The sequence below is a fragment of the Symphalangus syndactylus genome, chromosome 8 (assembly GCF_028878055.3).
Source record: "Symphalangus syndactylus isolate Jambi chromosome 8, NHGRI_mSymSyn1-v2.1_pri, whole genome shotgun sequence".
Taxonomy (NCBI): domain Eukaryota; kingdom Metazoa; phylum Chordata; class Mammalia; order Primates; family Hylobatidae; genus Symphalangus; species Symphalangus syndactylus.
This window is the reverse complement of record NC_072430.2, coordinates 110,770,106-110,914,284: the sequence shown is the minus strand read 5'-3', so window position 1 is coordinate 110,914,284 and position 144,179 is coordinate 110,770,106. Positions and strand designations below refer to the sequence as shown.

The window sequence follows — 144,179 nt, the reverse complement described above, 5'->3', positions numbered from 1 at the left end:
GGGTCGTTGGATAGTGCTCAAAGATGACTTAATGGCAGCTTTAGCTGTAGGCTTCCAGTTTTTTGGAAGGAGAAGGTATTCGGAAATCACTTATATAGTTAAAAATCAATTTTAAATAGGAAAAGCAATTACTGATAAATCTTAAATGCAACCACCTCCAAAAGGAAAAGAGGCATGAATGAACAAAAAGAAAGGAAGAAAGAGAAGAAAGAAAGAAAATGGCTTTTACGGATCTTCATTTGTCTAGTGATGAATTTCATAACTCTGATTTATTGAATAATTTTACTGCTCAAAAATCCCTGCCATTATCAGGATTCATCTCAGCCCAGGCGGAAGAAAAGAAGATGAGAAGGAAAACAAATCCCTGGAGTTGTTCCTCCTGTCCATCAATGCCAGCACCACCAGTCCAAAATTGTCTACAGTGAAGTTTTGTCTGTTTTGAGACAAGCCTTCCTTTGCCCTTGAAATTAATTCCTAACGTACTACAATCAGTTCAGTCTCATCATCCGGAGGATGTTACCTGGCCTGCAGTCATCCATATTGTTTGTCTATAATGGAAAGAAAAGGCAATTCCAATCAAATTGCAATTAAAGCAAGGAAATAAGGAAAAGTTTTTCTTCTTCTTAGAAACCATCCATTGCCCCCCAAGACCTTCCAGGGGGCAGCAGGGCACAAAGGTCTCAGTAAAGCCCTCAAACTCTTTCATCACCTAGTTGAATAGGAAACCAGTTTTCCTAAAAAGCCAATCAAGGGGGAATAAAAAACTACAAAACGAGCTATAAAAGAAATTTTGCCACCAGGAACCATATTTAACCTTTCCTTTAGCAAAGAGAAAGTTCCAGGCCCAAGCATAGTGACCTAAACCGTGTTCCTGGACTTGACCAATCCAACGTTAGTAATCAACTACTTTGTGGGTGGAGTAATAGCTGAGGCAAGTGAGATTTGAGCTCCCCCACGTGGCAGAAGCCTTCCATTAACCCTGAAGGGGGTGAATGGATTTTTTTCAGACTAGCCTAGATTTCTCAGGTCTATGTGCAATTCACTTATCTTCTTGGGATATAAGTTTTTTATAGCATTTTCTGAAATAACATCTTGTGATAAGACTTCTTGCCCTATTACACTGAATACTTCAGTGATTGTGAGTGGGGTTAGCCCAGAATGTCTTCTCCATAATAGACAATATGATCTGTTTATTTCTATCTGTTTTTGCCAACCCACACTACACTTTGTGTGTGAACTCATTTTTTTTAGCAAGTTTTTATTTTCAGGGCCATGTTACAACTAATTTAGTATCTGATTTTCCAAATATTCTATGACCAAGGAGAAAAATAACTCCAGCATGTGCTGTTCTCTCTAAGGTGGTACTTAAAATAGGGCACATAGCCCTATGAATAAGAATAAAATAAACCCTATTGAGTTTGATACATATTCCTCAACCCTCAAAACACCTTAGGAATACAAAACACAGAACTTCTTGGCCACAGCTTGCAGTATTTTTTCCTCCTCTGTCTTAGGAACTCCTTCCAGATATAGAACAAGCCTTGAATTTGCCAACTCTTCTTGCTACTGCAGCATATTTTCTCATTCCCAAGAAAATATTCTTTCTATTAAAGAGTAAAATGACAAAAATTAAAAGTCATACCACAAACTGAGGAAATATTGCACTTATATATGATAAAGCACTTACTTAAAACTATCTGAGAAAGACTACCTTCCTAATACATAAAAGAATATAACAATTATTTCCCAAAGAGGAAACGCTGATGCACAACAAAATTTGGAAATACTTAACCCTCTAAAGAAAGTTTAAAAATACAAATTAGAATAATATAACACCTTTTTTCTATCATACTAACAAAGACATTTAAAATGGAGAATGTTCTATCTACATACAGTAGAATAGACACCAGATAATTTGCTTTTAAAATCGATTTGGAAAAATACCAAGAGCAGCCTTAAAAATATTCATACTCTTTGATCTCTGGGGTTAATACTAAGAACATAATACAAAATAAGGGAAAAGCTTTATGCACAAATATTTTTATTGACATACTATGGCTAGAAACAACCTAAATAATCAACATTAAGGGATTGGTTACTATTACAGTTTTTCTTAGCCTACCGATTTTCATTTCTGGTTCCACATTAAAATCACTTGGGTTGCTATATTTTTACAATAATGATTCCCAATCTTCATATCAGAACAACTGAATCAAAATCTCTAGGACTGAGACCTAGGCATATATGTATAAAAAGTCTCTGAGTGGCTTTCACGTGTAGCCAGGGTTGAAAACCACTAGGCTAAAGAAACTACGATAGATAATTGTGCAGTAGAATATTATGCAGCCAATAAAAAATGCTTCCAGAGTTTTGAAAAAAATACATACTTTAGGGCCGGGTGTGATGACTCATGCCTGTAATCCCAGCACTTTGGGAGGCCGAGGTGGGTGGATGGCTTGCATTCAGGAGTACAAGACTGGTCTGGGCCACACAGCAGAACCTTGTCTCTACAAAAAAAAAAAAAAAAAAAAAAAAAAAAAAAAAAAAGCCTGGCGTGGTGGTGTACACCTGTAGTCCTAGCTACTTACTCAGAAGGCTGAGGTGGAAGGATTGCTTGAACCAGGGAGGTTGAGGCTGCAGTGAGCTGAGATCTTGCCACTACACACCAGCCTGGGTGACAGAATGAGACCCTGTCTTGAAAAAAGAAAAGAAAAAAATACATATTTTATTTAGAAACAGTTCTAAACTTACCAAAAACTTGCAAGTTTGGCATAAAGAACTTTCATGGACCCATCAACCAGAGATGCCATTCAAGTTTGGCCAACTGTCCCAGAAACATCCTTTACAGAAAAGAATGCAGTTCAAGATCTCACATTGTTCACAGCTGTTATGACTATTTTTCATGGCCTCAACATTCTTTAAAGATTATAGGACAATCACTTAGTACAATATTTTTCAATGTGGGTGTGTTGGTTCCCCAAGATCACTCCAGGTTTGATGATTTGCTAGGAGGACTCACAGGACTCAGCAGATGGCCACACTCGTGGCTATGATTTATTAAAGCCAAAGAATAAAAAGCAAAATTAGCAAAGGGAAAAGGCACAATGGGCAAAATCCAGAGGAAACCGGGCAAGCTGCCAAGAGTTCTCCCCAGTAGAATCATACAGGATGTGTTAATTTCCCCAGCAATGAGCTCTGATAACACATGTGAAATGTTACCTACTAAGTTTTTGAAAAGATCAACAAAATTGATAGATCGCTAGCAAGACTAATAAAGAAGAAAAGAGAGAAGAATCAAATAGATGCAATAAAAAATGAAAAAGGGGATATCACCAACGATCCCACAGAAATACAATCTACCATCAGAGAATACTACAAACACCTATATGCAAATAAACTAGAAAATCTAGAAGAAATGGATAAATTCCTCAACAAATACACCCTCCCAAGACTAAACCAGGAAGAAGTGGAATCTCTGAATAGACCAATAACAGGTTCTGAAATTGTGGCAATAATCAATAGCTTACTAACCAAAAAGAGTCCAGGACCTGATGGATTCACAGCTGAATTCTACCAGAGGTACAAGGAGGAACTGGTACCATTCCTTCTGAAACTATTCCAACCGATAGAAAAAGAGGGAATCCTCCCTAATTCATTTTATGAAGCCAACATCGTCCTGATACCAAAGCCTGGCAGAGACATAACCAAAAAAGAGAATTTCAGACCAATATCCTTGATGAACATTGATGCAAAAATCCTCAATAAAATACTGGCAAACCAAATCCAGCAGCACATCAAAAAGCTTATACACCATGATCAAGTGGGCTTCATCCCTGGGATGCAAGGCTGGTTCAGCATACGCAAATCAATAAATGTAATCCAGCATATAAACAGAACCAAACACAAAAACCACACGATTATCTCAATAGATGCAGAAAAGGCCTTTGACAAAATTCAACAACGCCTCATGCTAAAAATTCTCAAAAAATTAGGTATTGATGGGACGTATCTCAAAATAATAAGAGCTATCTATGACAAACCCACTGCCAATATCATACTGAATGGGCAAAAACTGGAAGCATTCCCTTAGAAAACTGGCACAAGACAGGATGCCCTCTCTCACCACTCCTATTCAACATAGTGCTGGAAGTTCTGGCCAGAGCAATAAGGCAGCAGAAGGAAATAAAGGGTATTCAATTAGGAAAAGAAGAAGTCAAATTGTCCCTGTTTGCAGATGACATGACTGTATATCTAGAAAACCCCATCGTCTCAGCCCAAAATCTCCTTAAGCTGATTAGCAACTTCAGCAAAGTCTCAGGATACAAAATCAATGTACAAAAATCACAAGCATTCTTGTACACCAATCACAGACAAACAGAGAGCCAAATCATGAGTGAACTCCCATTCACAATTGCTTCAAAGAGAATAAAATACCTAGGAATCCAACTTACAAGGGATGTGAAGGACCTCTTCAAGGAGAACTGCAAACCACTGCTCAATGAAATAAAAGAGGATACAAACAAATGGAAGAACATTCCATGCTCATGGGTTGGAAGAATCAATATCGTGAAAATGGCCATACTGCCCAAGGTAATTTATAGATTCAATGCCATCCCCATCAAGCTACCAATGACTTTCTTCACAGAATTGGAAAAAACTACTTGAAAGTTCATATGGAACCAAAAAAGAGCCCGCATCGCCAAGTCAATCCTAAGCCAAAAGAACAAAGCTGGAGGCATCACGCTACCTGACTTCAAACTATACTACAAGGCTACAGTAACCAAAACAGCATGGTACTGGTACCACAACAGAGACATAGATCAATGGAACAGAACAGAGCCCTCAGAAATAATGCCACATATCTACAACTATCTGATCTTTGACAAACCTGACAAAAACAAGAAATGGGGAAAGGATTCCCTATTTAGTAAATGGTGCTGGGAAAACTGGCTAGCCATATGTAGAAAGCTGAAACTGGATCCCTTCCTTACACCTTATACAAAAATTAATTCAAGATGGATTAAAGACTTACATGTTAGACCTAAAACCATTAAAATCCTACAAGAAAACCTAGGCAATACCATTCAGGACATAGGTGTGGGCAAGGACCTCATGACTAAAACACCAAAAGCAATGGCAACAAAAGGCAAAATTGACAAATGGGATCTAATTAAACTAAAGAGCTTCTGCACAGCAAAAGAAACTACCATCAGAGTGACCAGGCAACCTACAGAATGGGAGAAAATTTTTGCAACCTACTCATCTGACAAAGGGCTAATATCCAGAATCTACAATGAACTCAAACAAATTTACAAGAAAAAAACAAACAACCCCATCAAAAAGTGGGCAAAGGACATGAACAGACACTTCTCAAAAGAAGACATTTATGCAGCCAAAAAACACATGAAAAAATGCTCATCATCACTGGCCATCAGAGAAACGCAAATCAAAACCACAGTGAGATACCATCTCACACCAGTTAGAATGGCCATCATTAAAAAGTCAGGAAACAACAGGTGCTGGAGAGGATGTGGAGAAATAGGAACACTTTTACACTGTTGGTGGGACTGTAAACTAGTTCAACCATTGTGGAAGTCAGTGTGGCGATTCCTCAGGGATCTAGAACTAGAAATACCATTTGACCCAGCCATCCCATTACTGGGTATATACCCAAAGGACTATAAATCATGCTGCTATAAAGACACATGCACACGTATGTTTATTGCGGCACTATTCACAATAGCAAAGAGTTGGAACCAACCCAAATGTCCAACAACAATAGACTGGATTAAGAAAATGTGGCACATATACACCACGGAATACTATGCAGCCATAAAAAATGATGAGTTCGTGTCCTTTGTAGGGACATGGATGAAACTGGAAAACATCATTCTCAGTAAACTATCGCAAGGACAAAAAACCAAACACCGCATGTTCTTACTCATAGGTGGGAATTGAACAATGAGAACTCAATGAGAACTCATGGACACAGGAAGGGGAACATCACACTCGGGGGACTGTTGTGGGGTGGGGGGAGGGGGGAGGGACAGCATTAGGAGATATACCTAATGCTAAATGACGAGTTAATGGGTGCAGCAAAACAACATGGCACATGGATACATATGTAACAAACCTGCACATTGTGCACATGTACCCTAAAACCTGAAGTATAATAATAAAAAAATAAAAAACTAAGAAAAAAAAAAAGAAATGTTACCTACCAGGAAGCTTATTAGAAATTCAGTGCTCAAAATTTTTATTGTGACTGGTCACACAGGCACTCTCTGTCCAGCAAGTACCAAAATTCCAGACTCCCCAAAGGAAAGCAGAATTCAACACAATCCTCATTCTTTGTATAAGCAGTTTAGGCAGAGTGAGCCACTCACTGTATGATGGGAACACTCCTTAAATCCAAGTTCCCAGATACCAATCACGCGCAACCTTGCAAGCAGGCCTTTCTAAGGATAGCAGCCCCGGGCCTGCTATGTTAATTCTTGTCTACAGAGTGGATTTGTTTGATGTTTCTCATAATTAGACCCAGGTAATATATTTTTGGCTGGAATATCACAGATGTTGTATTCTTTTCATTGCAACTATTGGATGGAGCATGGCATCTGTTTGTTTCTAGTCTGATTCTATTTTTTATGTGTGACTGCTAACAGCTTTCAAGCCCCATTCCTCTTTCTTCCTCTTCTGCCCTACATCTTGGCAAGCTGATAAGAAAGCCTGGGTGATTCCTTGTTTGATGCTGGTGGGAGGTTCAAAGCACATGAGCCCTGTCCCATAACTGGTAACCCTCACCCCAGCCAGAGCCCATTAATCACAATAAAAAATCAAAGCCAGTCACCCTCTGTGCTTTCTCAGCCATTTCCAGACCTGTTTGGGAGCCTGCCCTACTCTTCCCAGAAAGCCTCAATATATGAGAAATAAATAAATCTCTTTTTATCCTCTTGGGGTGTGTGTGTGTGTGTGTGTGTGTGTGTGTGTGTGTGTGTTTGTGTCATCATCAGTCTCAAATCTAAACCAGTTTTGGAGGTGAGGGGTGGTCCATCTTGCACCTATAAAAGTCTCATTACTGGTGGTGTTAAATTTTCCTGGTCAAGACAGTGTCTGCCAGGCTTCTAAAACTAGGAAGTCATGTTTTTCCCCTTTTGTAATCAATATTTTCTGGAGAGATAATTTGAGACTATGTAAAATTTTATTTAAACCCTACTTTCACCCACCAGTTTGGGTGTCCATTAATGTTAATTATTACTGTGATAGTTGTCAAATGGAGATCTTCTGATATCATCAATCCTTCTACATTTATTAGTTGGCTTTCTACTGTAAGGGAGACTTCTCTTGCCTTCCCATTTATTTATTCATTTATTCATTTATTTCTTTTAGCAGTGTGGAGCCACATATTTGTGTTTTATTCAGTAGATTAGAATCTGTAACTGTCATTATTTATCTTGATGCTCAGATCACCAGATGTGGTCAATGAAAGCCTCTTTAAACTGGCTTCTGAGAACTTTTGTTATCTCCTCATTATTGTTTGAGAATTTCTTTGCTTCCTAGCACAGAAGGATATTCAGGTTCATCTTGTACATTCCCTGCCTCAGCCCTGGAATCTGATGTTTCTCCAAGAAGCCCTGCTTCCTTTCATTGAAAAGTGATATTAACAAGTCAAAATCTAGATGCTAGATGTGCTTGTTATACCTGGGGCATGACTATTCCCAGGCCCTTTCTGTGAATAGAGGTAGGATGTGTATGAATGTACACACACATCAAATCTCTCTGTATCTGTGTATCTGCACACATAAAAACCATAAGGTTCACACTGATACCACAAAGTCTAACAACACAAAGTTCATTCTGGTTTCCTTTTATTTTTCTGTAATTGTATTCAACTCCAACAGCAAAAAGCCTCACTCCTCTTATATGAATCATCCTGTAAATGGCCAATCTTTCTGCATCCCCCTCCTTCTCTCACCCAAAACTCTAATTTGAACCTGCCTTTATACGCTGCCTAACTTGTTTGGATCTGCCTAATGGCTTTTTGTTTTACAGCTTTATGGAGGTATAATGGATATACAGTGAACTATACATATTTAAGTGCACAACATGTTGAGTTTTGACATATGTATATGCCCATAAAATCATAACCACCATCAAGATAATTAATATATCATCCACCTCAAATAGCTTCCTATGCCCTTTTATAATCTCTCCTTCCTGTCCCCCTCCACAATAATCCTCTGTGTTCCCAGGCAACCGCTGATCTGCTATCTGTCACCATAGATTAGTTTGCATTTTGTATAATGGGATCACACAGCATGCACTCATCTTTGGCTTCTTTCACGCAGCATAATTATTTTGAGAGTCATCCATTCTGTTACATGGATCAATAGTCCATCCCTTTTTATTGCTGAAAAGTATTCCATTGCATGGATAAATCACAGCTTGTCAATCTATTCACTCACTGAAGGGCATTTGGGTTGTTTGTAGGTTTTTGTTGTTGTTGTTTATTTGTTTTGAAACGGAGTTTCGCTCTTATCACCCAGGCTGGAGTGCAATGGTGTGATCTCGGCTCACTGCAACCTCCTCCTCCCGGTTTCAAGCGATTCTCCCACCTCGGCCTCCTGAGTAGCTGGGATTACAGGCATGCGCCACCACGCCTGGCTAATTTTGTATTATTAGTAGAGACGGGATTTCTCCATGTTGGCTAGGTTGGTCTCAAACCCCTGACCTCAGATGATCCACTCACCTCGGCCTCCCAAAGTGGTGGGATTACAGGCGTGAGCCACTGTGCCTGGCCATTGTTTGTAGTTTTTGTCTGTTGTAAATAAAGCTGCTATGAACATTCACTACATAGGCTTTATTTTGTGAACATAAGTTTATTTTGTCTTGGATCAGTGCATAGAGGACAACAACTGGGTTGTATGGTAGGTATAGGCTTAAATTCTTAAGAAACCAACAAAATGTCTCCCCAGTACATCATGCCGTTTTACATCAGCAATATATGAGAGTTCCAGTTAATCCACATCCCTATCAGTACTTTGTAATTTTAACAGGTTTTGTAACGTTAGCCATTCTAGTGGGTGTGAGGTGGTTTTCACTTGCATTTCCCTAATGAGTAAGGCTATGAAGTATCTTTCCATGGGCCTATCTGCCATTCTTATATCAACTTTTATGCAAGTTTGGCCCATTTTTCACAGATTTTTTTTATTTTTATTTTTTTTGGTCTTAGGATCCTGGAGTTGTAACGGTTCTTTTTATACTGTAATCTTTTGTCAAATATCTTTCAAAAGGATATTCTCTCATTCTGTGGCTTGCCCTTTCACATTCTTACAATGTCTGTGATGCACAAAGTATTTTAATTTTGTGGTGAAGTCCAAATAATTGACTTTCCTTTTTTATTCCTTGCTTTGTATGCTATGTTTTAAAAACTTCAACAAAAACAGATCACCAAGGTTTTCTCTTATGTTTTATTCTAAAAGTGTTATTGTTTTATTTAGGGATATGATCAATTTCAACTTTATTTTCCTGTATGATATGACATAAGGGATAAGGTTTATTTTGGTATCCATGTAATTTTTTTTTTGAGACAGGGACTTGCTCTGTCACCCAGGCTGGAGTGCAGTGGCACGATCTCAGCTCAATGCAACCTCCACCTCTGGGGCTCAATTGATCCTTCCACCTCAGCCTTCCAAGTGGCTGGGACTACAGGCGTGTGCCACCACGCTCAGCTAATTTTTGTATTTTTTCGTAGACATGGGTTTTCACCATGTTGCTCAGGCTAGTCTTGAACTCTTAAGCCCAAGCAATTTGCCTGCCTCAGCCTCCCAAAGTGCTGGGATTACAGGCATGAGCCACCGTGCTGTACCTTATATAATTTTTCTAGTGCCATTTTGTTGAAAGACTCTCCTTTCCCCCACTGAATTGCCTTGGCAACTTTGTCAAAAATCAATTGACCATATATATGTATAGGTCTGTTTCTAAACTGTCTATATTGTTTCATTGGTTTAGTTTTTTCACTTTATGCTGATACTACACTGCCTGGATTACTGTATCTTTATAATAAGTCTTGAAATCAGCCCCTAAACTTTCCTCTTATTTTACAAAGTTTTTGGTTATTTCCGGTTCTTTGTATTTCCATATAAATTTGAAAGTTAGATTGTCAATTACTTTTTTAAAAATCTTTGAATTCTGGTTGGGATTACAACTTAGGGAAACTTGGCATCTTAACAGTACTTAGTCTTTTAATTCATGAACATGGCATAGGTCTCCATTTAGTTAAATCTCCTTGAATTTCTCTCTGTAATGCTGTATAATTTTCAGTGTACAATCGATGCACATCCTTGGTTAAATTTATCACTAAGCATTTCATATATTTAATTGCTATTATAAGTGGTATTCTTAAATTTCAATGTCTGATTATTCATTATCAGTATACAGAAAAACAAATGATTTTGCCACATAATATTATGTATTGATCTTACTAAACTCACATACTAGTTTAAATAGCTTTTAAAATATATTCTGTACTTTTTTTCTACATAAAGGATCATTTCTTCTGTGAATAAAGACAAATTTAGCTCCTTTCCTTGCCTTATTTCACTGGCAAGTAGAATATCTACTATAACGTTGAACAGAAGTGGTAAAAACATATATTTTTTACTTGATCCTCATCTTAGGGAAAAAGTTTCCAGCCTTTTACCATTAAGTATGATGTTAGCTGTAGGTTTTTGGAAATAACCTGTAGGTTGAGTAAATTCCCTTCTGTTCTGAGTTTGCTGACAGTTTTTTAAAAAATCAGGAATGGATGATGGATTTTGCCAAACACATTTTATTGTCAGTTGAGATGATCTATGGTTTTTCTTTTTTAGTCTGTTTATAAGATAAATAACTTTGATTTTTTTTAAACCATTCAGCCAACCTTCCATTCTATGGATAAGCCCCACTTCATTATGACATATTGTCCTTTCATATATTGTTGGAATCAATTTACTAAAATTTGTCAAGAATTTTTGCATCTATGTTCATGAGGTATATTTGTCTGAACTTTTCTTTTCTTGCAAGGTCTTTGTCTAATTTTGGTGTCAGAGTAATGTTGGCCTCAGAATAAGTTGTGACATAGTTCCTCCTCTATGGTTTTCTGGAAGAGTTCATGAAGAATTAGTATTATTTGTTTCTTCAATCCTTAGTAGACTTGACTAGTAAAGCAGCTAACACTGCAGTTTTCTTTATAGCAAGGCTTTTAACCACAAATTCAATTTCTTTAATGGATAGAGGACTACTCTGGTTATTTATTTCTTCATGAGTGAGTTTGGCTAGTTTGAGTTGATCAAGGAATTTGTCTATTTCATGTAAGTGGAATTTATTGTCATAAAGTTATTCATAATATTTATATATTATTCTTTTATCTGTAGGACCTATAGTGATGTCACCTCTCTCACCCATGCTTATGGTAATTTATGTCTTCTCTATTTTCTTCTGATCAGCTGGGTTCGAGATTTATTTACTTTATTAATATTCTTATAGAACCACTTTTAGTTTCACTGATTTCTCTGTACGATTTGCCTATTTTCTGTTTCATGTATTTTCTTATTATTTCCTTTCTCCTGCTTCCTTTTTGTATAGTTTGCTCTTCTTTTACTGGTTTCTGAAGTTTCTTGATGGTATGGATGTCCTGCAGAAGCTAGGTTCTTCATCACAGAGCTGGCCAAGAAATCAGAGAAGCTGAATGATTCAGGAGAATGCAGAGCAATTGCAGGTGAAGCCATGCTTCAGGATAAATGTGGTGAGTTAGCAGATAAGAGACAATGTGTGTGAGCAACCAAATGGCTGCTGTTTTGCTTCTGCCCTTCAAATAGCCCATAAGAATCTCTCCTGTGGTCTACTGTAATAGGGTATATACAGGAAGGGGAACTACAAGAAATTTAGTTCAGTCAATCCAAGTCAACCCAATAAGAGGCCATCACAAACCTACTTGTGTCTTTATATTGAAAGTGAGTTTCTTGTAGCCAGCATACACGGTCATGTATCAAATAATAATGTTTCAGTTAATGATGGGCTATATATGGAACCAATGGTGGTCCCATAAGATTACAAAACTGCATTTTTACTGTACCTTTTCTATGTTTAAATACACAAATAATTATCATTGTGCTACACTTGCCTGTAGTATTCAGTACAGTAACATGATATACAGGTTTGTAGCCTGGGAGCAATAGGCTATATCATACAGCCTAGGTATATAGAAGGCTATACTGTCTAGGTTTGTGTAAGTACACACTATGATGTTCACACAATGAGGAAATCACCTAATTAGGCGTTTCTTAGAATGCATCCTTGTTGTTAAGCAACGCATGACTGTAGTTTGGTCTTGCTTTTTTAAAAAAAAAAAAAAACGCAGTCTGACTATCTGCATTTAATTAGAGAATCTAGAACATTTACATTTAATGTGATTGTTGATATGATTGTGTTTAAATCTACCTTCTTTGTTTCTTTTCTAGTAGTTCCACCTATTCTTTGTTCCCTTTTACTTCCTTCTTTTGGATTAATTAAATATGATTCTATTTTATATCCTTTGTTGGCTTACTAGCTGTAACTTCTAGTATTGTTTTTGTAGTGGTTGCTTTAGATTTTATATTATACATCTAATATTATACCATGTTATGTATAACATTAAAATGCTACAACAGTAAAGCTCCAGCTCTTCCCATTCTGGTCTTGGTCTTGTTTTTACATGTTTTACTTTTTTATTGTTATAAAGTCCATCATACTTTTTTTTCTTTAGTCAGTAATATTTTAAAGAAATATTTTAAGGCCAGGCATGGTGGCTCATGCTTGTAATCCCAGCACTTTGTGAGGCCAAGGTGGGAAGATCACCTGAGGTCAGGAGTTTGAGACCAGCCTGACCAACATAGAGAAACCCTGGCTCTACTAAAAATACACAATTAGCTGGGTGTGGTAGTGCATGCCTGTAATCCCAGCTACTCAGGAGGCTGAGGCAGGAGAATCACTTGAACCCAGGAGGCGGAGGTTGCAGTGAGCTGAGATTGCACCATTGCATTCCAGCCTGGGCAACAAGAGTGAAACTCCATCTCAAAATTTAAAAAAAAAAGAAAAAGAAAAAGAAAAAGAAATTTTTAAATAAAAAGAAAAGGAGGCTGGGTGTTGTGGCTCACGCCTGTAACCCCAGCACTTAGGAAGGCCGAGGCAGACTCATTGCTTGAGCTCACGAGTTTGAGACCAGCCTGGGCAACATGGCAAAACCCTATCTCTACAAAAAAATTACAAAAATTAGCTAGATGTGATGGTGCATGCCTATAGTCCCAGCTACTTGGGAGGCTAAGGTGGGAGGATTACTTGAGCCCAGGAGGCAGAGGTTGCAGTTAGCTGATATTGCGCCACTGCACTCCAGCCTAGGTGACAAAGTGAGACCCTGTCTTCCAAAAAAGAAAAAAGAAAAGGATTTATATTTACCCACATTATTTATCATTTCTGGTGTTCTTTATCCCATTGTGTAGATTCAGATTTCCATGTGGTATCATATTCCTTCTACCTGAAAACTTCCTTTAATATTTTAGTTCAGGTCTTTTGCTGATTAATCTTTCAGCTTTTTATATCTGAAAAAAATATTTCACCTTTATCATGATTTTAATGGTTTTATTGAGATATAATTCAAATACCATACAATTCACCCTTTTAAAATGTATATTTCAATATTTTTAGGATATACACAAGATTATGCATCCATTGCCACATTTCTGTTCTCCCTAAAGAAATCCTAACTTGCTTTATCATCTGTCACTTTCCATTTTCTCCTCCCACTTCCAGCCGTAAACAACTATTAGTCTACTTTCTGTCACTACAGACTTGCCTATTCTGGATATTTCACATAAGTAGAATCATAAAATATCCAATCACCTTTTACTGTTTTTTTCACTTGCCATAACATTTTCAGGGTTCATCCATGTTGTTGCTTGTATCAGTACTTCATTTCTTCTTATTGCCAAGTAATTTTCCATTGTATGGGTATATCATATTTTATTTATTCATTTATCACATGATGAATATTTGAATTGCTTTCACTTTTTAATCATTAGGAATGCTATGAACATTTGTATACAAGTTTTGTGTGAATATAAACCTAGGAGTAAAATTGACATGTCATGATAACTATATGTTCAATACACCTCCACTGTATGAAAAATATTTTTGCTGGCTGGAGAATGCCAAGTTGACAGTTTTTTTCTCTAAGTATTTTAAAGATATTTCTACACTGCCTTCTAACATGCATTGTTTCCAGTTAGTAGTCTGTGATAATTCTAATCTTCATTCTTTTTTCCATATGTCTTTTTTCTCTGGTTGCTTTATTATTTTTCTCTTTATTACTAGTTTTAACCAATTTGATTGTGATGTGACTTAGCATAGTTTTCTTCATGCCTCTTATACTTGGCATTTACTGAGCTTCTTGAATCTGTGTGGTTTAGAGGTTTCATTAAACTTGGAAAAGTTTTAGCCGTTATTTCTTTGATTTTTTTTTCTGTTCCCACTTACTTCCTTTGGGAACTCCCATAATGTGTGTATTAGGCTGCTTAAACTTGCCCCTAAACTCCCTGAGGCTGTATTCACTTTTATGGTCTTTTTAATTTGTTTCCTTTTGAATAGTTTATATTGCTCTGCCTTAAATTCATTAATCTTTCCTTCTGAAGTGACTAATCTGCTGTTAATTCCATCCAATGTATTTTTTCTTTCAGGTATTGTATTTTTATCTCTAGAAGTTTGACTTACAGTTTAAAAATATCTCTCATATCCCTTTTTAACATACTCAGGCTATAATCTACCTTCTTGACCATAAGAAATATAATTACAATATCTGTTTTAATGTCCTTTAATTCTCTCATCTATATTACTACTGAGTCTGTTTCTATTGATTACTTTTTTCATTATGGCTCATATTTCCTGCTTCTTAGCATATTTGGTAATATTTTTATTGGATTCCAGACATCATTAATTTTATCTCATTAGGTACTGGATTTTTTTCTATATTTTTGTAAATATTCTTGAGCTTTGTTCTTGGAATTAAATTACTTGGAAACAGTTTGATCCTTTGAGACCTGCTTTTATACTTGTTTTATACAGGATCAGAGCAGCTTTTAACCTAGGATTAATTTCATCCCACTGTTGAGACATTATCCTTCTGAATACACTATCTTACATCCACAAATTATGAGTTCCATCCACTCTGGCATGTGGGAATACAAACTCTTCCAAGCTCTGTGTGAACCCCAATGATTTTTCCTCCTAGAAAACTTGAGTAGTTTCTTCACACACACACATGCTATTCAGTACTCAGATGAAAACTCAAAGGGGATGATCTCCAGAGCCTTCTCTCCGTGCAGACCTCTCTTCTTTGGTATTATTGTCATGAACTCTAATTGCCATGATGTGCTTGAACTCACACTACCACCTCCTAATACACTAGAGGAAAAACCCAGTTCTTACTATTCTGTCTTGTCCAAAAGCAGAAGCCTCCTTAATGGTATTTGATAAGGAAAGAGGGAAGACAATAAACACTTTTAAAGAAGAGAATGGAAGGGAAGAGAAAAAATGAAAGAGGAAGAATAAGAATTGTTTACATAATTTTACTAGCATTGGAGAAAGCTTATGACAGTGCTAATGTTTACAAAAACAAAATCATACATACAATATGGTCACAATTATGAAACAAAACAAAAATAAAAATAAACCTGGGCCAGGATTGAGAGAGACACTAACAACACTTGCCCTTGGGAATAGGATTGTTCTTATTTTTAGTTTTTCTATATTTTCCAAAGTTTTAGAAATAATAATTTTATAGCATTTTTATATTGAAGGAGAAAAAAATGCAACTGAGATAAACTGGATCCACCTTAAAATAAGAAGGGAAATAAGGAAAAGAAGAGAATAAAATACCCTAAATTTTGTGACAATTTTTAGGTAGAAGGATTCTATGGGTTGTCATATTAAGATTAGAAATTCCACTTGGTTGACTTATTGAAATGTTACCACCATCACCACCACCAAAATGTAGCCCTCAAGGATCCAAGAGACTTGTAATTCCAAATAAGTTGCTACACAATACTAAATAAGATTATCTTCTCACTTACACTGACCTAAAGACTCTCCAGTGATAGTCAGTAGCCAAAGACCCTCTGGCATTTGGCATGAATGCCAGAAATCTGGCTCTAGCTATCTAGATTCTTGACAACGTTTTGATAGCACAAATAAGTTTTCAGAGTGGAGGCTTAACTTTCCGGTGGCATTTAAACGCTATACAATTCAAAGACAAAGAGGAAGTTATTTTAAACAGAGCAAGGAAGAACAAACAAACGTGTAGGGGTTGGTGCACACAAAAACCTGACTGTCTTTGCCAGACTTGTATGTAGCATGTTCTCCATTATGCTTCTCTTACATCTTGTGGTGATAAATTCAGTGTTTGCAGGATTTAAAAAGACGTCGTGTAAAATCATTTATCTGAATGAACATAAAATAAGTCTTTCCCCCAAAATGCAAACATTTTGCCTCTTTGTTCATTGATTCCCCAGCAAAATTTAGTGTTTCTTCTTCTATGTAAACCTTGTATTTGCTATGGCTAACTCAGTTTTCTGCTTTCCTGTTCATACATATTGAAGGACTCAATGACATAATCGGCTTTGCTTTTCACTCAGTTGCTTAGGGCTTATAAAAATAAAACACAAATACCCACAGCTGTTCTAGGCAATCACTCAGCTCTTTGGAAAGAAAATACAGATACAGAGACAGGTGGTTCTGCTCTAAGCACAACATTCAAAATTAAGAGTGGAGAGACTGCAGCTGTGTTTCCAGGAGAAAACTAGCAAACTCCAAGACTTTCTATGCTAAATACAGTTGCATATGGACATCCAGGATCAAGGGAGTAGCCTGTCTTGAGTCTTGCTTCTCCAGAGGTTGACCAGGATATCCAAAGTCTTACTCTATGGGGATATTTCAAGATTTATGATTGCTCAATGGTGGTGGTTCAGCAGTCCAGATAATGGAGAGCTGACAGCATGCCGACTGTCAGATGATGAGGTTAGCAAAGAACACACAAGGAAGTCTACCTGCCCTTCTGTCAGCTAGTCTGATTGCAATAACTTGACTTTCTGCACACAATTAAGCAAAGGCATGGAGACAGAGCAGGGGAAGCTGATAGCCCAGATGGTTTTAAAGGAGAATAAGAAACGAATGATACTGTCTGGTTCTACTCTTAATATACTCACAGCATCCAGCTTAGCCAAAGCTTCTGACTGCTACCCAAAGAATGTGAGACCACAGAAGCTATGACTCCTGTTTCAAAACTGGCTGTCCTTGCTGCCTCCAGCTCCCTTCGGCTGCCCCTAGAGCTTGCCTTATAACTCCCTCAATCTCAGTACTACTGTACAACTGTTTTCAGCTTCACGCACTTCTCTGATTTCAAACTTACCACTGAATTGGGTTGGGAGTCCCTATTCCATCTCTAGTCCCAGGAACCACAATTCTTGCCAGATTAGCCTTCTCCCAAGTGGTGGGAGACTCAAATAGCAGCTTAACCCTCTATATGATTTTTCTACCCTATATCACCATAAAGCTCTTCCATATCAATCCAGCCATTGATTTATGGGCTATATTGGCACTTATCATTTTTACAGCAATCCATCTATCCCACTCATTTCTAATTTTCAGCAGAAAAAAGAATTTGAGAAGAATAATCAAGATTACAATGATACAGGAAAAAATCGAACAAATGAGAAACCTAATGATGATTTTTTCATACGTGTTAATAGATATTATTATATGAATGAATATGAGCATAACAATAAAAGCCATTACCAATTCAAGTGAACACTGATAGTTGGGCGTGATGGCTTACGCTGTAATCCCAACACTTTGGGAAGCCAAGGCAGGAGAATCACTTGAGGCCAGAAGTTCAAGACAAGTCTGGGCAACATAGTGAGACCGAAAATAAAAAAATAAAGTTAAAAAAGAACATTGTAATCTGCTTTTATGACTTTTGGGGTTTTTTAGTTTTTTGAGTTTGTTTTGTTTTGTTTTGTTTTTTGGTGGGGGGAACAGTTTCCCTCTGTCACCCAGGCTGGAGTGCAATAGTGAGATTTCAGCTCACTGCAACCTCTGCCTCCTGGGCTCAAGCGATTCTCCTGACTCAGGCTCCTGAGTAGCTGGAATTATAGGCATGCATCATGATGCCCAGCCAATTTTTCTATTTTTAGCAGATATGGGGTTTTACCATGTTGGCCAGGCTGGTCTCAAACTCCTGACCTCAAATGATCCACCCACCTTGGTCTCCCAAAATGCTGAGATTACAGATGTGAGCCACCATGCTCGACTTGCTTTTATTAATTTAGTTTTTTCCTTTTGTTTTGTTTGAAACTGTTTCACTATGTTGCCTGGGCTAGTCTTGAACTTCTGGGCTCAAGCAATCCTTCCACCTCAGCCTAATGAGAATTACAGGCATGTGCCACCATGTTTTCTCTGCTTTTATAAATTTGAATAATTTTTTTTTTTTTTTGAGATGGAGTCTCGCTCTGTCACCCAGGCTGGAGTGCAGTGGCGTGATCTCAGCTCACTGCAAGCTCCACCTCCCTGGTTCATGCCATTCTCCTGCCTCACCCTCCCAAGTAGCTGGGACTACAGGTGCCTGCTGGCACGCCCAGCTAATTTTTGTTGTATTTTTTAGTAGAGACGGGGTTTCACTGTGTTAGCCAGGATGGTCTCGATCTCCTGACATCGTAATCCACCCACCTCAGCCTCCCAAAGTGCTGGGATTACAGGCATGAGCCACTGCACCCAGCCAAATTTGTAGTAATCCTTAAGAGGTGAGAAGATTCTGGGAAGATGGCATAGTAGGAAGCACCATGAATCTGTCTCCTCAACTAGTAACAATTGCACTGGCAGAATCTGTCTGATACAAGATTTTTTTTAACTCTGGCATCTATTAAAGGCTTGTAACTTCTAGGAAAAGGCATGGATGGTAAATTGAGGTTAATTTTGGTCAATTTCAGCTCTTATAACAGCAACAGCTACCCATCCCCCACCATGTAGTCCCACAGCAGACAGCTGTGTACATGTCCTGGAGAGCCTACATGTAAACTGCAGAAGCCAGGATGAGCAAAAAGGATCATGTCTTCCAAATATTATGAGTCTGTGCTCTAATTGCTGATTGCTGCTTCTGATCACAGAGATGCAGAGAAAGAGGCAGGTGGCCATTGTTTTTGCACCTCCTCACCTCCATTATTGCAATCCTGTCTCCCATGACTGAAGTGACTTACAGGGCACTTAAGCGGCTGCCATTTTAACAACACTACCACCACTTTATTTTTCTTTTTTTAGAAGCCAGGCACTGAAGACCAGGATATTCAAAAGCAGCTGGATATATGAGGGAAATTAGAACATCACTGTACAAGCTCAGGGAAAGCCCAGGCTCAGAAAGGGCCTAAGAATACCCTTAAGTTCATGCTTCAGTCTGATCCTTGGCACAGAGATAGTGTTCAACAAACAACAAAGAAAAACAAAACAAAAAAACAGCAAACTTTGAGGAAGCGAGAGAATCTGATTTCTAGAGTTAACATACCATTAGATTAAAATGTCAGTTTTCCACAAAAAATCACAAGGCATATAAAGAAACAGGAATGCGTGGCTCATTCAAAAGAAAAAACTAAACCAACAGAAACTGTTCTTAGAAAATACCTGACGGCAGATCTACTAGACAAAGACTTTAAAACAACTGTCTTAAAGATGCTCAAAGAAGTAAAGGAAGACATGGAGAAAGTCAAGAAAATGGTATATAAACAAAATGGAAATATCAACAATGTGATAGAAAACCTAAACACAAACTGCAAAGAAATTCTGGAACTGAAGAGTACAATAACTGAAATGAAACATTCACTAGAAAGATTCAAATGCAGATTTGAGTATTTGGGCGGACAGAAGAAAGGATCAACAAACTCAACAAACTTGAAGATAGGATAATGGAAAGTATTGACTTGAGTAACACAAAGAAATAAGAGTGAGGAAAAATTAACAGAGCCTAAGGGACCTGTGTGATACAATCAAGCTAACCAATATACACATTGTGTGGGTCACAGAAGGAGAACAGAGAGAAGGAGAAGAGAGACTATTTGAAAAAATAATGGCCAAAAACTTCCCAAAAGTAATGAAAGACATAAATATAAACATTCAAGAAGGTAAACTAACTCCAGGTAGGATTAACTCAAAGAGACCCATATTGAGACACATTACAATCAAACTGTTGAAAGCCAAAAACAAAGAGAAAGCAGCAAGAGAGAAGCAACTTGTTATAGACAAGGAATCCTCAATAAGATTTTCAGCAGATTTCTCATGAGAAAGTCTGGAGGCCAGCAGAAGTGGGATGATATATTTTAAGTGCTGAAAGAAAAAAACCTGTCAACCAAGAATCTTGTATCTGGCAAAACTGTCCTTCAAAAGTGAGGAAGAAATTAAGACATTTCAGATAAACAAAAACAGAAGGAATTTATTACCACTAGACCTGCCCTATAAGAAATGTTCCAGGGCGTCCTGCAGGATGAAATGAAGGGACACTAGATGGTAACTTGACAGCATATGAAGAAATAAAAGTCTTAGTTGAGGTAAGTACATGAGCATTATAGAAGCTAGTATTATTGTAATAATGGCTTGTAATTCCACTTTTTGTTTTCTGTATGACTTAAGAGACTAATACATTTTAAAAGCAATTATTAATCTAAAACCTATAATTATTGTAACTTTGGTTTGAAACTCCACATTTTGTTTTCTACATAATTTAAGACATGCATTTTTAACAGTGTTTTTTATAATACAATGCATTATAATTGTATCATAATTGTTTTTATAATACAATGTATTATAATTGTTTTTATAATACAATGTATTATAATTGTTTTTATAATACAATGTATTATAATTGTTTTTATAATACAATGTATTATAATTGTTTTTATAATACAATGTATTATAATTGTTTTTATAATACAATGTATTATAATTGTTTTTATAATACAATGTATTATAATTGTTTTTATAATACAATGTATTATAATTGTTTTTATAATACAATGTATTATAATTGTTTTTATAATACAATGTATAAAGATATAATTTTGTGACATCAACAACAAAAAGAATAAGGATACAGATATAAAGGAGCAAAAATTTTGTTATGTTATTGAGGCTAAACTGAAATATTCAAATTTGAGTGATATGCCTTGAGGATGTTAAATGTAACCCTTGATAACCAAAAGGAAATAGCTACAGAATATACACAAAATAAAGAGAAGAAATTTAAACATTTCACTACAAAAAGTCAACTAAACACAAAAGAAGATGTGAGGAACAAAAATGTATAAGACAAATGGAAAACAAATAGCTAATTGATAGATATCAGACCCCTCTCGTCAGTAATTACTTTAAATGTAAATGGATTATACTCTCCAAAGACAGAGATTGAAGGAACGCACTTAAAAACAGATCCAACTATGTGCTATCTACAAGATACTCATTTTAGATCCAAAGACACAAATAGGTTGAAAAGGGAATGATAGAAAATAATATTCCATGAAAATAGTAACCAGAAGACAGCAATGGAGGATATACTAATATCATACAAAATAGATTTTAAATAAAAAAAAGTTTACAAGAGACAAAGAAGGATATTATAATAAAAGGTTTGATACAGCGAAAGATAACAATTATAAACAGCTACATAACTAATAACAGACCACCAAAACATATGAAGTAAAAATTGACAGAGTTGAACACTGATGAAATAAATAGAAGACAAAAATAAATGGAAAGATATCTCATGTTCATGCATTGGAAGAATTAATATTCTTAAAAAGTCCATGCTACCCAGAGAAACCTGTAGATTCAATGCAATCCCTATTAAAATTCCAATGACATTTTTTGCAAAAATAGATAAAACAATTGAAAAATTTGTATGGAACCACAAAAAAAACCCTGAATAGCCAAATCAATCTTGAGCAAGAACAAAACTCCAGGCATCACACAACATAATTTTGAAATATACTACATAGCTACAGTAATCAAAACAACACTGTACTGGTGCAAAAAACAGACATAAAAACCAACAGAACAGAAGAGAGAGCCCAGAAATAAATCCATACATTTACGGTCAACGGATTTTCAACAAGGATGCTAGGAACACACAATGGGGGAAGAACAGGCTCTTGAATAAATGGTGTTGGAAAATTGTATATCTGCATGCAGAAGAGTGAAACTGGACCCATATCTCATACCTTATACAAGAATCAACTCAAAATGGATTAAAGACTTAAACTTAATACCTGAAACTGTAAAACTAAAAGAAAACATAGGGGGAAAGCTTCTTGAAATTGGTCTGAGCAATGATTTTTTTTGGATATGACCCCAAAATGACAGGCAACAAAAGAAAAAAATATACAAATGGGATTACATTTTCACTTAAAGTCTTCTACACAGCAAGGAATACAATCAGTAGATGAAGAGACAACCTGCAGAATGAGAGAAAGTATTTGCAAGCCATACATTTGATAAGGGGCTAATATCTGAAATATATAAGGAACTCAACTCAATAGCAAATAAATAAATAAAACCCAATTTTGAAATGGGCAAAGGACCTTAATAGACATTTCTCAAAATAAGAGATAAAAATTGCCAAATGTATTTGAAGAAAATGCTTAACATCATAAGTCATGAAGGAAATGCAAATTAAAATCACAACAAGATATCGTCTCACACCTGTTAGAATGGCTATGATCAAAAAGACAAAAGATAATAAGTGTTGGTGAGGATGTGGAGAGAAAGGAACCCTTGTACACTGTTAGTGGGAATGTAAATTAGTATAGCCATTATGGAAAACAGTATAAAGTTTTCTCAAAAAAATAAAAAATAGAAGCCAGGCACAGTGGCTTGTAATCCCAGCACTTTGGGAAGATGAGGAGGGCACGTTTCTTGAGGTCAGGAGTTTGAGGCCAGCCTGGCCAATATGGTGAAACCCCATCTCTACTAAAAATACAAATATTAGCCAGGCATGGTGGCGGGTGCCTGTAATCCCAGCTACTCAGGAGGCTGAGCCAAGAGAATCACTTGAACCTGGGAGGCAGAAGTTGCAGTGAGCTGAGATGTCACCACTGCACTCCAACCTGGGCAACAGAGTGAGACTCTGTCTCAAAAAAAAAAAAAGAATTTAAAAATAGAATTACCATATGGTTCATCAATCCCAATTTGGGATATATAATATATCCAAGACAAACAAAAGCCTCATCTCATACAGTTATCTGCACTGCCATCTTCACTGCAGCATTTATTCTTTACAATAGCCAAAATATAGAAATAACTGTTGTTTGTCAACAGATGAATGGGTCATGAAAATATGGTGGGTATGTGTGTGTTTGTGTGTGTGTATGCATATATATGTGCATGTACATATATACGTATATACATATATACATGTATAGGTACATATATATGTATATATATGTATATGTACGTATATACGTATATATGTATATGTGTGTGCATGTACAATAGAATACTATTCAGACTTTAAAAGAGAAGGAAATCTTGTCATTTGCTACAATATAGATGACCCTGGCTTAGGCTAAGTGAAATAAGCCAAGCACAGAAAGACAAATACTCCATGATCTCACTTATATGTGGAATCTAAAAGAGTTTAACTCATAGGAGTGGAGAGTAGCATGGTGGTTGCCAGAGGCTGAGGGGAGGGGTGCCAGAGGAAAGGGAGGTGTTGGTCAAAGTATATAATGTTTCAGTTAGACAGGAGGAATACATCTAGTACTGGAAGTTCTAGCCATAGTAATTAAGCAAGGAAAAGAAATAAAAAGCATCTAAATTGGAAAGCAAGAAGTCAAATTATCTTCATCCACAGATGATAGTAATCCTTAATATCAGTACTATGCCAAGCCATACTGGAGCCTGTGACAAAAAGAAAAGTCAGTGATACTCATCCTATTTTTATTTTTAAATTTGATGCTTTGTTTGTCATTGGATGTTTGCATTCATTTTTATTTTTAAAATACTGCATTAAAGTACGATTTCTTTTGAGTAATGAGTTTTTTGGTGCTCCCTTAAATTTTGGATACAGGATGAGTGCCTCACTTGCTTGACCCCAGCCTGGGCCTTATTTAATACTCAGCATGACTATGTAGTAGTCTTAGTCATACCTGAAGATTATGTCATTTGCTTATGAGAATGGAAGGAAAATCTTACATCTATTGATCCTTTTCCAATCCATCTGAAGACTTTTTCCCATCCAAGACCTTTGCACTTGCTTGTCTTTAAGTCTGAATTACTCTTCACATCTTCACGTAGTTGGCTGCCTCTCCTCCTTCTCAAATCAAGTGTCTTCTCAGAAAAACCTTCACCAAACCACTTCTTCTAAAATAGGTCTCCTTTATTATTTTCAACCACAGAATCCTATTTGTATATTCCAAAGCACTTAAAAATTTGTACATATGAATTTGTTTGCTGACCTCTTTATTATGTGTTTCCCCCATTACTCTTTACACTCCATGAGGGCAAGGACACTATCTGTCTTGTTCACCATTATGTCACCATCACCTAGCAGAGAGCCTAGCACATGGTAGGTTCTCAGTGTATATTCATTGAATGGATGAAGAAGCTAAGGAAACATAGAAACACAGATAGGTTGGGGAGCTTCATGAGCAAGAAGGAAGCTTTTGTTCTGCTTCATGCTGAACATCTGGAATGCCACCACCTGGTCAATTGCCCACCATCCTTCAGGGACACAAGCTCCTCAAAGTAAATCAAGTGGTGAGCATAGTTTGGGACATGTCAGTTATAGTTGAAAGCTTGGCTGGTGGTTACAAGAGAAAATGCTAGTCAGGGAAGAAGTTGTATGGGGAGGAGGGTTCTTGGGACAGGGGTGAATGGAAGTCATAACCAAATCTCAAGGAGTTACACAATGTCAAATCACACTAGGCAATAGCTTTAGCTTTGAATGCTTTCAGGCCTGGCATGAACGAGGTACAGTAAGGAGCCAGAAGGCACTGTATGAACCAAGGACTCCTCTCCTCTCGATGCTACAAGGTTATATAAGCAAATACATGAAGAGACATATTTTGTCAAATGCTCTTTCTGCATACATTAGATGATCATATGGGAGGAGAAGAAAGGTAAAAACTGAAAGACTAAGGATCCAAAAGATGATTTAAATCATTGAATTGGGCTAAATTTGTTTTTTTTCCTTCCTCCTGCCTTGCAAGAAATTGTAAAATAGACAACTTACGTTTTGGAAAACTAAAATATCTACATTTTCTTAACAGATTCAAGTGACAGTGTAAGAACATTAAAAGATTTCACAGCAGGTGAATGAAAGAATCCTGGTGGACTACGATTTGGGAAACCAAATCATAAACCATAGGTCTATATGGCTTATTTAAATGCTGTTCATTACTGCCTTCTTGTCTGGTTTTAGGATGATTGACTTACAGGTCCCTAGAGCTGGGAGAAACTTGGTTATCGGCCAGGTTTGTTCTGCCCATGCACAGCAAGTCAATCACTGAGATGAAGAGTTTTGCAAAGGAGAAAGAGTTTATTTACAAGGCAGCTAAGCAAGGAGGCAGGAAAACAGGTCTCAAATCTACTTCCACAAAAATAGGGCTTGAGGGTTCTTACGGGATAGAAATCTGGGTGGTCCAAAGTATGGTAAAGGTGATTGACAGGTAGTAAAGGTGAGGTAATTGGGGTTTCTGTGCAAATATAATTGAGCTACATGCTTTTCACAGGACACATGTGCAGAAAATGGTGGCATTATAATGATCTGAGGTGGAATTTTTGGCCCTCTGACATCAAAATGTCACTCTATAGGCACCTGCACAGGCCCAGCTGAAGGGTCAGTGGTCTCAACCAGCTTCAACTGAACAAGAGCTGCCCCATAGTTCCTGAAAAACAACGTTAAACACCCGTTACTATAATGACCCACAGTCAGAGATGTTATCTGTAAGGAAGCTAGTGGGAGTTTTAAGATCAACTAGAAGTAAGGGATTAAAAGCAAGCAAAGCAGGTTAGTGTTGGTGGGCTTAATCAGTTTAGCCCTTAGTTTCACTTTAGTGCTGATGTATTTCATCCTTCCTCATTTCACAAATTAGGAAACAGATCTTGTGATTTGTTCATCCCAGTTTGATTCCTTTAAGAAGCCCAGCCCCACCTAAGCAAGACATGTTAGAATTCATTTGAAAGAAATCCTCCTCCAGGTTACATGGATTCCCCCTGCCTTTCACCTGTCCTGCACCAGGCTCTCGATTTCTGTTAATTCTTCATGCAGCGTCTGCATCTGATGCGTAACAGTGCGGGATCTCCCTCTTCAGTGTGCTCTGACAGCAGAGCCTGCTCCATTTCTAAGCAGTTGCTCTTGCTTCAGCTCTGTGGTGATGTAATCTTATGAGCGGCTTTCTAGGTAATCTTACCCCTGGTTTGATCTGGCCCCCTGGACCTCACACCAGTATATTGACCAGTAGGCTACATTCTCAAGTCTGTCTTGACCTTGGCAATGAGAATAGATTTTTTAAAAATGTTTATACATCTTGATTTCTTCAACTAAGATTATGTATTTCTTGAAACAAAGATTATTAATCTTCATTTTCTTCCCCACACTACGTAATACAGTTCCTGGTGATAAAAATATTAGTTAATTGATTTAATTTATTCCCTGACCACCATACAGCCCTCACATTATATTCTGAGTGAGCAGAGTAGGCAGCTGCTGGTGTGATATAAATTTAGAGTTTAGGAAAGCTCTCCCAGCCCAAGGACTATTTCCCTCTGCCAGGATACCTAAAATAACCACATTACTCACTCCTTTGAGTCAAGGCCTTGAAAATTCTTGTTAAAATGCAAATGTCATCTGGGAGGGATAAATTGAAGCTATCAATGCCTATTAATAACATAGAATATTATTAGCTTAGCAGAGAATAAGAAAGATCTAGAATATAGAAGGGCAGGCTTAAGAAAGCCCCCAAATTTAGGACCCAGTGAAAACAAGAATAGCATTTTGGCAATAGGTGGATGCATGCTGAAGGAAACAAGGATCTCAGAAAACTAAAATAAGATGAGAGTAAAAAAGGACCTGTTATAGCACAAAAAAAGATTAATAATTACAGCTAATTTTTTTTTCAGAGATGGGGTCTTACTATGTGGTCCAGGCTAGAATGCAATAGCTATTCACAGGCACAATCATAGCGTACTACAACCTTGAACTCTTAGGCTCAAGCATTCCTCCTGCCTCAGCCTCCTGAGTAGCTGAGACTACAGGTCCATACCCAAATAGCAGCTAATATTTTAAAGTACATACTCTATGCCAGATAGTGGTCTAGGTACTTTGCCTGTATTTCGTCACTTTTCGTTTTTTCATATGAGATAGACATAATTATTCGTCACTTTCAGGTGAAGAAGCCAAGGTAGAGAGACATTTATTGATTATGGCCGGGCACGGCGGCTCATGCCTGTAATCCCAGCACTTTGGGAGGCTGAGGCAGGTGGATCGCTTGAGGTCAGGAGTTCTAAACAAGCCTGGCTGGCATGGTGAAACCCTATCTCTACTAAATATAAAAATTAACTGGACGTGGTGGCCCACACCTGTAATTCCAGTTACTTGGGAGGCTGAGGCACAAGGATCACTTGGACCCTGGAGGCAGAGGTTGCAGTGAGCCAAGATCCTGCCACTGCACTCCAGCCTGGGTGACACAGTGAGACTCTGTCCACACCACCCCCCTGCCACCCCCAAAAAAAAAATCAAGACATTGATTTGTCCAATGTTAGAAAGCTAGTAAGGGTGTGTACAGCTGGAATTGGACAAGCTGTCTGGTTCCAGGATCTCTTTGTTGAACCTCTGTGTCACAGGGTCACTGTGTTTGGTTGTTGCTTTCATTAATATGGTCCTGATTTTAATCACAGAAAGGTGCTGTTCGCTCATCTCAATCTCCCTTACCCACATTCGAGTAGTCTCCCAGCCCTAAAGACTCTATCTTTCAGTATGTCTATTCCTTTCCATTTCTCCTACAACCTAGCTCAAGTTCCCTTTATTTCTTTTCTAGAAAGCAATCACTGCATGCCAGGCACCATGGTATCTTATCTCATTTAAGCTTTCAATGAAATACTAATAATTTCTACATGAAGAAACTGAGGCACAGGAAGGTCAGTCACCTGCCCCACTTCCCAAAGTCATTCTATAAATATTACTCTTGGGATTTGCACCCCAGAGTCTGACTCCAGAGCCCATACTCATATTTACCATGTGATCTAACTACCTGGCTATACTAAGAGCTTCCTACCTTGCCTCCCTTTTGCTGGTCTTTGCTTTGCCCCATCCCCACACCACAAACAATAAAGTCTACTTTGTTACTTTGTCCACACTGACTCCTAATCTGTCATTCAAGGCTATGGATGCTGAGACATCCACCTCATGCCACTCCAGGCATAAGTACCTACAGAAAAGTCACTGATACATTTGATTACATTACAAAAAAAATGTTGGCCGGGCACAGTGGCTCACACCTGTAATCCTAGCACTTTGGGAGGCCAAGGCAGGTGGATAACCTGAGGTCAGGAGTTCAAGACCAGCCTGGCTAACATGGTGAAACCCCCGTCTCTACTAAAAATATAAAAATTAGCCGGGTATGGTGATGCACGCCTGTAATCCCAGCTACTGAGGAGGCTGACACGGGAGAATCACTTGAACCTATTTCACTCCAGCCTGGGCGACAGAGTGAGACTCCATCTCAAAAAAAAAAAAAAAAGTGACATAGGAGGGAAAACAGGCAATTTAGAGGCTTAAAGCCAATGAAAAATGTTTGAACTTAATCATAGTCGAAGAAATACCAGGCTGGGCATGATGGCTTACACCTGCAATTCCAGCACTTTGGAAGGCCAAGGCAGGAGAATCACTAGAGTCCAGGAGTTCAAGACCAGCCTGGGCGACACAGTGAGTCTCCATCTCTACAAAATGTTTAAAAATTAGCCTGGCACAGCAGTGTGCACCTGTGGTCCCAGCTACTTGGGAGGCTGAGATGGGAGGATCACTTGGGCTCAGGACGTTGAGGCTGCAGTAAGCCACCCTGGGAAACACAGCAAGACCCTGTCTCAAAAAGGATGGAAGGAAGGAAGGGGGGCGGGGGAGGGAGGGAGGGAGAGAGGGAAGGGAGGGAAAGAAAGAGAAGAAAGGAAGAGAAAGAAAAAGAGAGAAAGGGAGGAAGGGAGGAAGGGAGGAAGGGATGAAGGAAGGAAGGAAGGAAGGAAGGAAGGAAGGAAGGAAGGAAAAGGAGGGAAAGAAAGAGAAGAGAGAAAGAGAGAGAAAAAGAGAGAAAGGGAGGAAGGGAGGAAGGGATGAAGGAAGGAAGGAAGGAAGGAAGGAAGGAAGAAAGGAAGGAAGGAAGGGAGGGAAAGGAGGGAAAGAAAGAGAAGAGAGAAAGAGAGAGAAAAAGAGAGAAAGGGAGGAAGGGAGGGAGGGAGGAAGGAAGGAAAAGGAAGGAAGGAAGGAAGGGAGGAAGGGAGGAAGGAAGGAAGGTAGGAGAAGAAAGAGAGAAAGAAACAAAGAAAGAAAAAGAGAAAAAGAAACAAAGAAAGAGAAAGAAAGAAAGAAAAGAAAGAAAGAGAAAGAAAGAGAGAGAGAAAGAAAGAAAAGAAAGAAAATGGCGGGAAGGCTGTTTAAATTTTTTATTTTTTATTTTGAGACGGAGTCTCACTCTGTCACCCAGGCTGGAGTGCAGTGGTGTGATCTCCACTGACTGCAACCTCCGCCTCCCAGGTTTAATCGATTCTCCTTTCTCATCCTACCGAGTAGCTGGAATTACAGGTACGCACCACCACAGCTGGCTAATTTTTGTGTTTTTAGTAGAGATGGGGTTTCACCATGTTGGCCAAGCTGGTCTCGAACTCCTGACCTCAAATAATCCACACGCCTCGCCTTCCAAAGTGCTGGGATTACAGGCAGGAGCCACAGGACATGCCCTGACATGGTATTATTTCTTACCTATTGGTTTGGACAAAATTTCTAAGATTGATACCTAGTCTTGGAAAGAGTAGAAAAAGGGGTCTTTATAGACTATAGTTTGGAAAGTAAATTAGTGCAGCTTTTTTGTAGGGCAATTTAAGATTATTTGCCAAAATGTAAAAAGCACATACCATTTGACTGAACATTTCTATTACAAAAAAATGTCCTCTATGGACATAGTTAAACAAGAATAGCTGCTCAAGGATGTTCACTGTAGCAATTTTTGGTAAGAAACCCCAATTACTGGTAAGTGGGTCATAGAAAATAAATTGTGATGTCATGAATACATTTCCAAAGATTATCTATGCTAAACTGCAATGGTCCCCAAATTAGGTTATAATCACCAAGAAAATATTATACCTAATATTTAATATATATTTATGTATTTTAACTTACCCTTCTTAAATCTACTTTTATGTATGTTTTAAAGTGTACATGATAGATTAATGTAGTGGTGTAGGTATATGATTTATAAATAAACATACATATGTTGCCATTAAATGACAAAAAATGTTTGTTGTTGGGAATGCAGCAATTCAAATTTGTGCTGGAGATTGATATGCAGGGTAAAGATCAAATGCCGTAGCATGTCACCCATATAAGGCCTTCAGCAACAGGGCTTTCAATTACCCTACTTCTCTCACCTCCTTTTCCACTCCTTTTTCTCTTCCCCAACCCAAGGCAGCATATGGCCCAGGAAACCAATTTACTCACGGGTTCTTAGTTATGTGTGTCTCTTGTGCTTCTACATGTTTTGCTGGGTGTACCAAGAATTCAAGGCCTTGACTAATCTTTACCAGGGCCATTTCTCAGGGTTGTGTCTGAAGCAAGCAGCCTTCAGGGATGAGGCAATGTCTCCCTCTGGGACAAAGAGCAAGGATGTGGGGCCCCACTCAGAACCCTGGAGTTGGTATGAAGATTATTTTAAGTTGAAAACATTAAAGATTCAATAGATGCAGAAAGCCTTGTTGGAATGTCCCTTATCTGACTAAAAGCAGCAACTTCTGGGAAATGAGGCTACCATAAACTCCCTCTTTGGGGTGGGTTTTACTGCCAGAAAAAAAGGCCAAGAGCAAATCTACCATAAGTACTCTTTCCACAGGAGTTATATGGCCGTGGAGAAGATGGAAAGACCACTAGCACCCACATAAACAAAATTCATCACCAGCTTTCTTATCTCCCAATTTGTTCCCCAGAAACCTATTTGTTTTTACCATGGAAGCCCTTTCTCCTCCCTCCTTTTCTTTAAGTTAGGTATATGCACCTCTAACTTTAACCATTTAATGAAGCTAGCTACTTCTTTGGTTAATTCCCATATGCATACAAATAAAACCTTTTTTCCTCCTGTTAATCTGTCTTTTGTCAGATTAATTTGCAGGCCCTCGTTTAAAGAAATTAAGAGGATAAAGGAAAATTTTTCCCTCCCTGACAATGCGCATGTTGTTTGCCATGATATAGATCATATAGCCCTTTGTAACTTACCCAGGAGTCTCATATCTTCTGCCAACATCCATGAAACCATAACAAGCTCGGTAAATAGTGTGTAAGTAGATTAAAGACAAATCTTAGACTCAACAATGGAGCATTTTCCTCACTTCTATTACACTGCCCACAATTCCTTTAGCTTGAAATACCTTTTCTCCAGTCTTTGCTTCTTTGTGACTTCTTTTTTTACTTTCTTTTATGGATAATATAGTTTTTAAATCCATTTGTTTCCTACTGACTTCAAAATTATACTTTATATATTTATTCTCAGATGAATCACCCATACGTTATGCATAGGTTTCCCTCTGAAAATTTTCATCAGTATCTCCTTACTTCTCTCAAACTACAAAGACATCAGAATGCTTTACCACAAATTATATGTCCACTTTTTCCATGTTATCTATTGCCAATGAAAAGAATCAAACTCTTAAAATATCTAAAGAAGTTTATTCTTAGCAAAATATAAGTGACCATGGACCAAGAGGTACTAAGAACACGTCCCCATTGTGGTTAAGTTACAGTGCTTGGTTTTACGTGTTTTAGGGAGACCTAAGACATCAACCAATAAATGTAAAGTACACATAGGTTTGGTCTGCAAAGGTGGGACAATTAGAAGCAGTGGGGCTTACAGGTCATTGGTGGATTCAAAGATTTTCTGATTGGCAATTGGTGGAAAGAGTTATTATCTGAAGACCCAGATTCGATAGATAGGAGTGTCTGGTTAAGATAAGGGGTTATAGAGACCAAGGTTCTTGGTAATGTAGAGGCTTCAGAGAGAATAGATAGTAAATGTTTCTCATCAGAACTTAAAAGATGCCAGATTCTTGGTTAAATCTCTTCTGGCTCAGAAAAAGACCTGGAAAGGGAAGAGGATTCTTTACAGAATATAAATTTCCCCCACAACAGGCAGCTTTGCAGGGCCATTTCAAAATACTTCAAAGAAATATATTCCACTGCACTCCAGCCTGGGTGACAGAGCAAGACTCTGTCTCAAAAAAAAAAGAGAAATATATTTTGATGTAAAATACTTAGATACTTTCAGGGCCTGCTCCCTGTCATGTGATGCTTTACTAGAGTCAGGTTGGAATTTGATATCTTATGGCTACCAATAATCTATTTTGTCTTAAGATCTCTGTTTTAATGTTAATGCTGATCAGTTGTGCCTGAATTCCAGAGGGAGGAGAGTACCATGAGGTCTGTGTAGAACACTCTCACCATTATGACCTGAAATTGTGTTTTTTGTTTTATTTTTTGTTTCTTTATGTTTCTTCAAAACCTCCTTGGCTGAGAGAAGGGGTCCATTTAGTTGGATGGGGAGCTTAGAATTTTATTTTTTGGTTTATATATTGTTGTCTTTTATTTTAATTTTACCTCATTTTATTTCCCTCCCCTTTTATTCATTTTTTAAATTGTTTTGTTTTGTTTTTGCTAAAAACAATTATTCAGATTCACCCCATGCTTACCAAATGTTTTACTCATCATTACTTCATGCATCCCAATCCTTCCTTCTAGGTTTAATCCCTTTCTTGTATTGAAGTATATCCTTTAGTAGTTCTTTCAGCAATGGCCTGTAAGTGGTAAATTATTTCAGCTACTTTATCTAAAACATCCTTATTTCATCCTCACTCTTTGGAGACCATTATAGCAAACGTTTTTAAAACTTTAGTACCCATAAAAATCATCTGGGGAAGTTTGTTACATGCAGTTTCTCAGGTCCCTTTGAGTTCTATTTTAGTAGTTTCAGAAGGAAGGGGCCAGGAATCTACCTTTTCTACTAACTCTTCAAGTAATTCCGACGTAAGTATGTCAAGCCTACACTTTGAAAAGAAATTAGGCTATAGACAGAGATAGCCATGGAAAAGATTTTTTGGTTTTTTACATTTTTAAATAAAAGTAATACATGCTCATTAAAGACATTTTTAGGACAACAGAGAAATAGGGAAGAAAAAGTCACTTAATTCTATCCAAATACAATTACTGCCAGTATTATGATATAGAATTGATCCTTACCATGCAGAGGATCTGCAAATGCAGATTCTATATTTGCAAATTCTGCCTACCCCTAAAATTTATTTGTAACCCAAAAATCAAAACTTGTGGTCATTCATGGACATGCAGACAGCAATGAAAAGTTTGAGTCATCTGCCCAACCTGCTGATGCTCCTAACTGATATCAAAGAAGGTCTTGCCCTGTCTTCTTGTTTCAGCTCCCATGTAGATGTGATCAGAGGATGCAGAAGGTAGTGGGGCAGGGCAGAGTAGTTCAAGAAGCTCTAGCTCTGGGGCCAGTAGGACAGGGGCAGCCCATGCTGACATTTATTGCAACAGCCTTAGGCAAGTCTCTTAACACTTTTGAACCTCATTTTTTTTCTTTGTGAAATAAAGAAAATAAAATCTACCAAGATTACTTGTTTTTAGGATTTAAGATTATAATCTATGTGAGATATGTGATATATGTGTGTGTGTATATCTATTGGAGATATATAGAAACACACATGACTCATATAGAAACAATGACACAGTATTCACTAATTCAGTGTTCACAGACTTTATGGAACATAACTATCATCATGAGAATTAACCATATTTCCTTCTAGACTTTTTAATATGTGTAAATTTTTTGCAATGTTGTTGTTGAGATTTATATGATACATTTATAAGGTTAGCTTCTCCCATTCATGATCCTCTTCCTCTAATGTGGTGGTTTCAACCTGGCTGCACATTAGAGTCACCTGGGAAGCTTTAGAAAACATTGATGCCAGCCAGGCATGGTGGCTCACGCCTGTAATCCCAGCACTTTGGGAGGCCAAGGTGGGTGGATCACCTGAGGTTGGGAGTTCAAGACCAGCCTGGCCAGCATGGTGAAACCCTGTCTCTACTAAAAGTACAAAAATTAGCAAGGGATGATGACAGGTGCCTGTAATCCCAGCTACTCAGTAAGCTGAGGCAGGAGAATCGCTTGAATCTGGGAGACAGAGGTTGCAGTGAGCCGAGATCGTGCCATTGCACTCCAGCCTGGGCAACAGAGCAAGGCTTCATCTCAAAAATAAATAAATAAATAAATAAATAAATAAATAAATAAATAAATAAATAGAAAACACTGATGCCCAGACCCCATCCACAGACATTCAGATTCAATTGTTACAAGGCTGGTCCCAGGCATTAGCTGCATTTAAGAGCTCCAGATTGTTCTAATGAACAACCTGAGGTCAAACCTCCGTTTAATCTATTTGGAAAGGAAGCTCCTGGTCTCAGTGCACTTTGGAGTCATCCATTTGGCAGCCCCCTCTCCCTATGGTGTCCTGCTCCCCGTCTCCCTATGGTGTCCTGCTCCCGCACTCCCTGCTCTGTTCTTGCCATAGCTCTTTCTTCTGCTTCTCAGTGCCTGGAACTCAGGCCTACTGTCCTTCCCAGGGCAATGCTGCTATTTGTGCCACTGATCTGGTGGAAGGGTGAGGTAGGAAAGGCCCTACAGTGCCTTTACTAACTCACCTCTTAGTCTCCTCACAACAGTGCCCCACAAGGCTGGAAGAGAATAGCAGGCTTTACTGGGAGATTGGAGGCAATGAAAGGAGACTGCAGAGCAAAATAAAAACTGCCAATCAGGCACCAAAAGTGATGGCTTCAATAGTCTAAGGAAAAATCACCACCACCACCCAAAAAATGTTCACCCAGACCCCTGCCTCCTGCCCTCTTCAGTCCTTATCAATCCATAGGACACACCCTTAGTAGGATATTTCCCAAAATATGAGTTTCTGAGTCTAGAATAACATGCCATAAACAATGGAAAGGCATCTCTCTACCATTGTGAGATAAAGACATACTTCTTTTTTTCTTCCTGACAGTTCAGCAGGTAACCACTGAATCAAATGCACACACACACACACACACACACACACACACACACGCATGCACAAAGAGAGAGAGGGAGAGAAAGAGATAGAGAAAGAAAGAGAAATTCACAGATAAAGCACATATCATGGATGTAGAGAAACATTTTCCTCAGTGTGCATTAACATAGCTCCCATATATATTGAAGATGATCTTTTACTTTATTATTCCAGTAACTTCAGCCTGGCCACCCCACAACTATTACTTAAACTCCTGCTTAGAAATCCTTCCTAGAGGCCTGTTGGTATTTAATTGTCCCATTTATGCATCTTTTTTAAGCATCACAGCCACATGCCTCAATGGCCATGCTTTGGGTGCCACAAAGAAATAGCAAAGCTTTCATAAAGTCTGCCCAGTCCAATGTCCTGAAGGATTTCCCTTTTGTTTTCTTCTAGTAGTTTTATAGTTTGGGGTCCTACCTTTAAATCTTTCATCAATTTTGAGTTAATTTTTCTGTATGATGAGAGATAGGGGTCTAGTTTTATTCTTCTGCATATGGATATCCAATTTTCCCAACTCCATTTATTGAAGAGGCTATCCTTTCCCCAGTGTATATTATTAGCACCTTTGTCAAAAACTGGTTGGCTGTAAATATGTGGATTTATTTCAGAGTTCTTTATTCTGTTCCACTGGTCTATGTGTATGTTTTTCTACCAATACCATGCTGTTATGGTTACTATAGCTTTGTAGTATTATAGATTTTGATGTTAGAGAGTGTGATGCCTCCACCTTTGTTCTTTTTACTCAGGATTTCTTTGGCTACTTGGGGTCTTTTGTGGTTCCATACAAATTTGATAATTGTTTTTTCTATTTCTGTGAAAAATGTCATCAGTATTTTGATAGGGACTGCATTGAATCTGTAGATTGCTTTTGGTAGTATGGTCATTTAAAAAATATTAATACTTCTAGTCGAGGAACATAGGATGTACTTCCATTTTTTGTGTGGCTTTTTCAATATCTTTCATCAGTGTTTTGTAGTTTTCATTGTAGAGATCTTTTGCCTCCTTGGTTAAACTTATTCCTAGGTAAAATTTTTGTAGTGGGAACAATTTGACTTTCTCTTTTCCCATTTGGATGTCCTTTGTTTCTTTCTCTTGCTCCGGCTAGGATTTCCAGTAGTGTGTTGAATGAGAGTGGTGAAATTGGGTATTCTTGTCTTGTTCCATTTCCTAAAGAAAAAGACTTCAGTTTTTCCCCATTCCCTATGATGTTAGCTATAGGTCTGTCATATATGGACTTTATTATGTTTAGGTATGTTCCTTCTATGCCCAGTTTGTTGAGGACTTTTATCATGAAGGATGCTGAATTTTATCTAATGCTTTTGCTGTGTCTATTGAGATGCTCCTGTGGATTTTGTCCTTAATTCTGTTTATGTAAGGTATCATGTTTATTGATTTGCATATATTGAACCATCCTTGCATCCTTGGGATAAATCCCACTTATCCTCACGTATTATCTTATTGATGTGCTGTTGGATTGCATTCGCTGGCATTTTGTTGAGGATTTTTACATCTATGTTCATCAGGGATATTGGCCAGTTGTTTTCTTTTTTTGTCATGTCCATGTCTGGTTTTGGTATCAGGGTAATGCTGGTCTCATAGATCAGGGGGTTTAGAATAATTCCCTCCTCTTCAATTTTTTGGAATGCTTTGAGAAAAATTGGTGTTACTTCTTCTTTAAAGATTTGGTAGAAGTCAGTGTGAAGTCACCTGGTCCTAGGCTTTTCTTGATTGGGAGACTTTTTACACTACTAGTGGGAACCTAAATTACGAGAGTCATTACAGAAAACAGTATGGAGATTCCTTAAAAAACTAAAAATAGAACTACCATAGGATCCAGCAATCCCACTATTGGGTATTTATCAAAAGAAAAGGAAATCAGTATATTGAAGGGATATATGCATCCCCATGTTTATTGCAACCACATTTACAATAGACAAGATGTGGAATCAACCTGTGTCCATCAACAGATAAATGGATAAAAAAATGGTATATATACGCAATGGAATACTATTCAGCTATAAAAAAAGAATAAAAGCCTATCATTTGTAGCAACACGAATGAGCTGGGAGGACATTCTGTTAAGGGAAATAAATCAGGCACAGACAGACAAATACCACATGTTTTCACTCATATACAAGAGCTAAAAAAGTTGTTCTCACCCATATGTAGGACCTTAAAAAGTTGTGCTTGTATAAGTATAGAGTAGAATAGTGGTTACTAGAGGCTAGGAAGAAGAGAGGGAGGGAGGAAAGAGGTTGGTTAATGGATACCATATTACAGCTAGATAGGAGGAATAAGTTCTAGTAGTCTATAACACTGTAGGGTAAATATAGTTAACAACAATTTATTGTAAATTTTTAAACAGCTAGAAGAGGATTTTTAATGGTTTCCAATACAAATAAATGATAATTGTTTGAGGTGATGGATATGTTAATTACCCTGAATTGATCATAACATATTGTATATATCAATATGATACACAATGTGTATCAAAATATTACACTGTCCCCATAAATATGTATAATTATTACATGTTGATTAAAAAATAATAATTTTTAGGCCAGACATGGTGGCTCACGCCTGTAATCCCAGCACTTTGGGAGGCCGAGGCAGGTGGATCACTTGAGGTCAGGAGTTCAAGACCAGCCTAGCCAACATAGTGAAACCCTGTCTCTACTAAAAATACAAAAACTAGCCGGTGTTGTGGCAGGCGCCTGTAATACCAGCTACTCGGGAGGCTGAGGCAGAAGAATCACTTGAACCTGGGAGGCAGAGGTTGCAGGGAGCTGAGATTGCTCCACTGCACTCCAGCCTGCGAGACAGAGCAAGACTGTCAAAAAAAAAAAAAAAAAAAAAAAAAAATTAAAGAAATACCAAAGCATTGAAAGCACTTCTTTCTTTCCTGTTACAGTAAATCATTTTCTTAGGGCATTTCAAAGACTAGCTTTTGTCAGTAGTAGAAGGCAATATGAGGATGTATTATCTTCCCATCTAGACTACTTCTCTACCTCACCTGAGGGTGAAGTGATGGAGATGAGAGGAGAAAAATTAAGGCTTCAACTCTTCTTCTGTATGTTGTGATTTTGGATTTTAACACAGTTTTATATTTTAATATATTTATTTAGCATTATAGCGTAAACACTTTCCTATGCTATAAAATAGTATTTTTAGTAGCTACAAAATATTTCATTGAATAGATATACAACGACTACTCAACTATTTCTCTATGTGTACATTAGGTTTCCCTCCAATTTTTCATTATCTTAAATAAGGCTGCAATAAACATCTCTCATATACAGCACTTTCCTTACAACTACTTGCTGAGGATGGATGCTTAAAAGTAGAACTGCTGGGCCAGGTGCAGTGGCTCACGCCTGTAATCTCAGCACTTTGGGAGGCAGACAAAGGCAGATCACACGAGGCCAGGAAATCAAAACCAGGCTGGGCAATATGGTGAAACTCCATCTCTACTAAAAATAATTTTTTAAAAAAATTAGCCAGGTGTGATGGCATGTTCCTGTATTCCCAGCTACTCAGGTGGCTGAGGCATGAGAATCCCTTGAACCCTGGAGATGGAGGTTAAAGTGAGCCACGATCGTGTTACTGCACTCCAGCCTGAGCAATAGAGCAAGATCCTGTCTCAAAAAACAAATAAGTAAATAAATAAATAAAATCAGTTTAAATAAAAATAAATAAATAAATAAAAGTAGAACAACTAACTGGTGCTGTAGCATGTGCCCATAATCCCAGCTATTTGGGAGGCTAAGTCAAGAGGATCCCTTGTGCCCAGCAGCTTGAGACCAGCTTGAGCAACATAGTAAGATTCTGTCTCACAAATATATATACTTTTTTACCAGTAGGGGTTGGTTTTGTTTTGTTTTGTTTTTGAGATGGGATCTCATCATGTTGCTCAGGCTGGGCTCCAATTCCTGGCCACAAGTGATCCTCCGGCCCCAGCCTCCCAAGTACCTGGGACTATAGTCATGTGTCACTGGGCCTGGTTTTGTTTTCTAAGTTCTTGATAAATATTGGCAAACACCTTTCTCTGAAAGACATGTGTACATTTAGACCTTTACCAGAAACATATGAGACTGGATGTGGGTGATTTTAAAACCAAAAAAATGACATGATCAGATTTTTAAAAGGTTATGTCTGCCTTCATGTCTGGGCCTAATTAGATGGGGGGGTTATGGTAGTCCAGGTACAGATGGTGAGGGCCTGGTAAGAACTGGGGGAAGGTGCTGGGCACAGTGGCTCACACCTGTAATCTCAGCACATTGGGAGGCTGAGGCGGGCAGATCACTTGAGGTCAGAAGTTCAAGACCAGGCTGGCCAACATGGTGAAACCCCATCACTACTAAAAACACAAAAATTAGCTGGGTGTGGTGGTGGGCACCTGTAATCCCAGCTACTTGAGTGGCTGAGGCAGGAGAATCGTTTGAACCCAGGAGGCAGAGGTTGCAGTGAGCAGAGATCGCACCACAGCACTCTAGCCTGGCAACAAAGCAGGACTCCATCTCAAAAAAAAAAAAAACTGGAGGTAAGGCTTCTTTAAGTAGGCTTAATCACCAGACAACCAGCAAAGAAGCAAGGCCTTTAAATTGCCACATATCTATTCCACAGTTAAGACATCACATATTGTCTGCTGTATTTGCTTGAAGGTTACTGCAGCATCTGAGGATCCTTGAGGATATTTTCTGTTCACATAAAGATACATGATGCAGAAAGGTCATAAATATGTCATGTCATATTAAAGTAGGAAGAAGCACAAAAAGGTTCAGATATTTTTTACATTCAAGCTTTCATTTTTAAAAAACAAAATGCTTTCCTTCATTTCTTATTGCAAAAATAAGCCATGCTCACTTTCCTACTTGGAATTGTCATGCTGCTTCTCTCACATCCTAGAGAGCTTTAATGTCTTTTTGATAGTCCTACAGCCACAGAATAAATTTCCCACAAGACCATTTTAGAACCTAAAAATAGCTGTAGTGTTAGAGTTACCTTTTCCTTGAGTAAGAAAGGTAATCTTTATAAATCACTTTAAATTGTCCATTTACAACTAACTAGAACTTAAATCTCTATTTTAAAGTTCTTAAGCTTGCCTTATAAACCTAAATACACAAAGAGTATTGACCTAAACCCTGACTCTTGGCTATATTCACTCTAATTATCAACTGCAGCAGCAATTTACTCAACTAAATGGGATAAAATCATCCAAGAAGAAAAAGAAGAGGAGCACAGTGAGAGGAGGAGGAAGGGGAAGGGAAGAAAAAGAAAGATGAAGAGGAAGAAAAATGCTTATTTCATGTAGTTTTACCTAATTTGGTTTATCCTTCACTTCCATGGAAATTTGCTTAGAGATTAAAAAATTAAATCTGTCTATAATAAGGGAAACATGGAATAATACTTCATCACAATAAATTTTGATGCACTTCTTCTTCATCTCTATGTATCTGTCTAGGTTGTTTTCTTCATATGTGATACTTCCACAAAAATTGGAAATTATTATTTTTACAACCAGCTTCCTCATTCTTGCCTTGTCCCTGCTACTGCAGAATCTGTTCCACATGCTTCATATAGTAAGCCTCATTTAAGGATAAACCAAAAGCTACAGAGTGTCCAGCACCTTCAAGAACAGAATCAATTTCATCAGCTGATTTTCCAAAGATTATAACTGGCTTTCCTCTACTACCAACTCCAGTTTTTTTAACTGATAAAATCACACTTTTGTTCAAAAATAGTGGTTAGCCCCAGCAAGCCTGCATAAATCTGTTTACCCCCATAATATATCTATAGTATTGCATTTATACTACCAAAGTGATCACGTACTAGAAGAAATAGTTACAGCGTGTGTGTGTGTGTGTGTGTGTGTGTGTGTATTTTAAGAGATGAGGTCTCATTCTCATTCTCATTCTATCACCCAGGCTGAAGTGCAGTGGCATGATCATAGCTTGCTGCAGCTTCCAATTCCTAGGCTCAAGCAAGCCTCCCATATCAGCCTTCTGATTCCCTGGGATTACAAGCACGAGTCGCCCAGCCCAGCTCTAGTTTTTATTACATTAAGGAGTAAGGTTTTTAACCAAACTTTTAAAGTGTCAAGTATCAGGAAGGCACTTCACTGGCAATGAGGGAAAACAATTGGAGGCTCAGGCACTACAAGGAAGGGAAGAAGGAAGGGAGGAAGGGAGAGAGGAAAAGAGGAAAGGAAGAAGGGAGGAAGGGAGGGAGGGAATATAATAAATAGATACCTCATATCTATCATCTATCTATCATAATATATAACTAAATATAAACAAAGTTCTGTAATTTGACCCAATTAGAAATCCAAAACTTATATACTAAAGAATGTATATAACAAAAAGATTTTAAAAGGTCTGGTTGGCTTTTGTGCCTCTACAACACAGGTTTTAACTTAACTTTAGCATTTGTTAAAATATACCAGTTGACAAAACTTCATGGATTTAATCAACACTGGGCTCAAATTATAGTCATACATGGGAATCACATGAAATTTAAACACTGTGCTTCCCTATGATCTTGAGAAGGTAACTAAATATAATACAAAGAAAAAAATGGGTATGTCTCACTTTAACTATAGCCTTGCCTAAATTTCCCATAGTCAGAGTATCCATTGCTGTTTATATTGGGCATATATACTCTGATAAAATAAATTAAAATTAAAATAAGTTTATAGTGGTTACAAACTGCCTTGATAAAATGTGACACTGTGAACCCCCAGTTAAAATAGTTAATATGGCCCAACATAAGTTAAAACTGGGCCTTCAAGGATTAAAATGTATTATGTATATATATAGAAAACCCAGTTAATAAAGGGTCCCCATTACTTCTACATTTGAGAACTGATATGGTTTGGCTCTGTGTCCCTACCCAAATCTCCTCTCAAATTGTAACCCCCATGTGTCGAGGGAGGGGCCTGGTGAGAAGTGATTGAATCGGGGGGAGGTTTCCCCCACGCTGTTCTTTGATAATGAGGGAGTTATCACGAGATCTGATGGTTTAAAAGTGGCAGTTTCTCCTGTACGCTCTCTCTCTTGCCGTCTTGTGAAGAGGGTACTTCCTTCTCCTTCACCTTCCACCATGATTTTAAGTTTCCTGAGGCCTCCCAGCCATGCATAACTGTGAGTAGATTAAACCTCCTTCCTTTATAAATTACCCAGTCTCAGGCAGTTCTTTATAGCAGTGTGAAAACAGACTAATACAGAGAATTGGTACTGGGAGAGGGGCACTGGTATAAAGATAACCTGAAAATGTGGAAATGCCTTTGGAACTGGGTAACAGGCAGAGGTTGAGACAGTTTGGAAGTCTCAGAAGAAAATGGAGGGGTAGCGTGAGGGAGGGCATCAAGAAGAATAGCTCATGGACACTGGGCTTAATACCTGGGTGATGGGATGATGTGTGCAGCAAACCACCATGGCACACATCTACCTATGTAACAATTCTGCACATCCTGCACATGTATCCTGGAACTTAAAATAAAAGTTGAAGAAAAAAAAATCCTTTATGTATTAAAAAAAGAACAGAAAGAAGGCAGGAAGATATGGGAAAGTTTGGAACTTCCTAGAGACTTGTTGAATGATTTTGACCAAACTGCTGATAGTGATATGGACAATGAAGTCCAGGCTGAGGTGGTCTCAGATGGAAATGAGGAACTTAATGGGAACTGGAGTAAAGGTCACTCATGCTATCCTTTAGCAAAGAGACTGGCAGCATTTTACCCCTGCCCTATAGATCTGTGGGATTTTGAACTTGAGAGAGATGATTTAGGGTATCTGGTGGAAGAAATTTCTAAGCAGCAAAGTGTTCAAGAAGTGTCCTGGCTGTTTCTGAAAGCATTCAGTCATATGCATTCACAAAGAGATTATCTAAAACTGGAGCTTTTATTTAAAAGGAAAGCAGAGTATAAAACTTAGGAAAATTTGCAGCCTGATGATGAGGTAGAAAAGAAAAACCCATTTTCTGGGGAGAAATTCAAGCTGGCTGCAGAAATTTGCATAAGTAACAAGGAGCCAAATGTTAATAGCCAAGATAATGGGGAAAATGTCTGCAGGGCATGTCAGAGATCTTTGTGGCAGCCTCCCCAGTTACAGGCCCAGAGGTGTAGGAGGGAAAAATAGTTTCGTGCGCCAGGCCCAGGGCACCACTGCTCTGTGCAGCCCCAAGAGTTGGTGCCCTATATCACAGCCACTCCAGCTTCAACCGTGGCTAAAAAGGGCCAAGCCATTTGCCATTGATTGAGCCATTGCTTCAGAGGGTGCAAGCTCCAAGCCTTGGCAACTTCCATTTGGCACTGGGCATGTGGGTGCACAGAAGACAAAAGTTGAGCTTTGGGAGCCTCCACCTAGATTTCAGAGGATGTATGGAAATGCCTGGATGTCCATGCAGAAGTCTGCTGCAGGGGCAGAACCCTCATGGAGAATGCCTACTAGGGCAACGCAGAGGGAAATGTGGGGTTGAAGCCCCCACACAGAGTCCCCACTGGGCACTGCTTAGTGGATCTGTGAGAAGAGGGCCACTGTCCTCCAGACCCCAGAATGGTAGATCCATTGACAGCTTGCACCATGCACCTAACAAGCCACAGGCATTAAACATGAGCCCACGAAAACAGCCACAGGGGCTGTACCCTGCAGAGCCACAGGGCCAGAGCTGTGGAAGCCCACCTCTTGCATCAGCATGTCCTGGATGTGAGACATGTTGTCAAAGGAGATCATTTCACAGCTTAAGATTTCATGACTGCCCCACTGGCTTTTGGACTGCATAAAGCTGTGGGCCCCTTTGTTTTGGCCAATTTCTCCAATTTGGAATGGGAACAATTACCCAATGCCTGTATCCCCACTGTATCTTGGAAGTACCTAACTTGTTTTTTGTTTTATAGGCTCATTGGTGGAAGGGGCTTGCCTTGTCTCAGATGCTGGATTTAGAATTTTGGGTTAATGGTGGAATGAGTTAAGACTTTGGGGGACTGTTGGGAAGGTATGATTTTTGAAATGTGAAGAGGACATGAGATTTGGGAGGCACCAGGGACAGAATAATATGATTTGGCTCTGTGTCCCCACCCAAATCTTATCTCAAATTGTAATCCCCACATGTCAAGGGAGGGATCTGATGAGTGATTGGATCATGGGGACAGTTTCTCCCATGCTGTTCTAGTGACAGGGAGGGAGTTCTTATCATATCTGATGGTTTAAAAGTGGCAGTTTCCCCTGCGCTCTTTCTCTCTCCTGCTGCCTTGTGAAAAGGGCACTTTCTTCTCTTTTGCCTTCCACCATCATTCTAAGTTTCCTGAGGCCTCCTCAGCCATGCAGAACTGTGAGTCAATTAAAACTCTTTCCTTTATAAATTACCCATCTTAGGGAGTTCTTTATAGCAGTGTGAAAACGGACTAATACAACAGCTCAATTTTACTTTGTTCTTAAACCTTTAAAAAGGTGGTTGGAGAGTTCGTGATGGATTGCTGTAACCTTAATGCTGTGCTCTCATCCATCAAGGCCCTAGACCCAATATCCAATATTATTAAGATTATTGATTCTATCCAATCAACAACTGGTAAATAGTTTGCTATTATAGATTGGCTAAGATGTTCTGTTCAGTGCTTATTTAAACAATCTCTCAGCTACAGTTTTCCTCTACCTCCAAAGGGACACAATATGCCTTTTCAGGCTATCCATGGGGTACCCTAGCAGCTTTTTTGTCACATGCAATCATTTCAGATAAGATCTTGATGACATCCACCTTTCTCCAGGAGCACAAGTAAAACGTTACATTGATAACGTCCTCTTTCAAGGAGATTAATTTGCCATACTCAGTAAGGACATATAAGTCTTTTATCCCTTTGTAGGTCCTAGGGGCAACAGACACTGCATTTGCAAATTATACTTACAAATTATAATCAACAGGCACTCCTGTTAGTGCCTTCAAATAACTCCTTCACTGTATAGGCTTAGGCAATCTCTTCTCAGGCCTCCTAGAATCTCTCGACCACTTATGATGGCCATTAGCTGCCCCAGACTTTCTGATGCAAAAAGACTGCCCTTTTCATCCTCATTCTATACACCATGAGAATAATAAATGCCTAAGTACCTACTGGGATGTCCTAGAAATAGAGGCTCTCACAGAACCTGAGCCTGTGACCCTCCATATTCAGCTGCCTGTTTTGCTTTGGGTCATGAAAACAGCACCCACAAACACAGCATGGCTACCAAGGCCTCTGTAAGACCAGATAGATCCAAACCTGGAGGCTCTGGCGTATTCCACTTGCAGGAGGGAGTGGCTTCCCCTGTTCTCAGTCTCTTGAAAGATGCCAGGTTGCTAGAGGAGGTCACTCCATCCTCAGACTCCTTGACTACATAGAAAGCCCTTTGGGATTAACTGGGTGACAAGTAATGGGAGTTTGTAGGCTATGCAGATGGCGCTGCCAACCTTCATATGTGATGGAGCTTGGTGGGATGTTGCTGCCTTCATCCTTTAGCCAAGATGTCCCTAGTAAAGGACAGGACCCAGAAACAACACACTTGGCCAAACTTCTGGCAGGCCTCTTAGCACTGGACACCCCGGTCAACAAATGGCCCTATCTTCACACTTATTATAAATTATTGGGCCATAACCTAAAAATTGTCCCCTATAAGGTTAAAAAAAAAAACAAACCTCTCAGAATTTCTTGCCTCGCACACACCCAAAATATAAATCAAAATCATATAGGTCTCCACATACACTAAGGCCACACTACAAGCACAGGCCAGGATACTCCTTATTCCCCTTCGAGTTACAGACATTACTGATAATACCAAGACACACACTTCACTCTTTAAAATACACACTGCTGGGCTCTTGAAAAAGAAATTCACTAGAACTTTCATGTCCCTGATAGGTGTCTGATAAACAGTTTAACTGAAAGGCATAATGAACTCAAACAACTCCTTTCAAATTCCAGTTCAACAAATAAACCCCCAAATAAATTTCCAATTTGCCCTAGATCTCAGCTTATCTTTATAAATTTTCTTCCTTTCTTTTTTTTTTTTTTTTTTTGTTGAGATGGAGACTTGCTCTGTCGCCCAGGCTGGAGTGCAGTGGTGTGTTCTCAACTCACTGCAGCCTGCACCTCCTGGGTTCAAGTGATTCTCCCGCCTCAGCCTCCTAAGTAGCTGAGATTACAGGCACATGTCACCATGTCTAACTAATTTTTGTATTTTTAGTAGAGATGGGGTTTTGCCATGTTGGCCAGGCTGGTCTCAAACTCCTGACCTCAGGTGATCTGCCTGCCTCAGCCTCTCAAAGTGCTGGGATCATAGGTGTGAGCTACTGCTCCTGGCCTTATCTTTACAAATTTTCAATCTCACCCCCATCCTCTAAGGGCTGGAGGCCAGCAGTAGGGCACTCTTGTCCTGGAACTCATTCACTATAGATTATCCTGCAGGCCAGGCAGCTGCTTATCAGATATGGGGCCTGTTCAAATTTAAACTTCCACCCAAAACAAAAATTCCTTTCAGGCACAGGTATACACCATTCTACTAAATGGTGGTCTTATTACTATTGGTTTTGGTGCTTTCGTTGATTTATCCAGAGGCCCAAATCCTCTAGTAAGCTACTGTTTCAACCAAACATGGCAAATTCTGAAGCCCACATCAGTTCAAGCAGGTGTACAGAGAGCAGAGAAGCTTTTTTTCCTGTAATGCACGATGGTGCTGCTGACATAGCAGCTGAAAAAAGTTTATATGGAATCAGACTTGTCAGTAGCAGAAATTTTGAGACCAAAGTGAACTCTACTCAGGACTCCAGGAAGTAGAGAATATAATTTATTCACAATAGTACTTTATATTCAATGGCCAGACTCATTTTCAACAAGGCTTTTCAGAATTAAGCGTTTCCTTGGGAATAAAAAGGGAGATTCACAGGCTTTGACAAGCAGCCTCCCACGGGCTTTTAATGTCTGATCAGAGATAAAAACTGTGAAGCATACTTTGTCATAAAATATCTAATACTGTCAGACTATGATTTTTATGAGATAATTTCAATGGGCCTTAAGATTAGAACTAAGAAATTTTTTTTTTTTTTTTTTGAGATGGAGTATCACTCTGTCACCCAGGCTGGAGTGCAGTGGCAGGATCTCAGCTCACTGCAAGCTCTGCCTCCTGGGTTCACGCCATTCTTCTGCCTCAGCCTCCGAGTAGCTGGGACTACAGGGGCCCGCCACCACGCCTGGCTAATTTTTTGTATTTTTAGTAGAGACAGGGTTTCACCGTGTTAGTCAGGATGGTCTCGATCTCCTGACCTCGTGATCCGCCTGCCTCGGCCTCCCAAAGTGCTGGGATTACAGGCGTGAGCCACCGCGCCCGGCAGAACTAACAAATCTTTAATGAAAATATTATGCTGGTCCCTTCCTACATCCGAATCAATGTTGCCTCTACCAGGTTTCTGAATGCTCCCGAAGTCCCATTGTTTAAAAAAAAAAGAAAGAAAGAAATCAGAGTCTCACTTTCCCACTGCAGGACACTTGTAGGGAATTCAAAACGTCTCAATGGGGAGTTGAAGGATGAGGGGTTGCCCAGTAAAGTGATAATCAAAGACACTGGGTTACAGCTACAAGCTTTTATTGAGTAGAGCTCTATCCCAAAGATTTTTATCTGCTACTGACATCTCAGAATCTTCCTGAATTCCTGAAAATTATGTGGAATTTCTGTTTTATTCTTTTACACTTATCTGCATAAGTCTAACAAATGGCCACCATGGGCCTGTGCTCCCTATCTCTAATGTACACTTTCATTTGTCACACTCTGTCACTTCATTCCTGCTCATACTTTCATAGAACCATTGAGTTTCATTCTCATTTTTCCCACTTAGATTATAAACAGACTGTGAATGCAGTAAAGGCATTCCTAAGGAAGAAGGGGAGAAATCTAATCTGCACAATAATGGAAGAAATGTTATCCCATAAAAAGCCACCAGCACTTCTATTTATCAGGAAGCTTCGTTAGTGGTTTGGGGATTTAACTGTTAAGATTTGTGGGCTGTGGGGAGAGAGGCACCACATAATGTCCAAAATGTCACAAAAAAGTCTTCTGCTCCAAACCTAAGGCCATGTATCTCTAGTTCTCTGAGAATATAACCTATAAAAGAGCTTTAATGAGCCACGTAGAAGAGCCATCTGTTGGCAATGAGACCACCCTTTGCCATCTCAACAGAAATGACAAAAACAATATGAGCAGTAGTGGATGGAAGTGGCTCCTGTGATGGGTGCTGCACCTGCTAGCTGGGACCACGCTGTCACAGAGCAGATTGCAGGTGGTGCCAGTGCCACAGATGCTGCAAGAGAGCTGTAACGGCCTCTCTTGAGAAAACACAAACCACCTGAGGCCCTGCCTTGCTGATGGAGAACATCAGGGGCACCTGAGGACCCTGTGAGCCTACCTGAAATGAGACTTTCTGGGGTCTCCTCCATTGGCCCAGCATTTCCAGAACATTCCAGCGTATTGAGAAGAAATAAGACTTGTCCACCATTTCCTAGTAAGAATAAGAGCAACAATAATAACGCTGATGATGAAAGTAGCTAACATACTGTGCTTACAATGTGCCAGGCACTGTTCTAAGCACTTCACACATTTCTTAACTCATCCTTCCTGCTGGCCCCCTTTCTCCTGGATCCCCCAAAGGCATCTATTAACCACTGCCAGCCTCTCTGTACTAGAAGAGCAGTGAGAGTGTGGGGGGTGCACAGACCTATCATTAAGAGATAGCCCATAGATTAGATCTTTCTTCCTCCAAATCTACTCTTTCTGCTAAATTTTGAAACTGATTTAAAAAACCATTCGTCTTCATTTCTTTCCTCTTTATGCTAAATAAGAAAGTAATTTTCATTAGGGAATGGCACTGGTGAGTTCCCGTGGGGAGCAAGTCGGGTGAAAGAGTGGTACTGGGCAGTCACAGCTGATAGGACACGTGCTTTACGGATTGGAGCTATTTCAGAAGGGCAGTGGGGTTAGATGGGGTCTGTAAAAGGATGCATGCAAATTGCACTTCTAAGACTGTAGGTAGAGTTGTTCAATAGTAGCTGACCAGTTCTACTTCTATTCCTGTCTTAGACAAAAACCTCTCTTTTTAAAGTGAAATTTTTCCCTCAGGATCCTGGGCAATGATACAATTGCTATTTGGTAAAGTGTGACCCTTAGTGTACTTTACCAAGAAAAGCAATCTTTGTATTTTACAATTTTGACACAACATAGGTCATTGCCTCCCTAGTGTTTGACACTTTAAAAGAATGGTCCAAAAACCTTACTCCACAATGTAATAAAAATGAGTCTTGCTCTTGTATTCTGCTAAGCCATGCACTGGCCCAGTATCTATCTGACAGGCCCTTGGTGGAGGTTGCTCCCTGTGTTGCAGTGTTTTTGCTTTGCTTTAAAGAAATACCAGACTGAGTAATTTATAAAGAAAGGAGGTTTAATTGGCTCACAGTTCTGCAGGCTGGACAGGAAGCATGGCACTGGCATCTGCTTCACTTTGGTAAGGGGTAAGGGAGCTTACAATTACAGCAGAAGGCAAACAGGGAGTGGGCACATCACATGGCAAGAGAGAGAACAAGAGAGAGATGGGGGAGCTGCCATCCTCTTTTAAACAACCACATCTCACGTGTACTCAGAGCAAGAACTCACTTGTTACCGCAGGAATGGAAATAACCATTAAAGAGGGATCCACCCCTATGATTTAGCACCTCACATTAGGCCCCACCTCCGACACTGGGGATTACATTTCAACATGAGATTTGGAGCAGACAAACATCCAAACCACATCATTTCATCCCTGGCCCCTAAAATTTCATGTCCTCCTTACATTGCAAAATACAATCGTCCCTTCCCAATAGTCCCCCAAAGTCTTAGCTCATTCCAGCATCAACTCAATCAAAAGCCTGAAGTCTCATCTGAGATGCAAGTCAAGTTCCTTCCACCTATGAGCCTGTGAAATCAATACATGTTATTTACTTCCAAGATACAATGGTGGTACAGGCATTGAGTAAACATTACCATTCCAAAAAGGAGAAATTGACCAAAAGAACAGGCTACAGTTCCCACACAGTTCTGAAACCCAGGAGGGTAGGCATTAAATTTTAAAACTCCAAAATAATCTCCTTTGACTCCATGTCCCATGTCCTGGGCACACGGATGCAAGGGGTGGACTTACAAGGCCTTTGTAGGGTGCTATCCTCATGGCTGCTCTCATAGGCTGGAGTTGAGTGCCTGCAGCTTGTCCACACTAAGAATGCAAGCTGCTGGTGGCTCTACCATTCTAGGGTCTGGAGGACAGCAGCCCCCTTCCCACAGCTGTGCTAAGGGGTGCCCTGGCGGGGACTGTTTAGGAGCTCCAACCCCACATTTCCCCTAGGTACTCCCCTAGTAAAGTTTCTCTGTGGGGGCTCTGCCCTGTGGCAGGCTTCTGCTTGGGCACACAGACTTTCCCACACATCCTCTGAAATCTAGGTGGACGCTGCCAAGCCTCCTTCACTCTTGCATTCTGAGCACCTGAAGGCTTAACACCACGTGGAAGCTGCCAAGGCTTATAGCTTGCACTCTCCAGAGCAACAGCCCAAGCTGTATCTGGGGATCTTTGAGCCACAGCTGGAGCTGGAGCAGCGGGGATGTGGGGAGCAGTGTCCTGAGGCTGCACAGGACACTGGAGCCCTGGGCCTGGCCCACAAAACCATTCTTCCCTCCTAGGCCTCTGGGCCTTGGATGGGAGGGGCTGCGTCAGGGATTTCTAAAATGCCTTCGAGGCCTTTTTCCCATTATCTTGGCTATTACACCTGGTTCTCTTTTAGTCATGCCAATCTCTCTAGCAAGTAATTGCTCCACAGCCTGCTTGTTTTCCTTTCTGAAAATGCTTTTTCCTTCTCTGCCACATGGCTAGGCTGTGAATTTTCCAAATTTTTACACTCTGCTTCCCTTTTAACCATAAGTTCCAACTTTAAGTCATTTATTTGCTCTCATATCTGATTGTAGGCTATTCATAGCAGCCAGGACACATGTTGAATGCTTTACTGCTTAGCAGTTTCTTCCACCTGATACTCTTAAGTTCAACCTTCTGAAAAGCCCTAGTGTCAGAGGCATGTGAACCAGAGCAACTCCATCTTAAACAGGAGCTTGGTAAAATGAGGCTGAAACCTACTGGGCTGCATTCCCAGACGGTTAAGGCGTTCTAAGTCACAGCATGAGATAGGAGGTCAGCACAAAATACAAGTCATAAAGACCTTGCTGATAAAACAGTTTGCAGTAAAGAAGCCGGCCAAAACCCAGCAAAACCAAAATGGCAATGAGAGTGACCTCTGGTCATCCTCACTGCTACACTCCTACCAGCACCATGACAGTTTACAAATGCCATGGCAACATCAGGAAGTTACCCTATACGGTCTAAAAAGGGGAGGTGTGAATAATCCCTCCCTTGTTTAGCATATAATCAAGAAATAATCATAAAAATGGTCAACCAGCAGCCCTCGGGGCTGCTCTGTCTATGGAGTAGCCATTCTTTTATTCCTTTACTTTCTTAATAAAGTTGTTTTCACTTTGCACATTCTTTTTGTTTGTTTGTTTGTTTTTTGAGATGAAGTCTTACTCTGTCACCCAGGCTGGAGTGCAGTGGCATGATCTCAGCTCACTGCAGCCTCTGCCTCCCGGGTTCCAGTGATTTCACCACGTTGGCCAGGCTGGTCTCAAACTCCTGACCTCAGGTGATCCTCCTGCCTCAGCTTCCCAAAGTGCTAGGATTACAGGTGTGAGTCACCGCACCCAGCCCCCTGAATTCTTTCTTGCATGAGATCCAAGAACCCTCTCGGGATCTGGATCAGGACCCCTTTCCAGTAACACTCGGACATGGACACAATGCAGCCAAGCCCATTGCTAGGTCATTAAACAGGTGACCTTTACTCAATTCCCAATAACTCCACATTTCCCTCCGAGACCTTGTCAGCCTGGCCTTCACTGCTGATATTTCTATCAGCATGTTGGTCACAACCATCTCACAGTCTCTAAGAAGTTTCAAACTCGCTGTCATCTTCCTGTCTTCTTCTGAGCCCTCCAAACTCCTTCAATCTGTGCCCATTACCCAGTTCCAAAGCCACTTCCACATCTTCAGGCATCTTTATCGCAACACCCCCTCTTAGTATCAATTTTCTATTTAGTCCATTTGGGGTTGCTATAAAGAAGTACCTGAGACTGGGTAATTTATAAAGAAAAGAGGTTTAATTGGCTCACAGTTTTGTGGGCTGTACAAGAAGAATGACACTGGCATCTGCTCAGCTTCTGGTGAGGTCTCAGGGAGCTTATAATTGTGGCAGAAGGCTAAGCAGGAGCAAACATGTCACATGGCAAGAGAGGGAACAAGGGGATGGGGGAGGTGTCACACTCTTCTAAACAACCAGTTATCTCAAGAACTCACTCATTATCATGAGAATGGCACTAAGCCATTTATGAGGGATCCGCCCCTATGATTCAACACCTCCCACTAGGCCCCATTTCCAACATTAGGGATTACATTTCAACATGAGATTTGAGGGGACGAACATCCAAGCCATGTCACCTGCTCCTGCCTTTCAGTAATGAGTAATAATGAGCCATCCAAGGCCTGGGAATATAGTCCATTTCAGTCTGACCAGTAGTTCCTATTCTGGGAAGTGATAATGACCATGGTCACCCCTCTTACCCTACTAAGGTTGGCAATTTATGGTTCCCAGGGAGGACTTGGACTTTCTAGGACCCATCCAACATAGGGAGGGGAGTTTTGGCAGCACTCAACTGAGACAGCAGGCAGCAGCACACAGCAATAGGGGGTCTTCCCACATGGTGTCAGCCACATGGGAGAGCCAGTTAGTAAGACAAGAGCAGGCTAAAGCTATGTTGCTGTGTCCTTCACAGTTGTGACCACACACCCTACTCACTGTACCAATAGTACTTTCCTCTCATTTGATCTTTTCGTGGGATTTGGTCCCGAAAAAGATCTTTCCCAGGAGAGTAGCTATAAAGTCTAGCCCTGCCCTGACAGGGCTCCAGGGAGGTGGCTGTGGATGTTTACAGTATACTTCACAGAATACTTCTTTATCTATCCTGGCCTAATGCCAACATTTCCAACCTGTGACCAGGTGTACCTCTCACAGGAAGCTTGTTTACGCTGGCAGATGCCCTTGTGGCTTGTGTCTGACCTGTGTCCAGTTTATTTTTACCAAGAGAGCCACTCTCTAGGAGAGCCCTGACTATAAGGAGAATTAGGTTGAGGTGTGTTGGTCAGGTGAGACACAGAGGAAGTGGGCACACCAAAACACATGAAATAACCAAAGCATTTTATTACTCACAGATCCATGAGAGAAGAGCAGTGCCCATGAGGGCTGACAGAAAGTCCAGTAACAGTATAGGATTCAGCCAGCTGATGGGAGAAAGACAGAGAACCCCTTATCTGCACACATAAGGGGTTGTACATACCTGCATTATAGCAGTTATGTATTATATTTGCGGAAATGCAAAGACTCACTAAATCCTACTTCAGGATTGGTGGGGACCATGACAGAGGCACAGACAACCGCTGTTCTGTGGTAAGCAGGTCTATGCAAACCTACCTCCAAAGGCCAAGGGTGCTGAGAGGCCAAAGAAAGAAGCAGACAAATCTAGTTTCTCAGAAAGAAATATTTAATAGGGACTTACTAGTGGAAGCCATTTCTCTGGTGGCCACAAGATGGTGGATCCCCACACCCATCCTGCAGAAAGTATTCTTTAGATGGCAAGCTGTTAGGGTAAAACATGTGCAGCTAGTTATGCCTCAGACTTCCTTGTGAAATTCGTGACCACTGGGGAGGTTAGGCTAACATCTTTATGAGGGGTTATCTATGCTACAGGCATTGTTTAAAGAACACTTTGGTATGTGGGTGTCAAACATCAATCATCATGGCGGTTTCACTTCAAGATGGCATCACTCTTGCCATACAACAGGCTGTTTTCTTACAGCCACTAATTGGTTAAATATATAAAGAGTTACGGAAATTCTCAGGAAGGAGGTAAGGAAGGTTGGAATGGGTAAAGTGAGAATAGCATCAAAAATAGTGAGTGTGGGTCATGCCCGTAATTTCAGCTATTCAGGAGGCTGAGGCAGAAGGATTGCTTGAGGCCAGGAGTTCAAGACCAGCCTGAGCAACAGAGCAAGGTCCTATCTCTAAAAAAAAAAAAAAAAAAAAAAAAATGTTTTTAATTAGCTAAGTGTGGTGGCTCACATTTAATTCCAGTAACTTGGGAGGCTGAGGCAGGAGGATTTCTTGAGCCCAGGAATTTGAGGTTGCAACCTGGATGACAGAGTGAGACACTGTCTTTTAAAAATAAAGTGAGCAGTTTTACTATGGAGATGAATGACAGTAGGTACCTGGCAGAAGTATTAATATTTGCCTAGTCCTGGGGACCTTCAATAGGATGACTTAATTGAATGGGATGGCGATCATGGTGAGGAACGGCTATCATGGTGAGGATTTCAAGTCTTGTATCAAACTGGAATGGCAAAAATTGGAGGGCAAATGGATCTTTCAGTATCTCTTCAATTATACCACATACATAGATGACAGATAAATAAAGGGAGGTTAATAAGGGAAATGCCTTTAGCCATATATATGGTAAGCACTTACGAGGCATTCAAAGATGAACAAACCTAGATCCCGGTTTCAAGAACCATGTATTGCATATCCATCCCTTTTCATTTTGTTTTATTCTCATTTAGAGTGTAGCTGCAGCTGGGCGCTGTGGCTCATGCCTGTAATCCCAGCACTTTGGGAAGCCGAGGCAGGTGGATCATTTGAGGTCAGGAGTTTGAGACCAGCCTGACCAACATGGTGAAATCCCGTCTCTACTAAAAATACAAGAATTAGCTGGGCGGTAGTGGCGTGTGCCTGTAGTCCCAACTACTGGGGAGACTGAGGCAGGAGAATCATTTGAACCCAGGAGGCAGAGGTTGCAGTGAGCCGAGATCACACCACTGCACTCCAGTCTGGGCAACAGAGTGAGACCCTGTCTCAACAACAACAACAACAACAACAACAAAAAGAGTGTAGCTGATAAATAGCTACTTAAATGCTCTCCAATGTGACCAAATTACTATACTCTATAGCAGGCTAGTCCCTTAGCTAAATTATAACTGACTCTTTCCTTTGAGCTCTGAATACATGTGACCCAATCATGCTCTGAACAGTTTATATGCACAAGGATGATTACAATAAACGCATTTACTGTAAAACAGGTGCACCCTGTCGAAACTTATTTAATTCCGAATCATATTCCAGCCATTTTTTGTGTCCCTTCCAAAATAGAAGAAATAACATTCCAACTCTCATTAGGTCAGCAATGAAGATATTGAATTAAATCAGAATAGTGAACAAGACAGTTTCAAGGAGCTCTCATTTAAAAAGGAAATTAGATGTTAAGCTGAGAAAAGGGGGAGGAAAATTAGTTCAAAAGACACTTGAGTTATGATAGCTTCAATATAGTACCATAATGACAGATTTCTAACCCATGATTAATTTAACCAGTCACATGATTAACCTGCCAGTTATGTCAAAATGAATTGGCCTGAATAATGAATTCTGAAAATAGTTCCAACAGATGTGAAAGCAATTAGGGATGGGAGTAAAGGAGGAAGGGAGGAGAGATTAGTCGAGAGAAAGGCCAGGGCCGTGGATGGGAAGTAGAATTCTATTCACATGTCATTTCACTGGCATTACTTCAGCACCATGGACTCTTCGACATAGCCTCAATTCAACGTGCCTCATAAAGTAAGAAGTACCTCCAACTCCCAGCAAGTTGTTGCTTGTTCAGATTTGTAACCAATTGTTCATAAATGCAAAATTACCAGTCATCTATCTATATGCTGTGATTTTAAAGATACTGGAAGGTCCATTTGCCCCTAAATGTTTGCATTTCCAGCTTGACATAGGGTCTGACATTCTCACTATAATAACCCTTCCATTAAATTATATCATCCTCTAGAAAGTCTCTGGAAAAATGTAAATATTAGTACTTCTGCCTAGCACCTACTACCAGACCACCTTGTTGCCTACTGCTTAGATATCCTTCCACAGAGCACTACTGAGTCTTTCCCAGTTGTCCAAGATAACTTTATGCATTTGTAAAGCCTACAGATTCTGGCTGGTCTGCAAATGACTAAGACAAAATAGTATGCATATTGTTAAATATGTGACTCCTGAGAGACATAAGTAAAACAGGTTCCCAGTCCTCCTAGCTCTTTTAAAAATTAAAGGTAAGACTGTTTGTGAATAATCAAATCTTGCAGGAATGAAAATGAAGAAACTACAACTATATGTAAAAACATAGATGACTCCCAGAAACAAATGTACAAAAGAAGCCAGAAATAAAAAGAGTACAACTGTACAATTCCATTAATATAAAGTTCAGAAACAGGCAAAACTAAACTATAGCATTGGAAGGTCAAATTTGGGCGGGGGATGGGGCGGGTAAAGAAATGGAAATTGAGATGAGACGAAAGGGGCTTCTGGTGTCCTGGCAATGTTCTCTTTATTGGACCAAGTCATAGTTATCTAGGTATTTACTTTGTTACAATTGATTGATAATTCATTTTCGCTTCATGTACTTTCTCTCTCTCTTTCTCTCTCTCTGTCTCCCTCTCCCCCTTTTTTTGAGATAGGGTCTTGCTCTGTCACCTTGGCTGGAGTGCAGTGGCACAATCATGGTTCACTGCAGCCTCAACCTCTTGAGCTAAAAGTGATTCTCCCATCTCAGCCTCCTGAGTAGCTGGGACTACAGGCATGCACCACGATGCTTGGCTAATTTTTGTATTTTTCTGCAGAGATGGGGTTTCACCATGTTGCCCAGGCTGGTCTCAAACTCCTGAGCTCAAGCAATCTGCCCGCCTTGGCCTCCCAAAGTGCTGGGACTACAGGTGTGAGCCTGGCCTGTACTTTTCTTTATATGTAATATACTTCATCTAAAATCATTTTTAAAAGAAGCAATTGTTTAGTCAATTACATACGTGGAATCTCAAGAGGTCACAAATAACCAAAACAAATCTTTAAAAAGAAAAACAAAGTTTGAGATATCACACTTTCTGATTTCAGAACTTACTACAGAACTACAGTAAGCAAAGCAGTGTGGTACTAGCATAAAGACAGACATATAGACCAATGGAATAGAAAAGAGATCCCAGAAATAAACCTTTGCATGTATAGTCAAATGATTTTCAACAAGGGTGCCAAGATCATTCAATGGAGATCATTCAATGAAAAATCAGTATTTTCAACTAAATGCTGCTGGGAAAACCAGATATTCACATGCAAAAATTAAAAAAAAATGAAGTTGGACTCTTACTTTAGACCATATATAAAAATGATCTCAAACTAGATCAAAGACTTAAATGTAAGAGCTAAAGTTATAAAATTCGTAGAAGAAAACTTTGTGTCATTGATTTTGGAAATGATTTCTTGGATACGATAACAAAAATGCAGGCAACAACAACAACAAAACCAGATTAAGTTGGACTGTACATATAAAACTTTTGTGCATCAAAGGACATGATTAACAGAGTTAAAAGGCAAACCACAGAATAAGAGAAAATATCTGCAACTGACATATCTGATAAGGAGTTGATATCCATAATAAATGAAGAACCCCTGCAACTCAACAAGAACAAAAAACTGTGCTTTTTAAAATGAGCAAAGGGTTTGAATAGATATTTCTCCAAAGAAGATATACAAATGGCCAACAAGCACAAAAAGGATGTTCAACGTCACTGATCATTAGGGAAATGTAAATCAAAACCACAATGAGATACCTCATACTGTTTAGGATGGCTATTATTTTTTAAAAAACAAAATAATTATCATTGGTGAGGATACGGAGAAATGGGAACCCTGTGCATTGTTGGTGGATAAAATGGTGGAGCTGCTGTGAGAAACGCTGTGGTAATTTCTTTAAAAATTAAAAATGGAATTACCATCTGATCAAGCAACTCCATTTCTGGTATGTACCCAAGAGAGACAAAAGCAGGGACTTGAACAGATATTTATATTCCTATGTTTGTAACAGTATTATTCACAATAGCCAAAAGGTGGAGGCAAGACAAGTGTCCATCTACAATGTGATGAGAAGGCATAGTATTCAGCCTTAACAAGGAAGGAAATTCTGAGACATGCTACAACGTAGACGAACCTTCAGGATGTTATGCTAAGTGAAATAAGCCAGTCCCAGAGGGACAAATGCTGTATAGTACCACTTACATAAGGAAACTTGGAAAGTCAAATTCACAAAGAAAATAGAATGGTGATTACTAGATCCTGGGAAGAGGCAGAGAATGGAGAATGATTGTTTAATGGGTACAAATTTTCAGTTAGGGAAGATGATAAAGTTTTGGTGATGGATAGTGATGATGGCTATGCAACAATGTAGTTATGTACGGAATGTACTTAATGCTAATGAACTATACACTTAAAAATGGTTCAAATGGTATAGATATATAGATTTTTTTGAGGGGTGAGATGGGGTCTTGCTCTGTCACCCAGACCGGAGTGCAGTGGCACAATCACGGCTCATTGCAGCCTTGATCTCCAGCCTCCAGGCTTAAGCAACCCACATACCTCAGCCTCCTGAGTAGCTGGGACCACAGGCGTGCACCACCATGCCCAGCTAATTTTCTGTAGAAACAGAGTTTTGCCATGTTGTCCAGGCTGGTCTCAAGCCCTTGGGCTCAAGCAGTCCTCCTGCCTCGGCCTCCCAAAGTGCTGGGATTAGAGGCATGAGCCACCACGCCTGGCCAGTAAATTTTATGTTATGCATATTTTACCACATTTTTTTTAAAAAAGGCAACTACAACAAAGCATGGCCCTGGAAAAGAAGCTGTACTCTATGCCAGCAGTTCACAAAAGTAAATGAGGACACTAGACTAGTGCCTGGCTAGCTGTTTGGGAATTATTTTGGGAGCTTGGCTAAAATCCAAACTCTGGGACCCACATCAATATTCTAACTCAAAATATCTAGAATGAGTGGGGCCTGAGCATTTTCTTACGTTCCTTTGGCAATTCTAATATGCAGCCTGCATTGAAGGCTGTTATTCTGCAATTTCATCATATCAGATTTAGAGGCAAAAATGTGATTATCTATTTTTTGTTTATAACTGACTCAATCCCAAAAGTACTAATTTTATAGGATGAACCATACACTTTTGGTTATGCTTTTATATGACACTATGTTAATATTGAGGAAAAGCCCAAAGTCTATTAAATCAAGGTCTGAAATCCTGGCTTCACTGACAGTTTTTTAAAATAATTGATTAATGTAAATATTTGAAAATTATGTTTTTAGATATATTCTATCAACTCTGTTAACTTTGTGTTGAAACTTCTCAGAGGTCCATGAAATATTTCTAAGCTATCAGAGAAATATCATCTCACATTTTATCTTGGCAAATGCTGGCATTCTAGAAATGTCTGGTTCTTTGGTCATAGGCACATCATAGTTTATATTGTAAGTCAGCTTCCACCTGAAATAATCAGTGTCTTTTCAGTGAAAGCATTATACAGCAATTATATCCCATTTTTATCTACAGATTAATTCATTATTAACAGCCTTATGATTTTACATTATTGATCAGTATCTTTCTGAAGCCAGGACATTTATTTAACTATATGTTAAAGCAAGAGCTGAAAGATGTCTCTGGGCAATTCTTGGTAAATGTCGACACATGATAAAATGGAAACATTGACCTGAAATTGGAAGACCTAGTGTGTGAGATTGTGTGCCACCCAGGTCCTCTCTTCAAGACTAAGTACTCATGGCCTCAGCTGAATAAAAGGGACCTCAGCCAAAAGATTATGCCTCTCCCAGGAGTCAGCCTGCATGCAATGACTGGGGGGGCTCAGCCCCCTCATCTTTATCTGCACATCTCTGAAGATTCCTCCGCCTTTAGCTTCCAGGCTAAGGCTGCATCAGAGTTCAATTTCTCTGCCCAATCCTGCTTCCCTCATTCCCAAGAACAAGCCTTAATAAATCATTTGCAATAGAATCTCCATCTCAGAGTCTGTTTCCAGGGAAACCAGACCTGCATCACTTCTATTGTCAACTAGTGATGTTGACCATAGTAAAGTCACTTAATCACCGCTCCCTCTGTAAATGAAGCAGTCTGAATGAATGGGCTTGGGGCCGCCAGGAATCTCCAGTGCCACACTGAACAATGTTCTGCAGTGGCAGAGACCTGCCCTTGGGTATCACCTCCTGTGATCCAGTTCATACATTTCACAACCCATCCCTTTATATGGCAAGGTGGGGAAATTCTGTATCACTACCAGCTGCCTCTTTAAAATTCATCAGTTTCAAAGGTGCTTAGAGCCTGTCACTGTATAGAAAATTTTCTGGGATGAATATAGTCCTAGGTGATCAACTCATATCAGTTTACCCAGGACCTCCCTAATTTTAGCACTAATAGTCCCATGGCCCTGGAAGCCCCTCAGTCTGATTGGTCACCCTACTGTCGCTTTATATGTCCCCTAGTCCATTGGGCTTACACAATTAGTTACTGGCCTGATGACTCTGGCTATCTGACCTGCACACAGGGTTGACTTTCAGTCCAAACCACAAGTCTAGGTCAGATCTACTTTACATTTTCGTGGCCCTCTCTATTTTTCCTGGGTAGGACTTATCACAACTGTAAGTATTGGTTATGTCATTATTTGTTTAATTTTTGTCTTCTCAACGAGACTGCAAGTGTCAAATGGACCTATGTGCCTTGTGCATGGCTGTATCTTTTGTGCTTAGCAGGGAGCCTGGCACACAAGCAATGATCAATAAATATTTGCTGAATAAATGAATGAAGAGAGAAGGAAGGAGGAGGGTAATGCCTGGGACTCACTCAGAGGATTAAAGACTAGGAAAGGATAAAGTGCAAGTTGGTCAGAATGAAAGTAGTTGAATAAGGGATGGAGGACTGTATATATGTGCATCCAATCTTGTGCCGTGTTTCCATTTTCTTGTATCATGTCACTATGTTGCTAAACTATTGTTAAGCTTTTGGTTAATTTTAACACACAGATTTGACACGTATTTATAATTTTTCCTCAGAGCAATTATTCTGTGCTTTGAATAGAGCAGACTCTCAATTTATTTTTAAAAAGTGTTGTCTGAACAAGCAAGATGTGTCACCATGTTGAAGGTCACTGCATCAGATAACTTCCCTGACAAGAAGCTTTTAAGTTCTTAGGATCATAGCACTTTTTCTTAGCAGAGATTTGATCAAACTTCCCAATTACTCTTCATAGCAAGACAACTGCATATCTTGGTTCCCTCAAAGCAGTAGTATCTATGGATTTCTATTTTTTCTCACTGGCTACTACTAATGCATAAAGCGAGTCCTTTCTTATCACCTGAAGACACACTGAAATTCTCTTTTTGCATATCCTCATGACCATTTTAAAAACCTTTTTAGTATAATTCTCCACTCACATAGCAACTTCTTAATCTTGTTGCTTAAACTGAAACTGGCCTCAATCAAAACGTGTCCTTCAAAAATATAGAACTTCGCCAGGCATGGTGGCTCATGCCTGTATTCCCAGCACTTTGGGAGACCGACGCAGGTGGATGACGAGATCAGGAGTTTGAGACCATCCTGACCAACATGGTGAAACCCCCTCTCTACTAAAAATTAAAAATTAGTCAGGTGTGGTGGCATGCGCCTGTAATCCCAGCTACTTAGGAGGCTGAGGCGGGAGAATGGCTTGAACCCGGGAGCTGGAGGTTGCACTGAGCTGAGATCACACCACTGCACTCCAGCCTGGGCAACAGAGCGAGACTCCCTCTTAAAAAAAAGAAATTATATAGTTACATATATTTGTATATATATTTTATAATATAATTTATATATAAATATATAAAAATATATTAAAAACTATATAAAAATTATATAGTTATATAGTTATATATATAGTTGCTTATCAATAAATGTTACCCATTTACAACAGCAAGTAATAGAAACAGAATTCATATTGAAAATGCTCTCCTTTTAGATTCCAATATAATAATGATTAATTTTGGAATGCGAAAATGCACTTTCCCAGTATGAAATACCGTAATTGATTTGTGCCTTTTTCTCTATTCTTGTAGGTGACTTATATCCTTGGAACATCTAGAGTTCTATAGAAGCTGAATAACTTCATTTTTCAAGCTGAAAGATTACATTTTATCTCATCAACCTATTTCTTACCAACTATAAAATATTTATAAAATTGCACTGATGAATTTGTTGCTCTAGCTTGTAAGATAAACCATATGAACTAAGTGATATAAGTAAATAAGTAAACAGGCCACATGATAAACAGATAATTGGTAAATTAAACAATTCAAATACTCTTTGTCCAAGCCTAATTTCAATGAAAAACTGTGATGTTTGCAGCTCCCAACCTCCTCAGCATTCCTTGACTGAGATGATGAAGCCTTAAGCTCCTAGGAGAACAACGTGCTGCAAGTCACCAGCTCTCAAAGGATGACCTGTGGATTGTTGGGAATCTGGAAGACCCTTTCAGGGAGTCCATGAGATAAAAACTTAATTTTATAATATTACTAAGACATAATTTGGGGGTTCTGCTTCCGCCTTCCCACCATGTTAACATTTCTATTGATATCACAAAGCAATAGTGAATAAAACTGCTGCCCCTCAGTACATCTCGAGATAGTGGCACCAAACTATGCTAGTGGTCCTCATATTCTTTACCAACATGTACTTACTGGAGGGGGAAAAGGTCAGTTTCACTTAATAGTACCTTGACTTAATATTTAATAAAGCAAAAAAAATTTGTTAAATTTGAACTGTTGGGAACATGTCTTTCAAAATATTCTGTAAGATGAAATGGAAAATACGCAGAAGGAACTTCTACTGCATGCTAAAATAAAATAGTCTTGCCTCTAGGAAGAGCATTTGTGCAGTTGATTTGCAAGCTGAACTAGCTGCTTTTTCACATAACACTATTTTACTAGAAAGAACAACTGACAGGCACAATGCTAATTCAGATTTGGGTATTTGGCAGACATTTTATTGAAAATGAACACAGTGAGACTTCAACTTCAAGGAAAACAGCTGACAATTTTGTTACTAATGATAAAATGCTAGCTTTAAAGTAAACACTAAGATGTTGGAAAACTTGTATCCGACACTGAGTACATAACAGTTTACCCATACTTAAAGACTTTTATGATTAAATTGGTAATAATATAACAAATGTGCTTTTTTGATATTGTATAATGAAATGTGCCGACATTTGAAAGATCTGCATAACTCAGGGAAAGGGTACTTTCCAGACAACTAATGCATAATGTTACAAAATCATGCATGGGTAAAAGATCCATTCAAAGTGCAAATTAGACCAATGGATTTGAATGTAAGAAAGTATAAAAAGATCACTGGCATGGGGCCAGGCGCAGTGGCTCATGCCTGTAATCCCAGCACTTTGGGAGGCCGAGGCAGGTGGATCACCTGAGGTCAGGAGTTCGAGACCAGCTGGGCCAACATGGTGAAACCCCGTCTCTACTAAAAAAGACAAAAATTAGCTGGGCATGGTGGCGAGCACCCATAATCCCAGCTACTTGGGAAGCTGAGGCAGGAGAATTGCTTGAACCTGGAAGGTGGAGGTTGCAGTGAGCCGAGATCGCACCACTGCACTCTAGCCTGGGCAGCAGAGCGAGACTGCATCACAAAAAAGAAAAAAAAAAAAAAAATCACTGGTATGGTTTTACATTCCACATTGCAACTAATCTTTAAGAAACTACCACTTACCAAATTTTGGTGAAATTTCAAAGAACAAGATCAATAATTATCTGACAAGCTATTAAAATACTCCTTGTTCATTCTAATTTATATCTCTATGAAGCCAAATTTTCTTTATAGTTATATAGAAGCCACATTTTACAACAGATTGAATGCAGAAGAAGATATAAGAATCCAACAGTCTTCTATTAAATCAAACACTAGAATTTTTTTTAATGTCAAACAATGTCACTGTTCCCACTAATTTTTTGTTTTGGAAAATATAATTCTCTTTTATTTAAAATGTGTTATTTGTGTTAGCATATACTAGGATTATTGTTGCTGTTTTTAATTGAATTAATAAGTAAAAATGTTAAACCTTTCTTAGTTTTAATTTCTAATGCAATACATATCAATAGATGTAACCCAAAAGTTCTTTGGGATCCTTAGTAATTTTGAAGAGTGTAAGACATCCTGAGCTCAGAAAGCTTGAGAACTGCTACTTGAGATGCTAATGTACTTATTTTGCCCAAGCCAGTTTGAGTCTGTTTTTTGCCATTTGCAACAAAAGTCAGAACTGATATAGGGGAAGAGGAAAGGAGCTGAGTTCCAAGTTTAGGAACATTCCAATGCCAAGATAAAGAATCAGCCTCAATATTCAGAACAAACAACAAGAACTCAGTGAATGCAAAATACAGGAACCAGAGGTGATTGTGATAATTTAATCCTTCCTTGCTCTCCCAACTTAAGGATCTATAAAAACACTGGAAACCAAGAGGTCAATTTGATCAGGTCTGCCTGCCCTTCTTGCTTGTGTTCACTTGCTTTTTGTGTTTTAGGTGTTTTTTTGTTTGTTTTTTGTTTTCTTTATCCATGAAGCTGGAGGCCTTGCCACTGAATGTCAAAACTTTACCTTCACTGGCTACTTTAGAGGTAACAGTCATAGATCACAATAGGAATGGTCGCTTCAGTTGTTTTTCAGAAACTTGGGCCAGCTCCCGTCCAGTTCAAACTAGTGGAGACCACCAGTCCTTCAACTGGGCCTGTGCAAGTGCCTGAGGGGTGGTTTTTTGACATCAGAGGGCCAAAAACTTCACCCTTAGATTATGGTAACACCACCATTTTCTGTACATATGTCCTACAAAATGCCATGAACTTCAGCTACATTTGCACAGAATGAACCTGTTGCTTCATTTTTCCCCACTACCAAACACCTTTCCCCACTACCAATCACCTTTCCCCACTACCAATCACCTTTCCCCACACCTTAGACCACCCACTTCCCTAATGCATAAACATCCCTAAGCCTTATCTTTGGGGAGGTAGATTTGAGAGCTGTTCTCCTGTCTCTTCAATCGGTGCCCTTGCAAATAAGTCTTTCTCTTTTGTAAAACTCGTGTCACCATGATTGATTTACTGCTCACAGGCAGAACAAACTCGTATACTTGCTGGAAATATATTGAGGGCATTTTGGACTTTCTACCAGATTCAGAATTGAGATTTATTCAAAATATTAAGAGGAACAATGATTCAAATTGACATCTGGGTAACACATGGTTCAAATAAAAATTTTTTACCTATAGAAATTTGATTTCAAGAAATTATACCCAAAAGTTCATCACTGATAGACAAACCAAAGGGGGTATAGCTGTACATTGGAATATTATTTGACCATGAAAAAGAATGAAGTACTGATTCATGCCACAACATTCATGGATGAACCTTGAGAACATAATGATACGTGAAAGAAACTGGGCCAAAAAGCAACATATTGTATGATTGCTTTTATTTATTTATTTATTTATTTATCTGTCGAGACAGAATCTCACTCTGTTGCTCAGGCTGGAGTGCAGTGGTGCAATTTCGGCTCACTGCAACCTCCACCTCCCAGATTCAAGCGATTCTCCTGCCTCAGCCTTCCTAGTAGCTGGGATTAAAGGTGCCCACCATCACACCTGGCTATTTTTGTATTTTTAGTAGAGACGGGGTTTCACCACGTTGGCCAGGCTGGTCTCAAACTCCTGACCTCAGGTGATCCACCTGCCTTGGCCTCCCAAAGTGCTGGGATTACAGGCATGAGCCACCACACCCAGCCAATTGCCTTTATATGAAAGGTCAGAACAGGCAAATTCATAGAGGCTTAACATGGATTTGTGATCGCTAGGAAGCAGAGTGAGAGGAGATGCTGAGCGACTGCTGTGGGGGATGGGGTTTCTTTTAGGGATGATGAAAATGTTCTGGAATTAGATAGTGGTAATGGTTGTACAACTTGTGACTACATTAAAAATCAATTATACACTTTAAAGTGGTGAATTTTATGATACGTAATGTCTGAGCTTTTAAAATTACATAAAATAAATTATAAACTCGGTGTATTAGTTTCCATGACTGCTGTTGTAACAGCAGGTGTAACCTGTGGCTTAAAACAACAGAAATTTATTCTCACAGTTCTGAGGCCAAAAGTCTGAAATCGAGGTGTCGGCAGAGCTCCACTCCCTCTGGAAGCTCTGTGAGAGCTTCTATTCCTTGCCTGACAGCTTTGGTGGCTGCTGGCATTCCTTGGTCACATTACTCCAATCTCTGCCTCTGTCCTCACATTGCCTTCTTGTGCGTGCGCGTGCGCGCGTTCGTGTGTGTGTGTGTGTGTGTGTGTGTGCGCGCGTGTCCCCTTTGCCTCTGCCTCTTTCTTTTTCTATTTTTTTTTTTTTTTTTTTGAGATGGAGTCTTGATCTGTCGCCCAGGCTGGAGTGCAGTGGCTTGATCTCGGCTCACTGCAAGCTCCGCCTCCCAGGTTCACGCCATTCTCCTGCCTCAGCCTCCTGAGTAGCTGGGACCACGGGCGCCCGCCACCAAGCCCGGCTAATTTTTTGTATTTTTAGTAGAGACGGGGTTTCACCGTGTTAGCCAGGATGGTCTCGATCTCCTGACCTCGTGATCCACCCGCCTCGGCCTCCCAAAGTGCTGGGATTACAGGCATGAGCCACCGCGCCCGACCACCTCTGCCTCTTGCTAGTAAAGACACTTGTAGCATTTAGGGACCATCAAGATCATCTCATCTCAAGGTCCTCAACTTAATCATGTCTGCAAAGACCCAGTTTCCAAATATTCACAGGTTCTAGTGATTCTGAAGTGGACAAATCTTTGAGAGTCATTATCAACCTACCACACCTGGGTTTAGAGATAAATAACTGATGTGGTATGGCAGCCATCCATGCGTGCCACTTGGATTTTCCTTCAAGAAATAACTTGCCTCTCACTCATAAGTGGGAGTTGAACAATGAGAACACACGGACACAGGGAGGGGAACATCACATACTGGGGCTTGTTGGGGGGTGGGGGGCAAGGTAGGGGAGAGCATTAGGACAAATACCTAATGCATGCAGGGCTTAAAACCTAGATGACAGATTGATAGGTGCAACAAACCACCATGGCACATGTGTATCTATGTTACAAACCTGCACATTCTGTACACGTATCCCAGAACTTAAAGTAAAATAAAAAAGGAAAAAACAACAAAAACAAAAAACGAACTTGCCAATCAGCATGAAGCTGTATATTAGATGGCAGCCTCCAGCTATATCACCTTCAGGATATGCCACATCATTTGAGCTGAAGCCACATTCTTCTCAAGCAGTCCCAAGCCAGTAACTGAGTCCAGCAGATATAAGAGAAGCTAGTCATTCACCCAGCATGGAATTCATCTCCTGGCAGTCTTTACGCCAGAGCTCCCCATTGGCTTGGCTGAGATTTAGCTCTTCCTCCTTAATCTACCTCTCTTCTCCTTCTCCTTACCTGCCTATTCTTATTTCTTCTCCCTTTTATATTTCACAGGTTACTCTCATGAATCTCTTGCATTGCCAGCTTGGGCTTGGCATCTTCTCCCTTAGAGAAACCAGACTTAATCATTGATAACTGAAAGTGGTCCAAGACAGCAGATAGCAAGATGGACCTCGGGGATTAGGTAACTCACTTCCTCGCTAGAAATGATGACCCCATGCCCCAGTGGCATGGCTAGTCTCTGGTAGAAGGTAGGGGTCTGTTTGCTAAACTTTTACCAATGGTGACTCAGGACAGTATTCCGGTGGAGGCAACTTCTCTGGCCAGTGCAATAATTCGGGCAGTTGAGGGTGAACGATGCATACAAGGACAATGGAATTGGCTGGTTATTATTAATTTGTATTGATGCCATACAATAGTATAATGAGAAATTGAAGGCAGTTAGCAAACATTTAAAAACTAAGTGTGAGAGCCAAAGGACCTCTCTGGCAGCTTGCAAAGAGGCCTTATCTACTGCAGTGAGAGAACAGACACAGCTGTGGAGCAAATTCAGGGTAGCCAAACTTCAAAGACGACGAATACTCAGCCAAGGCAAGTCTGTTATGCTAAGATCAGGGCTTTGTTTACAAACTATGGGACCCTGAATCATGGGATGTGGATGAATCCTCAAAGACTTTGGCTCTCAGAGCCTGCTGAGGTTCCCTACCCCTCCCTATTAAGAGTTAGTGATTCTTCCATGAGGCCCTGTTTTGAGTTAGCATTTCCCCTGTGTGAAAAGACCCCTCCCCTGCAAGACAACTGATCTCCCTTCAGAAGCTGACCCCACTTCTCACCTGGCTGCCAGACTGATAACTAGGGTTAAATCTCAACTAAAACAACTGGGCACATACTGGCAATGATAAGACAGATTACATCCTAAAGGAGCTGCAAGGATTAGCTAGGATATACTAGTGAAAACTATTGGATTGGATTTTGAGCACGCCTGATCAACTGCTGTTTAAGAGTTTATTGACTTAAGAGCACTTTCTCAGAACACGGGATTTAACACCCTAGCAAGGGAATGGGACAAACTAACTGAAACGGTGGTTTTATTTTATTTTTTGAGACGGAGTTTCACTTTAGTAGCCCAGGCTGGAGTGCAATGATGCAATCTCGACTCACTGCAATCTCTGCCTCCCGGGTTCAAGAGATTCTTCTGCCTCAGCCTCCTGAGTATCTGGAATTACAAGCATGCACCACCATGCCCAGCTAATTTTCACCATACTGGCCAGGCTGGTCTCGAACTCCTGACCTCAGGTGATCCACCCACCTCGGCCTCCCAAAGTACTGGGATTACAGGCGTGAGCTTTCACACCCGGCCTAAAAGTGGTTTTAAAAACCTGGAGAAAGTGATGGCCCATGCTGAGTGGACTTGAAATGCATGAATTGCTATAACAAGCAGGGGTGAAATAATGACAATGCAGGGAAATAGGCATGCTGGAATGTATGTATTATGTAGGGCCAGAAGACCAATCAGAGGATTATGCTTCATAGGAGAACCTAGAAGACACCTCATTCAAAGAGGCCATCAGAAATGCAGTGGTTAGAGAAGTACCAGCATCACTAAGGAATTCAGTGGTGGTCCTCTTCTGTAGTCCAGGGCTGACAAAAGGAGAAGCAATCTCAGAGAGTAGCTTGCTAATAGCAGTGGTGACAATGAGTCCCTGAAATAATACAGGCCAGGTGGTGGTAGAAAACTGCCCAGCAGAAGTCCCCCATAAGGATAGAAAAGGGTACACCTGGGATCAGCCCAGGCAGAACAAGTAGCACGTGTGACCTGCCTGAGGAGGTAGTGCAGGCTCCCACTTCAACGCTCCTTCTTTTGCTTATACCTACTGGTCATACAGAGGGTCCTACATGACCAGCTGAAGTCAGAAGAGACAGCCTGAGCCTCATTTATAAATGTGTTGGCTCTGTGTGTAAAAGCTGAAAATAAATAGAGGCTGCTTTACAGTCCCCTTCAGGACTGCCCTTGAAAAATAGTAGGGAGAGACAATCTTTCCAATGACAGAAGCTTCACCAGGTACACTTGGTCATTCACTTTGTGTGGAAAGAGAGGTGGTCTGACATAAGAATACATATGGAATCATGGGCAGTAATTAATGGCCCAGGAGGCTGGTCAAGGGCCTAGAAAGCAAATTCTAGAGACTGATGCAAAGAATTCTGGAGTAGAGGCAACTGGGTGGACGTATGGAGATGAGCACAAAGTGTAAATTGTTGTATCACACATTAATGCCCATCAGAAAGCACGTACCAGAGAAGAGGCAACAAGCAACCAAGTAGATAAAATGACTCAGCCAATTGACATTAGCCAGCCTTCATTATCCATCACTTAAGAATTGGAAAGGGCTGGGTGCGGTGGCTCACGCCTGTAATCCCAGCACTTTGGGAGGCCAAGGTGGGCGGATCACCTGAGGTCAGAAGTTCGAGACCAGCCCTGACTAATATGGTGAAATCCCATCTCTACTAAAAGTACAAAAATTAGCCAGGCATGGTGGCGCATGCCTGTAGTCCCAGCTCATTGGGAAGCTGAGGCAGGGGAATCACTTGAACCCGGAGGTGGAGGTTGCAGTGAGCCAAGATCAGGCCACTGCACTCTAGCCTGAGTGACAAAGTGAGACTCCATCTCTAAAAATAAAATAAAATACAACTGAAACGACTGGCATGCAAATGGAGCATAATTACCCTGGCAAAGATGGGGAAACACATGGACCCAACAGCATAGACAACAGCATTTACTTGCCAGTGCTCATCTAGGTACTGTTATCACTGAATGTCTAATCTGCCAACAATAGAGACCAACAGTGAACCCATGAGACGGCACTGTTCCTTGAGGGGACCAACTAGCCATTTCTGGCCAAGCTGACTACATTGGACCTCTTATGTCATGGAAGGACCATTGATTTGTTCTCTCAGGAATAAACACTTACTTCAAATAAGGGCTTGTCTTTCCTGCCTACACCTTTCCTGCCAGCACCATGATCTGGGGGCTTAGAGAAGCTAATCTGCAGGCATGAAATCACACACAACATAGTGTCCAACCTACTTTACAGCAAAGGAAGTAGAGTAGTGGGTCCATGACCATGGGATCCTCTGGTCATACCAGACACAATGCCATCCAAAATGCAACCAGGCTGCTAGAGCTGGCTGGCTGGTGAGACGACCTGCCAAGACCCAAGCTGAGGGGCAACACTGTAGCAAACCCTGAAGAAGCTGCTCCCCATATGTGTGTGGAGAAGTGGATCTGCTTGGCATCGGAGGACTGTGGTAACCATGAAGTGCACCTCGTGGATCTCCCTTCAAGAACTTGAAGTATTTGGGCTCAGCCCATGATCCTCCTGGATAGCCCCCAGCTAATGACTGAGCCACTGCTGCCCGAGATGGAACTCATCTATGGGAAATCTTTATACCGGAGCTTTCTGGTGGGCTGGCTGAGACTTTCTCAGACAGGCACCATAGTCTGTGGCTCTTCCCACACAACCCTCTTTCTTTCCATCTTCTTTCATAGGCATCAGACTTGCACTGCATCTGAAGACTTCCTCTGCCTCCTCTCGCTCCGCCTTCTTTCTAATTCCCATGCACTTTTGACAGGTGTCTTTCACAATACAGCTCTTGCATGTCTAACCCATCCCAGTGTCTCCTTCCTGGAGGGCCTAAACTGACACATGTGATCGATTTTTCTTACCAGCCAATCTAATAAAATTAACTTATATTTCTTACTTCACCATCACCCCACCAATGGGCCTCTATATAACAGCACACAATGAAGTACTCATTAAGGATCTCAATTTGTACTGTTAGCTACAATACCTGCAATAGGCCTAAAGTCACTAATTCATTCATTCAACAATTATTTATGAAGTATCTACTCTATTCTAGATATTCTGGTACGCAATGGGAATACAACAGGAACCGAAACACGAAAAAGTTCTTCTCTTCATGAAACTTACATTCTAATGAGACAGACAGGCAGACAGACAATTAAAAAGATAGACCAGGCCGAATGCGGTGGCTCATGCCTGAAATCCCAGCACTTTGGGAGGCCAAGGCGGGAAGATCACTTGTGTCCAGGAGTTCAGGAAGAGCCTGGGCAACATAAGGAGACCGCTTCTCTACAAAAAGTAAAAAAAATTAGCCAGGCATGGTGGTGGGCACCCCTAGTGCTAGTCACTCGGGAGGCTGAGGTGGGAGGATTGCTTGAGTCTGGGAGATCCAGGCTGCAGTGAGCTATGATGGCGCCACTGCATTTTAGCCTGGGCGACAGAGTGAGATCCAGTCTCAAAAAAAAAAAAAAAAAAAAAAAGACCAGCAGAAAGATGCAAAAGATGCATATTGCTTTTTATTCCTCAATGGATTTGCCTTTCACAGTATGACAGTGCAAACATCAGCCTCGGCTTTTTATTATGAACAAATAGAAGAAACAACCATATGCACAATCTCCATTGCATTTTTTTTCGGTAGAATGACGAAAATGGAAAGTTATTAGAGAGTATTTTTAAATGAAGTTCAATGAAGGAGGAAAAGCAAACCCTCTTCTGCATAATAAGAAGCCAAAACTGTGTGGGAATTGACACCACAGAGTCAGAGGGAGAGAACACACACACACACGCACACGCACACGAGAAGGCAATGTGAGGACAGAGGCAGAGATTAGAGTAATGTGGCCGAGGCATGCCAGCAGCCACCAAAGCTGTCAGGCAAGGAACAGATTCTCTCATAGAGCTTCCAGAGGGAGAAGAGGCCTGCAGACAACTTGATTTCAGACATTTGGCCTCAGAATTGTGAAAGGGTAAATTTCTGTTGTTTTACACCACAAGTTCCAAGTTGATGGTTGTTTGTTAAAGCAGCCATGGAAACTAATACACCAAGTTTATAATTTATCTTATGTAATTTTAAAAACTCAGACATAATTTACATATAAAATTCACCCTTTTAAACAGTATAAGTAATTTTTAATGTAGTCACAAGTTGTACAACCATCACCACTATCTAATTCCAGAATATTTTTATCAATCCCCCAAAAAAACCCATTAGCAGTCACTGTCCATCTCCCTTTTCCTGTTTCCTAGCAATCACTGCTCTATGTCTTGAATTTGCCTGCTCTGAACCATTCATAGAAATGCAATCACACAAAATGTTGCTTTTTGGTCTGGTTTCTTTAACTTAGCATCATGTTTTCAAGGATCATTCGTGTTGTAGCATGACAGAAATTAACCCAGAATCCTTCAGTGTTAGGTATTTGAATTTTAATATATGTCAATTATATACATAATTTTATTTATGTATAAATTTTTTTCAAGACCAATTATAAAGAAAAAAGAAGCAAGCTGCCACACCAAGTCTATGGCCCTCAGTGAATCTCAGGACCTTCTTCTGTCCAACTTTGAAAATTAGGGGAAAAAGCAACAAAACAAAACTCATACCCTACAACAAAGTATGGAAAATTAAAAGCTATCTAAGAACGAGGATCTGGACTTACAACTCTGTGGGCTAATCCCACAGAGGAGGGGAGACCAGCCAGGTGAGAGAGTGGCCTCCCCCAGTTCTGGGTTGAGAGGCCTCCCACACTGGGATCAGGGCCCCATAAAGCACAGAGTAGCAAGCGGGGCCAAGACCAAGGCCTGGTGGACAGATTCAATCAGAGGAGACACACGAGCCCTTTTTAGACTTAGACAATGTATTTCTTACCTAGACAGAAGGTAGCCAAAAGTCCCAGCTCCCTGTGATCCTTGTCTCATACAACAAAAAGGATGACCCAAAACAAAGGGGGCTAGATGATTGCCACGTGAGCTGTGGGACATCACATTGCTGAGAAGCTAATTCTAAACTCAAGGTAGGGAGTTTTATAGTCTGCAGCTGTATTCTAAGGCAGACTACTTCATACCTCACCAGAACCCAGGAGGCCATGAAAGACTCCTGAGAGATGGCCTTGGAGCCACTAATCATGGACCTCACATTCTGTCATGTGCTGGGAGAATAATAAGGTGCTTCTGCTAAGACTCAGGTTAGCTGTGGTTCCAGCCTTTGCCTGCACAGCCTATGTGGATATGTCCAAGGTCGCTCAATATGCCATAGTGGAGCCATTCCCCTAGTGACCCCACAGGGAGCCTATCATTAGGAATCTCATGTAAAGACAATAAACTTCTGGAGTTCTGTGTGTGCTTTCTTGCAAAGGACAAGAGGACACCGATTGTTCAACCAATCATACTCAGTAGGGACAGCCAGGGAGGTTAAGAATTCCTGATCTAGAGATCATATGATTGTTAAACTGCACATAGTACCAGTTTAATTAATATTCTTTCCCATTTCCAAGATAAGGAAATTAGTGCCTGGGCTATAGGAATAATGACACCTATTAATACAGTCATGTGCCACAAAACAACGTTTTGGTCAAGAACGGACTGCATATATGATGGTGGTCCCATAAGATTATGATGGAGCTGAAAAATTCCTATCACCTAGTGACGTCATAGCCATCTCAATGTTCTAATGCGACATTTTGTGTTTGTGATGATGATCATGTAAAACCGATCATGCTGCCAGTCACAAAAAACTATAGCACATACAATTATGTACAGTACATAACACCTGATAGTGGTAATAAGCGACTATGCTACTGGTTTATGTATTTACTGTGCTATACTTTTTATTGTTATTTTAATAGAATGTACTCCTTTTACTTTGGTTTTTTTTTGTTTTTTTTTTCCCGAGACGTAGTCTTACTCTGTCACCCAGGCTAGAATGCAGTGGCGCGATCTTGGCTCACTGCAACCTCTGCCTTCTGGGTTCAAGAGATTCTCCTGCCTCAGCCTCCTGAGTAACTGGGATTACAGGTGCACACCACCACACCCAGCTAATTTTTGTATTTTTAATAGAGGCGGGGTTTCACCATGTTGGCCAGGCTGGTCTCAAACTCCGTCAGTGATCTGCCCGCCTCAGCCTCCCAAAGTGCTGGGATTACAGGCTTGAGCCACCGCACCTGGCTCCTTTTTTTTTCCCTTTATCATAATTTTATTTTTTTAACATTACATGTTATTTAATTTTATTATTATTATATTTTAAGTTTTAGGGTACATGTGCACAACGTGCAGGTTTGTTACATATGTATACGTGTGCCATGTTGGTGTGCTGCACCCATTAACTCGTCATTTAGCATTAGGTATATCTCCTAATGCTATCCCTCCCCCCTCCCCCCACCCCACAACAGTCCCCGGTGTGTGATGTTCCCCTTCCTGTGTCCATGTGCTCTCATTGTTCAATTCCCACCTATGAGTGAGAACATGCCATGTTTGGTTTTCGTCCTTGCGATAGTTTGCTGAGAATGATGGTTTCCAGTTTCATCCATGTCCCTACAAAGGACATGAACTCATCATTTTTTATGGCTGCATAGTATTCCATGGTGTATACGTGCCACATTTTCTTAATCCAGTCTATCGTTGTTGGACATTTAGGTTGCTTCCAAGTCTTTAAAAGGTTAACTATAAAACAGCCTCAGGCAGGTTCTTTAGGTGTTTAAAAAGAAGGCATTTTTATCACAGGGATGACAGCTCCATGCCTGTTACTGCCCTGAAGACCTTCCACTGGGACAAGATGTAGAGGTGGCAGACAGTGATACTGAAGATCCTGACCCTGTGTAGGCCCAGGCTAATGTGTGTGTTTGTGACTTAGTTTTTACCAAAAAAGTTTAAAAGTTAAAAAAAAAAAAGGATATAGAAAAAAGCTTATAGAGTATGAATATAAAAAAGAAAATATTTTTGTACAGCTATACAAAGTAATAAGTGTGATTATAACATCAAAAAGGTTAAAAAATTTAAAAGCTTAGAAAGTAAAAACATTACAGTAAGCTAAGGTTATTATCAAAGAAAAGTATTTTTTCATAAATTTAGTGTAGCTAAATGTAGGGTGTTTATAAAGTCTACAGTAGTATACAGTAATGTCGCAGGCCTTCACATTCACTCATCACTCACTCAGTCACCCACAGCAATGTCTAAACTGCAAGTTCCATTTACGCTAACTGCTCTATACAGGTGTACTATTTTTTATATTTTATACCATATTTTTAATATTTTATACCATACTTATTTTGTAATTTATTGATTCCACGTTTGAAAACTTACTATCAGCCAGTATTGAATCACACTGATATGGTTTGCCTCTGTATCCCTATCCAAATCTCATCTCAAATTGTAACCCCCAGGTGTCGAGGGAGGGAGGTGATTGGATCATGGGGGTGGTTTCCCCCATGCTGTTCTCGTGATAGTGAGTTCTCACGAGATCTGATGGTTTTATAAGGCAGTTTTCCCTGCTCTTGCATGCTCTCTCACCTGCCACTATGTAAGATGTGCCTGCTTCCCCTTCCACCATGACTGTAAGTTTCCTGGGGCCTCCCCAGCCATGAAGAACTGTGAGTCAATTAAATCTCTTTTCTTTATATAAACAACCCAGTCTCAAGTGTGTCTTTACAGCAGTGTGAAAACGGACTAATACACACATGCTGGACAGAAATTGGTGAGTAAACAAGGCCCCATTCTCATAAAGTCTCTATGCTAGTAGGGAAGACAGGCATACAATAAATATATATACACAAGTGATGCTAGGTGGAAAGAAGGAAAACCATTTATTACAGTAGGCATATTGACAGACACAAAAATGTAATGTACACAATAACTATTAACACCTTTAAGGAGTCTACATAACCTAGTGGACAATGTTTACACATTTTTATTAAGAAATATATTTTAAAAAGCTTTTCAACTTTATAATTTAGTTCTTTTTTCCAGCTTTTCTTTATTGATATTATCTATTTGGTTAAGCATTGTTCTCATATTTTAATTCTTTAGACATGGTTTCCTTTAGACTTTATTTTTATGTATATATTAATATTTATAAATTTTTTTTTGAGAGAGGACCTCACTCTGTAGTGCAGGTTGGAGTGCAGTGGTGCAATCACAGCTCACTGCAGCGTCAACTTCCTAGGCTCAAACAATCCTCCCATCTCAGCCAGCAGAGTAGCTGGGACCACAGGCATGCATGATGGGGTTTCATCATGTTGCCCAGGCTGGTGTTGAACTCCTAGGCTCAAAGCAATCCATCCACCTCAGCCTCCCAAAGTGCTGGGATTACAGGCATGAGTCACTGCACCTAGTCTATAATATTTTTATATTTATCCTACAAATAATATATATATTTAATAGCTGGTTTAAAGTATTTGTAAGACCAACAATTAGACCTCTCAGGGATAGTTTCTATTGACAGTTCTTTTCCTGTATATAGGTCATACTTTCCTATTTCTTTGCATATTTCAATATTTTTAATTGAAAACTAAGTATTTTAGATAATATAATGTAAAAACTCTGGAAATCAGATTTCCCCCACCCTTAGGGTCTGTTGTAATTGCTGTTTTGTTGTTTCTGCTGCTGCTATTTGTTAGCATAGTGACCTTCTGGGACCAATTCAATAGTCTTTATTCCCTGTACTGTACAACCACTAAAGTCTCTGCTCAGCTAACTTAGTGGTCAGCTAATGATTCGACAGACATTTCCTTAAATTCTGTAAACCAATATATATTCCATTCTTTGCTGAGAAGCTCTAGATGTACACATGTGTTTAAGACATGCCCTCAACATTCAGGCAGCTTAGAACTCTGCCTTAGCCTTCACTTCCTACTTGCACAGAAACTCCAATCAGCCAGAGGTGAAAAAGTAGGGCCCTCTCAGGTCTTTCCGAGGCATGCACACAGCTTTGCACATTTATGCAACCTTTTAGATCCCCAGGAACATATCAGAGCTTTTCAAAGACCCTGTGGACAGCTTGTTCCCCAGATTTTTTTTTTCAAGTTTTGACCAGGCTCTTGTTTGTCCCAACTGGTATCACAGTGTCAAACCACAGAAGTGAAAATAACCAATGTGGGAGAAATTTTAGGTAAATATTCAATAAAACTTTGTGTTAGGATATGGTGCCAAGAAAAGTGAGCAGACAGAAATGATACTGAGCCTCCTGTGTCACTCTCCCTGACCCAACTGCATTATGTTCATTTGGAGATGTGGGCAATTCACTGGCAGAATGGACTCTGCTTGAGAAACAGGCTCTCTTCCCTTACTCAGGATGAACTACCAATGCTCCACTTACCATCATGCACTGGCATCAAGCAAATTTTTCTTGAATTGATTTCCACACAGTTTTACTGTGATTCAGAAGAAAAACAAAATTACTTGGCACGAGATGTTAAGCCTTAAATACTATATAATACAAACCCTTCTGTACATTCAAGAAGAAGATAGATTACATATTGAAGACTAAATCCAGATCATTTTTCTACTGGACAGTGGGGCTGAGGAAGGAAATCAGGCTTCATGACCATTCCATACTGTAATTTTAACCCACAGAATCTGTACTAAAAATTCCTTAAGCACTTACACTGTTAACAAGTTCTATTGCTACAACACACCTGCACATAAAAAAAATGTTTGCTCATAGTTTCACCTATGGCAAGTGAAAACAGCTGTTTTATGATGGCTATGATATAAAAAAAAAAACCTACTCCAGAATTTAAATACACAACCTAAACTACATAATTTAGAATCAGTATACTCAACAATCTCTAAGAGGCAGCATCCATTCTTAAATTAGCACTTAAAATGTAGTGGCCATTTTTCTTCAGAATAATTCTCATCAACATCTTTAGCTCAAAAGGAACTCACATATTTTCGTTTTGTTTTTATCCAGCCACTTATAACCATCCTCATGTTCTCTCAGATCTTACCTGGTCATCCAGTATAGCCAAAGAAATGTCCTGGCTCCAAATGCAATCTGGCAGTTGCTATTGATTACCTTGGGCAATTTGGGGTTACTGTGATTTGTTCCTCAAAAGACTGTCACACATTATTATGCCACATTCTAAGTTAGACTTGAGATCCTTTCTCTGTAGGAACCAAAAGAAGAGGAATGTTATAGCTCTGCTAGGTTACAGATGTGTTAAGTAGTAAGCACAGTATGAAAACCCGAAAATTATCAGTTATTATGGCCAAGTGGTTTCTCTGGTTCTATTAAGGCATCAAAGCTACCTCACTAACTCACCTAAATATATCCTAAACATAAGAAGGTCACTGTGTAAAACAGCAGTAATAATCAGTTACTAGGCTACCATTTGACACAGTGAAATAACCACATTCAAACTCAGATTTCCAGGTAGTCAATCAGCTAGTAAAATAGGTCTAGCTCAATGGATGATAAACACCACTCACTTTACTTAATTATCTGTGACCAGTGACAACTCTCGAAAAAAATAAAATAAACCTTCTATTTTTCCAGGTCAAAAAAGCTGACAAAATCTCAACTCGAAAACTTAACATCTGATGAATACACCAACTTCTCCTTAGGATGTCATTTTTTTGCTGTGGCAAGTGAGTCTATATAACACTATCCTGGTGCACCAAACCAACACAGAGTCTTTTCAAAATAACACCAACACAGGAAAACAATCTTTCCTGACAATGATCAGAAACAGCTTGCAATGGGTCTAAGGGAAGAAAGTGGAGGAATTGGTCAATGCCAAAGAGAAGTATCCTGTGAGTGTTAGCTATATGAGTCTATGAATGATCTTTGAAAGCACAAGAATTATGTTGCAAGCCCACTGACTTACCACTACTGAAATTCCCTCTCACACATATCAGTGCATGAGGGTGAGCAACCAGAGGCCTGTTTGGTTGATGCCTGGATCCCTGGCACCCACACATGGGTAAGCACATAGGGGTAGAAGTAATATTTCTTAAATGTATGAATAAGTGATTGCCTTATCTATGAGTTAAAAGATAATTAGATAAAATTCAGTCAATGCTGCCAGAAAATGTAACTATTTGTTGATAACTCAACCTCAGTGAGAGCCCCCACTTCTGTGATTATGAAAACCTTTTTCCCTAAGGACCAACACTGGGTATCTTCTATCACATTTACTCAAATTGACATCACATCGCTCCAGTTACAAAACACTAAGAATACAGAATTTCTGCTCCTCCCCTACAAAAGCAGATTATAAAGAAACATTAAACTGAGTTTCCACCAAAAAAAAAAACTAGTTATCTTCAATAAGTTTGCCATGAAATGCAAAGAAAGGCTGAGGAACTGCTCCAAACTGAAGAAAATTAGAGTCATACCAGTAGATGATCCTGGATCAAATCCTGGACCAGGAGAGAACATTCTGGAATAATCCCCCAAACCTGAACAAGGTCTGTAGAGTACATGGTTTTATCAGATCAACGCTGATTTCCTGATTTTGATGGTATGTGCTGTGGTTATGTAAGAGAGTAATTCTCAAAAGAGTGTTTGCCACAACCAGTACACCATCAGCAGTTCCTGGCTCTGTGGCTTACGGAGATTAGAATAATGGGCAACTTGGACAAAATTCTCAGATTCCAATTACCTGCCAGCAACCCACTGTGAAAGCACTGAGAACACAGGGTAATGTGTTGACACTGAAAATGAGAATTCACAGAACAGTGAAAAGAATGCCAGGAAGGGTAGTAAAGGGACAAAAAGTCCAAGGGAGGAAGCACAAGCATCCAGGTATGGAATAAGAGAATTCTAGAAGGCAATGGTCCTGTCTGGTCTTGGGTCTGGGCAGTTACCAAGGATAACACATAGGAGAGGCATAAAGGGAACAGCTAGGCTCAAACCTAGTGGTTTTCTCATATTTGCTACCAGGAGACCACGGCTGTGCTATTGTTTTCATTAAAAACGAACTGTAAGTATTATTCAGCAATAAAAAGGACCAAAATACTGATCCATGCTACAACACAATGACAAAACATCGTGGTAAATGAAAGAAGCCAACACAAAGGCCACATATTTTACTACTCCATTCATATGAACTATCCAGAAAAGGATATACTATAAAGACAGAAAGTAGATTAGTGCTGGCTTGGAACTGGGGGGTGGGAATGATGCTTAACTATAAACTACAATATGCCACAATTTTCTCATCTAATGTATTGTGAAAATTACAGTATCTAACTCATAAAGGCCCTTTGAAGACCAAATGAGATAACAGGTTAAAAGCTTAGAACAATCTCTGGCACTCAGTAAGGGCTCAAGATGTTCACACACACACACACCTTTTAACCTTAAAATAAGTAAACTTGGAAATAAATTACACTATTTATGTAATAAATTATAAACACAGAAAATTGTTAAGTTTATAGTTAAAGATTCAACAACAAACTATATTTTCTTTACATAGCAGCCCTTTGCTGAAACTGGACTTCCATTTTACATTTTCACTGTAGTAATTTTGTTTTTGTTTTTTTTTTTTGAGACAGAGTCTCGCTCTGTCGCCCAGGCTGGAGTGCAGTGGTGCGATCTCGGCTCACTGCAAGCTCCGCCTCTCAGGTTCACGCCATTCTCCTGCCTCAGCCTCACGCCATTCTCCTGCCTCAGCCTCCTGAGTAGCTGGGACTACAGGCACCTGCCACCACGCCCGGTTAATTTTTTGTATTTTGTTTAGTAGAGACGGGGTTTCACCATGTTAGCCAGGATGGTCTTGATCTCCTGACCTCGTGATCTGCCCGCCTCGGCCTCCCAAAGTGCTGGGATTACAGGCCTGAGCCACCACGCCCGGCCATGATTTTTTATAAAGATTAGGGGCCGGGCATGGTGGCTCATGCCTGTAATCCCAGCACTCTGGGAGGCCAAGGTGGGTGGATCACCTGAGGTCAGGAGTTCAAGACCAGCCTGGCCAACATGGTAAAACCCCATCTCTACTAAAATTACAAAATTTAGCTGGGTGTGGTGGCGCATGCCTGTAATCCCAGCTATTCGGGAGGCTGAGACAGGAGAATCACTTGAACCTGGAAGGCGGGGGTTGCAGTGAGCTGAGATTGCACCACTGCACTCCAGCCTGGGCGACAAAGAGAGGCTCCACCTCAAGAAAGGAAAAAAAAAGATTAGGATGTTGTTTATCCTGGCAATAACATCTAGGCCAACAAACTCTGGAAGTCAGTACTCCTGGGGCCAAAGGCACCTACCTCACTGACACACATACACTTTCTCATGTTTTCTCGTCTTTTATAATACATGCTGTGGTAGTGGAGGCTCCCAAGTTCTCCCTTCCCAGTAGGTGTCACACAGTGATATAGATAGAGCCTCATGAACTCAGTCTTGTTCACGGGCCCTTTCAATACAGGTACACAAAGTGAGAAGCTGCTAATCCACCACTCCACCAGACAAATGGTTTAATTTTAATCCTTTGAAATAACTACTGCATCGAATATAATCTGTATATCTTTGGTTAAACTATTTTCTCACTGGCATCAACATTTACATGCTCTCATTTATTATCTCTCAGGCCATTATTCTCTTATTCTTCAAGTATTCCCAGAAACAGTTTCTAACATGAAGAGAGAACAGACAAATTTCAAGGCTTAATAAATTTTATCTTGATAACATCAAAAACAAGTTTAGCTTTTACACTGCAATATAAAAAATACATTAGTCTTCACATTAGTTTTACATGGAAATATATAATTATTTGAATATTTAAATATAGCTTTTCTTTAACCAAAAAAAAAAAAAGTGTTACTCACAGCCCTAGTTACATAAATAATTTAAATGCACAAATGCAAAAACACACTTCACACGATATTGTTCACATACTGTAGAACTCAGGACAATTACAATAAAAATCTATGCAAAATACTGAACAAGAACAAGATTAAAACACTCATTATGGTTGTAATTTGACTTTTTACTATTAAAAGAATTTAATGCATTCTTGAATACACAAAAACATCAATTGTTTTATCTATTCTGCAAATTAAGCCAACATTTATTTAGACAAAGGGGCACATCTTGTATACTACCAAATTCTGAAAGTAATTTCCAATTTAATTTAAATTATAAGTTTCAACAATTTCAAGTTTTCAAGCTTGTCTAAAATAATAATGATTACAAGAACTTAGTAAACATTTCAAAAACTTTAAACAAAATCATCAGTACTGCACTGTACTTTTATGTCTGGTAACATAAAATTTAAATATAAACCTTCTCCCTGCCCCCAATGAAAATGGTACTTAGAAGGGCTTCCAATGTGAAAATGGTAACATTTTTATAACTTGAAATTTTAATTACTTGAATTATAGGAACTGTTCTCTCTGCATGATGTAATCACGGTATGACACATCATATGTACATAGTACACATTTTCATTTGATCTCTTGCTTTTAAACTTACACTGAAAGAATGTAGAATGTCTATTAATAACATTTAAGGGAACTATGTGTCTATTCCATAGGGAAAAAAGACACCAATACCCACAAATAGAGTATTTTATATATCAGCTGTTTGTTTACTTCCTAGTCAGTAGGACAAAGCTTTGTTCCTAAATTAAAATTGGAGGATTATTTTGAACTACTGGCCCACAGTGATCTTTTAAGAAGAGAAATGAAAATATATTTGTGTATGAGGAGGCAAGGTTGAAGGAAACGAGACATATACTGCTTTGCAACTAAAGACAAAAACATTTGTTTTTAAACATAATTACTACTTAAATTTAGAAGTAAAGAAATTACAAAAGAACTCCATCATAGCATACACACAGGTTAAATAATGGCCCCTGAAATAAAACCACATTTAGAAACCAACTGTTACACTATATTTCATTATTTCTAAGGTAACACATTTTAAATTCTGAAATCAAGATATGGTTCAACATTGACCTTAGTTTCAATAAAATATGGCAGTCATACAATATAGTTGTAATTCATGTTTCCTCTTAACATTAATGATAGAAGATCCAGGATCTTGGCTTAACATGAATGAATGACAACTGAATGCATCTGTACCAACTCAACCAGTGTCCCTGAATAAAGGTTCTGGATCTATTCTGAGTATCCCAGACTCAAACTGCATCTCGTTAACATCTTTCATTTGAACTGTTAAAATCTGTTAACAAGTTAAAGACAAACTAATGTATAAATACAGGTTTCCACTTGCAAAATGGGCCTCCACAAAGATTACCAGTTTTATTCAGTTTTTTGAAATATTAAGTAATTTTCTAATGAGAATTAATGGCCTGCCCAAATATTACCAGGCCAATAATTTCAGTTCAAGTTATTAAAAACTGATATGGTAGGCTGGGCATGGTGGCTCACGCCTGTAATCCCAGCATTTTGGGAGGCTGAGGCGGGTGGATCACGAGGTCAGGAGTTTGAAACCAGCCTGGCCAACACAGTGAAACCCCCATCTCTACTAAAAATACAAAAGTTAGCCGGGCATGGTGGCGCACGCCTGTAGTCCCAGCTACTCGAGAGACTTAGGCAGCAGAATCGCTTGAACCCAGGAGGCAGAGGTTGTGATGAGCTGACATCAGGCCACTGCACTCCAGCCTGCGCAACAGAGTGAGACTCTGTCTCAAAAAATAATAATAATAAATAAAAATAAAAATAAAAACTGATATGGTAATGCCTAAAGTATTTTTAGGGGATAAGGCCACAAAGTAACCTGGATTTTCATATTAAACCACCAACTCTTCATGTAGAAGGGAGTAAAGGTGGTTAAAAAAAGGGGGGAAAAACGCCTAAACACGTGGGCAAAATTATTTTCCCCTTTAAGATCTAATAGGCTAACCCAAAAAACCTAGAGACTGTATGTGTGCATGTGTCCAAATGATAAAAGTTAGAGACTTGCAGATCCAATTTAAATGAAGCAGGAGGAGTTTGTGTTATGCATAAAAAAAAATCACCAGTTTTTAAAAACTGTATTAAAGATTATGGAATCTCATTTTCTGGAATGCTTTAAAAAGAAAGAAAACTTATATTTTGTTTGTATTCATTTAAGTCAACCCCATTCAAAAGTTGACATAATTCATTATAGTTCTTTCTTTTTAATAAGTTTGCTATATTCATTCTCACAATGTTAAATTTGCTGGCATGAGAGATAATCATAAAAAATAAGAGGGATATGATTTAAGGAACAAAATCCTATATACGGTGCTAAATTATTTTGTGACATAAATTAAGATGAAGTTCTTCTACAGAAAATGTTGGACAAAGGCTGCTTCTGAATCTTAAAATGAAAGGACTCTAAACACTAATTTTAAATGAATATAAAAATTCTGAAAAATAATATTTATAGCAAAATAGTTCAAGATTAGTTTTCTCACCAAAGCTGGGAAAGCTGTGTGCACAAAGTACCAAATATATTTCAACTGAAGTACTGAATCCTCAACTAGCCTGAACACAAAACCAACTTCTATTTTACCTCATTACCTCTCAATTTGTTTGCTAGCCGAGTCATCATTCTCTCACGTTGTTGTAAAGAAGATGAGCTTCTCAGATCATATGCTCTCACAGGTGTAGGATTTCTCTGTCGGCCATGGTAGCTTTCATCACTCTTCTTCCTCCTCCTTGCAACGCGGCAGGAAGCCCGCACAGGTCGCTTTGGAGGAGGATTTGCGATAGCGCTTGACAGCTCTTCAGCACCAACTGGTGGAACTGAGGAGTTCAAAAGCACTTTAGCTGTTCTCTTCGCCTTCTTTAGCCTACTGACAACAGATTTTTTCTTCTTCAGATACATTCCAAGAAAAGCGCTCCTGGACTGATATCTATGACGTAAAAAAACAGAGTATTTCGAAATATACTTTCTAATGATATCACTTGGTTTGGTCCGAATCCAAATTGACTGTTTCTCTGAAGCTTTTCTGGGTTTTTGCCGGAGAATAATTGGTTTATAAATCTTTTTGGGAAAACCTAGCTTATTACTACTAGTGGTCACCTTCTTTCCATGAATTTTCTTTTTACTTTTACTTTCCAAAAGCTTATTTCTAACTGATTTTGGAGAGATTTTGACAACATCACGATTTAAAAATGTTAGCTGGAAATTTCTTTTCTTTGGAACCTCACGAGCATGCAGAACCTTTGATTCTTCCAGAAACAGAGAAGAGTCACTGGTTCCCTGATGTGAATTAAATCCATATCTTGCCGGCACTGCCATTAAAGGTGCTGAAGCAGAGCCTTGTCCATCAGCATCATTATCTCCTGCACTGGAGTTTTGGTTGCTCCTATTAAAATGAATTTTAACCCAGTTACGCCTCTCAAACTCTGGTACTATTACATTCAGGGGAGGACTAATTACAATTTGCTTAATCAAGGGCTCATAATAATCAAAGATATTCCGTTTATATTTGCATATAAACCGAATATCATTATCCCAACTATGGTGCCTCATTTTAGGGAAAGGAAGGCCTTCACCCTCCTTCAGTTTAATATTTAAAGAAGAAAGAACACAGACTAAGGCTTTGGGTTGCATAGGCTTCAAAACTTTAGTACATGATGCAGGAAATTCAACTGTCCCAATTTTGACTTTCTTTTTGGTTTTTCTGTCATCCTGTAAACGTGAACACTTACTTTTTGGTGGGTCTTCCTCTTGTCTAATTATTTTTCTTTTCATCACTGGGTAATTCTTATAACTGGTCTGAGTACTATGGCTGATTTTCGCTGTCTGGCATTGAGAAGCCACACGCCACTTTTGCTTAGGAGGCCTCTCTGCTGGAGGATGACGATGGCATGGTTTATCTAAGGCCACTGACAAGTCATCAATATCTGAAATACCACAGACAATATCATCACTCTCTGACACAGCTTGAGTTGGTGCAGTGTCCTCCTTACCTTGCAAGTCAGCCCAGGTAACCTTTTTTTTCCCCTTCGAAGAAACTTTTTTGGTCTCACAGTCATCATCAAAGTAACAGTGGAAACGACCTTCCCTAAACTCCTTCACAAGAGCATTAATTTTTATGTCATCTTCTCTCATTATCTGAGACCATGTTTTCCCCACAAATGAAGGAGGTACATGAGGCAAGGCTTCAAGAACTGGTTCATCAGGATTATCTTCTATGACATCTTTTGCTTTTTTCAGGTTCCTTACAGAACCAATCTTGGGAACAGAGCTTGACTGGGAATCACGGTTCTTTTCTTTCAAGTCAAAAGATACCTTCTTACAAGGGTGTCTTTTCTTAACAGTTTCTTGAGGCTCATCAGTATCAGACAGAAGAGGGGGAGCACACTGAAAATTCATCTCAAAACCATCTGGCTCACAGCTCACTTCTAGATCTCTATGTTTTAGCTTCGAACGTTTTTTTTTATCAGCCCTTCGATGGAGCGCTGACTTGGAAGAGGCACCAAAATCCACTGCAGAAGCACTAGACTGACAGCTCTTACCTTTTAGGCCAGCATTTCTTGGATCTTTCTGAAGGTTGGCTTCTTTGTGAGCTTTCTGCAGTCGGTGAGTCGTTCGATGAGAAGTGTCTTCCAAATTAAATTTTCCTTTAGAACCATTATATCCACAGGTCTTATCTTCTGAGTCAATATATTTCACCATTTTCTCATCAGGTCCTTGTGACTCGTAAGTCATGGACTGATCAGAGGCATCAACATTAAAATTCATTTCAGAACCACAAGATTGACAACTTGGCTCTCCCAGAATAATATAGTCCTTCTTCCGGTTTATTATTTTGAAAGTCTCTTTGCACTGGTTTGTCATTGAGGGAGTAGAGGCTTTACAACTACATCTGACTTCAGAACCAAAAAAGTCACAGCTCTTATCTTCTATATCAATACATTCTGTATTTATACAGTTGATATCTTTGATAGTCAACTGAGGTGGGTCAGTCACTAACTGAAGGGGAATATCATCTGAAATTACTTCATAATCACTATCACTGGGCACCAGATTCACAAGTACCACCTTTGGAAGGTGGGTTTCTTTGACTGACCCTGGAAATTGGTTAACTACTATTTGAAAAGGAACATCAGAATCATACATCATTTCTGAATCACTAGGTTCGTCGGTCTTTTCTTCCATGACAACATGCTCTTCCTTCTGAAGGTCTGCCTCTTTGTAAGACACCTGAGGTTGGTCAACTTCTGACTGAAGATGAACACAAGAATGACATTTTATTTCAGAACCACAAACTTCACAGTTCTTACTTTCTAGATCATTATGATCCTTCTTTTGCAAGTTTATTTCTTTGACAGGTACAGAAGATTGATCAGTCACAAACTGAACAGGAATATGAGAAGCATAACTTACATCAAAATCACCTAATTTATAGCTCTTATCTTCCAGGTAAATATGGTCTTCCTTCCAAAGATTTATTTCTTTGACAGGTTTTTGAAGCTCATCTGCTGCTACCTGAAAAGAGTCATTGGAATCAGAACTTTCTTCAGGACTACAAGAATTACTGCTCTTATCTTCCAGACTGGCATGTTCCTCTTCCAAAATTTGTGGTTGTTTTATTACTGACTGAAGAGGGATATTTGAAACATAAATTATTTCAGAATCACTGGGCACATAGCCCTTATCATCCAGACAAACATGTTCCTCCCTCAAAAGATTGATTTCTTTATTCACCCCTGGAATTTTATTAGTCACGGACTGAAGGAGTTCATGAGAATCAAATTTTATTTTGGAATCTGTAGGTTTGACAATCTTATTTTCCAAGTCAACATGCTCTTTCCAAAGACTGACCTCCTTAAGTACTTCTTCAGGTTGGGGCTGAAGAACATCAGAATCATACATAATTTCAAAACCCTTAGCTTCATTTCTCCTTTCCATGTCAACTTCTTCATCCTTCCAAAGGCTTATTTCTTTAACGGTTTCTCTCAGCCGGTCAGCCACTGACTGAAGAGGGTCATCAGAATCAAAACTTATTTCAGAACCACAACATTGATTGTGCTTACCTTCTAGTTCAATGTGCTCCTGCTCCAAAATAGTTATTTGAGGTCGATTGACTATTGACTGACCCAAGAAACCAGAATCCAAATTCATTTCCGAACAACTATATTGGCTGTTCTTAACTTCCAAGTACATATGGTTTTCATTCCCAAGGTTTACATGTTTAATAGCTACTTTGGGTTGATCAGCCACAGATTGGACAGAAACATCAGGATCATGTATTAATTTATAAGTACTAGGTTCATTAATCTTATTTTTCAGGCTAATAACCTCTTCCTTCCATTGGTCTATTTTTTTAACCGCTTCCTGAAGTTGTTCAGAATCAAAGGTTATTTTAGAGTCACCTGATTTACTATTTTTGTCCTTCAGATTAACATGTTTTTCCTTCAAAAAAGCTAGTTGAGGTTGGTCAGTCATTGACTGAGGTGGAACATTAGAATCCAAAATTATTTCAGAACCACTACATTTATCATTCTTGTTTTCTAGAACATATTGCTTCTTTCTGTTTATTTTGTTAACAGCTACTTGAGGTTCAGTTACTGAATAATGAGGGACACCAGAATCTAAACTTGCTTTTGAACCACTGAATTCAGTACTTCTACCTTGGAATTCAGCATGCTTTTCTCTTTGAAGCCATGTTTCTTTGACAATTACTTCAGGTTTGTGAGTCGCTGACTGAAGAGGGACATCAGAATCCAAACTTGTTTCAAAAACACTCTTATTTTCTAAGTACATGTGCTCTTTTGTGTGAAGGCTTATTTCTTTAATGGGATCTTCAGAATGTCTAGTCATTGAGTGAAAAATGATATTATAATCCAAACTTACTTCAGAATCAATAGGTTCATTTTCCTTATTTTCTAAGTGTACCTGCTCTTCTTTTTGAGGATTTAGCTTTTTAACAGCTACTTCGGGAGAATTAGTCACTGAATGAAGAGGGGCATGGGAATCCGAACTTATTTCAGAACCACTGGGTTCATCATTCTTCCTTTCTAAGTGAATGTACTCTTCTTTCTGAATTACTTCTTTAACAGCTACTTCAGGGTGATCATTTCCTGAATGAAGAGGAATATCAGAATCAAAAGTTATTTCAGAAACACAAGATTCATTACTTTTACTTTCCAGATCAACAGTTTCTTCCTCATAAACAGCTACTTCAGGTTGTTCAATTACTGAATAAAGAGGAATATCAGAATCAAAAGTTATTTCAGAACTATCTGACTCACAGCTCTCATCTTCCAGGTCAATGTGCCGTTCTTTTCCTTCAGCATCCAGATGAGACTGCTCAGAAACTGAGAGAAGAGGCGGATCAGAATCAAAAGTCAACTCAGAGCTGGAGCAATCATAGCTCTTAACTTCCATGTCAATGTTTAACTCTTTAAGATTTACTTCATCCAAAGCTTCTTGAGGCTCATCATGAGCTGAATGATAAAGAGAAGCCGGAGAATCAGAACTTAGAGAAGAACTGCTAGACTGAACACTCTTATTCTCAAGGTCAACATCCACTTTCTGAGGCTCTATTTCTGCTACTTGAGACTGGTCAGCTAATTGAGCATCAGCCTGAAAACCCATTTCAGGACAATGGGATTCACAGTTCATATCCATAAGGTCAGCATTCTTCTCCTTCAGAAGACTTATCTTTTCAACAGCCCTCTGGGATTCATCTGCAACTGTCCCAAGTGAGACATCACAATCAAGATGTGCTTTAGCACTACTGGGTTTACGCTTCTTATGTTTTAGGTGGACTTGTCTACCTTTCAGGTTTCTTCCTTTGACAGTCAGTTGGGGATGATCAACTACTGACTCAAGAGAAACATCACAATCAAAACTTGCTTCAGAACAACTCGATCCATAGTTATCAACCAAGCCAGTATGAGCCTTCTTCCAAAGTTTTGTTTCTGTGACAGCCACTGGGGGTCGGTCAACCACTGACTGCAGTGGGAAAACAGAATCAGCACTTACTTCAGAGCTACTGGAACCATAGTTCTTATCAACCAAACCAATGTGTACTTCCTTAGGAAGGTTTACTTCTGTTACAGATTGTTGGGGGTAGTCACTAGTGGACTGAGGTGAAGCATCACAATCAAAATTCGTTTCAGAACTACTAGATTCATAGCTTTGGTCAACCAGGCTAATATGCCTTGCATTCTGAAGACTTATTTCTTTAACAATCATTTGGGATTGGTTGGTAACCAAGTGAAGAATGTCATCACAATCAGAACTTATTTTAGAAACATAAGATTTATTATTCTTATACTGTACATCAGTACGTACTTCCTTGGAAAGGTTTACTTCTTTGGCACTCACTTTAGATTGGTCAGTCAGTGAATGAAAAGAGGAACTGCAATCAAAACTCATTTCTGAACCTCTAGATTCATAGTTATCTTCTTGGTCAATTCGCTCCTCCTTCCAAAGATTGAAGTCTTGTGCAGTCTCTTGGGGCTGATCAGATGCTGACTGAAGAGAGCTACAATCAAACTTCATTTCAGAACTCACTGAGCACTTCTGTTCCCAAAAGGCTGTCTTGTTAAAAATCAAATGCTTTTCTTCTTGGGTACAATCCATATTAGAAAAGAATTCCTCATGGTTCTTTGCAATAGTATCTTCAAAGATTCCTTTATTAAAAGGCATGTCAGTTTTATTCGGGTTTACTGCTAATTTGGAAGGAGATTTAACTCTTAAGGAGCCCTTAGTACCCATGCGTTCATAGAATTTCAAGCCAGCTGACAAAGTTTTACCCTGAGATTTTACATCTTTCCACAAAACCAACTTATCTGAATTCATGCGTAAAGATTTCTTATTTGATTCTTTAGCTTTCTGATATGAAAATGAAGAAGTTTCTACATGGGATGATAGCACAGGATTTCTAGAGGCCCCGTCTGGCTGTTCAAGATATTTCTCAACTTTGTTTGGGTCACATTTGCTAACTGAATCCAAATGAGCTGCTGGTGGTAAACTAGTTGTATTAGTTGTAACTGGTCTATCATTAGAGCTTTCAGGTAAACAACTAGCAGGAGCATTACAAATCACTGGGGGGCGTACCAGGTTGCTTCCATTATTTGTAGCCTGACCAATATCTACTAGGTTACATTTTTTCACACCGGCCCCAATTTTATGAACAAACTCCAAGGGCTGCTGCTGTCCCTTCTCCAGTTTTTGAATAACTGATGGTCGAACTGAAACCTCCTGCATGCCTTCCTGAGATTCACGAGGTCTGGAATGTAACTCTTCAATAGGTTCTGAAACCTCGGAAGGTCTCTCTTCGGTAGCATCCTCATCCTCAACCTTATCCTCATCCTCTTCCTCTTCTTCAGAAAAAGCATCATCCAAATGCACCACTTCAGATGATGACCCAGTATTCACATGTGTCTCATCTTGTGTTGAACTAAAAAGAAAGGGGGAAAACTCATAAACATATTCTAATGTCTGTTTAAAATATTAAAATAGAGGCATAATAAATGTTATTTGCTTTCTGTTCTGGACTATCCTTAAAGGACAAGGAATCCAGGCTGAACACTGCATGGACCGCAGAGGGGGAATTACTGCAGAAGGTGGAGGTGGCTCTACCAATTGCTACTTAAATACAAATGGCCCCTAAACATGAATAACTAAACAAATAAAATCATATATTATTTTTCAGTTATCAGAGTAGTAAACAGCAAAAAGTTTGACATATGTTACTTTGTATGCTTCAGTTTCTGTCTCCAAAAAAAGGGAATTTTACACTATTTTCCCTCATGAGATTGTTTTGATGAGTAAATTAATTGTTCCATGTAAAGAGCATTAAAACAAAGAAACAGCTTGGCACATAGTAAGCATTCACAAATGTTAGCTATTATTATCTTAAGACATTGTTTTGGTGAGGATGTAAGGACAAACGCACTTTAATATATTGTTCATAGGAATATAGATCAGTTAACAGTTACTGGTTAACCTCTATGTAGATTTGTAACCTCTACAAAGAGCAATTTGGCAATGTCTATTAAAATTAAGAATGTACATACCCTTTGACCTCTAATTCCACTTTTGGTTTTCTCATGTGTTTAATGAGGCATGTACAAGAATATTTACTGCTATTTTTGAGGAGAGGGAGGGGTAATAGCAAATGACTAGAATTAACCTGAATACTCAGTAACTGGGTACTGATTAATTAATGGTATTTAATGGAATACAATGTGGTTTTTAAAAATAATAAAGCAGCTCTATATATACAAATAAAAACCAATTACTATAAACATTGTTAGTGAAAAGCAAGGGTACACAGAAAGCTACCATTTATGTAAAATAGAAGGGAAAAAAATAATGCACTTAGAATATCTGGAGAATGGCACATACAACTGTAGAAGTCTAGAGGTGTCAAGTGTTACCTCTAGGGAAGAGATTACAGGATGGCAGCAATTTAAGAAGACTTACTTTTGAACGTGCGCTGTGAATTATGTCTATGTATATGTATTTCCCATTCAAAATTTAAATTCCATTATTTTTAAAAAGACCCAAAACTTTCATATCTAAAATCAGTCTATGAATCTCTTCTACCAGTATCAAGACAACATGTTTGACCAAAGCATTTCAGGGACTGCTCTTTCATGTACATAAAACCAGCTGACCTAATGATATTGCCATGTCCTGAATTCTTAAAGTCAGGCAAACATTCATTCATGTAACAACCATCTACTAAGGACTTACTACTGCATTACAGGCACTATGCTAGGTACTAAGGCAAATTCAAAAAAAGTTAAGCTGCCTTTGAAAGACCATTCAAGTAGCTGCAGAAGGCAGACACATAAAAAATAATAACAATTCAAAGAGATAAGTATCATCACATCTAGACTTGTTTAAGAAAAAAAAAAAAGATTAAACTGTCACAGCCAAGAGGCACCTAAAGAGACATTACAAGTTAATGTAATGTGGTATCCCAGATGTGATTCTGAAACAGAAAAAGTAGTAAAACTAAGGAAATCTTAGTTTAAGAAAACTTAGTTTAAGTAGAAACTAAGAAGTCTGAATAAACCATGGACTTTACTAATATCAGTTCATTACTTGTAACAAATATACCACATTAATGTTAATAATAGAGAAATTGGGTAAGAGAGTATTATAGGCACACTATGTACTATTTCCTCAATGTTCCCATTAATCTAAAACTGTTTGTTTATAAAAATAGCCTATAACAATTAAAAATAAACACCTAAAAATTTATTGAATTTTTCCAATTTGAGATGTCATTTGTCTAAGAGAACATGCATACATGTGTCAGCCATATGCAATTTTATTTCAGCCTAAGTATTACTGTTACTATCTTTCCCATATAAATTTATTACCTTAATATTAATTTTGAATTTAGAAAATAAAAATGTTAACCATGCATCAAAAGTATTGTGATGCAGCTGTTGGCGGGCACCTGTACTCCCAGCTACTCGGGAGGCTGAGGCAGGAGAATGGCGTGAACCCGGGAGGCGGAGCTCGCAGTGAGCCGAGATCGCGCCACTGCACTCCAGCCTGGGGGACAGAGAAAGACTCCGTCTCAAAAAAAAAAAAGTATTGTGATGCAGCAAAAAAAATCCTAATTTTTCATACTTCTCAACAATGACATTGCAGTGCAACAACCACTTCACTCTAGTTTTTCAGAACCCTAAACTATCTTCATTTGTCTTAAGGACTATCACAACATTCTCAAAATAAAACCAATTGTGCAATATGTAGCTAAGAAATGAAAGAAAAGGGGGAAAAGAAAAGAACATATAATCATAAAATCATACAGTTGGTAAAATCCCAAGAAGGTCATGAACTGCCATCTGGATGCTTTGATCTGCATCTGTATTTGTGTCTGTAATATGTTTAACAATTAAATCATAATCCACATTTAACTCATCATTTGTAACTACACAACAACAAAAAAAGCTCTCTAAAAATCTAACCATTAAAGATTAAAAACCACTCTTTTGGCCAGGTGGCCAGGTGTGGTGGTTCATGCCTGTAATCCACCTACTTTGGAAGACTCAAGTGAGAGGATCACTTGAGGCCAAGAGTTCGAGACCAGCCTTGGCAACATAATGAGATCCTGTTTCTACAAAAAATTTAAAAAATAAGCCAGGCATGGTGGTACATGCCTATAGTCCCAGATACTCAAGAGGCTGAAGCAGGAGGATCACTTGAGCCCAGGACTTTGAGACTACAGTGAGCTATAATAACACCCTGCACTCCAGCCTGGGCCACAGAGTGAGACCTACAAACGAACAAAAAACAGCTAAACTCTTGAGCTAAAAAGAAAAACTCTTGAGTTAAAAAAAAAAAAAACATTTTTTAAATTATCTAAAAGAAAGAAAAACTGAGATATGGCCAAAATAAAAACATCATACTTTTAAATACTTCCATTAAGAAAAGAATTCATAAATACAACTGGGCACCCAATTTAAGATGAAAAAAATAACAACCAAATTGCCCCCATGAAAAGGTAGACGAAATACATGAAGAAAACGAAAAAATTAACGAAGATGAAACAAAAATAAAGCAAGAACTGATTTTCAGGAAAGCTAAAATAGAAAAATTTACAATGTCTAGACAAGGGGGGAGCAGAAAGGAAATGTTTTAAAATTACGAATCCTATAAGTTAGAAAGCTTATACACATATAATAAAATAATGTACTATTGGCGTGGGATTTTTTTTAAATCAAGGAAACAAAATGGTATTCAAAATGAGATACACATACACACATATACACAAATATAAGAACTTGGGTTATGACACAGGTGGTGACATTCTATATCAGCAAGGATAATTAGAGATACAAGAAGTCCTGCCTCACACCACATATAAAAACAAACTCTAAGATGATTACAAATATTTAAAAGAAAAAACAAAGGCATGAAGAAAAAGGCATACAAGAAGCCATAAAGAAAAATTCTCCTTACATCTGATTAAGTCAAAAATTTTAATTTCTGTATAATAAAGAATAACATATACAGTTAAAAGACAATTGGGTTCTGAAAAAAATCTGTAACACATTTAAAATACAAAGGATATTACTCGTACTCAAATATTTCTTACAAAGCCAAAATATACAAATAACTCAATAGAAAAATGGGCAAAGTATACTAACAAACATATCATAGAATAAAATATGGCCAATCAGCATACAAAAAAGTTCTACCTGAAAATAGATAATATGGGATTATCGTATGTATATCTACACATTTTTGGCCTATTATGTTGGGAGGGAAAAAAGCAGCTGATAATCCCAGTGTTAGCAACAGTGACAGGAAATGAGCATTCTCTTATGCTGCTGGTGTGAGTATAAATTGGTATAGCCTTCTAGGAAGTGTCTAGCAAGGACTTCAAATGTCCATACACAACTTGAGCAACAAAATAAATAATAAATCGTAACAAATTAAAACCCATAGAATAAAGGAAATATCCATGAGTCTATAATGATATAAATAAGTATTAAATACTTGAATAAGTGGAAGAACAAGTAAAGATCTCCTTTATGGTAGAATTTTGATCAAAGAGTCATTAATGGTTGCATAAAATAAGTGGGCAAAAGTAAGATAAGAAACAAGGTATTTACATAGTCTCAAAGTTCTTCCCCATACGATCCTTATTAATTAGGAAAAACAGTAACTTCACAGTGGAGTAACTTGGCAGACAGTAGTACCTTAATCAAGTGGCTCAAGCTAACATCACCCAAAATGATACGGTAACATTATGTGTCTCCTGATGCCACACACTGAGAAGGGCACATCGATTCTAAGATATTCACGCCCAAAATGCATAACCGAAGTTTAATCATAAGAAAATATCAGGCAGACACAAACTGAAGGCTATCCTATAAATTAACTGGCCAGTACTCTATAAATAACATATCATGGTCTTAAAAACAAAGAAAAACTGAGGAACTATTTAAGATAAAGGAAAACTAAGGAGATGTTGACAACGAAATGCAATGTGTGATTCTGGATTGGTTCCTGGTCCAAGAAATGGACATGAGTTAAGACAACCAACAAAATTTAAACAAGGTCTATAGATTAGTTGTTAGTATGGTATCAATGTAATTTCTTGGTTTTTGGTTTTTGTGTTTTTTAAACTGGCTCCCTCTGAGCAGGGTTCAGGGAGTTTTTTGCTTTGGGTTTGTTTGTTTGTTTTGAGACCAAGTTTCGCTCTTGTTGCCCAGGCTGGAGTGCAATGGCACAATCTCAGCTCACCGCAACCTCTGCCTCCCGGGTTCAAGCAATTCTCCTGCCTCAGCCTCCTGAGTAGCTGGGATTACAGGCATGCACCACCATGCCCAGCTAATTTTTTGTATTTTTAGTAAAGGCAGGGTTTCTCCATGTTGGTCAGGCTGCTCTCAAACTCCCGACCTCAGGTGATCCGCCTGCCTCGGCCTCCGAAAGTGATAGGATTACAGGAGTGAGCCACTGCGCCCAGCTTGGGGCTTGTTTTTTTTTTAGAGGCCAAGACAGGCCTTACTATGTTGCCCAGGCTGGATGCGCCTATTCACGGGCTGGGGGGAGGTCAAAGTGCACTGCAGCCTCCAACTCCCGTAGTCAAGTGATCCTCCTACTGCATTTGTAGTTTCCTAGTTTTTATCATTGTACTGTGGTTTTTTAAATCTTTTTTTAAAGAAGGAGTCTAGCTCTGTCACCCAGGCTGGAGTGCAATTCAAGGAATTCTTCTGCCTCAGCCTCCTGAGTAGCTGGGACTACAAGCGTGTGCCAACATGCCTAGCTAATTTTTGTATTTTTAGTAGAGATGGGGGTTTCACCATGTTGGCCAGGCTGGTCTTGAACTCCTGACCTCAAGCCATCAGCCCACCTTGGCCTCCCAAAGTGCTGGGATTACAAGCGTGAGCCACCGCACCTGGCCTTCTGTGGTTATTTTGGATTTAATGCTTGAGAAAGCCAGGGGAAGGTGATCCAAGAATTTCTTGTATCAGTTTTGCAACATTTTTGTAAGCCTGAAATTATTCCAGAAAGGAAAGTTAAAAAATAAAAATAAAAAAATTTTAAGGTCCATAAACTCTGACCCAGAACTTCAAATTCTAGCAAGCTATACCATAGAAATAGTTGCATGTGGCCGGGTGTGGTGGCTCACTCCTGTAATCCCAGCACTTTGGGAGGGCAAGGCAGGCAGATTACTTGAGGTCGGGAGTTTGAGACCAGCCTGGCCAACATGGTGAAACCCTGTCTCTACTAAAAATACAAAAATTAGCCAGGCATGGTGGCATATGCCTATAATCCCAGCCACTCAAGAGGCTGAGGCAGGAGAATTACTTGAGCCCGGGAGATGGAGGTTGCAGTGAGCCAAGATTGTGCCATAGCACTCCAGCCTGGCCGACAGACCCAGACTCTGTCTCAAAAAAAAAGGAAAAAAAAAATTCATGTAAAAACATGTTTGCTGAAGCACTGCTTATGAGAGTTATACATTGGAGCTGGGCACGGTGACTCATTCCTGTAATCCCAGTACTTCGGGAAGCCAAGGCGGGCAGGTCAGGAGTTCAAGACCAGCCTGGCCAACATGGCAAAATCCAGTCTCTACTAAATATACAAAAAAATTAGCCAGGCGTGGTGATGGGTGCCTGTAATCCCAGCTACTCGGGAGGCTAAGGCAGGGAGAATTGCTTGAACCAGGGAGGCGGGGGTTGCAGTGAGCTGAGATCATGCCACTGCACTCCGGCCTGGGTGACAGAGCAAGACTCCATCTCAAAAAAAAAAAAAAAAAAAACTGGAAATTTATACTGACCCCAGGATAGGCTAATTCTATCTTCCCACCAGCTAAGAAACCATCTTGTTTTCCTCTAACTTTTCCCCATTAAAATATTTTTGCCATTTCTAAGGTCTATGTTAGTGATTTGAAAGGCTTCTAAGAAGTTTATCCCTTTTTCTACTAACTGGTGCACATCTCAGTTAATTCTGCACAGATGTGCCAATGATCTATTTTTAACTTATCTTGTACAGCTGGAGCTACAAACATACTATAATATTTAATCTGATTTTCTACCAATGTTTTTCTTTAACATAGGGCATTAACTCTCAAATGTTATCAAAATAATTACTTTTATTAAAAACAACTAAAACAAATGGATACAAGAAAAGCTATCAAAATACAGATTATTTAAAAACCCAATTCTTTTTGATATCTCTTTTACTCAGAATTAGCAGAGTTCTATTAATGTGGATTTGACTCAGTTTTGACTTGATTGTCCTTACTCTGCTATTGTCACCAGTTTTTCTGTTGCTAACCTTTTAAAAACTATTTTGCCAGGTGCAGTGGCTCACGCCTGTGGATCTCAGAACTTTGGGAGGCCAAGGCGGGTGGATCACCTGAGGTCGGGAGTTCGAGACCAGCCTGACCAACATGGCGAACCCTCGACTCCAATAAAAATACAAAAAATTAGCCAGGCGCAGTGGCACATGCCTGTAATCTCAGCTACTCAGGAGGCTGAGGCAGGAGAATTGCCTGAACCTGGGAGGTGGAGGTTGCGGTGAGCTGAGATTGCGCCATTGCACTCTACCCTGGGCAACAAGAGCAAAACTCCATCTCAAAAACAAACAAACAAACAAAAAAAACTATTTTTTCCTCCTTTTCCCCCTGCTTAATCCTATAACATACTTATAAAATATCTTAATGATATATAATTATTAGCCTAAGACTTTTATTTAGAAAAAAACATAGTCCATATCTTCTGTAGTGAAATTTCTTACTTCAGCTAAGAAAAAATTTAAATTGCAAATGAAAGTTACTAAAATTTTACTTTATATTCCTTGACTCAAAGATTCACTTAAAGTATTGATTGGGACATGAACATAAACACCTACTGTAACATATAACTACGTATAAATATTATTCCAATCAACTACTTTACCTGCTCTCTTGACAATGATACGGGTGGTGCTGCAGTACATCCTGTAAGAAACGTTCCATCAAACTACTGGTACATATTTGACGTCTACTCTGTCTGGTCAAACTCCTGTGCTGAGCACTGAACAAATGCTATAAAGAAAAAAGAAATGGAATATTTTTAAATGGACAGTATTCAGTAGTGAGAGTTTGACAAAATGGATTCATTTCTATACTCCTGGTAAAATTATGAATTGAAAGCTTCTCTACAAAGCAATTCTGAAATTTGCATCTAAAAACCATAAAACTACTTTCCCTTAGGTAAAATAATGAGACTTCCCTAAGTATAGCCTAAGGAAATAGTCTTAAAGGTAAATGATTCATGCAAAAAAGATGCCATTATCATGGCATAACAAAAAACTGGAAACCTCCTAAGTTTCTAACAGTAAAGACTTCAATTATAATAGGCTCTAAGATGTAATACTATGCAGCTATCTAAAATAATACAAAGAATTTTAAGTAACATGGAGAAACATTACATATTAATAAAAAATGAGTGTGGTAGTGTGGCTGAGTGGTCTCAGGAGTTGAATTTAGAAAATTTTTAATAACATGGGGAAACGTTACATATTAAGAAAAAATGAGTGTGGTGTGGCCGAGCAGTCTATGGCACTGGATTTAGAAAAAAATGAGGAATGCAAAAACCACATGTATGGTTTCATGTCAAACTACAGTTTAAAAACATACAGACAAGTAAATGGAAGAAATTACAGTAGTCCCCTATTATCCGCAGGGAATTTGTTCCAAGACCCCCAGTGGATGCCTGAAACTGTGGATAAGTACCAAACCTATATATGTTTTTCCTTACGTACCTATGATAAATTTATAAACTACACACAGTAAGGGATTAATGACAATAACTGATAATGAAATAAAACAATTAGAACAATATACTGTAATAAAAGTAAAATAAGGGTTACTTGAACACAAGCACTGTGATATCCAACAGTTGATCTAATAACCAAGACAGCTACTGAGTGACTAATGGGCAGACAGCAGGAATATGCTGGACAAATGGATGATTCATGTCCTGAGTGGGACAATGAGTGACAGCGAAGGATTTCATCAAGCTACTCAGAATAACATGCAATTTATTTGCCCATTTATTTCTGGAATTTTCCATTTAATATTTTCAAGCCACATTTGGCTGTAACTGAAACCAACCACAGATAAGGGGGGACTAGTGTACACCAAACCTTACTAGTACAGATATCAGTGTGGTGCAGTTATGGCTAATTTTTCAATTTTTCTTATAAATTCTTGTATTTTTCAATGAGTAAATGTTTTTTAAAATGAAAATCTGTTAAGAGAGAGAACAGGGTTGGATTATTGTATTAAAAGAGGTCAAAGATGAATTGACAAAAAAGGCACCTTTATTTTCTGTCAGAAATTAAAAATCCCAACTTAAACACAAAATTAAAATAAATACACTAAATTTTTCAGTCTTGAAATTCTCTCTACAGTTAGATTCTTTCTTTACTAATATTATTTAGTGGACTAGCAAGCAGAATGGGAAAAAGTCTACCTATGGAGCACCTATATGATGTACCAAACACAGTGCTATTCCATTTACACAGTAATCTTCACTGACTTTTCACTGAGTAAGAATATCGTTCCCATTTAGCATGAAAAGACTAAGGCACAAAAAATTAGAGTAAACTGGGCTGGGCACAGTGGCTCAGGCCTGTAATCCTGGCACTTTGGGAGGCTGCAGTGGGCAGATCACCTGAGGTCAGGAGTTTAAGACCAGCCTGGCCAACAAGGCGAAACCCTGTCTCTACTAAAAAATTAAAAAAAAAAAAATTACCCAGGCATGGTGGTGCTGCGTGCCTGTAGTCCTAGCTACTTGGGAGGCTGAGGCAGGAGAATTGCTTGAACCCTGGAGGCGGAGGTTCCAGTGAGCCGAGACTGCATCACTGCACTCCAACCTGGGTGACAGAGTGAGGCTCTGTCTCAAAGAAAAAAAAGAAAAAAAGAAAAGAAAAGAAAAAAAAGAATTAGAGTAAACTGCCCAAAGTTTTATACTGAGCAAACAGCAAGGCCAGGATTTGAATCTAACTCTAAAGCTTATCCCCTTTCATTGTATCATGCTAGCAAATAGCATATTTCTAACATGTTATTTATAATAGTGCATTTTAATTTAACAATACTTAGAAAAGATATTTTAAAATATCACGGTAAAGGTGTTAAAGAACTTAAATCAGGTTGCTAGCTCCTGACCACTGTTACAACTCTTGGAATTATTTTCTTCCATGTTGACTTCAGAGGTCCATGCTAGTGCTCCTAGCCCCAGGAACAATCTAAATTATGATGCTTTCAAAATCCTGCTACAAAACTCTCCACTGTCCAGGACCCATCACCAGAGTTAGACTGCCTGGTGTTTAAAGGGGACAAATGCACAAGGAAACAAATATTCAGTTAAAATCCAACCTTACTGAATAAAGAATATGTGGTACATACACATCATGGAATACTACACAGCCATAAAAAATGAGATCATGTCATTTGCAGCAACATGGATACAGCTGGAGGCCATCGTCCTAAGCAAATTTACACAGGAACAGAAAACCAAATATCACATGTTCTCACTTTTAAGTGGGAGCTAAACATTAGGTACACGTGGACATAAAGATGGGAACAAAAGGCACTGGGAGATACTGGGTCAGGAGAGACAAGGCAGGGGGAAAGGGCTCGAAAAACTACCTACCAGGTACTATGCTCACTACCTGGGTGATGGGATCATTTGTACCCCAAACCTCAGCATCACACAACATACCCACGTAACAAGCCTGGACATGTGTCCCCCCGAATCTAAAATAAAAGTTGAAATTACAAAAATAAATACTAAAATCCAACCTTGTCCTCTCTCTGCCAAGGCAAAAAGAAAAAAGCACTGTGAATGGAAAATTTCATTTACATCCTATAAGGTATCAGTTCCTTTAGATTTTTTGAATTGATGTATAACATACATAAAGTACACAAATCATATGCATACAGCTCAATCAACTATCACAAAGTAGACACATCCTTACCCATCTATCCATGAAAAGTTGACAAGCATCCAGAAATCCCTGTAATGTCCCATCCCAATCCCTTCCCTTTTCCCCAAAAGTAACTATTACCTAACTTTAAATACTATAGTTTTGAAATTTTCTGAAATGTATATAAATGGAGTCATATAATATGTATGCTTTTGCATTCAGCTTATTTTACTCAATATTATATATGTGATATTCATCCATATTGGCTGAATCTGTTCATTTTCTTTTCTGCATAATATTTCATTGTATGAATATGCCATATCTTATTTATTCATTCTACTCTTGATGGACATTTGTGTTGTTTCCAGCTTTTGGCTATTACTAATAATGCTGTGAAGAACCTTCTTGTATGTGTCTTTTGGTGCCAATGTGCATGCATTTTTGTTGAGTGCATTATTAGGAGTGAAACTTCTGGGTCATAAAATTTGCATATGTTCAGCTTTAGTACTCCCTACCGACCAGTCTTCCAAAGTGGCTGTACCAATTTATATTCCCTACCAGCAGTATTCCTACCTCCTTATCAACACTTGGTATTGTCAGTCTCTTTAATTTTAGCTATTGTAAGGATGTTTATTGTTATATCACTGTGGCCTTAATCTGTAATTTTTGCAATAGCTTTTCATATTTACTAGCCATCTGGATATCCTCTTTTATGTTGGGTCTGTTCAAGTCTCTCTGTTTTTCAAATGGATGTTCTGTCTCTTCCTTATGGACTTGTAGAAATTCCTTATTCTGGACACCAGTTCTTTGCTCAATTATATGTGTTTCGAGTACCATCTTCCTCTCTGCAGCTTCTTTTCACTTTCTTAATCATCTTCCATTGTTAAACTTTATTGCAGTCCAGTTTTTATCTTTTTTTCTTTGTCAGTGCTTTTTGTGGCCAGAAATCTCTCTTTACCATCAAAGTCATAGAGATTTTCTCCTGTTTCTAGAAGCTTTACTATTTTGGCTACAAAATTTACATCTATAGTCTACTTCTAACTGATTTTTATATGCAGGGTGATTCGGCAATAAAGTTTCATTTTCCTCTCCATATGAATATTCAATTGACCCAGTATCATTTATTGAAGAAAGTCCTGTCCTCACTGCTGTGCAGCACCTTTGTCACAAATCAGACATCCATATATGTGTCTGTTTCCGGAATTCCTGGTTTTTTTCCATGGTCTTTCTAACTCTGCAGCAAGACTGCACTATTTTAAAGACTAAAGACTAAAGTTTCATAAGTTTTAGTATCTGATAGAGGACATCTATTCACTTTGTTCTTAAGATTATCCTAGTTCTTCTGAGCCTTTTACTTTCCCACATTTATTTTTGGAAGTGGCTTTTCATTAAAAAATACTTCTCTGAGATTTTGATTGAAATTACATTGGATAAATATAACAATCTAGGCAGAACCGACATGTTTACAATATTGATTCTTCAATCCATGAACGTGAAAATTTCTTTCAAGGTTTCTAGTTTCTAGTTTAAAGATCTTACATTTTCTTATGTTTATTCCCTAGATTTTGATGTTCTCTGATGCTATTGTAAATGATTTTTTATCTCATTTTCTGCATGGTATCTGTATATAAAATTACATTTTCTTTTTACATTAGTGTAACAACCTTTTAAAATCACTTATTGATTCTAGTGGTTTAACTAGATATCTTTTGAGTTCTTATGTCCACCATCATGTTGTGTATAAATAATAGTTTTATTTCTTCTTATCCAATCTTTATCATTTTTATTTTTCTTTCCTTATTTCTTTGACTAGGACCTCTGACAAAATATTGAATACAGTTGTAATTCAAGCATCAAATCTATTTTCACTTAATATATTATTGATAGAGTTGTATTTAACTTTTTCAATCTGTTACTCTTGCCTATACAATTATCCCTTTTCCTCTCCTTTCTTGTCTTCTTGTGGACTACGTTTTATCATTTCAATTTTTCCCTTTCTGTTAACTCTGTAGTTAGTTACAGACTTTTCATAGTCTATTTTGGTAAGAGATTACAATGAGCAACCCTGAACTGTCAACGTCTAAAATTACTTGTTACTTTTATTCTCTTTATAAACAATGCAAAGTCCTTAGAAATTAACATCACTTACTCCCCTCCCAATTTATATGCCATTGTTGTTCATCCCACAAGACAGTATTCACTTAGATTGATTGCCTACATATTTACCTTTCCACTGTTCTTCATTACTTCCTGTATCTCTGAGCTTCCATCGGGAATCATTTTCCTTCTGCCTGAAGAACTCCTTTTTAGTTTTTCCTTTAGTGAGAGTCTGCTGGTGACAAATTCCCTTAATTTTTATTTCCTGAAAATAGTTTTATTTCACCTTCCTTATTAAAAGATATACGTATTGAGTAGAGAATTCTAGGTGGCAGTTGTTTTCTTTCTTTTGGCTTCCATTGTTTCTGTTAAATACTTCACTAGATATGGGCCCCATATTACTTCACTGCTTTTATAGTTCTCCAAAGCCTTGAAATACAAGGCTGCAAACATTCTCAACAAAATATTATTAATAGAAAACCAAATCCAGCAACATATAAAAAGGATTATACACCATGACCAAGTGGGATTTATCCTACAAATGCAAGATAAGTTTAACATCTGAAAACCAATCAATCTAACTCCTATAGGTTGAAATGCATCCCCCCAAAATTCACATGTTAAGGTTCTAACCCCTAATGTGACTATATTTGGAGACAAGGCTTTTAAGAGGTAATTTAGGTTAAATGAAGTCCTAACAGTAGCGACATCATTCAGTAAGATTGGTGGCCTTATAAATTAGGAAGAGAAATCGCCCTCTCCCTCTCCTAGAGGAGGACACAGTGAGAAGGGCTGTTAGGTATTGGTCTGTGGCCTGCTAGGAACTGGGCCACAGAGCAGGAGGTGAGCGGCAGGCAAGCAAGCATTACCACCTGAGCTTCACCTCCTGTCAGATCAGCGGAGGCATTAGATCCTCATAGGAGCGTAAACTCTATTGTGAACTGTGCATGCAAGGGATCTAGCTTGCGTGCTCCTTATGAGAATCTAATGTCTGATGATCTAAGGTGGAACAGTTAAATCCCAAAACCACCCCTCCACCCCATCTGTGGAAAAACTGTCTTCCATGAAACCAGTCCCTGGTGCCAAAAAGGTTGAGGACCACTGATTTAAGCTACCTAGTCTATGGTATTTTATTATGGCAGCCTGAGCTGACGAATATTGTAATATATTATATTAATAGACTAAAGGAAAAAAACACATACATCTAATAGTTGCAGAAAAGCATTTGACAAAAGCCTATACCCTTTCATGATTAAACACTTAGCAAATTAGTCTAAAACCCACAACTAATATCAAACTTAATGACGAAAGACTGAAAGTTTTCTCCTAAGATCCAAAACAAAACAAGGATATCCATTCTCACTACTTTAACACTCATCATACTAGAAATTCTAGCAAGAGCAATTAGGCAAGAAAAAGAAATAATGGCATACAGTTTGGGGAAAAAAGTAGTAAAACTATTTGGAGAGGACATAATCTAGTACACAGAAAATTCTAACGAATCTACAAAAAAATTATTAGCACTAATAAACAAGGTCAGCAAGGTTGCATGATACAAGATCAATATTTAAAAATCTATTGAAGCTCTCCATACACTCGCAATAAACAATCCAAAATGAACTTAAGAAAACAATTCCATTTACAATAGCATCAAAAAGAATAAAATGCTTAGGAATAAATTTAGCATAAGAAGTGTAAAACTTTAATATTGAAAATTACAAAACACCACTGAAAGATTTTAAAGCTCTACGTAAATGGAAATACATACCTCTATTCATGGATTGAAACACTTAATATTAAGATGTACATTCCCCATGAATGTATCTACAGATTCAACACAATCCCTACCAGAATTCCAGCTGCTTTTCTGCAGAAACTAACAAAGTGATCTTTAAATTCATATGGAAATACAAGGAACCAAGAATAGCCAAAACAATCTTGAAAAAGAGGAACAAAGTTGGAGGACTCAAATGTCCTGATTCCAAATTTTGCTACAAAGCTACAGTAATCAAGACTATGTGGTGCTGGCATCAGAGCAGATATATAGATAAATAAAATGGAATTGAAAGTCTAGAAGTAAACCTTATATTTATGGTCAACTGATTTTCTTTTTTTCTTTTTTTTATTATACTTTAGGGTTTTAGGGTACATGTGCACAATGTGCAGGTTTGTTACATATGTATCCATGTGCCATGTTGATTTCCTGCACCCATTAACTCGTCATTTAGCATTAGGTGTATCTCCTAATGCTGTCCCTCCCCCCTCCCCTCACCCCACAACAGTCTCCGGAGCGTGATGTTCCCCCTTCCTGTGTCCATGAGTTCTCATTGTTCAATTCCCACCTATGAGTGAGAACATGCGGTGTTTGGTTTTTTATCCTTGCGATAGTTTACTGAGAATGATGTTTTCCAGTTTCATCCATGTCCCTACAAAGGACACGAACTCATCATTTTTTATGGCTGCATAGTATTCCATGGTGTATATGTGCCACATTTTCTTAATCCAGTCTATTGTTGTTGGACATTTGGGTTGGTTCCAATTCTTTGCTATTGTGAATAGTGCTGCAATAAACATACGTGTGCATGTGTCTTTATAGCAGCATGATTTATAGTCCTTTGGGTATATACCCAGTAATGGGATGGCTGGGTCAAATGGCATTTCTAGTTCTAGATCCCTGAGGAATCGCCACACTGACTTCCACAATGGTTGAACTAGTTTACAGTCCCACCAACAGTGTAAAAGTGTTCCTATTTCTCCGCATCCTCTCCAGCACCTGTTGTTTCCTGATTTTTTAATGATGGCCATTCTAACTGGTGTGAGATGGTATCTCACTGTGGTTTTGATTTGCATTTCTCTGATGGCCAGTGATGATGAGCATTTCTTCATGTGTTTTTTGGCTGCATAAATGTCTTCTTTTGAGAAGTGTCTGTTCATGTCCTTTGCCCACTTTTTGATGGGGTTGTTTGTTTTTTTCTTGTAAATTTGTTTGAGTTCATTGTAGATTCTGGATATTAGCCCTTTGTCAGATGAGTAGGTTGCAAAAATTTTCTCCCATTCTGTAGGTTGCCTGTTCACTCTGATGGTAGTTTCTTTTGCTGTGCAGAAGCTCTTTAGTTTAATTAGATCCCATTTGTCAATTTTGCCTTTTGTTGCCATTGCTTTTGGTGTTTTAGACATGAAGTCCTTGCCCACGCCTATGTCCTGAATGGTATTGCCCAGGTTTTCTTGTAGGATTTTAATGGTTTTAGGTCTAACATATAAGTCTTTAATCCATCTTGAATTAATTTTTGTATAAGGTGTAAGGAAGGGATCCAGTTGCAGCTTTCTACATATGGCTAGCCAGTTTTCCCAGCACCATTTATTAAATAGGGAATCCTTTCCCCATTTCTTGTTTTTGTCAGGTTTGTCAAAGATCAGATAGTTGTAGCTATGTGGCATCATTTCTGAGGGCTCTGTTCTGTTCCATTGATCTATGTCTCTGTTGTGGTACCAGTACCATGCTGTTTTGGTTACTGTAGCCTTGTAGTATAGTTTAAAGTCAGGTAGCGTGATGCCTCCAGCTTTGTTCTTTTGGCTTAGGATTGACTTGGCGATGCGGGCTCTTTTTTGGTTCCATATGAACTTTAAAGTAGTTTTTTCCAATTCTGTGAAGAAAGTCATTGGTAGCTTGATGGGGATGGCATTGAATCTATAAATTACCTTGGGCAGTATGGCCATTTTCACGATATTGATTCTTCCAACCCATGAGCATGGAATGTTCTTCCATTTGTTTGTATCCTCTTTTATTTCATTGAGCAGTGGTTTGTAGTTCTCCTTGAAGAGGTCCTTCACATCCCTTGTAAGTTGGATTCCTAGGTATTTTATTTTCTTTGAAGCAATTGTGAACGGGAGTTCACTCATGATTTGGCTCTCTGTTTGTCTGTGATTGGTGTACAAGAATGCTTGTGATTTTTGTACATTAATTTTGTATCCTGAGACTTTGCTGAAGTTGCTAATCAGCTTAAGGAGGTTTTGGGCTGAGACAATGGGGTTTTCTAGATATATAATCACATCATCTGCAAACAGGGACAATTTGACTTCTTCTTTTCCTAAGTGAATACCCTTTATTTCCTTCTCCTGCCTGATTGCTCTGGCCAGAACTTCCAGCACTATGTTGAACAGGAGCGGTGAGAGAGGGCATCCCTGTCTTGTGCCAGTTTTCAGAGGGAATGCTTCCAGTTTTTGCCCATTCAGTATGATATTGGCTGTGGGTTTGTCGTAGATAGCTCTTATTATTTTGAGATACGTCCCATCAATACCTAATTTATTGAGAGTTTTTAGCATGAAGGGTTGTTGAATTTTGTCAAAGGCCTTTTCTGCATCTATTGAGATAATCATGTGGTTTTTGTCTTTGGTTCTGTTTATATGCTGGATTACATTTATTGATTTGCGTATGTTGAACCAGCCTTGCATCCCAGGGATGAAGCCCACTTGATTATGGTGGATAAGCTTTTTGGTGTGCTGCTGGATTCGGTTTGCCAGTATTTTATTGAGGATTTTTGCATCAATGTTCATCAAGGATATTGGTCTGAAATTCTCTTTTTTGGTTATGTCTCTGCCAGGCTTTGGTATCAGGACGATGCTGGCTTCGTAAAATGTGTTAGGGAGGATTCCCTCTTTTTCTATCGATTGGAATAGTTTCAGAAGGAATGGTACCAGTTCCTCCTTGTACCTCTGGTAGAATTCAGCTGTGAATCCATCAGGTCCTGGACTCTTTTTGGTTGGTAAGCTATTGATTGTTGCCACAATTTCAGAACCTGTTATTGGTCTATTCAGAGATTCCACTTCTTCCTGGTTTAGTCTTGGGAGGGTGTATTTGTCGAGGAATTTATGCATTTCTTCTAGATTTTCTAGTTTATTTGCATATAGGTGTTGGTAGTATTCTCTGATGGTAGATTGTATTTCTGTGGGATTGGTGGTGATATCCCCTTTTTCGTTTTTTATTGCATCTATTTGATTCTTCTCTCTTTTCTTCTTTATTAGTCTTGCTAGCAGTCCATCAATTTTGTTGATCTTTTCAAAAAACCAGCTCCTGGATTCATTAATTTTTTGAAGGGTTTTTTGTGTCTCTATTTCCTTCAGTTCTGCTCTGATTTTAGTTATTTCTAGCCTTCTGCTAGCTTTTGAATGTGTTTGCTCTTGCTTTTCTAGTTCTTTTAATTGTGATGTTAGGGTGTCAATTTTGGATCTTTCCTGCTTTCTCTTGTGGGCATTTAGTGCTATAAATTTCCCTCTACACACTGCTTTGAACGTATCCCAGAGATTCTGGTATGTTGTGTCTTTGTTCTCGTTGGTTTCAAAGAACATCTTTATTTCTGCCTTCATTTCATTATGTACCCAATAGTCATTCAGGAGCAGGTTGTTCAGTTTCCATGTAGTTGAGCGGTTTTGAGTGAGTTTCTTAATCCTGAGTTCTAGTTTGATTGCACTGTGGTCTGAGAGACAGTTTGTTATAATTTCTGTTCTTTTACATTTGCTGAGGAGAGCTTTACTTCCAACTATGTGGTCAATTTTGGAATAGGTGTGGTGTGGTGCTGAAAAGAATGTATATTCTGTTGACTTGGGGTGGAGAGTTCTGTAGATGTCTATTAGGTCCACTTTATGTAGAGCTGAGTTCAATTCCTGGATATCCTTGTTAACTTTCTGTCTTGTTGATCTGTCTAATGTTGACAGTGGGGTGTTAAAATCTCCCATTATTATTGTGTGGGAGTTTAAGTCCCTTTGTAGGTCACTGAGGACTTGCTTTATGAATCTGGGTGCTCCTGTGTTGGGTGCATATATATTTAGGATAGTTAGCTCTTCTTGTTGAATTGATCCCTTTACCATTATGTAATGGCGTTGTCTCTTTTGATCTTTGTTGGTTTAAAGTCTATTTTATCAGAGACTAGGATTGCAACCCCTGCCTTTTTTTGTTTTCCAGTTGCTTGATAGATCCTCCTCCATCCCTTTATTTTGAGTCTATGTGTGTCTCTGCACATGAGATGGGTTTCCTGAATACAGCACACTGATGGGTCCTGACTCCTTATCCAGTTTGCCAGTCTGTGTCTTTTGATTGGAGCATTTAGCCCATTTACATTAAACGTTAATATTGTTATGTGTGAATCTGATCCTGTCATTATGATTTTAGTTGGTTATTTTGCTCGCTAGTTGCTATAGTTTCTTCCTAGCCTCGATGGTCTTTACAATTTGGCGTGTTTTTGCAGTGGCTGGTACCGGTTGTTCCTTTCCATGTTTAGTGCTTCCTTCAGGAGCTCTTTTAGGGCAGGCCTGGTGGTGACAAAATCACTCAGCATTTGCTTGTCTGTAAAGTATTTTATTCCTCCTTCACTTATGAAGCTTAGTTTGGCGGGATAGGAAATTCTGGGTTGAAAATTCTTTTCTTTAAGAATGTTGAATATTGGCCCCCACTCTCTTCTGGCTTGTAGAGTTTCTGCCGAGAGATCAGCTGTTAGTCTGATGGGCTTCCCTTTGTGGGTAACCCGACCTTTCTCTCTGGCTGCCCTTAACATTTTTTCCTTCATTTCAACTTTGGTAAATCTGACAATTATGTGTCTTGGAGTTGCTCTTCTCGAGGAGTATCTTTGTGGCGTTCTCTGTATTTCCTGAATCTGAATGCTGGCCTGCTTTGCTAGATTGGGGAAGTTCTCCTGGATAATATCTTGCAGAGTGTTTTCCAACTTGGTTCCATTCTACCCATCATTTTCAGGTACACCAATCAGACGTAGGTTTGGTCTTTTCACATAGTCCCAAATTTCTTGGAGGCTTTGTTCATTTCTTTTTATTCTTTTTTCTCTAAACTTCCCTTCTCTCTTCATTTCATTCATTTCATCTTCCATCAGCGATACCCTTTCTTCCAGTTGATCGCATCTGCTACTGAGGCTTCTGCAATCTTCGCGTAGTTCTCGAAACTTGGCTTTCAGCTCCATCAGCTCCTTTAAGCCCTTCTCTCCATTGGTTATTCTAGTTATCCATTCTTCTAATTTTTTTTCAAAGTTTTTAACTTCTTTGCTATTGTTTTGAATTTCCTCCCGTAGCTCAGAGTAGTTTGATCGTCTGAAGCCTTCTTCTCTCAACTCGTCAAAGTCATCCTCCATCCAGCTTTGTTCCGTTGCTGGTGAGGAACTGCGTTCCTTTGGAGGAGGAGAGGTGCTCTGTTTTTTAGAGTTTCCAGTTTTTGTGCTCTGTTTTTTCCCCATCTTTGTGGTTTTATCTACTTTTTGTCTTTGATGATGGTGATGTACAGATGGGTTTTTGGTGTGGATGTCCTGTTTGTTAGTTTTCCTTCTACCAGACAGGACCCTCAGCTGCAGGTCTGTTGGAGTTTACTAGAGGTCCACTCCAGACCCTGTTTGGCTGGGTGTCAGCAGCGGTGGCTGCAGAACAGCGGATTTTCATGAGACCACAAATTCAGCTGTCTGATAGTTCCTCTGAAAGTTTTGTCTCAGAGGAGTACCCGGCTGAATGAGGTGTCAGTCTGTCCCTACTGGGGGGGGTGTCTCCCAGTTAGGCTGCTCAGGGGTGAGGGACCCACTTTAGGAGGCAGTCTGTCCGTTCTCAGATCTCCAGCTGCGTGCTGGGCTACTCTCTTCAAAGCTGTCAGTCAGACAGGAACATTTAAGTCTGTGGAGGTTCTTGCTGAGTTTTTGTTTGTCTGTGCCCTGCCCCCAGAGGTGGAGCCTACAGAGGCAGGCAGGCCTCCTTGAGCTGTGGTGGGCTCCACCCAGTTCGAGCTTCCTGGCTGCTTTGTTTACCTAAGCAAGCCTGGGCAATGGCGGGCGCCCCTCCCCCAGCCTCGCTGCCGCCTTGCAGCTTGATCTCAGACTGCTGTGCTAGCAATCAGTGAGACTCCGTGGGCATAGGATCCTCCGAGCCAGGTGCAGGACACAATCTCCTAGTGTGCCGTTTTCCAGGCCCGTTGGAAAAGCGCAGTATTAGGATGGGACTGACCCGATATTCCAGGTGCCGTCTGTTTCCCCTTTCTTTGACTAGGAAAGGGAACTCCCTGACCCCTTGCGCTTCCCGTGAGGCAATGCCTCGCCCTGCTTCGGCTCACGTGCAGTGCGCTTCACTGACTGTCCTGTACCCACTGTTAGGCACTCCCTAGTGAGATGAAACCGGTACCTCAAGCAGAAATGCAGAAATCATCCGTCTTCTGTGTCGCTGGGGCTGGGAGCTGGAGACCGGAGCTGTTCCTATTCGGCCATCTTGGCTCCACCCATGGTCAACTGATTTTCAACAACGATGTCAAGGCAATTGAATGTGGAAAGGATAGTCTTCAACAAATGGTGCTGATACTACTGTATATCACATGCAAAAGAATAAACTTGGAAAAAGATGGCCAGCACAATGAACAAACAACTATATTTTTAAAAAAAACAACTGAAGAAGGGCAGTGGAGTGCATCAGAAGAGAAACAGACACCAGGGTGAGCAAAGAACTCAGAATGGCAACACAGAGAGCAGAAGGGAATGCCAGGCCTCCACCACCCCATTCCCAACCGGGATCAGCTGGGAACCAGGAAGAACTTCTCCCTATAGCAAGGAGGCAAGCAAGAGGATCCCAACAACCAACCCCCATTAACACCTTGGACACCTACAGACCTCACCCCTGCAGTCCCCACAGGGACAAAGACCAGCTGAGGGAGCCGTCTGGGGTCTACACCACTGTGTTCCCCGAGAGAAGAAGCCAATACTGTGCCCTGGCCCCTGTGGCCCATGTACCTACACCATCTTGCAAGTGGAACTATGGCTGAAATGTGTTTTGCTCCAGGGGCAAGTAGCCATGGCTCCCTTTTATCCCTAAGGCTAAGCCACTGCTGAATCATCCCAGCCCGGTGGCCTCACATCCCCAGGCCAAGCTACAAACAGTGGTCAAACCCTTCCTCATAGAACCAAGAAGAAGTAAAGCCACTTCACCCACCCCTCGTCTCACCCCATCAGGCTGGAGCTGAAGTGGTACCCTGCCTCCCAGAAAAATAGTACCTCGGTGGCTCAAAGAAGTCATGCGTCCCCAGCACCTAGGTTGAAGTAGCATTCTGAATTGCAGGAAACTGCCTTACATATTCAGAGTAGTCACACACCCCAATACCTAAGCTGAAGTGGCACCTTGCATCCCAGAGAAATGGCCGCCAGGAACAGTCACGCCACTGTCCCCCAACCCCACCCAAACCTGAACTGAAGCAGCACATTGCCCCCTGGGGAAACAGTGTCCTGGCCAAGCTGAGCAGCTGTGCACCCCAGGGCTGAGTACCTCATGTCCCAGGGAAACAGGGGAGTGGCTAAGCTTAGACACCTCATCCTACTAGCCAAACAACTCTAGTACTCTGCTTTCCTAGACCAGACTAGCCCCCTAGAGTCTGAGCTGCTGAGACATTCGTTTACCTGGGGAATGGAGTCATTGTTGTACTGTTCCCTGCCCTACCCAGGGTCCAAACAACAGCTGTGTATCTGCTGCTGCTGAGTCCCACCATCCCAGTGTCTAGAGTCACTATTACACAATGCCTCATCCCCTGAGACCTAAGTTGCCACTGAGCTCTGAACTGCAGCCACACCCTGCTCCCCAGGATCAAACCTCCAGAGCAACTATTTTTCCCTGGAGTCAGGTCAGTGCTGGGCCCTGCCCTTCAGGGGTAGAATCTCAGCTACAACCTGACTCCCTGGGCCCCAGCTACTGGGGGGTGCCTAAAAGTTACAGGTCCTGGCTCTGTGGGCAACCTACATCCAACCCCACCAAAGAGCAAATCTGTACCCCAAGATCCAAATGCAACAATAGGTTCATAAGCCTATGAGCCTAGGACCCTGGTCCCACAGCCACTCCAAGCACCTGCAACCGGAACACAGTGCTACTAAAGCTGCTTGCTTATAGGCCGCGTCAGACCTAACACCAAGAGGGATCTACTCAGTGAAGTCTCCCCATTGTAATGAAAACAAGAACAGGTGGATCCCAGAAGCCCTTGACATCAAGGACATTCACAGCCTATGCTGCTGCCACCGCCACAAACTTCTACAGTGTAGGCCACTGAAGTGCCCACAGTTATTGCTGATGGTGAACACAGCTGAAGAAACTGAATGAAGACTATACACCACTGCATCTATCTGGCAACAGAGTAACCACACTCTTCCAACTAGAACATTAAAGCCCAACTGCAGGTAAAAGTTATTCAATATGAAAGCCACTCCAGAAAGTATGGAAGAAGTAACTGTTCCACCAGATGCAGAGATATCAATGCAGGGACATAAGAAACATAAAAAAGCAAAGAAATATAACATCACCAAAGGAACATAACTTCCTCATAAAAAAAAACCCCAATGAAAATAAACTAATTTCCGAAAAAGAATTCAAAATAAAGATCTTAAGGGAACTCAATGAGAGACAAGAAAATATACATAGACAATTCAACAAAATCAGAAAAACCATTCACAATATGAACAAAAATTCAACACAGATAAAAATCATAAAAAAGAATCAAACAGAAATCCTACAGCTAAAGAATTCAATGAACAAAATAAAAAATACAATAGATTCAACAGCAGATTTGATAAAATAGAAGAAAGAAATCTCTGAATTTTTAGACCAGTCATTTGAAATTACCCAGACAGAGGGAAAAAAAGAAATAATGAAAAAGAGGTGAAAAAAGCCTACAAGACTTATGGGACACCACTGAGTGAACAAATATTTGTGTTTTGGGAATCCAGAGGGGGGGACCTATTCATTAAATAGAAAACCTATTTAATGAAACAATAGCCAAAAACTTCCCAAGTCTATGGACTCCAGATATGAGAAGCTCAAAGAATCCCAAATACATTCAACCCAAAAAGGTCCTCCTTGAGGCACATTATAAACTGTCAAAGGTCAAAGACCAAAGATGGAATCTGAAAAACAGCAAAAGCATCAAGTCACATATAAGGGAATCATTGTTAGACTAACAGCAGATTTCTCTGCAGAAACTTTACAGGCCAGCAAAGAATGGGATGATATATTGAAAGTGCTAAAACTACTCCAACAGCCAAACAATACTATACCCAGCAAAGCTATCCTTCAGACATGAGAGAAAAATCGTCTTTCCCAGAGAAACAAAAACTGAAGGAATTCATCACCGCTAGGCCAGCCTTACAAGAAATGCTCAAAGGAGTCCTACATCTGGCAAGCAAAAAAGACAATAGTTACTTTCATGAAAACATCCAAAAGTATAAAAACTCACTGGTAGAACAGACATGCAAAGGAGAAAGAGAAAAGACACCCAACTCCACCAAAGAGCAAATCTATACCCCAAGATCCACGTGCAACAAAAGGTTCATAAGCCTATGAGCCTAGGACCCTGGTCCCACAGCCACTCCAAGCACCTGGAACTGGAACACAGTGCTACTAAAGCTGCTTATAGGCCATGCCAGACCTAACACCAAGAGGGATCTACTACCTACTTACTACAGAAAACCACCAAACAGCAATGATAAGACAGAAAGAAAAGAACAAAGCACACACAAAACAACTGGAAAGCAACTAACAAAATAACAGAAGCAATTCCTCGCCTATCAATAATCATTTTGAATTTAAATGGATTAAATTCCCCACTTAAAAGATAGTTGGGCTGAATCGATTTTAAAAATCACAACCTAAAAATACACTGCCTACAAGAAACTAACTTCACCTGTAAGGCACATATAGACGGCTGGGAACAATGGCATGCATCTGTAGTCCCTGCTACTAACGAGGCTGAGGCAGAAAGATATCTTGAGCACGGAATTCAAGGCCAGCAAGGACAACACGGTAAGACTCCATCTCTTTTATTTTTTTTGTTAAAGACACATATAGACTGAAAGCAAAGGGATGGAAAAAGATAGTCCATGCATCGGAAACCAAAAGTGAGGAGGAGTAGCTACATTTATAATAGATAAAACAGACTTTAAGTCAAAAACTGTAAAAAGAGACAAAGAGGGCCATCATATAATGATAAAGGGATCAACTCAGCAAGAAGATAAAACAACTATAAATATATATGTACTCAACACCAGAGCACCTAGATAAATAAAGCAAATACTATTAGACTGGCTGAGGACTTGATTATCACACTCTCAGAATTGGACAGATCATCTAGATAGAAAATCAGCAAAGAAACACTTGATTTAAACTGCATTTTAGACCAAATGGGCCTACCAGATATGTACAGAAGATTTCATCCAACAGCTACAGAATACACATTTGCTTCATCAGCACATGCAACATTCTCCAGGATAGGCCATATATTAGGCCACAAACAGTTCTCCAAATACAAAAGAATTGAAATTATATCAAGTATCTTTTGTGACCACAATAGCATAAACTAGAAATCAGTAACAAGAGGAACTTCTGAAAACGTACAGATATGAAACAAAACAGAAAACCCAGAAATAAATCTATGTACTTGCAGCCAACTGATTTTTGACAAAGGCACCAATACCATAAGTTGGGGGAAAGAATAGCTTCTTTAATAAATGAAGCTGAGAAAACTGGATATCTATATGCAGAAAAGTGAAACTAGACCCCTCTCACCATACAAAAAAACAACTCAAAATGTATTAAAGACATATATGTAAGGCCCAAAACTATGACACTACTAGACGAAAACACAGGGGAAATGCTTTGGGACAGTGGTCTGGGTAAAGATTTTACAGAAAAGACCTCAAAAGGACAGGGGACAAAGCAAAAACAGACAAACTGGATAATATCAAACTGAAGCTTTTGCACAGCAAAGGACAATCAACAGAGTGAAGACACAACCTGAAGAATGGGAGAAAATATTTGCAAACCATTCATCCAAAAAATGACTAATACCTGGAATATGGAATACTCAAACTCAATGACAACAAAAGGAAATAATCCAACTTAAAAATGGGCAAATAAGCTGAAAAGACATCTTTCAAAAAGTCATATAAATGGCCAACAAGTATATTAAAAAATGTTCAACATCACTAATCATCAAGGAAGTGTAAATCAAAACCACAATGAGATATCATCTCACTTCAATTAGAATAGCTATTATTGAAAAGACAAAAAATGACACACTGGCAAGGATGCAGAGAAGGGAATTCTTACACACTGTTGGTGGGAATACAAATTATTATAGTCATTATGGAAAAGAGTATAAATGTTCTCAAAAACCTAAAATATAACTACCATATGGTCCAGCAATCCTACTGACTAGGTATTTATCCAAAGGAAAGGAAATCAGTATATCAAAGAGATATCTGCATCCCCATGTTTATTACTACAGCACTGTTCACAATAGCTAAGATATAGAATCAATCTAAGTGTCCATCAACAGATAAAGGAAAAAAGGGGCCAGGCACAGTGGCTCACGCCTGTAATCCCAACACTTTGGGAGGCTGACGCAGGTGGATCACCTGAGGTCAGGAGTTCAAGACCAGCCTGGCCAACATGGTGAAACCCCATCTCTACTAAAAATACAAAAATCAGCCAGGTTGTTGGTACACTCCTGTAATCCCAGCTACTCGGGAAGCTGAGGCAGAAGAATTGCTTGAACCCAAGAGGCAAAGGTTGCAGTGAGCCAAGATCACGCCACTGCACTCCAGCCTGGGCGACAGAGCAAGACTCCATCTCACAAAAAAAAAAAAAAAAAAAAAGAAAAAAAAAAAGGAAATGTGGTATATATACATGGTAGAATACGATTCAGCCATAAAAGAAGAAAATCTTGTCATGAAAGTTGTGCTCGTAAAACTAGAGAATGGTGATTACTAGAAGCTGGGAAGTCAGGGGAGAGAAATTGGGAGAGGATAATTAATGAATACAAAATTAAAGCTAGATAGGAGGAATATGTTCTAGTTGTTCTAAGGTCCTATACAACACTGTAGGATGACTATAGTTAATAATAATTGATTGTAAATTTCCAAACAGTTGAGAGAGGATTTTAAATGTTTCCAACACAAAGAAATGATAAATGTTTGAGGTGATGAGTATGCTAATTACCAATTTGATTATTACACATTATATACATGTATCAAAATATCATACTGTATCCCATAAATATGTATAATTATTGTAAAAATAATAAAAGTAAACGAATCAATATAAATACATACATACATACATACATACATACATAAATCCACTACAGGTAGCACAGGGAGAGCTCTGATGAGCATGAATTTTAACATGATTTCTATGAAATAGGTTTAATTTTACAGACTCAAAAAAAAAAAGTATAGCCCTATCTCACACCCTATACAAAAATGAACTCAAAACAGATAAAAGACCTAAATGTAAGAGTAACTATAAAACTCTTAGAAGAAAACACAGGCATAAATCTTCCATCCTGAGATTAGGCAACCCTTCTGACATCAAAAAACATAAGCAAAACATAGCAAAATTTAAAATTTTTGTGCATCAAAACATAGCATCAAGAAAGTAAAAAGAAGGCCAGGTGCGGTGGCTCACACCTGTAATCCCAAAACTTTCAGAGGCCAAAGCAGAAGAATCACTTGGGCCCAGGAGTTTGAGACCAGCCTGGGAAACATAGTGAGACCCCATCTCTACAAAAAATAAAATATTAGCTGGGTACGGTGGTGCACACCAGTAGTCCCAGCTACTTGGGAGGATGAGGCAGGAGAACTGCTTGAGCCCAGAAGGCCGAGGCTACAGTGTGCCATGATCGCACTACTGCCCTCCAGCATGGGCAACAATGCAAGACCCTGTCTCAAAAAAAAAGAGTAAGTAATAAGACAACCCACAGAATGGAGAAAGTATTTGTAAATCGTATGTCTGATAAAGGTCAAGTATCCAAAATATATAAAGACTTCTACAAGTCAACAATAAAAAGACAACACAATTAAAAATAGGAAAAGGATATGAAGAGGCATTCCTATAAACAAGATATGCAAATGGCCAATGAAAAGACACTATATGTCATTAGGGAAATGCAAATCAAAGCCAAAATGAGATACCATCTCACATCCACAAAAATGGCTATAACAACAACAACAACAACAACAAAAAACAACAACAAGTGCTGACAAGAATGTGGAGAAACTGGAACCCTCATACGTTGCTGGTGGTAAGGTACAGCCACTTTGACAAACGGTGAGGCACCCTCTCAAAAAAGTTAAACACAATTACCACATGACCCAACAATTCCACTCTACATGTAAACCTAAGAAAAGTGAAAGCATATGTCCACACAAAAACTTGTACACATATATCCATAGCAGCACTGTTCATAACAGTCAAAAAGTAAAAACAACCCAAACATCCATAAATTGCTCAATGAATAAACAAAATGTGATATATCCATGTAATGGAACATTGTCAGCCATAAAAAGGAAGGAGGTCATGATGCACGTTACAGCCTGGATGAACCGTGAAAATATTACGCTACATTAAAGAAGCCAGACACAAAAGGCCACACACGTTTGATTCCATTTACACACAATATCCAGAATAAGCAAATCTATACAGACAGGAAATACACTAGTGGTTGCCAGGGGCTGGTGACAGAAGGGTGGAGTGAGTTACTGCTCAGTGCATACAGGGTTTCCTTTTAGGGTGATTAAAATGTTCTGGAATTAGACAATGGTTGTACCACTTTGTGAACATAATAAAACATCACTGAATTATACACCTTAAAGGGTCAAGTTTATGGTGTATGCGTTATATCACAATAACAAAATTTTTAAATCTCTATACCAACTATTTTTCCCTCAGCAGCCAGAATGAACCTTTTAAAACACAAAGTAGATGATTTAACTCCTATGCTCAAACTTTGAGATGCTCACCCATCTCACTTGAAATAAAATTCAAAGTCCTTACCTTAGCCTACAATGTCTTAAAGAATTGACTTCTCCGATTTGGGTAATGGGTATACTAGAAGCCCAATCCCCACCAGGTATGCAATATACCCATGTAACAAACAAGCCCATATACCCCCTGAATCTAAAATACAGAACTGATTTGTCTGAATTCTTTGCCTATTACTTCTCACCCACCTCCCCACATCTATGCAGCCACTGGCCTCCTGGCTCTTCGTTAGTGTGCCAACCACTCTGTACCCTCAGGGTCTCTGTCTCTTCCCTCTACCTAGAAAATCTTTCCCCAGATAAATGCAAACCTGAGACCCAAACTCCAAATCTCAACTCAATGTCACTTCCTTAAAAAGGCCTTACCTGGCCACCCTACCCCTTCCCTATTTTGTTTTCCTCATAACATTTATCACAATCTCACGCATGATGTACTAAATTTATATATTATTTATCTTCTGTCTTACTACACTAGAATATAAACTTCATGAAAAAAGAGGCTTGGTTTTTGTTCATGGTCATATCCCTAGAACCTTAAACAGTGTCTGCCAACTAAGATTCCCAATATGATCTGTTCAATGAATAAATAAATGAATTTAATAAAATGTAAGAGCAAGTCACAACTAGGTCCTCTGAGATATTATCATATTAATAGAAACCGCTCACCTGTTCCAGGTTATTATACTGCACACGGCAATAACTGCAATATCCTTGTCTTTTCTGCATCTTGAATAAATAACTGAAGTCAGATGGCTACTGTCTTTGAATACTCAAGCTGAAAAACAAAAAGAAAAACGGTAAAAATCATGGTAATTCCTTACTCTTATGAGGAAAATGGCTATGATAATTAGCAAAAAACAGAAATTCACTTCTACTTCTAATAATTAGGAAAATATACAAGGCTGCCATGAGCCACTGAATAAATAAGTGAACCTGGAGCAGAGACAAGAACTATGTATCTTATGAAAGAGCAGTTTGTTGCCAATATTTGAAGACTAGATGACTAAATATTTAGTTTTTCTAATAACTTATTAGAGATATTAGATATTGATTTAGTAACAAAGAATACAATGTTCAATTTGCGAAGACCAATTACTTCTAAGATATTGTTATGGTATATTTACTATACTCTAATGGAGCTCATTAATTTCCCCATCATGTTTCCATATCAAACCCCAGATTATTTGACAATGTCTCATTCTCTGTTATCATGAGCATAAAGACACCACACGGCATTTTCTGCTCAGCTCATAGAGAGGCAGATTTTTAAATAATTTATCCAACACAGTTGCTAAAAATCAGAATAATTAATTTAGCCTCTGAAACACAAAACACTTTTCTTCTGACAATTATGTAAGCCAGATAAATAGGAGGGATTTTTTCCCTACTAGTGTTTAGATTTCTCTACAAATAAATAGTTTTCCAGTTTCCACTCACTTAAAAGTATAATCCTTCAACATTACATACTGCATGGTTCCCAAACCAGGCTGAATACCCAAAATTTTAGTAGAGCTAGGGGTGAGCCTAGCTAGGGGTGAGCCTAGGATTCAGAATTTTTAAAATTCCCCCAGTAATGTTCATGCCCAGCCAATGTATTAACTGACACAATGTACATATAATTTATGATTATTTTAAGTAAAAAATTTAATGCAGTTTATTTGCTGCTTTAAGCTGAAAATAGAATTGCAAATAATTTTGTATTTCAATTAATTTAAGCATTCTTATCTGTTGGAAAATATATAACCATCATTCTAGAATATGAGTATTTCTGCAATGGAAAAAATTTAATCATTAAAATCAATAACTGAAAAATGAAATTACAGCCTTAAAACCATAATATGAGGGGAAAAAAGCTTCATTAAGTCAAAATGCTAGCATAATATTTACTTACCTATTACTTCTTATTATGAGAAATTTATTTTCTGACTTCTCACATTTATGAGGAAAATTAATCAATTAAACCAGCCTCTGACACAAAAAACATGTAAGACATTACTTACTTAAAATTTGGTCTCTTTTCCACTAATTTACTTCACTTATTAACCTACAGCAATAAAACAGAACAAACTTTTATTTTAAATTGTACTTACACATAAGGCAAATTTCAAGCTGAGAGAACCTAGAGCTTAAATGTAAACTTTGAAAAATCCTAAAATAAACTTTTGGGGGATTGAAAATATAATTAAAACATTCATTGAATAAAGGACAAAAGTAAACCATTAATCTAATATCACATACCCACAGAATGTAAACACTTAAATATTTTTGGTATTTAATCCTATGGCCCTTAACTCCTGTGGCATTATCACTTGCCACTTTCATCATCTCTAGTGCCATAATGACAGTGAGTTACAATAAACCAGAAGCATGTGTTGGCATTTTTAAAAATTAACATGCCAGGACCCCATCAGAAACTTACCAAATCAAAATCCCAGTGGTCAAGGGAACCCAGGACATACGTTATGAAGCATATTTAAAATGCTCAAGGTAGCCGGGCATGGTGGCTCATGCCTGTAATCCCAGCACTTTGGGAGGCCGAGGCAGGTGGATCGCCTGAGGTTAAGAGTTCGAGAACAGCCTGGCCAACATGGCAAAACCCTGTCACTACTAAAAATACAAAAACTAGCTAGTAGTAGTGGCAGACGCCTGTAGTCCCAGCTACTCGGGAGGCCGAGGCAAGAGAACCGTTTGAACCCCGGAGGTGGAGGCTGCAGCATGCCGAGGTCATATCACTGCACTCCAGCCTGGGCGACAGAGCAAGGCTTTGTCTCAAAAAATAAAATAAAATAGAATAAAATAAAATGCTCAAGGTGATTCTGCTGTAAGTTGACTCAATAAGTCATCATTTTTTATAAACTAATAAAACTTATTTATTAAAGGGATCATTTCTTTAGGGTCTGGATTTATATTACTTTGCATGCCTAAATAGGTCTTTTTATACAAACTCTGAATTCTTCTAGAACCTGATATTTTTATAAAGTAACAAATTATTTACCTGGAGCAGAAAAGGTCAGGTATTTCATCAGCTGTATTAGTTCTGGTAAATATCTGTAAATTAAAATAAAATCTTTTTTAAAAGAGGTCCCATAAGTGTCTACCATTGACCAAATAAATACATCCAGATATATTTTGAACAGTGACATGTTTCCAATAATACAAGAAAAAATATTCACTTTGGAACACAAAGCACTTTACATACTATGACTCACTGAATCTCACACATGACCTCCTAAAGTTCTGGCGCAGTGACTGTGATGGCCCATCTAACCCACCATCAAACACTGCAGGTCTCTGGGTTCCTGGAACAGTAGCTGTAAAAGACTATAAGGCTCAATTGTGCCTCTGGTAAAGTTGAGAACAAAAATGCTGTCAAACCCAAAATTAGCTTCACGAGAAACTTCCCGAGGCTCAGGTACCATGTTAGCTTTAATGAAAAATACTGTCAATTCTTTTATCACCTATCTATATCAATATACTATTAAGCAGAAGCATGTTTTTTTATTCCTCCGCATTGTTGTAGACAAAGTGCTGCTCCTTAGCCCGGATCACTGGTTAAGAAAAAATTCCAACACATGGGCTCAAGAGAGCCAGTCGCACCATGGTATAATCAAAGAATAACTATTAAGCACCCACTCAGCGCAGAGTTCCATGCTAGAAACTTTAAGGGATAGAGACAAATACGAGACAAGTTTTCTTGCCCTCAAAAAATTTAAAATGAAATTGGGAAATTAAAGCCAAAGAATGAGGTGCTGCCTAAGAAATGCCTCAGCAAAAATAATAAATGCTAATGAGTTCAATGCAAAGTTCAGTTTTAGCTAGAGTGGCAAGGGATGCCACTGTGGATATGGTTTTTTAACCAGATACTGGAAAATGGGTAGGATTTACTCACTCAAAGGTTGGGAAATGATATAACAAGCAAAGGTACAAAAGCAAGAAAATACAAAGTACATTTGGAGACAGTAAATTAACAAATTCAGCTGAATCTAAGGTTTCATTTGAGAATTTAAGGGGCAATAAACCAGGGCAAGTAGATTGAATTTTGACATGGTAGTATTCCAAAGCAGACTAAAGAATTTAGACCGTACCTTTAGGCACTGTGGAAGTTTTTTTGGAAAGAGGTATTCTTGAGAGTGCTTTAAGAAAATTCTGGAAAAATGATTCTCTCCTACTCAAAGGAGCTTTTCAAAGGGTAAGGGATATAACTATTAACTACTCAGCACCATTTCCTAAAATACTGGAGAATTAGTTAATTCCCAAAATCTCCAAGTTAAGAGTCAGTATCCCTTAAAGCATAGTCATGTATGCTTACAAAATAAGAAAATACACATCGAATTTTTCTTTAAAAAATGACTTTTATTAATTTTTATTACAAAAGTAAAGCATTTATAATAGTACAATTATAAAAATAAAGAGCATAAAAATCAGCCATAATCCACCCACCATTAACATGTATCGTATTCGTCTTTGTTCTAAACATATTTTTACAAAAATGGGAAGGTACAGTACATTCTATTCTATAGCCACCCTCTCTCACTGAACCACATATAATGAGCACCTTTATATACCATTATAAAATGCTATCATAAAATAGAAGAAAATAAAGTAAAATAAAATAGAGTGTTTAATGATTGCATAGTATTTCATTTTGTCAGTGTAGATAAAAGCCCTGTCAAGACAAGAACCAGTAGTTGGTGGGTCAACTTCTCAAAGTCAATCAGTAAGATAATTTTTTAAACACACACATAACCTTAATATTTAACTTAAAACTTCTAAATGTATATATGTTTAAGATCAAATTGGGCTTTTTTGTTTCATTGGTATTTTTAGTATGGGGGTTGTTGCTTTTTTTTTTTTTTTTGGTCAGATTAGCTAGAGTTTCGAGACATGTCTTTTCATAAACAACATCGTAATTCACCCGAGTTTCCATTTTTGTTCCTCTAACGCAGAACAAAAATCTGAAGGCAGTTTCAAATCTGAGAGCAGAATTATGATCAATGTTAAACATTTTTCCCCAGTCTTTCACAGTTGTCATACCCAGTTAAGTACTTTGCAAATATAGCCTTTTTATGAATCCAAAGCATTCTATTTATTTTTCATAAAAATAATAATGCTGTTTTTTAAAAATGACTATGCTCACCTTCTTATTTCATTCATTTATGTAACATTTAAAATTGCATAAACCTATCCTGGGCAGTGAACAGAGATTTCTGAGCTACCCAGATGACTTAGGCAGAAATGTCTTAAAATAAAAATAAAACAGCATTTTGGGTTTTTTTGTGTGTTTTTTTTTAAGAAATATTTCTTGCACACCTGAGATCTGCACCAGCTGCAGAGGTAAACATGGATAAAAATATTTCTGAAATGAGTTTGGAGTTGTCGTGTGTGTATTTCTCAAACTGAGTGTGGCGGTGTGGTAAGAACTAACAAAACCCACAATCCTCATAAAACATATTTTTCAACTGCCTGACAAAAGAGACATCAAGTTAATTAAAATAATAATAATAATAAGGAAGGACGATAGAAAGGCATTTGGTTTTCTGAACAAGACAATCTAAATTTTCCATCCAGCAGTAGGGAAACAATTGAGGAGCAATGACAAAACAATGGCCGAATGCATAAAAAGACCACACTAATTCAGTGTCAGTTCCTCAACACAACCCTACTAATTTTCAATTTTCCCCTTTTTTGGATTATCCACGCTATGCTGGCTTTCCTCTGGTGACAAGCATTATCCTAGACACCTCTATGCAGTCTTAATAAAATAATAATAGCTAATACTTAGTACTTAATCTGAGCCAGGCGCTCTGTCAACAGCTTCCTGTGCATTATCTCATCTAAATAACAAACAGCTTTATAAGGTAGCTGCCATGATTAATTTCCATTTAACAAATCAGGGAACTGAGGTTGAGAGAAAAGAGGTATCTTGTTGCAGGTCTCACACCAATAACCTGCGTAACTGAGATGTGATCACTGGTCAATTTGAGTAGTTTATTCTTTAACCTCTTAACGACTTAGACACTTCCTCTCTGTATTTTTAGGAATACTACTTGTTTTAATATTAGGTGAAAACAAATAATTAGGACTCTTATTTGCTGCAATCAACATCACCACTATTCCAAAGAAAAAATAAAACTAATGTCTAGTTTAATTGCATCTTGCTCATTTGAGTGCTGACAGTACCTTGGATTAGCGATTTTCAAGATTATTTAACATAACACACAAGAACCAACACATTTTTAATTACAACCGAGCACACACGCACAGGCACACACGCACAGTTAAAAGATTTTTCACAAAACAATACTCCCATTACATGTAATGCATTCTGATATTTTCTATGCGATCTTACTTTTTTTTAATGCTAGTCACGACCCACTAAATTTCACAATGCACACGCACACAGTTAAAATACTTTTCACAAAACAATACTCTCATTACATGTAATGCATTCTGATTTTTTTATGCGATCTTATTTTTTTTTAAATGCTAGTCGTGACTCACTAAATCAATTTCACCATGCACGAACCGGCTGAAAAAACTCAGTTTGAAAAACACTGCCTCCAATTATTATGCAGAGTAAACAATATTTTATAGAAACCAGTTCTTACCCTGAATTCAGCTTATTTCTATCCAAATCACTGGCCACTGCAGTGATACTTTATCAACTCTCTAACGAGTTGCTTTCTTGCCTTCTATGCTTTGGGTTCAAACGACAGAGAAAAGGTCTTCCATGTATTAAGTGAAAAAAGCAAATAAACACCCCTTGTGTAACACACGTATATATGTTTGTGTATTAATTAAAGAGAAAGGAAAGATACCCCCCAAATTGTTAGCAGATTCTCTCGAGGATGAGATCGCTACAGGCTGCCTCCGTCGTCCCTCCCCCTCCCCACACGTTGCATATTGCTGTAAAAAAGAAAAACAAAAACAAGCTATTTCCTTTAGGTGGGGGTGGGGTTGTGGTCCCTTGAGAACCAGTATCTTGTTATGCATTTTTTTCACGAGCTACCAAGAATCATCGCGTGAGATAATCGCAGGAGCTGGTAAGGCCCTTCTTAGGAGCAAGTAAAAACGATGGCGTAACATGACCACATTTACACAACTGTTGCACGGCGGTAGTAAAAAGATCATTAACACAAAAATCAAACGTTTTCAAATAAACTATAATCGCCCGAGGCTGGGAAAGGCCTAGGTCTGGGGCCAGCTGGACCCAACGCAGGGCACTGGTGGAAGGGGGTGTGTGGACAGGTGGCTCGGGATCTCGGCCCCACAGGTGCCCAGGGGCAAGACTCCGCGGGTACCCGGCCCTCAATCCGACCCCGCAGACCGCCCCCTCCCCGAGCCCGGGCCCGAGGCCTCGTCCGCCGGCCCCTCTGACCCAGGGCCCCGGACAGAAGCGCAATGCAGCCTGCGCCCCACCTCCTTCCCTCGCCCCGCCACCTCGATCCCGGCCCGGAGCCGCCGACACCTCTCACGCAGCAGGGGCAGAAAGGGACGCGGGGTGGGGGGAAGCCGAGGACCTGCGAGGCGGCCGCTGGAGCCCAACGAGCGGTCCTGGCGTCCCTCGGGAAGAAGAAGGCGCCCCGGGCGCCCGGCGAGCAGGCCCCGCCCGCGGGCGTCGCCCCGGCCGCGCCCCGCCCCCGCCGCGGCACTCACCTCCGCGGAGGCCGCCCGGATTCCTTCCGGGCCGCGGTGGAGACCGAGGACCGCGCCGGGCGCTCTCCCTTCTTATTCCGGTTCCGTGGCGGCGCCCGAACCCCAGACCGTCCGAGCGCCGCGGCCCCGCTGCCCGCGGAGCCAGAAATAGGCGCCTTCGGCCTCTGCGGTCCGGAGGGGAGAAGCGGCGCGGGAGCGCGTCTCTCAGGACGCGGACCCCCGAGTCGCGACTCCACTCACGCAGGCATCCAAGGCAACGTGGCGTTGCAACCCTGATGGAGGTTTGACGTCAGGGAAGGTGCGAAAACCAGACCCCTTCTGACGCAGGAGCGGCGGGACCGCCCCCTGCCCGCCCACCCACTCACTCACTCTCCCACCCGGGCGGAGGAGCCCCTTCCTCCCCTCCAGAAGCTCTTAAAGCGGACACTTCCTCCCTGGTCAGGGCCCCACTCCGGAGCTTGGGAAATCTATCACGTTCCAACGAAAATGACTAGACTCATAAGCACAGTTGGGACGCGAAGTAGAGACCAAGGTTTTAGCGTTTGAGGGTCCAAATAAAAACTGCTTGCCAATTCAAAGCAACGTATGAATGTAGAAACGAAAACGGGGCTAAGAGAGCTAGTCGTTTCCACGCCTATTTCATAGTGAGGTGCATCTCACAAAAGCTGCTGTTCAATGAGCGCTTGCTTTGTGCTAGGCACTGTTTAAGGTCTCTATACATTATTGCGTTTCGTTTCAGAGTAACTCTGAATGAATCCTATTATTGTCCCCGTTTGACAAATTGAGAAAACCGAGGCTTAAGGAAGTTAAGTATTCAAAGATCTACCCTGCACATTAAAGGGTTACAAATATTAACAAACAACATTAGGTCATGCAATTATATTCACTGCGCTACCCATTACGAATATAGTTGTGAGCAAAAACAGTTTAAGTGTAACGCAGATCACAAACCTAAATGAATCACACTACTGAATATGAAATTATAATCTGCGATAAGAAGTTTCTGAAACACCTAAACCAATTTTACTAAAATGGAGAGAGGCCCTGTTGCAAAGCTTATGTCTAATGTAAAAATAATCTTAAAATGAGCTACTTTGCTCTTTGGCTGTAGCTGTAATTGTCGTTACCCTTTTTAATAAGCTTGTGATTTTGTCCCTTTAAAAAACAAAAACAAAACTTGCCCATTGCTTTTGCGTCCATTGTTTTTATTCTTTCTGTATTTCTCAGTTCCTTCTTCCCCCACTACGTCTTTCTCTCACTTTAAATTTGGGGTCCTGCAACTATTCGATTTATAACCTCCCTTAGATTTAACATACCAAAAAGTACAGATTTCTTTTAAGGCAAGTTTTTTCCACATCCCAACTTTGGAATTATAGAAAATCCACTATACATTGATCGAGCCACCATGACATTATGTATTTCATAGATGCTAAGCCATGTTTTTCCCCACATTTTAACATCTGTGAAATCAAGATGCATCTTATAAACTCTCGTTGACCGGGTGGCAGTACAGACCTGGTTATCATTACCTCCACGTATTACAACGTGGATGTTGCTGTGCAGGTTGTCCTCATTTCAACTGAGATAAGTGCATTGTTTAATAAAACCCATAACCCTAGGAGGAAAGGAATTAACAGACAAAAGTCACTCAAACTTGGAGAGAGATTTTCCTAGGGAAACAGGGAAGATTTTCCTGGAGAAGAAGATTTTCGTAGGAACAAAAAGAGATTTCCCCAGCATTTAGAAAAGAAAGAGATGGGACTGGCTAAGAACTAGTAGTCTTCTGGGAGCCCTGAATTATTCACCAAGCACATTCATTCTTGATGGATTTTGGGAACCCATATGTGAACAGTTAAATACTAAGCCTACTTGCACCCCCCAAAAATGAAATAACTTCGATATTATTCTTGATAGCCTGATTAGTCAGTTACAATCCCTATAGATTTTATTCAATAACACCATTGAAGGAGGAAAACAAGTCCTGAATGTTTTGCGTGAAAACACAAAATTGACATATTCAGGTGAGATCAAGAAGGTGCCAGCATCAAAACTTGCAGAATAAGATCAGCTGCTTGGAAGAAAATCCTGCATACAATAGTGCAGCATTCCTCCTTTCTCTCTCTCTGCTTTTCTTTTTTTTTTTTTTTTTTTTTTGAGACAGGGTCTCCTTCTGTCACCCAGGCTGGAGTTCAGTGGCGCAAACACGGCTCACTGCAGCCTCGACCTCCCAAGCTCAAGCGATCTTCTTGCCTTAGTCTCCCAAGTGGCTGGGACCACAGGCGTGTGCCACCATGCCTGGCTAATTTTTTTATTTTTTGTAGAGACAGGGTTCTCACTTTTTTGCCCAGGCTGGTCTCGAACTCCTGGCTTCAAGGGATTCTCCCACCTTCGCCTCCCAAAGTGCTGAAATTACAGATATGAGCTGTAACTGTGCCCAGCTGGAGCATTCTTAAAGTTAGATGCATCACCAACACCTTTGGTGGAAAACTACAGCCATGGACAACTGATTCAAAAAGTGATTCATAAAAGTTGAGCTCTGGGCGTGGCGCGGTGGCTCACGCCTGTAATCCCGGCACTTTGGGAGCGCGAGGTGGGCGGATCACCTGAGGTCAGGAGTTTGAGACTAGCCTGGCCAACATGGGGAAACTCCGTGTCTACCAAAAAAGAAAACACAAAAATTAGCCAGGAATGGTGGTGCGTGCCTGTAATTCCAGCTACTGGGGAGGCTGAGGCAGGAGAATCACTTGAACTCGGGAGGCGGAGGTTGCAGTGAGCTGAGATCGCGCCACTGCACTCCAGCCTGGGTAACAGAGTGAGACTTAGTCTCAAAATAAATTAATTAATTAATTAATTAAAAATAAATAAAAGTTGAGTTCCGAATATGAAGAAGTTTCTGAAATACCTAAACCAATTTTACTTACATTTCCCTTTTTATGCATTCACAAGATCAATGCATAATAAATGTGTCAAAGTCTGAGAGTGCTTTTACTGAGTATGAAATAAAAATAGGCCAGGTATGGTGGCTTGCACGTGTAGTCCCAGCGATTTGGGAGGCTAAGGCGGGGGGATCGCTTGATCCCAGGAGTTCAAGACCAACTTGGGAAACAGTGAGACCTCGTCTCTACAAAAAATACAAAAAAATCAGCCAGGCGTGGTGGCGCATGCCTGTAGTCCCAGCTACTCAGGAGGCTGAAGTGGGAGAATCACCTGAGCCCGGGATGTAGAGGCTGCAGCGAGCCGTGATCACACCACCGCATTCCAGCCTGGATGACAGTGTAAAACCCTGTCTGAAAGAGAAGAAAAAAAAAAACGAAAAACACTAAATTACAAGAAATTGTTGTGTTATAGTTTAGTTGGCAAAATTTTTCTCCCAACATGATACTATCATAAAACATCAAAGGGAGTGCCATTCTGCATCAGATCAGCAGTCCGCACAAACCAGATTTCCGTCTACTGGCAATGGGCACGTTTTGTGGGAGAGCTTAGTTATCTATAAGGTTAAGCTCCAAAAGTTGTAATTTCCTCCTCAATTCTTTATTAACCCATTACAGATCTAAACACATTACACATCTAAACATATTTAAAGGACCTTAGAGATCAAGATTGGGTTTGTATGTACTTCGTTTCCTCCCCCAACATATTTGGTCCAGGGAGAAAAAAGTGCTGAGTATGTGTTATTTCACATTCTTCCTTCTTTTAAGGAACACCAAAACCTGCTCTTTTGTGTCTAGAAAGCACTCCAATAATGCCTACATTTTGTAAGCCGTTTAAGCTAATATTAGGCTAATGTCTTAAGGAAAGGCTGTTGGGAAAAAACAAGATCTCATAGCTGGGTCATAAAAGAATTTAGATTTCACCAATTTAGAGTGTGGACTATGTCTTTTCCCAAATTCTATTACTGTGTGCTTCATTCTACCTATTTACAGCCAGGTGAGGTCATTATAAAGGTTTTACCCCTAAGCCTGGCATGTTAGCTCTTTAAAAAGTAAAACGTTTTCTTTAAGCATAAAGGGATTCATGTGCATGCCCCAACCAAATCATCATTTTAAAATAATTGTGGACCGGGCACGGTGGCTCACACCTGTAATCCCAGCACGTCGGGAGGCCGAGGCGGGCGGATCATTTGAGCTCAGGAGTTCAAGACCAGCCTGACCAACATGGTGAAACCCCAGCTCTTCTAAAAATAAAAATTTGGCTGAGCGTGGCGGCTTGCACCTGTAGTCTCAGCTACTCAGGAGGCTGAGGCAGGAGAATCGTTTGAACCCGGGAGGTGGAGGTTGCAGGGAGCCGAGATCACACCACTGCACTCAAGCCTGGGAGAGAGAGTGAAGACTCCATCCCAAAAAATAAATAAATAATAAAATCAAATTAAATTAATGTGAATGGTCAGAAAATATCTTCATTTTGTCATGTTGATTCCTCCCTGTAAAACAGACAAAAGTTTCATTTGCAAGGTAGAGGGAAAGATGGTAATGTTAAATGTCCTCATCTTCCTGGTTGTTGGAACAAAAATGTTGATGAAAAAAATGCAGGCCAGGTGCGGTGGCTCATGCCTGTAATCCCAGAACTTTGAGAGGCTGAGGCGGGTGGATCACGAGGTCAAGAGATCGAGACCATCCTGGCTAACACGGTGAAACCCCCTCTCTACTAAAAATACAAAAATTAGCTGGATGTGGTGGTGTGCGCCTGTAGTCCCAGCTACTCGGGAGGCTGAGGTGGAAAAATCGCTTGAACCTGGGAGGCAGAGGTTGCAGTGAGCCGAGATGGTGCTACTGCACTCCAGCCTGAAGACAGAGTGAGAATTGAGAATCCGTCTCAAGGAAAAAAAAAAAAAGGCAGGCCGGGTGCAGAGGCTCACGACTACAGTCCCAGTTACTCAGGAGGCTGAGGTGGGAGGATTGCTTGAGCCCAGGAGGTCAAGGCTACAGTGATCTGAGATTGCACCACTGCACTGCAACCTGGGCAACAGAATGAGACTGTCAAAAAAAGAAAGAAAGGAAGGAAGGAGAGGAGAGGAGACAGGAGGGGAGGGGAGGGGAGAAAGGAAAGGAGGAAGGGAAGGGAATGGTAGGGTAGGATAGGGTACGGTAGCTCATGCCTGTAATCCTAGCACTTTGGGAGGCTGAGGCAGGTGGATCATTTGAGGTCAGGAGTTTGGGACCAGCCTGACCAACTTGGTGAAATCCCGTCTCTACTAAAAAATACAAAAAAAATTAGCCGGGCTTAGTGGCACGCACCTGTAATCCCAGCTACTCGGGAAGCTGAGGCAGGAGAATCGCTTGAACCCAGGAGGTGGAGGCGGAGGCTGCAGTGAGCCAAGATCGTGCGACTGCACTCCAGCCTGAGCGACAGAGCAAGACTCCGTCAAAAAAACAAAAAAAAAAAGAAAGAAAAAAAAAGAAACAATGCAAGTTAAAGTATATGGCTTTAAGTTACAGAAATATACAGTAGACAGTTGCGGAATGGCAGTGTAACTAAGTGTGGGGAGGAGAGTACAAGGGGAAATCGTGCAAATGAGTTATTAATAACTCCTCATCTGTCATGCAGGAATTTAATATATAATATAATGTCTACAGTCAGCAAATCACTACATAGCAATATAAGCCTTTTTTAATATAAACATACAGATGATCCACCTAGGACAAAATAATTTTTTTTTAATAGAGACCGGGTCCCACTCTGTCACCAGGCTGGAATGCAGTGGCATGTAATTCACTGCAGCCTACAACCTGGGCTCAAGCGATCATCCTGCCTCAGACTCCCAAGTAGTTGGGACTACAGGTGCATGCCACCGCATCAGGCCAATTTTTTTTTTTTTCTTTAGAAATGGGGTCTTGCTATGTGGCTAAGGCTGGTCTCAAACTCGTGGCCTCAAAGGATTCTCCCACCTCAGCCTTCCAAAGCACTAGGATTACAGGTATGAGCCACAGCACGCCCAGTTCAAAGTAAAATTTTAAAAATAGTTGCTTCTGCTTATCAGGAGTAGATGTGGGCAAAGGAGTTGCAGGGGCAAGAAACTACAAGTATAAAATCATGATAACATTTTCCCCCACATGAATTTAAAATTATGCATAGTGTGATTTTTAACTTCTCAGTTGTAGTCTTTACATTGTATTCTTCCTTCATTCTAGTCTTTTCCACTTTACATTGCACGGAAACATTTGTAATACACCTCCTTCATACAGGCATAGCTGGGGTGTTTGTTTCCAATAATTCTCTACCAATTCTTGCCATATTCTACTCCTTTCTCTTTTTTCTTTCTCTATTGCTCCTCTTTCTTTTTTACTCACACGTTTTTTTCTCCTCCTTTCTCTTTGCTTTCTAGTAGAAACACAACTGGTAGCCCTCAAAGAGTGCTTTTAACATCTGGTGATAATTGGGGCTGAAAATGCTACGAATGTCACACTTGTTTCTTTCTTTAATTCAAAAATCATCCAAAGCTTATGTCCTCTAGAGATTTAACTTTAAAGAATTACTATTGCCTTTTAGACAATGAGGTCATCAATATGAAAACTATAGTACTGGCCGAGCGCAGTGGCTCACACCTGTAATCCCAGCACTTTGGGAGGCTGAGGCGGGCGAATCACCTCAGGTCGGGAGTTCGAGACCAGCCTGACCAACATGGAGAAACCCCATCTCTACTAAAAATACAAAATTAGCTGGGCGTAGTGGTGCATGCCTGTAATCCCAGCTACTTGAGAGGCTGAGGCAGCAGAATCGCTTGAACCTGGGAGGCAGAAGTTGCTGTGAGCCAAGATCGCGCCACTGCACTCCACCCTTGGCAACAAGAGCAAAACACCGTCTCAAAAAAAAAAAAGAAAGAAAGAAAAGAAAACTATATTATTGAGCTGTTCTATTTAAACTCAGACATTTTCACCAGTTAACTTGCAACACTAAAGCAATTTATATTCAAATAGAATAACTCTATAAGAATTTAGAGGCTGTGAATTCCACAGATCCTATTTTTTTAAATTAATTGGTAGTGTTCAAATGTTAGGATATGGTAAGGGCTCCAGAAAATGCTGTAATGCTAGAGCACTACAAGTCCAATTGGATTAACTGTATGTTCTTATTTTCTGTATTATTGATGCAATTAGGGCCTTTCGGACCTGAGGAACCACTTCTCTCAGGTTTAACTCATTCCCAGAGATAACAAACAGCTTGCCTGCCAGCACACCTTTGCTATGCAAACCAATCACCTGTCCACCACCCCAGCCATCTCCTTTTATCAGAACTCTACAGCCTGGGACACTATCCCCTGTCCTATTTACTATAGCACCAGGTACTAGACCACCAGGGACCCACCCTATAACTCAGAATTCGCTGAAACCATGCAAACTATCCAATCCTAAATTTGCACCACTTGCTTACTTTGTTTTGCCCATTCTTTCCTGAAAATTTCATAATAAAGGCTCTGCCAGCAGTTCCCCTCTCTCTACACTTCCTCACCCCAATTTGTCACTTCCCTGTGTGGCCCTGTGTAGTATGCCTGCCTCTTGTGTCTTGGGAATTGTGGGTATAATAAAAAATGTGCTGGGCATGGTAGCTCACGCCTGTAATCCCACTACTTTGGGAGGCCGAGGCGGGCAGATCACGAGGTCAAGAGTTTGAGACCAGCCTGGCCAACATGGCAAAACCCCGTCTCTAGTAAAACTAAAAAATCAGCTGGGAGTGTGGCACCCACCTGTAATCCCAGCTACTCAGGAGGCTGAGGCAAGGAGAATTGCTTGAATCCGTGAGGCAGAAGTTGCTGGGAGCTTAGATCGCACCACTGCACTCCGGCTTGGGCAACAGAGCGAAACTCCATCTCAAAAAAAAAGAAAAAGAAAAAACGGTATTCCTTCCTGGTGATCATTTGCGTGTCTGGTGTGTGTGCCTTACTACACCTGCTCAAAAACAAGGCCAGGGTATATCTTTAGAACATTTAGTACAGCAAACAAGCTAGGTGGTGTACACCACATGGAGACGATGAATCTGTAGAGTGCTTAGTAACTGGCCCCAGCAGACGGCAGCCACTGCCTGAGAGGGCACCCCAGTGTTGGCACCTTGCTGCTTGCTGGCTACTGCTTGTGTTGTTTTTTAATGAGTATTACCATGATTTTTCAACCTAAAACTGGGGGGCTGGAAAAGCTGAGTTCTCCCTTAGCTGTCCCATAGATTGCGGTGAAGAGCACCACGCTGTGTAGATTACCGTACGGATCACCATGCACAGTGCCAAGCAGCAGAGAAGGAAGAGTGCAGGACCCTTGGCACATGAAAACCCCATCTGAATCCCTGTACTGAGACCTGATCGAACAAGTTTGGCTTCTAGCAGCATAAGGCTGTGTCCCTAGAATGATCCCAGGCCCCCTAAATAGTGCCTGCCTGAGAAAGCTAAATGCCGCCAGGAAAATTTACTATGTGCTCTAGCCAGCACACATCTGATGATAGCTCCTTGACCACCCTTTCTTAGGGCACTTACCAAAAAGTCCTCACATTTGTAATTAAGGAGCATCTCTCTCAAGGATCTGAGAGCCATTCCTTCAAAATATAATCATCAAGAAGGATAAGGCCTCTGTCTCCAACTCTCTGTGGGAGGATAGATCCCTAATTCAGATAACTGCCTGCTAGCAGACACAGCTGACCTAATCACGTTTATATTGACCAATGCTTTGTACTCTTTTCTTTGGAGCTTGGAAGTCATTTAATCTGGAAACATTATTCGATATATATGCTTAAATCACAAACAACAGTTCACAAATGTATATATATTGTTTCCTGGATAACACACTGAAGAGTCAAAAGTGATAAGAAGCACATTTAGAGCAATATCCCTAGAATTAAAATTAATTCTAGAATACCAAAGGGCCAAAATTATATTACTGTGCTTAACAATGCAAAAAGTGTATGTTTTCTCCATTCAGCTGGGCATTGATTATATATTACCCATATAGTATTTCAATCAGAATCAAAATTTTCAGATGCATTACCACTAATAATGGGAGAAGTTCTTAAACCTTGTTCCCCTCCAGCTCTAAGTTGGTACAAATGTTCTTTCATGTGCTGAGAAATATGGCAAATTCGCCCTTCTATGCCAGGTACTGCAATTACTGCTGATGGCTTATCTGATTCTTCCTCGAAGGCTGTTAATAATGATGATTTGTTCGTAGTAGTAATCAAATTCATTCAATGGCCTGAAAGACACTGCTTCCTTCCCTACAAAATTTTTATCGATTAAAAGTGATTCATGATGACTGTGGAAGGTACTTGTACAGTTTCTGTGTCAAACATTCAAGAACAGCTATCAGGCATAACGTAACTATCTTTCCCATGTGCAATATATTGTTTATAGCAGCAAGAAGGTAAATTTTTTTCGTGAGGTCCTTGAACTTTCACAGTATCTCTTATCATTCAGTGTCCCAGTTCTGCATCTGAATTGAGTCCAAATTCTATTCCAACAACTTGAGAAAAACTCCCACCAAAAGCTGAATATTTGTTAACCTCATTTTCAAGACCTTCAAGCAGCTGTGCCTGTGTTACTCTGACAACTAAAACTGGGGTCCACTATGAGAAGGATAGCCAAAAAACCATGCAAAGTGAAATTTCCCACCGGATGTATTCAATTAGATCTGGAAGTACCTGTATGAAGCAATGCTACATTGGCATGAATAGCTTCCAACGTGGCATTAGTTACCAAATTTCCAACATTGCTTCGGTTCTTCTTACAGTAATTTCACAGCTATTTAATTCCGTATCAATTGGGTGGAGAACTTCTAACATATACACGTCCAAGAGGTTCAGAAGTAAATCTATCATCAACATTACTGAGAAATCAGATGAAGTGCATTTGTTTCATAGATTCTTCCAAAATATCCACACCAAAATCAAACTCGTGGTTTCCAAAAACTGCAAAATCACCGGGCGCAGTGGCTCACACCTATGATTTTAGCACTTTGGGAGGCTAAGACGGGAGGAGGATTGCTTGAGGCCGGGAGTTCAAGACTAGCCTGGTCGACATAGTGAGACCTCTATCTCTATAAAATAATATAATATAATATAATATAATATAATATAATATAATATAATATAAAACAAAACATTAGTTGGGCGGTGTAGTGCTCGGGTGCCTGTGGTCCTAGCCACTCCACAGGCTGAGGTGGGAGGATCACTTGAGCTCAGGAGGCTGAGTAGGTAGTGAGCTGTGTTCCCACCAATGCACTCCAGCCTGGATGACAGAATAAGACCCTGTCTGAAAAAGCAAAACAAAAACTGCAAAATGTACTTCCGATTCATTAATATAGGAATCGTATGCTTTCCTTTCGTTATGGTACTTAAAACTGAGGCATTTAAGCAATCGCCACTAAAAATCAAAAGTGGATTCAGAGAATTGAAGTTTTTCACAGCTGCTGCAAATTTCCGTTTACTGGTTTACTATAAAGGAAATTACCACGTATGCAGATGAACAGCCAAAGGGAAGAGATACACAGGGCAAGTGCGCGGTGGGAGCGGGAAGGTTCCACGTCCTCTCTGAGAGGACACCCTCCAGGAACCTCCACGTACTTCGCTATCCGGAAGCTCCCCTTTGCACTTTTTCACTTCCCCGACACTTCGGAGCTCCTTTATTCCCGTCTCCCTCATTCTTTCTTTAAAACACCCAAATCACCTCTGCCGAAATCGGAATAGAGCTCAGCTCCTTCCCTACTTTCAGTAGTTACTGAATAAAATCTGCTTTTTCACCACTTTAACTCATGTCCAGCTGTGTTTCTGACAATGGTCTGGTACGGCAACTCGGATCCGGATGGGAACCACCTACCTCCTGCAGTTTGGGTGTCCAGTGGGGAATCGGACTCCACATCCAGTGTCTGAACAAGCATTTATTCAGGCACATTGAGGACAGGTTTTCATTCTTACAATTCTTCCTCCCAACTCCCCCGCCCGAGGCAGAGTTTCACTCTTGTTGCCCGGGCTGGAGTGCAATGGCGCGATCTTGGCTCACTGCAACATCCACCTCCTGGGTTCAAGCGATTCTTCTGCCTCAGCCTCCCAAGTAGCTGGGATTACAGGCATGTGCTACGACGCCCGGCTAATTTTGTATTTTTTTTAGTAGAGATGGGGTTTCATCTTGTTAGTCAGGCTGATCTCACACTCCGGACCTCAAGTGATCCACCCGCCTCAGCCTCCCAAAGTGCTGGGATTACAGGCATGAGCCACCGCGCCCCGCCTGATTCTTAGAATTCTGAGTATACTCTCAGAAGCTGGGTTAGAGTCCCAGGCTTCTTTTGAAAAGTACCTCCTAGGCTGGAAGTTCTTGCTGGCTCCTTGTTCTGATTGGAATTCATTCCCTGACCCCTAGAAAATTTTCCTTCCTGGCTCCCCACGACATCTTTCTGTTCTCTCTATTTGAGCCTGTTTCTCTCACAGGAACTTCTCAGTCAACCGAATCTCCTGTTCCTCCAATCCTGCGTCACCACGATGGTCCCAATACTGGCCGGGTTCTTTCTCCACGGCAAAAGTTTACTGAAGATCTTGAATTACAATGGCCCTCTGGGGCTCCTTGGATATCCCCAAATTAATCCACCTAAAGAGACACCCAGAGCAAAAAGGAACAAAATTCTCAGATGCATGATGGTCTGCTTATTTAAGGAAGAAGCCAAAAAACAGTGAAATAATTCATACCTCACTCAAACCATTGAGGCTTTTACATCATGCCTTCAGAAACATGTTTTTAACCCAGAAAACCCCACAGCAATTCCACACCCTGCTCCCAGCTCTCTCCTGCATCCTTCTCTCCCAGAATGTCTTCCGCCAACTGAACCTCAATGCCCCTCAACTCCCTGTAACCTTAAGATTCATTGGGCCCTGATCTCCTACAGATGAAGCCAGGGTACAGCAGGCCCCTGTTCCCAAGCTAGACTGAGGAAAGAGACATAATTTAAACTTCGGTCTTGGTCTGAATTACATGACATCACTCGTGAAAGGAAAGGAAAAGGAAAATTTACTGAACAATTCAGAATTGTCCTGGGGTCATACTCTCCCTGACTTATATCAATGTAACCAGCTCTTGGTTGAACCTGGAGATGCTGCCTTTTGGTTTAAACAAAAAAAGAAATGGACCACCATTTCTGGGGACCTTTTTTCTCAGCCTATCCCTGACACCTTCTGAAGACTGAAAGAAATAAGAGATAAACTACTGGGAGGCATCCCTCAGTTCTATCCCCTTTGCTCTGCACAGTCTTGAGTATCTGACCAAAACCTATTGGCCATATACTCAAAACTGTATAAAACAAAGAGATGAAACTGTGGCAAACTATCATCATCGACTGGAGACAACAAGGAAGGAGCATTCAGGGTGGGTACTGATTTCCCCAAAAAAACCTCTGCTCTGGCCACTAGAACATGGTAAATGGTCTCAGGCTGGAGTTCACACATCACAAAAAAATAATATCAATGCCTGGGCACGGTGGCTCAAGCCTGTAATCCCAGCACTTTGGGAAGCTGAGGCGGGCAGATCACGAGGTCAGGAGATCGAGACCAGCCTGACCAACATGGTGAAACCCCATCTCTACTAAAAATACAAAAATTAGCTGAGCGTGGTGGCACACGCCTGTAATCCCAGCTACTCAGGAGGCTGAGGCAGGAGAATCACTTGAACCCAGGAGGAGGAGGTTGCAGTGAGCCAACATCATGCCATTGCACTCCAGCCTGGGTGACAGAGTGAGACTCTGTTTTAAAAAAAAAAAAAAAGAAAAAGAAAAGAAAAAGAAAAACTAGTATCAACTAGAAAAATGCAGACATGTATGAGCTTCAGACATTAGTCCAACAGTATAAAGGTAGCATTTCCAAAGAATTGGAAAATACAAAGGTTTGTGGCAATGCAATCAATGTAATCACAACAATTAGAAAAATCCTAAGATTTTAACCCATGGGGCAAGCTCCAAAATCGTGGGTTCCCAGTGATCTGGAAGCTTGTCAATACTGTAAAGAAAAAGAACACTGGGTCCAGAATTGCCCAGCTCTCAAGAGGAGGAAAAACTTTCAGGGCCCTTCTCGTAGAAAGTCACTGACTCCCCTCTGAGGAAGTAAATGTGCAGCACTTTCTACTGCCACCAGACTCAAAGTTGAAAGGCACTTCACCATGTTTTATTTATTTATTTATTTATTTATGAGACAGAGTCTCATTCTGTCACCCAGGCTGGAGTGCAGTGTCACGGTCTCGGCTCACTGCAACCTCCACCTCCTGGGTTCAAGCCATTCTCCTGCCTCAGCCTCCTAAGTAGCTGGGACTACAGTCGCGTGCCACCACAGCTGGCTAATTTTTGTATTTTTAGCAGAGATGGGGTTTCATCATGTTGGCCAGGCCAGTCTCGAACTCCTGACCTTGTGATCCGCCCGCCTCAGCCTCCCAAAGTGCTGGGATTACAGATGTGAGCCACCGCGCCTGGCCCACGTTTCTTATTGATACCAATACCTGGACTGCACCATCATCTAACCTTAACACTACCCACCACCCCGGTTCCTGTGCTCCTTCCTCAGCATTACCAGACTTTTTTAGCGGCAGGTTTTGATCATGTGTCTCACGATTTGCCTTTCTCAACCTCTTAAATGTTTTTGGGGAGCCTCTTAAAGCTCAGCACAACTTTTTTTCTCAATTATCTCACCCCTGTAAATCTGTTAAGAAGGGATCTTTTCAGGAATTGGAGTATCAAAATTCACTGTGCCCACAAAGGGACCCCTCTCAAACTCTGCCCCCCTCCATGTCTGTCCCCTAATGGCTTTGTCTGACTTTTCTGAGTTCCTCTTCCCCCTTCAACCTAGCAATGCTCTACTAAGGACTTATATCGACTGTTAAACAAAATCCTTCCTTTGTGGGCAACAAACTCCACTGGGAAATGGCCCGCAGAATTCCTTAAGGTGGAAACAGATCTTCCCACGCTCCTCCCCAAACTGCCCAAAATCATTTGAAACCATGGGGACTTGAAGAACTCCACCCAATAACCCAAGATTTATTAGACAAAAAAGGGCCAATCCCCACTCCTAGCCTAGGCAACACTCCCATTTTGGCCACTACAAAGCCAAACGGAAGAGGATTTTCAGCCAGTCCAAGATCTGAGAGCTTTCAATAAAACTGTCAAACCCAGATTTCCCCTGATGCCCAACCCTAATACTATGCTGGCTGTGATCCCTTCCAAAATCTAATATTTCACCTGTCATCACTTTGCGTTCAGATTTTTTCAGCATCCTTTTTCATAAAGATTCCAAGTACTTGTTTTTCTTCACAATCAACAATATATCTGAACAACAATATATCTGGACAGTTATGCCCCAAGGATTTACTGAGGGTCCTATTTAAGGGACTTAAAATATGCAGGAAACTCCACTTTATTTCAATATGTGGATGATGGTCTATCTCCTGCCCGTTATGACAGTACTCTTCTGAACCCTTAAGGCATTAGCAATAAAGGGCCACCAGGTGGCTAAAGACAGTTCTGCATTCAATATCTGGGTCATGATATCTCAGCCACAGGAAAAACTATCTCCACAGACTGGACTTCTACTATTCAACAGTTTACTCTGCCAGAAACAAAAAGACAACAGAGAGGGTTTTTGGGTCAGAAACTGCACGATCTCTCTGTAACTGCCTTGCCCCATATGCCCACCTGGCCGCCCAGGACCCCTATCCAAAGATGCTTTTGAGAACCTTAAGAGCTCTTTGTTTTTGATCTGTCTGACTAGCCAGGTGTCCCCTTCCTCCTGAAGCTGCGAGCTCCGTCAAAAAGGACAACCTACTCTGAGAGAGGAGGATCGCTCTTCGATGGAGGGTATATGAGTAGCTGCACTCCCGTTAGAACCTCCAAACAGGCTCTCAAGGGCTCTCTAATTTCACGTCCCACCTTGGACTTTCTGATTGCTCCCTACTTTCTTCCACGTGGATTTCTCCCTACCTTTTTCCAAGTGGCCAGGCAGCCCCGCTTCAAGAAGGCTCTCCATGCCTGAAGTCTGCAGGCACCAGTACCCTCAGACGCCCTCCCTCCTGCCAAGATGCCCTAGAGCAAGTTCCCCGCAGCTGAAGGGGCAGTGAAGGAAGAGCCGAAGTGAAGACTGGTGAGGTTATCAGCTAAAACCGCCCCTACAAAAGTGAAAACAAATCCAAAACAGGCAGCAGGAAAGGATAAATCTTCACACAAACAAACAAAAAACTGCAAAGAAAAGTATAAGACAAACAGGCCAAAGTAGCTACCCCAGAAAGTAAAGATTTTCCTGCAGAAAATGGAGAAACTGAAAATAAGGAGAGTCCAGCCTCTGCTCAAGCAGGAGAGAAAGAAGCCAAGTCTGGTTAATATCCTACACTCTTGTCTTATCAGTGGTCCCTGTCTTCCTTCTTGTGCAATTCTGAGAAACATTTTTATCAAATACTATATTTTGTAAACACACAAGTAGCTCTGCAATTTTTTTTTTTTTGAGACAGGGTTTTGCTCTCACCCAGACTGGGGTGCAAATGGCATGATCATAGCTCACTGCAGCCTTAATTCCTGGGCTCAAGCACTCTTCCCACCTCAGCCTCCCAAGTAGCTGGGAGTGCAGGCACAAGTCACCATGCCCAGCCATTTATTTATTTTGATTTTTGATTTTTAAAGAGATGGGGGGTCTCACCACATTGCCTGGGCTGGTCTCGAACTCCTGGCCTCAAGCAATCCTCCCATCTCGGCCTCCCAACGTGCTGAAATTAAAGGCATGAGCCACTGCATCCAGTCTATAAATATTTTTAAGAAGGAAGAACTATGATTTTTAAAATGTAAATACTTTCTTTGTTTGTTTTGGAAACAGACTTTTGCTCTGTCACCCAGGCTAGAGTGCAGTGGCAAGAACACGGCTCACTGCAGCCTTCACCTCCTGGGCTCAAGGAATCCTTCTGCCTCACGGTCCTGAAGAGCTGGGACTACAGGCATGCACCACTGTGCC

The 144,179-nt window shown here is 39.8% G+C and overlaps 1 protein-coding gene across 10 annotated transcripts; it reads right to left on the bottom strand.

Moving 5' to 3' along the window:
• Positions 1-82,472: 82,472 nt before the first annotated feature.
• ZDBF2 (zinc finger DBF-type containing 2) lies at positions 82,473-143,317 on the bottom strand. 10 transcript variants are annotated; one of them, XM_063645005.1, is made up of 7 exons: positions 128,241-128,518; positions 123,580-123,632; positions 122,585-122,628; positions 121,251-121,359; positions 99,648-99,775; positions 86,463-92,170; positions 82,473-86,116 (listed from the first exon to the last, which is right to left on the bottom strand). In XM_063645005.1, exons 4-7 carry the CDS (start codon positions 121,308-121,310, stop codon positions 86,049-86,051), a joined length of 5,964 nt encoding a protein of 1,987 aa, XP_063501075.1. In that variant the 5' UTR covers positions 121,311-121,359; positions 122,585-122,628; positions 123,580-123,632; positions 128,241-128,518; the 3' UTR covers positions 82,473-86,048. The 10 variants fall into 10 exon arrangements, with proteins under 10 accessions (XP_063501075.1, XP_063501074.1, XP_063501070.1 ...); XM_063645004.1 differs by having other exon boundaries at positions 82,473-86,657; positions 87,273-92,170; XM_063645000.1 differs by lacking the exon at positions 128,241-128,518 and adding an exon at positions 143,162-143,317 and having other exon boundaries at positions 82,473-92,170.
• Positions 143,318-144,179: the final 862 nt, after the last annotated feature.

Excerpts from the sequence above, each read along its gene's own strand:
- ZDBF2 (XM_063645000.1), bottom strand. The coding sequence starts at position 121,310 with ATGCAGAAAAGACAAGGATATTGCAGTTATTGCCGTGTGCAGTATAAT. Across the intron at positions 99,776-121,250 it reads AGTATAATAACCTGGAACAG|CATTTGTTCAGTGCTCAGCA; the intron begins GTGAGCGGTTTC and ends TTTTCTTTATAG. Across the intron at positions 92,171-99,647 it reads TATCATTGTCAAGAGAGCAG|TTCAACACAAGATGAGACAC; the intron begins GTAAAGTAGTTG and ends CTTTCTTTTTAG.